At 46.5% G+C, this 121,896-nt stretch overlaps 4 protein-coding genes and 4 long non-coding RNA genes across 20 annotated transcripts; 4 read left to right on the forward strand and 4 right to left on the reverse strand.

The window, feature by feature from the left end:
* Positions 1-3,139: 3,139 nt before the first annotated feature.
* On the forward strand, positions 3,140-7,256 carry LOC147245813 (uncharacterized). Of its 3 annotated transcripts, XM_086185752.1 has the most exons (6): positions 3,487-3,694; positions 3,785-3,925; positions 4,036-4,116; positions 4,206-4,336; positions 4,424-4,673; positions 4,852-6,514. In XM_086185752.1, exons 1-6 carry the CDS (start codon positions 3,611-3,613, stop codon positions 5,881-5,883), a joined length of 1,719 nt encoding a protein of 572 aa, XP_086041878.1. In that variant the 5' UTR covers positions 3,487-3,610; the 3' UTR covers positions 5,884-6,514. The 3 variants fall into 3 exon arrangements, with proteins under 3 accessions (XP_086041876.1, XP_086041878.1, XP_086041877.1); XM_086185750.1 differs by having other exon boundaries at positions 3,140-3,694; positions 4,036-4,336; positions 4,852-7,256; XM_086185751.1 differs by having other exon boundaries at positions 3,487-3,925; positions 4,852-7,256.
* A 677-nt stretch (positions 7,257-7,933) lies between these two features.
* LOC147245814 (uncharacterized) lies at positions 7,934-9,026 on the forward strand. The gene is made up of 3 exons (XR_015110174.1): positions 7,934-7,967; positions 8,418-8,470; positions 8,980-9,026. It is a non-coding gene; the product is annotated as an uncharacterized LOC147245814 (long non-coding RNA).
* A 12,238-nt stretch (positions 9,027-21,264) lies between these two features.
* LOC147245815 (uncharacterized) lies at positions 21,265-30,597 on the reverse strand. 2 transcript variants are annotated; one of them, XR_015110229.1, is made up of 6 exons: positions 30,528-30,597; positions 29,920-30,081; positions 25,684-25,879; positions 24,139-24,260; positions 22,030-22,291; positions 21,265-21,786 (listed from the first exon to the last, which is right to left on the reverse strand). It is a non-coding gene; the product is annotated as an uncharacterized LOC147245815 (long non-coding RNA). The 2 variants fall into 2 exon arrangements; XR_015110230.1 differs by lacking the exon at positions 29,920-30,081 and having other exon boundaries at positions 30,528-30,571.
* A 294-nt stretch (positions 30,598-30,891) lies between these two features.
* Positions 30,892-35,452, reverse strand: LOC147245816 (uncharacterized). 3 transcript variants are annotated; one of them, XM_086186178.1, is made up of 6 exons: positions 34,828-35,035; positions 34,597-34,737; positions 34,406-34,486; positions 34,186-34,316; positions 33,849-34,098; positions 30,897-33,670 (listed from the first exon to the last, which is right to left on the reverse strand). In XM_086186178.1, exons 1-6 carry the CDS (start codon positions 34,909-34,911, stop codon positions 32,615-32,617), a joined length of 1,743 nt encoding a protein of 580 aa, XP_086042304.1. In that variant the 5' UTR covers positions 34,912-35,035; the 3' UTR covers positions 30,897-32,614. The 3 variants fall into 3 exon arrangements, with proteins under 3 accessions (XP_086042303.1, XP_086042302.1, XP_086042304.1); XM_086186177.1 differs by having other exon boundaries at positions 30,892-33,670; positions 34,597-35,035; XM_086186176.1 differs by having other exon boundaries at positions 30,894-33,670; positions 34,186-34,486; positions 34,828-35,452.
* Positions 35,453-36,732: 1,280 nt separating this feature from the next.
* LOC147245817 (uncharacterized) lies at positions 36,733-46,155 on the forward strand. Its single transcript, XR_015110234.1, has 3 exons — positions 36,733-37,355; positions 37,447-37,542; positions 46,124-46,155. It is a non-coding gene; the product is annotated as an uncharacterized LOC147245817 (long non-coding RNA).
* Positions 46,156-56,965: 10,810 nt separating this feature from the next.
* LOC147245818 (uncharacterized) lies at positions 56,966-60,543 on the reverse strand. The gene is made up of 5 exons (XM_086185297.1): positions 60,068-60,543; positions 59,810-59,885; positions 59,463-59,636; positions 57,463-57,636; positions 56,966-57,197 (listed from the first exon to the last, which is right to left on the reverse strand). Exons 1-5 carry the CDS (start codon positions 60,258-60,260, stop codon positions 56,966-56,968), a joined length of 849 nt encoding a protein of 282 aa, XP_086041423.1. The 5' UTR covers positions 60,261-60,543.
* Positions 60,544-65,661: 5,118 nt separating this feature from the next.
* On the reverse strand, positions 65,662-114,290 carry LOC147245819 (uncharacterized). 8 transcript variants are annotated; one of them, XR_015110224.1, is made up of 7 exons: positions 114,068-114,290; positions 113,456-113,617; positions 72,256-72,327; positions 70,185-70,380; positions 68,658-68,779; positions 66,551-66,812; positions 65,662-66,307 (listed from the first exon to the last, which is right to left on the reverse strand). XR_015110224.1 is itself a non-coding variant. In XM_086186185.1 (7 exons), exons 6-7 carry the CDS (start codon positions 108,430-108,432, stop codon positions 107,276-107,278), a joined length of 747 nt encoding a protein of 248 aa, XP_086042311.1. In that variant the 5' UTR covers positions 108,433-108,590; positions 108,715-109,165; positions 110,479-110,666; positions 112,934-113,055; positions 113,456-113,617; positions 114,068-114,267; the 3' UTR covers positions 106,910-107,275. The 8 variants fall into 8 exon arrangements, 6 of the variants coding, with proteins under 6 accessions (XP_086042311.1, XP_086042308.1, XP_086042309.1 ...); XM_086186185.1 differs by lacking the exons at positions 65,662-66,307; positions 66,551-66,812; positions 68,658-68,779; positions 70,185-70,380; positions 72,256-72,327 and adding exons at positions 106,910-107,773; positions 108,184-108,590; positions 108,715-109,165; positions 110,479-110,666; positions 112,934-113,055 and having other exon boundaries at positions 114,068-114,267; XM_086186182.1 differs by lacking the exons at positions 65,662-66,307; positions 66,551-66,812; positions 68,658-68,779; positions 70,185-70,380; positions 72,256-72,327 and adding exons at positions 106,910-107,773; positions 108,184-108,590; positions 108,715-110,318; positions 110,479-110,666; positions 112,934-113,055 and having other exon boundaries at positions 114,068-114,267.
* On the forward strand, positions 81,540-91,322 carry LOC147245820 (uncharacterized). The gene is made up of 3 exons (XR_015110235.1): positions 81,540-82,420; positions 82,512-82,607; positions 91,291-91,322. It is a non-coding gene; the product is annotated as an uncharacterized LOC147245820 (long non-coding RNA).
* Positions 114,291-121,896: the final 7,606 nt, after the last annotated feature.

Consider the following 121,896-nt stretch of genomic DNA (forward strand, 5'->3'; position numbering starts at 1 on the left):
TCTCTCCCCGTCCCCATTCCAGCCAAGCATCTGGTTTTAGCAACTGTATCAGATTCATGTTTTTACAGATTTTGTCTTGGTGATCCTCGCCCCTGCAGATTTGTTTCAGAATTTCTTCTTTTTGCATTTAAAGAGGTTTGGACATTGACTTTTGTTACACAAAATCTGACAATTACAATGTAATTTGTACAACTCAAGTGGAGTTAAACAAGTCCCTCGGGCCTCTTGGGCTCCTGGCCATTGAACCTTTTTCTAGCATTGAACCAAAGAGCCAAGCTCATTAGAGGAGAGCTGCCGTGGCAGTGACCCAGCTCAGTGGATGTCCTCATTCCCAGCTTAAAAAGATGTCAGAAGTGGGCAACTAGTTCCTAGACATACATCCTTGTTGGAGACAGAGGAGACCTGGGAGAGGACAGATTCCCAGAGCCAGAGAGGACATGGGAGAGGACAGATTCCCAGAGCCAGAGAGGACATGGGAGAGGACAGATCCGCAGAGAGAGGAGACAGACAAGGAAGAGAAACTCCTACAGCTTGAGAAGATGTGGGGACAAAGACCAAAAAGGAGGTCAGAGAGAGAAAAACCTGTGAGACAGAACAACGGGTCCAACTGTGGAGGAACTGAGCAGGTCAGAGTGAACGTCACACTGGTGCGTACTTCAACATGGCGGCACATATCTGAAGATTCTAAAACAAGCCAACTCCTTCACGCCAATTTACACAGTTTGATTCATCAAAAACTCAAACTGCGGTCAGAGATTTTCAACTCTCTCACCCACAAACAAGCCTCATCGATAAATCTGGAAGAAGAGACCCTGGAAAGTTTGCAGGGGTACGTCGACGAGTGCTCCCACCAAGTCGTCATGGGGAAGACCGACAACGCGGCGACTCCACTTCCTAAAAGAAGCCGACAGTCCAGCGCACCCTCATCACCCGATAAGGACTTCGGGGACATCCTGGAATCAATGGACAAGAAACTGACAAGTTTCGACGCAAGACTCTCTCTGGTGGAAATCCTCCACAGAGAGTTCCAGGCTCTCCGAGAGTCGCTGGAATTCAGCCAGCAACAGGTGGCTTCACTGGCCGCTGAAAATCAAGCCCTGAAAGCCTCCATGAAAACACTCACCGAGGGGCGACGGAGATGAGAACAAACGGATGAAAGAGGCCATCCTCGACATCCAAGCTAGGAGCATGCGGGACAGCCTGGTATTCTCCGGCATACCTGAGCAGACGGAGGAAGACCCCGAGCTGTCCCTCAAAGACTTCCTCCACAAACAACTGAAACTTCCGATGGAGACCGTGAAGAACATCACCTTCCACCGGGTGCATCGCCTTGGAGGGAAGAGGCCAGAGAACCGGCGGCCCAGACCCATCGTTGCGAAGTTGGAGCACTTCAAGCAGAAGGAGCTGGTGAAGAGCCGGGGCAGGGAGCTGAGAGGAACGGACTTCAGCGTGAACGATCACTTCCCTAAGGAGATGCTGGAGCGCCGCAAACGCCTGTTCCCTGTCAGGAAGACGTTCATCGACGGAGGATCCCGCGCTGTCATCGCGTGGACAAACTGTACGTTAACGGCCAGCTGTTCCGTGATCCGGAGATCACCCCTTGGCTCTGCTAAAGCGCGTCTCCTCTCTCCACCGGAACTCACCGGATTCAGCCGAGGATGGTGTGAGCATGGTGAAGGTCATGGATGAAGGTAACACCAGTTTCTCTCATTCGTAGTTTTTTCTTCTGTCTCTTTCAACACTGTGTTGAACCTAAAAACATAAAAACGCACGTGGTCGACTGCTACATGCCGAGTTCACTCTCGAGTGTGTATTTATGTGAGTGTTCATGTCCCCCCTTTGTCCTTCCTGTCGTTGTTCTGTGTTCCATGTCATTTTGAAATGTGATGTTTACATGGTTTGTAGTGCAGGGATATAATATTGTTACATTTGCCACACACATGCACTCTCATCCTCTCTGGCGCCACCACACACACGCACAAAGACACAGGTACAGGTTCTCTTGCTCACTCACCTACTGATTACAACTTACACTCAGTAGATCAGTTTAGACACTAACAAACTAGGGTTTGTCACTTGGAATGTACGTGGAATCGGCTCACGTGAAGAACGGCTAAAAATCTTAACACACCGACACAAGCAGACATTGTCCTGTTACAGGAAACCCATCTACCTAAAACAGGTAATCGTGTGTTCAGCTCCCAGTCCCGCACGCAGGAGGAATGGACGATATTCTGTGAGATAAATGACCAGCCTGATGTCTCAGCTTGGGTGCTGGGGCAGGCGGCAAAAGCAGTCATGTGAGGCAAAATAATATCTTCCTCTTCACATCAGAAAAAACAGGAGAAAGCTCTCGAAACAGAATTGGATGAAAAAATTCAAGCCTTGGAGACATCTTATGCTGCCTCCCAAGAGGAACACCTACTGAGAGAATTGAGGGAATTAAAACCAAACGATTTACTCGACATCAAAACACAATTTCAGCTGCAGAGACGACGCTTGGAGAACTTTGAACAGAACAATAAATCCAGCAGATTTTTAGCAAACCAACTAAAACAGAACAAAGAAAGAGCAACAATGTCCTCCATTAAGGACTCCAATGGGGAAACAACCTGTGACCCAGAAGAAATCAATGACATTTTTAGGGAATTGTATAAAAACTTTACTCACCTGAGATGAACCCCTCCAAATCTGGCATTGAAACCTTTCTGAGCACAAGTGACTTGCCAAAATTAAATCAAGACCAAATAACGGCTCTGGAGTCACCGATTTCAATGGAGGAACTTCAAGAAGCCCTGAAACATTTGCCGAACAAGAAAGCCCCAAGACTGCAGAAGATTACAAAGAGTTTACAGTGTACAAGTACAAAGATTTAGTTGTTCATTTCCAGAACATCAGAATCTAGGAATGGAATCAGGAGGGTAGAGTGGAGCCGACCCCCCTCTACCCTCCCCTTGTCTTTGTGGGAGGCCACAGCGTACCAGGTGATGATGATGATGACGAAGGCTGGTGGAGTGCATCATCATCATCACCATTGTCATCACCATCATCACCACCATCATCAGGTCGAACCCCCTCAGCTGCAGGAACTCCATGAGCCTTATAGGTCGCTTGTGTCCTGCAGTTATTGACTCATGAAATCAGAATCAGGGGAGTTCTCAGATCTGATCTCAGAGCCTCATTGGCTGTCAGGTTCCACTCCGCCCTCTCCTGTCTGTTCTACCCGTTCAAGGATTCATTCTTTTTTCCTCCACCTTTCACTTTTTTCAGCTCTTTGCAGCTTCACTGTCACCTTGCAGTTTCTGGAGGAAATGTTTCTGAGGGCCTGAACACGGAGGACTACATGTTCTCACACTCACTCCCTTCTCGATCCACGTGAAGGAGAACGTGGAGGGAGGGCGCACGCTGGCGTAGGGCCAGAGTTCTGATGTCAGTGGAGATGACAGACGCAGATCACAGCGTCCAGTCAAGATGACAACATCAGAGACACCATCGCTGACAGCAGCCAGTGATCCTAGGATGACAGATTCAAGGACACCGGAGTGTAAAGGAACACGTTTCCTACTCTCTGCAAACACAAACCAGTCTACCAGTCGACCAACAACTCAGAATGGTTCCCTATCAGGAACTGGTGAAGTTGGGACAGGGCGCATTCGGCCAAGTTTTCAGGGCCAAGGAAACGGAAACTGGCAGAGTGAGTAGCTTGAGCTGGGACGGGATTAGACGGACTGTTGTCATTGACTTAGTTTCCATGTGTCAGCATCTGCTCTCATGTGTCCCTCAGATCGTGGCTCTGAAGTTCATCGAAAAAGATGGTCGCTCATATCAGGAGATCCGACTCCTCAAGAGGGAAATGGCCGTTATGAGCAAAATCCGCCATCCCAACATTGTAGCGCTGCTGAGCAGCTTCCAAATGGAAAAATATGTAAGACAGCGATGAATCTTCCCTCTGAATGCCTCCTGCTCTCAGGTGGATCCTTGATCCGCTGCACCATCGTCTCATTGTGTGACCAAATCTCTCCACTGTGTCAACAGCTTGTTTTTGTGATGGAGTACGCTGGAGGCTCCAACCTGCTCCAGGCCCTTCACAATGGTGGGACCTTCCCAGAGCACCAGGTACTCCTTCATTACACACAGTCACGCCGGACATGACACTCACTGAGACTTCACCCCATCAACATTTGCACTTCTCTCCCTCTTCCAAGGTCCAGAATTTTGCCTGCCAGCTGCTCTCAGCATTCCACTACTTGCACTCACGTCACATTATTCATCGGGACGTGAAGACGGCCAACACTGTGCTGGGGGACGACGGCGTGGTCAAACTGTGCGACTTTGGGTAAGAAGATTTCGACGTTGAAGGAAAAGGTGGCTGTGAGCGTCATCATCTACAAGTGTGTTTATATTTGATGCCGTTCTGTCTCAGGTTTGCCAGGGCCTTGAGGAAGCCCACGTCCAAGCTGACGTACCAGATGGGAACCGTAGCCTTCATGTCCCCTGAGCGGATAAGGGGGGAGCCCTACAACCACACTGCTGATCTCTGGGCTCTGGGCTGCACCCTGTTTGAGCTCCACACTGGGGAGCTTCCCTTCTACTCAAAGTCCAGACGCCAAATGATGCAGCTCATCCTGGAAAGCTCGGTTGAGTGGCCCAACAACATGAGCCCCAGCTGCAAGGTACAACAGCTCCATCCTTATACTGCGTCCTCAGCTGCTAACTAGCTAGCTAGCCACTGTGTTAGCATGCTCAAACACAAGCTAACATTAACAGCCAAAAGATGCTTACTGCTGCTTATTAAGACAAAGAAAAGTGTAGCGTCCTGCTCACCGTGACCATGTGACGTCTCCTTTACAGAGTTTCCTGAGAGGTCTGTTGACCAGAGACCCTGAGGAGAGGCTGTCATGGCCTCTGATCCTGACTCATCCTTTTGTTGCTGGCGGTGTTCATCACTTGGATGAGGACGGTGACGAGGATGAAGATGAGGAGAGACCTGAGTCAGAGGACAGCAATGAGACGAGTGACAGTGATGAGACCAGTGACGAAGAAAGTGATGAAGATGATGATGAGATCAGTGAAGAAGACGAGGATGAGGACAGTGAAGAAGACGAGGATGAGGACAGTGAAGAAGACGAGGATGAGGACAGTGAGGACACCGAGGATGAGGACAGCGAGGACACCAGCGATGAGGAGAGTGATGAAGACTCTGAGCATCTACAGCTAGAGAACCTGGTTGGAGAGCACGATGAGGGAAACGGAGACAGGAGGATGAAGCTTAAGAACCTCCGATGGATCCGTAAAAAGCTGGGTCTGAGGTCCACCACGGACAGAACCAGGGAGGACAGGCTCCAGGCCCTCTCCTTGAAGACAGACATGCAAATCCTCCATCTCAAGATGAATAAAGAGATCGAGGCAATGCGAGAAGACGCAGCTCAGAGAGAGCGTTCTCTTCGGAGGGAGACGGAGAACCTGAAGGTGACACTCGAGGCCTGTGTGGGGAAACTGGCCGCTGACCTCCAGGCGGAGAGGCGGAAAAACGCTCTCCTGGAAAAGGAGCTGCAAGAGGTCCGCCTCCGTGAGGAGGTCAGGAAGAGAAGAGAGACTGCTCTTGAGGTGGCAGAGACCCACCAGGTGGAGCGTCACACAGAGGTGGGGCTTCAGCAAGATGAAGTCAGGGAGGAAAACCTGGACCTTGAGAGAATGCAGCAGTCGTTGGACCACGGGAGGACCTCCAGAGAGGGGGCAGAACCGGTTCCAACAGCCCCTGAACCTCTGGAGGACGCTGCTGTGCCAGAAGTGAAGAAAAGGTCCTTCTGGAAAACAGCTGGGATCTGTCTGGGGCTGACCCTGATCCCTGTGGCCGTAGCGGCCCTGATTGTCAGGCGCTGATGACCCAGCCGGGGTGGGGGCTGTACTGGTGGATCAAGAGTTCTGCTTCTCTGATGAGTCCTGTATTATAAAGCAGTGGTTCTGAGGGTCCAGGGTCTGAGGAGGCTCCCCAGCAAGGATGGCATAAATGATGAGGGCTCAATCACCGGCTGATCTTGAAATGTAAGGAATTCAGGGGTGTGTAAAAGTAGCTCGACTGCGCCCCCTAGATACTTTCAAATTGTTCCCACTAGCTGCTTGTTTATGAACATGAAATTCAGCAGACGTGTGGAACAAGCTGGTCAGGGGCTGATGCTGCTGGGGCCTGGCAGGGCGGGTCTACTACCTGGATCCAGATCCTTCTCTCCTGGCAGATCTTCAGAGGACTCACTGCTGACTCATCATTTCATGTTGTTTTCATGCTTGATTCATTAAATGTTCTTTTGCTCAAAGTTGTTCTGACACACAAGTTGAGTTCACTAAATAAACACTGAGTTGGTGAGTACATTTGTCAAGACCACGTTGGACTCTGTGGTGTCTCTGGACCCCTGCCCACTCCGACCAGCGACGACATGTTTAGCCGGACGTCATCGTTCAAGCGCAGGCCGTCGAGGTGGCGCCCAGCAAACCAAGGAGGCTTCCTCCTGATTTTCTCCTCAGTTTCCTTCATGAACAGAGATTCCAGCGTCTGCTGGTCCAGCCTCAGTTGCCCCTCTTGGTCGTGGCTCCATGTGAACGCTGCTACTCTGTCCCTGACAGCTGAACTGAAACCTGGAACTCTGGTTTCTTTTGCTTTTAGCTTTACTGTCTTTTAACTCTTAATAAAAACATGGAATTCTAGAACCCCACGTATTCAAACAGCTCAGGATTTGTTTGGAACCCACATAAAAGAAGCATTTCATACAAAGATACATCAAAAATATTGAATTTTATGTTTTGTATTTTGTACCCCACAAAAAAATGACTTGAGTGAGGGGTAAACTTATTTGCAGTCTTTTGCGCGTGTGCAGTTACCATTGTTTTCCAGCAGAGGGAGGTAGTGGTGCTTTTTACGGGAAAGGAAGCGCAGCGCAACGGCGTTTCCGGGTTCGGCGTCAAATTGACAAAGACAAAGGAACCATTTATTATCAACCTCATCGTTCTTTTGGCTCAGTTTCACAGTCACAAGTGTGAGTTCACCCATTAAAAAGACTTCCATCCAGGTGCTGATTCTCTGTGACTATCAGAATGGGTCCAGACCCTCCTGCCCCCAACCAACCCCCGCTGGTCCCTGAGTCTGAGGGAAGCTCTAAAAGCATGGTGGTGGTGCTGGAGAGGTGAAGGTGCGCGTGACCGAAGGAAGTGAGGAGCAACAGCTGATGTCTGAGAAGATGAAGCAGATTCTCTCATGGAGCTCCCCCAACCAGGAGAACTGAGCTGGCTCAATCACGCCTCAGGGTCCCTGTCCTCGACCTGGTCTCCGGTGTCCAGCAGCAGCACGTCGCCCCTGAAGACCCGGCCCTTCTTGACCGCCGCAGCTCTTCGGACCACACGCTCCCCTCGCCACATGTCCCCGAGTGCTTCCTAGTGTCGTCCTGGTGGAAGAGGACATGAAGCAAGAATTTAAAGGAAAATGGAACCTTCTGTCATTCATGAACAATTCTTTGCACCGATTGTCATTTATTTGACTCTTTTTGTTTTAGCATCAATGAGACTTGTTTATTCTACTTTTCATTATTTAGCCTCTAGTAATTTGGTATCGTGGAGAGTCCTCGTTTTCTAAGTTCTTGCGTGCTGCGGCTGGTGGGGCCTCCACCCGTGGTCCGAGTTCAGTCACCTTGGATGTGACTTTGATTTGTGGCTGCACATCCTTGTTATTGAGGTGTTTCATGTTGAACTGCGTCTTTTATGAGAATCAGGCTTTTTGCTCGCTGCGTTTTAACAAGTGATTGAAATTCAGATGACGGGGTACTTTGTTCCGGCTTTAGAGCAGTACTAAAGTCGGCCAGCAGAGGGCGCGCAGAGCTCGGAGGAGCTTCATGCCAAATTGAGGTGAAGTGGAGAAGAAATCCTCCAGCCGAGCTACGCCGACGCTAAACGCTGCCCCTCTTGATTTGTCAACCCAGGTGGGCTACAATTCCGATGAAATACATAAATACGTGTTCCCGATTAAGGGATGATAGTATTGCTAATAAGTTGTGACTATCTTTAATGTTTGAAGTTGAAGACTTTGTCGTAATCTTTTAAATAGAGAAGTTTGCTGCATGCTAAGCTAGCAGACCTGTTGCTAGGTAACACCAGAACACGGAAATGCTCTGAGGTGTTAATATTTGTTCTGTATCAAAGCCAAAAGACACAAAAGGTTCATGTAGTTGTGTGTGTGTGTAGATGTCATTTAGTTAAGAAATATAATTTAGAGCAACAAGGAAATTCTCTCCTTTTTCGGTGTGGGTTTGCTTGGTGTTCTCTAGTTGAATGTCTGTGTCCCCCTCCCTTATCTTATTATATTGTATTTTATTTCATATTGAGACTTCGATGGGCTTAAATTATTGTTTTGTGTTTCCTGCGTCAAAAAGCTGGAATCAATCCTCCAGTGCAGTCATGGAGAGAGCGGCTTGGAAGTGGGAAGGTGGGAGTCCCTTTCCTTCAGGATTCCTTCAAAATCCTTCTGCTGACTTATAAGGCTCTCAATGATAAAGCTCCATCCTATCTGAAAGAACTCATTAGTCCCTGCTGTCCACCAGAGCACTCCACTCCCAGAATGCAGGTCTTTTAGTGACTCCCAGTATCTCTAAAACAGACTGGGAGGTAGAGCCTTTAGTTACCGGGCTCCTCTACTGTGGAACCAGCATCTCTCCATGGGTCAGAGAGGCAGACACTTTAACTACGTTTAAGTCCAGGCTTAAGACCTTCCTCTATGACAGAGCCGTCAGTTAGGACTGGTTGAGGTAGCTCTGAACCATTGATAGCTATGCTGCTATAGGCTGAGACTGCTGGGGGACACATCAGGTTACATGGAGCCCTTCCCTCCTCTCCTCTCCTCTCCCCCTCTCTCCTCCTCTCCTCTCCTCATTACCATTACTTGTTGCACTTTGTAGTTTGTCCTTGGTGTCTCTCAGTCTCTCTGTGTTTCCACAGATCCACCAGAGCTCCAACCGCCGCCTGCATCGCCCCCCCCCCCCCCCCTTATTCCCCACTGTTACACCGGTGCGCTGCGCTCCCCTTCCAGGAACCAGTCTACCATCCAGTCCCCCATCAAGCTGGCTTGCTCTCCCTGCCTCCCCTCCCATGAACCAGTCTACCATCAAGCTGGCTTGCTCTCCCTGCCTCCCCTTCCATGAACCAGTCTACCATCCAGTCCCCCATCAAGCTGGCTTGCTCTCCCTGCCTCCCCTTCCATGAACCAGTCTACCATCCAGTCCCCCATCAAGCTGGCTTGCTCTCCCTGCGCTCCCCTCCCAGGAACCAGTCTACCATCCAGTCCCCCATCAAGCTGGCTTGCTCTCCCTGCCTCCCCTTCCAGAAGCTTCCTTCTTCAGCTGTTATTAACATTTCCATGTTTCCCACATTTTGTATTGTAAACTGTTTTCTTGTCTGTAACAACATCTACTGCACGTCTGTCCGTCCTGGTGAGGGATCCTCCTCTGTTGCTCACCCTGAGGTTTCTCTGATTTTTCCCTGTTCAAAGGGTTTTCTATGGAGTTTCTCCTCAGTCGATGTGAGGGTCTGAGGACAGAGGATGTTGTTATGATGCCATGAAGCCTGGAGACAAACTGGTGGTGAAAACGGCTCTACAAAGAAAATTACCTTGCCTTGCCTTCTCATATCTCGATCATGTAACATCACACACGTTAATAAGTCGCATGAGCAAAGACTCATTCCTAAAATACTGATTTTTAACCACATCAACCTCCCCTCTTACAGCTCCTACGTTCTTAATCTCTCACCCTCCCCACCGTCTCCCCCGACCTCCCATTCATGTAAAGCCAAGTCAATCAGCAAGACACCACAGGGAATCGAACCCCGTCCCAGTAAACCAGGAGTACCGTTACCAGTGTCTTTTACTTTTTGATGGAACATGAAAGGAAAAGCAAAACCTGCATTCCACCAGCATGTGAGTGCCAGGATCTCATCTTCTGGCATCATTATCCTACACTTGGGTCACCAAAGGTGACTGGAGCTCTCCTCACACAGGCCCAGTGGCAGCAGCAGACCTCATGTGCTTTACAAACGCCAGTGTTTATGGCGCATTAACAAGAAAACAACTCCAGTTGACCATCGCAACTGGTTTTCTATGAAAAATTAGAACAATGTTGTAAAAATTGAGAGTTCCTTTTATTTGTCCCAAAATAATTGCAAATAGCTTTCGTCAAAATCGTGCAGCCCCAGTTTAGGGACGTCGCTATTTTCCAGATCATACACGACCTCCACAATGATTCCCCAGAGTTAAGGTAATACCACAGGTATTACTGCAAATACCAGCAGTACTGCTGTTGACACTGCCAGTGGTGGTCCTGTGGAGTAGAGCTGGATTCTGCAAAAACTGCAGGTCTGATTATTGGAGCCAATTGATCTTCTACCTCTAAATGCTGTTGGAATGCAGGAAACGAAACCTCTTATAAACCCCCACCCTACTGTGTCCCCACCGTTCCTACTTCCTCCCTCACCCCCTACTGTCTTGTCCCCCATCCCTCTTACTGTCCCTCACCTAGAGCCTGACTGTCTCTCACCCCTCCCACCTCCTGTCTCACTCCTCCACCACTTCACTTACGTGGGAGGACAGTTTTAAAGCGTTTCACTCTAACTGCCTTATTTCTGTTGGAGGCTTGGGCGATGGACTGGAGGCGTTTGTCTTTACGAAACGCCCAATAAATAGTCAGCCTCCATTCCCTCTCCTCCCTTGCAGTGAAAGCCCTGTCTGTCACTTTCAGTCTCTTCTCCCTGCGACCCTCCCAGATATTTTTCTGCCTCCATTCCCTCTCCTCCCTCTGTCTCCTTCTCTCTTCTTCCTGCAGCCTCTCCTTCCTCTTTGTTTCCTCTTGGTTGAGGATCACCTGTCTCAGTCTTGCCTGTTTTATTAAGGCACTTTTCCCCATGTCACCCCTCTGTCTAACCGATTCCTCCCTCATCTTCCTCCCTTCGTCTACGTCTTGGTCTAACCTCTCCCTCTCTAACCAGGCATCCCTCCTTTTTCTGTACCTTTCCTTTTCTCCTAGCCTCTGGTCTTCCTCCTCTGCCTTGCTTACCTTTTCTTCTTGTTCCCTCTCCAGCCTCTCAGTCTCCAACAGCTTAGCTCTGTCCCTTCTGGATCTTTCCAGCTTCCTCTGCCTCTCCTCCTCCTCCTCCTCCTCCACTATTCTCCACCACTCCTTCCCCATCGTCTCTACTTACTATCCTGTCAAATTCAAACAACTTCACATGAATCAAAATACATGATGTGACTCCACCGACACATTCAAACAGACAAACAGCTAATGAATCCACAACCAGGAGTCAATATTAACTGTCACATCAGCAACAATGAATTCACAATCCCTAACAAGTCAGCTGAACTCTCTCCTGTCCGTCTCTCTTCTCTGACCTTACGTTTGCTGCCTCCTTCTGCTGCTCAGTCCTCCTCTACTTGTCAACTCTGGAAAGATGATAATAGAATCCAACATCAAATTGACTCAGCAGTTTATAGTTTTTACCATTGCATTTATATTGAAATTCTCCATTTTATGATCCCTGTCATTTGGAGAAAGCTCTACTCAAACATGTGGTGTGTAAAACTTGGTGTGAATATTAAATGAGGCTCAGTAGAAACTATGCTATTTTCTGGTTTTTGGTGAGTCCAAGAAGCTTAAATTCACACTGTACCATCATTTATCAGCTCTGATAATAGACGGAGCCTTTAATACAGTGCCAGACCCAGGAACAGATCCATTAGAGTGACAAATACCAACCTGGAGCTGCACCAGCCTGATAAAACAGTACATGGATGAACTTGACCTCATTCACAAGTGAAATGAGACCAGCAAGTCAGTCCTCTTAATGTTGGAAAAAGACATTTTGGACAAAATAATGCCTTTGTCTGCATCACCAAGCAAAAAAAGCCTTTTTCAAACTAAAGTCACAATACTTATGCTAAGCTAATTAGCTTAGCCTAATAATTTACACGGTTTACAGTGACGAACTGTAAAACTAACAGATTCCTGTAGATTTCTGTCAATTATCAATCTCACTTCATTGTGGACTGCAGTCCGGGGCAGGAAGGCGAACTGAGCCCAGCCTCGCACGGTGGACCATGAGTGGATAAGAAGCGGGTGAATCGGGTCTTACCGCGCTGAAGCTCCCCGAGGGTCGCTGAAGGCCGCCGAAACTCCAAAAAAGCTGGGAGAAGCTCGTTCAAAGATGTCCCTGCAAGTTTTAGTGGCTCCTCAGAAAGTACGAGACTCTCCGAGCAGCTGGAGGTGAAATAACCGTTGATGATCTGCTTCCGTCTCCATATATCAGCTATATCGTGATGGGCGGGGCTACGTGATGACGTCTGCTGAAGCGCCTGGTTGCTAGGTGTCACTGTTGTTTTTCAATTCTCATCCTCTCAGGACTGACTGCGCGCGCGCGCACATACAAGACATTCAAAAATAAATGTCAGCGTGTATCAATAAATTAATAAACAGTGTCTGATTAAAAAGGATAATTTTATCACTCTTATATAAGAAATATATTGAGTTAACATGCGCTGTTGCAATGAGTGTTTCTATGGATGGAAAATTGCGTGTGTGCGTCAGTGTGCGTGTGTGTGCGTCAGTGTGTGTGTGTGTGTGCGTCAGTGTGTGTGTGTGTGTGCGTCAGTGTGTGTGTGCGTGCATGCGCGATATGGCCTCTTAAATTATATCTCAGTATTTCAGGTACATTTTGATCACAATTGTCTTGACAAGATTTAAAAACAAATTGTCTTGGGGGCGGCACGGAGGTGCAGTGGTCAGCACTGTCCCCTCACAGAAAGAAGGTTTCAGGTTCCAGCCCCGGCTGCAGCTCGGGGTCTGTCTGAGTGAGTCTCCATGTTCTCCCTGCACCTGCGTGGGTTCTCTACGGTACTCCAGCTTCCTGCCACAGTCCAAAGATCTTCATCAAGAGGAGACGAGGTTCATCCAGACAAGAGGATTAGAAGTAGAAAATGGATGGATGGATGGATGGATGGATGTTAGATGGATAGATGGATGGATAGATAGATGGATGGATGATAGATAGATAGATGGATGGATGGATGGATGCATGGATCGATGCATGGATCGATGGATAGATGGATGATGGATGGATGCATGGGTGGTTGGATGGATGATGGATGGATGGATGCATGGATGGATGGAAGCATGGATGATGGATGGATGGATGGATGATGGATGCATGGATGATGGATGCATGGATGGATGCATGGATGATGGATGATGCATGGATAGATGGATGATGGATGGATGGATGGATGGATGATGGATGCATGGATGGATGCATGGATGGATGGATGGATGATGGATGGATGATAGATAGATAGATGGATGGATGCATGGATGGATGATGGATGGATGATAGATAGATAGATGGATGGATGCATGGATGGATGGATGCATGGATGATGGATGGATGCATGGATGATGGATGGATGCATGGGTGGATGGATGGATGGATAGATGGATGCATGGGTGGGTGGATGGATGGATGGATGCATGGATGGATGCATGGATGGATGGACTGTCTTGGTGGTGAGTGCAGGCAGCAGCATTTCTTCGTGCCAACAACATTCAGTAATTAACAGTTTCCATCCTCCTCTGACGAGCCGCTGCCATCCTGACAGCTGCCTGATTCATGTGCTTCTCCAGGACTGCAGGAGGCCATCAATTTGATGTCCATCAGTAGAATTTTACCATTGAATCCTTCCATGAAGTCCTTGCTGCTCAGGGAAACAGGAACACTGGGCTCAGCAGAGCTGCAGCTCTCTGTCAGTCTGGCCACTGTGCTGAAGAGGAACCTGGGCTTGTTCTGATTGTCCTCTCTTCATGCTGAGTCGTAGGCTGCTCCAGGTTTACGTGGGGCTTTCCTGTCATTTTTGAAGCTCTCTTGCCAGATCACGTCACTCTTCCAGTTTTGAGGCCAGCCATATCCTCTCCAGCTTTGTGTTGTTTGTTTCAGCTGTTGAATTGCAGAATTGTTCCATGGTGCTTGTTTCCATTGTTTTGTTCAGAAAACCTGGCAGGAGGAAGTTTAAATTTGAAAACGTAGCCAAAGGAACGAGTCAACTTTTTCAAACATGTCACCTTCACACACTTTAATCCTGGTGCCTCCACATCTGGGCCTAACACTCACCCTGAACTTCAGATTTGAACACTTAAACAGCACTCGGGTCTTTGTACGTTCTCTCATGAGCCTTTGCAAACTTAGCAGGTCCAGAACTTCTCTTCCAATTCATTGTGTTTCAAGAGACCCACAATTCCCCATGAGAGTAGAAAGGTGATTTTGCATGACTTTATGTCACATTGAAGTTGACCTTTGACCTGTCAGAAACAAAATGTCATCTCTTCATGCTATTAGACATTTATGTGAAAAAGACTTTGCCAGAGGAGTATAAATGTTTGAGTTGTGGGAAAAACCTCCCAAACAGATCTGTGCTGCCTCCTGGTGGACATTTCTGATAACTGCTAGTGCACGTGATTAACTTGAGGTTTCTGAATCCTTCTTCATTGATCACACCACATGAAGCTGAGCACACGTTGTCTAAAATCACGTTCTTTTATACGTGCTGGGAAAGTTGTAGGTGATACCTCATTTGCACATTCAAACATATTTGAGAACATTTTCAAGAACTTCAGTGAAACATTTCAACATTCATTTTGGTGAAGTGGAAGTCACCGTTGATCCCTCAAAGCCTTCCAGAGATACGATGTTGAGGAGAATGGGACGGACGGACGGGTGGAAGGAAGGCCTGAAAACACGTAACAACCATGACTGTCATCGGCGTGGGGGCGTGGTCAGATAAGAGCTGTATTCTGACCTGCGAGCTTCCAGGCGACAGTGTGGATCCTGCAGTCCAGCAGACAGCAGCTTCACCCCTGAATCCTGCATCTGGTTGTTACTGAGGTTCAGTTCTCCCAGACGAGAGGACTGAGAGCTGAAAACTGAAGACAGAACTGAACAGCTTCTCTCTGAGAGGTTGCACTTCACCAGCCTGAAGAAGAAATGGAAACATTTGAAAACACATCTGTCAGCGATGAAAAATGTTCTAATTTTAAGGTCAAGAATCACGGTGACATTATTTATATATGCCTCATTTTCTTAGTGCAGATCATTTAAGACTTTGACAGAACACTTCAATTGTCATTTTGATGAAATGGAAATCACCGTTGATCCCTCAAGGTGGTACTGAGATGGACTTGATGAATGGATAATGATGTCACATGGAAGTTGACCTTTGACCCTGGGCTATAAAATGTGATCATTTCATGCTATGAGACAATTGAGTGAATATTTGCGAACTGTGTGAATCATTGAGTCACACCAAAAACTGTGCTCTCACAGTGACCTTTGACCTCCACACACACACACACACACACACACACACACACACACACACACACACACTGTATCCTGAGATCTGAGCACTGAAACCGTACTCAGAGCTGGTCTGTCCACAAATGTGGGGAGAAAAAGGTGTCCTGGGTCACACTGAAGCCTCATCAGCTGATACTCTTTGTTTAAGTGGAAATACCCCCTGCTGAGAGAGAGAGAGGGGCAGCGTCTGATCAAAACATTCTCATGTGGAGGCTCATTGAGAGAGATTATTGTTACTGCAGCTGCAATCAACATCTTGGGGAATTTGATGAGTTAGGAACATGCTGAGAAACACAACTGGTCTGGATCATGATCATTTCTCCCTCTTCTGCTTTTTAATTTCTGAATGACAAACATGATAAAAGTCCACCAACTGCACCGCTGCCTCAGCACAGCCAGCCACTTGTGATGGAACACATCAGGGTGGATGATCAAACCAGGTGCACACAGGGCCTGAGATATGATGTTGAGGAGAACGGGACAGATGGACGAGAGGAAGGCTGCTTTGAAAACATTACACCTCCAACACGACTGTCACCGGCGTGAAGGTGTGACAAAGTGAGAGGTGTTGTCTGACCTGAGAGTTTCCAGGTGACAGTGTGGATCCTCCAGTCCAACAGACAGCAGCTTCACTCATGAATCCTGCAGCTGGTTGTTCCTCAGGTTCAGTTCTCCCAGACTAGAGGACAGACTACAACTCAGCTGGTTGTTCCTCAGGTTCAGTTCTCCCAGACTAGAGGACAGACTCCAACTCAGCTGGTTGTTCCTCAGGCTCAGTTCTCCCAGACTAGAGGACAGACTACAACTCAGCTGGTGTTCCTCAGGTTCAGTTCTCCCAGACTAGAGGACAGACTACAACTCAGCTGGTGTTCCTCAGGTTCAGTTCTCCCAGACTAGAGGACAGACTACAACTCAGCTGGTGTTCCTCAGGTTCAGTTCTCCCTGACTAGAGGACAGACTACAACTCAGCTGGTTGTTCCTCAGGTTCAGTTCTCCCTGACTAGAGGACAGACTACAACTCAGCTGGTTGTTCCTCAGGTTCAGTTCTCCCAGACTAGAGGACAGACTACAACTCAGCTGGTTGTTCCTCAGGTTCAGTTCTCCCAGACTAGAGGACAGACTACAACTCAGCTGGTTGTTCCTAGGGTTCAGTTCTCCCTGACTAGAGGACAGACTACAACTCAGCTGGTTGTTCCTCAGGTTCAGTTCTCCCAGACTAGAGGACAGACTACAACTCAGCTGGTTGTTCCTCAGGTTCAGTTCTCCCAGACTAGAGGACAGACTACAACTCAGCTGGTGTTCCTCGGCGGGCGATGAAGAGGTGTGGCCAGGATCCAACACCATAGGATGCACTGTCTGTTCCAGGTCTTCAGCATGACGGAGTCTGCCGCCAACACGAATGAGCTCCTCCTCCTTATCCACCTCAGGTGACAAGGTGAGCAATCTGCTGCTGGATGAGACAGGTTTGCCTGCTTTCAGGAGCCACAGTTCTTCTGGGAAGCTCTCGCTGGGATCACTTGAGGATGAGGGTCTCTGCATTGCGGTGACCTTCAGCAGTGCAGTCCCTGTTCTGATCTGCCCCCCCATGCAGCTCCTGCGCTGTAGCTTCTAGCAGCTCCCTCCAGGTGTCACACTGCTTCGTGTTCACATCTGACGCACTGACTGTGGTTGCAGTGACACCACAGGAGATAGACTTCCGTAGCTCAGAGGCGTCGCCCACATCTTCAACACCAGGTTTGACAGGCCACTCTTGGAGGCTGGAGGAGGAACGGAGGCCCTTGGCAGGGCGGCTGGAGCCTATCCCAGCTGCCTTTGGGAGAGTCGCCAGTCCATCGCAGGGCCGACACGTACAGATGGACAACCATTCCCTTCCACAGCCACACCTACGGTCAATTTCAACGTTTTGGGATGTGGGAGGAGGCCAGAGTGCCTGGAGAAACCCACCCAGGCTCAGGAGGAACATGCCAACTCCACACAGAGAGATCCCACGCTCGGCTCGAACCTGGAACCTTCTTGCTGTGAGGCCCACTGTGCTGCCCATCCCTCTCCCACTCTCAGCCAATCTTCACCCCAATCAGCCTCTACCACTCACACCTGTTCACCCCACAGGTTATGAAGCTTCCCCTGCCCTCCTCATTGTCAGATTGTTTCTCTGCTTTGTGAGAGTCTCCAGCACTTTTCTCCTGCTTGCTTTGCCTGTTGCCGACCCTGCCTGCTCCTGTTTCTGCCTCCTGTCTGCCCCTTTGGTAACATCCATGCTGACTTTTCCTTTGTTGTGTTTTGTAGAAGACCTTTTTTTTTTGGACCTTTTTCCTTTCTTGCTCTGATTTTTCTTTGCTGCCCCTTCCCCTCTCACCTGCTCCCGTTCCCTGGTGGACGTGCTTCTGCATCAGCCAAGCTTTCCCAAGTTGCTCAGAAAGCTCTTTTGCATTTTCCTTCACCAATGTCTCGTGTGTTGCATTTGGGTCCATTTTAGTCCTCGTTTCACATTAAGTGTCAATCAAAGGGGATTAGTGTCAGATTCACTCGTGCCTCAATGATGCAACAATGAGATTAATATCCACAATCAATCATCTGTTCATTAAAACCTGATTTTTCTTGTGTCAACACATTTCTTTTAAAATCAACAGGAGTTGTCATGGAATCTGGTTCTGTCTTTCAATGGTATGATAGCAGTTGACAGCGTAGGAGCTCGTAGCTTTGAGTTTGGTGCTCACATAACACAGCAGCTTCAAACAGAAGCTTTTCTTGTTTTGGTCAAGTGAAGGGTTTGTTGTCCCAGAAAAACATTCACTGTAGTTGGTGAAACTCAAATGTTTACCATTTGAGTAAAACTCTGTAATTGTACTGATCAGTACAAGGAGCAACCCAGTCTTTGTAGGGATTAGGGTTGGGATTCATTAGGATTTGAATGATTCCGAATCCTTACCGAATCCTTCAAAATGGTCCGAGTCCTTACCCAATCCTTCAAAATGGTCCGACTCCTTACCCAATCCTTCAAAATGGTCCGAGTCCTTACCGAATCCTTCAAAATGGTCCGAGTCCTTACCCAATCCTTCAAAATGGTCCGAGTCCTTACCCAATCCTCTGACTGAATCCTACATTGTATCCATGATACCTGCAACCAGACTATTAAATATCAGATCTCTGATGCTGAAAACTGAATTGGTTAATGAACTGATATCTGACAATTGTACTGACCTGCTCTGTCTCACTGAAACCTGGCTGCTTGTTGATGAGTATGTTAGTCTAAAAGAATCCACTCCTCCCAGTCACATTAATACTCATATTCCTCCAGGCTCTGGCCCAGGAGGTGGAGTTGCTGCCATTTTTGACAAAAGTTTAGTTATAAATCCCAAACCCAAAATAAGTTTCAATTCATTTGAAAGCCTGATTCTCAGTTTGTCTCATCCAGCCTGGAAAACTCTACAGCCACTCTTATCTACTATTGTGTACCGCCCTCCTGGTCCTGACTCTGAATTCTGATCTGAATTCTCAGAGTTTCTATCAGTTTAGTTCTCAAATCAGATCAAGTCATGATTGTAGGTGACTTCAATGTTCATGTGGATGTTGATAACCACAGTCTGGTGCTGCATTTCTCTCTCTTCTAGACTCACTTGGTTTCCATCAGTCTGTTCATGAACCCACTCACCATCACAACAACACCCTTGACCTCGTCCTAACATGTGGAACTGAAGCTGAACATCCAGTTGTATTTCCACAGAACGCTTTTATCAGACCATCAATTAATCGCTTTTGAATTTGCACTCATCAACGACACTCCACTCAGGAAAACGGTGGTTTCCAGATGTTTGTCTGATCAGGCCACACCTGGATTTAAGGAAGGGATTCCATTGGCGCTAAATTCAGTGTCTTGTCCCATTGTTACAGAGGACACTGTTGTCAACCTTAGTCCCTCCCAAACTGATCATTTTATCAAGAGTGCAACCGGCACCTTAAGAACAACTTTGGACTCAATTGCCCCATTTAAAAGAAATCTATAAATCCAAGGAAACAAGCACCTTGGTACAATTCAGAAACCAGACAGCTTAAACAAAAAACCCAGAAGTTAGAGAGAATATGGCGCTCCTCCAAACTGGAGGAGTCTCATACAATCCGGCAAGACAGCCTTAAAAGTTACAAGAAAGCCCTTCGTATAGCGAGAGCAGCCTACCACTCGGCACTCATCGAGGAGCAGAAGAACAACCCCAGGTTCCTCTTCAGTCCTGTAGCCAGACTGACAGAGAGCCACAGCTCTACTGAACCAAGCATTCCTGTTTCCCTGGGCAGCAAAGATTCTACGGACTTCTTTAATGACAAAATTGTCCTTAATAGAGAGAAAATTCACCTCCTCCTGCCATCAGCTGACAACATGGCACCTATAGCCTCAGAAGCCTTCGAGGCTGCTGGAGGACCAGACATGCACTTGACAGTTTTTCTACCGTTAGCCTTGATGAGCTCAGTTCAATCATTTCCTCCTCTAAACCATCCACCTGTCTTCTCGACCCCATCCCAACCAAGCTACTTAAGGACTATCTACCCCTCATTAGCCCCTCTCTCTCTTGGACATGATCAATGTGTTGCTGGTATCTGGTTACGTCCCACAGTCCTTTAAAGTAGCAGTAATTACACCCCTTCTCAAAAAAGCAACCCTGGATCCAGGAGTTTTGGCCAACTACAGACCAATATCAAATCTTCCATTTCTCTCCAAACTTCTGGAGAAAGCAGTTGCTCAACAGCTCTGTGACTTTCTCCATAGCAACAGCTCATGAGAGGATTTCCAGTCAGGGTTCAGGATTCATCCTAGCACAGAAACAGCACTTGTCAAAGTTACCAATGACCTCCTACTAGCATCAGATGAGGGACTGGTCTCTGTGCTGGTCTTATTAGATCTTAGTGGACCAATCCTCGTCACCCTTTATCCGCTTCCTCTCGGTCACATTATTAGGAAACACTCCATTAGTTTTCACTGCTAAGCAGACGACCCACAGCTGTACGTATCAATGCATCCTCATGAAATAAATCAGCTGACTAAACTGGAGGCCGTCTAAAGGAGATAAAAACTTGGTTGACCCATAATTTCCCTCTATTAAACTCAGATAAAACTGAAGTCATTGTCCTGGGCCCAAAACACCTTAGAGACACCCTATCTCATGAGACAGGTACCCTGGAAGGCATTACCTTGGCCCCCAGCACGACCGTAAGGAACCTAGGAGTTCTCTTTGATCAGGATCTGTCCTTTAATGCCCACATGAAGCAAATTTCTAGGACTGCTTTCTTTCATTGACAAAACATCGCTAAGATCAGACACATCCTGTCTCAAAAGGATGCAGAAACACTAGTCCATGCCTTTGTCACTTCCAGGCTGGATTACTGCACCTCCCTCCTATCAGGCTGCACCAATAAGTCCCTAAAGACTCTCCAGCTGGTCCAGAATGCTGCTGCCGCGTGCTGACAAGAACTAGTAGAAGAGACCATGTCTCTCCTGGACTGGCTTCTCTGCATGGCTCCCTGTCAAATTTAGAATAGAATTCAAAATTCTCCTTCTAACATACAAAGTCCTCAACAGTCAGGCACCTTCATCCCTGACAGAGCTCCTAGTCTCCTATTATCCAGCCAGAACCCTCCACTCCCAGGATGCAGGGTTACTGGTGGTTCAGAGAGTTTCTAAAAGTAGAACGGGAGCCAGAGCCTTCAGCTATCAGGCTCCCCTCCTGTGGAACCGTCTCCCAGTTTCGGTCCGGGATGCAGACACCCTCTCGACCTTTAAGAGCAGACTTAAGACCTTCCTTTTTGATCAGGCTTATAGTTGGACTACTTAGGCTGGCCCTTAGATATGCTGCTATAGGCTCAGACTGCCAGGGATCTCCCATGGAGCACTGGGCTTCTCTCTACTCATCTCTGTCCTCCTATATGTGTCATGCATAAATCATACTCATACATATCACTAACTCGTCTTCTTCTCCGAAGCCTTTGGGCTCCCCTCATCCCAGATCCCAGGTGCTGCTGGAGGAGGCTGCAGACCTGAAGAGGCTCAAGCTGCCACCCGTAGCTCCACCTGCTCACGTCCCCGTCTGTCCATCAGTCTCTTCCCTTTATCACTCTCTTTATCTCTGTCCCACTCTTTCCTTCTGCATATCTGTCTTCCTCCATTGTCTGTCTTTGTCTCTGCCCCGCTCTCCTGCTCTCTTTCCCCCCAACCGGTCAAAGCAGAAGGCTGTCCCCACTGATCCTGGGTCTGCTCGACGTTCCTGCCTGTTAAAAGGAAGGTTTTCGTCGCCGCTGTTCCAGGATGTGCTTGCTGATGGAGAACTGCTGGGTGGAGGTTCATTGAAGGAGTGAGGTACTGGACCTGCTCTACTTGGAAAGAGTCAGGACAGAACTTTTGTTGTGATTTGGTGCTAAATAAATACAATTGACTTGACTTGACTTCCGATACTTAAAAAAGTACTTAATTAACACAAATGCAATCATACCAATACAAAAACTTGATTCTAACTTGCACAGTACAATTAGAAGATTTGTGTAAAGAAATGGATCAGACATTTAGGTTGTTGGGAGCATGAATAAACTTAACAGTTCTTTTGCAACTTTACTTACCATATCTGCTTTTTCTGGACGAATCCTAGACTGTTCTTGGCTACTGAGAACACTCTGATGGTGTTGATGACAGAGGTAGGACATTCGGTTCCTTTAATGGATTCGAGTCCTTCTGGGTCACTCGCTTCACAGATCCGGGTTAACGGGTCTTTTGAGTCACTTGAGTCAGTATCACCAAGACCACAATCCTAGATGACACACAGCCCAAATGCCCGCTGACGTCATCTGCCCCGAGGAGCAAGGGGACTGGTTGACGAGAGCGCTGCAGGACAGAGACAAAAATTTAGGCAGAACCAAAAGGATTTACTTTGATGTTTTCTTTTTGCACTGAACCAAAGAAGAAGTCTGTCATGTTGAGAAACACGCTCACACACATCCGTTTTACAGGCGTGATCGTTTCATTTCATGACATTGCAAACTAACATGAACACACAGTTTTCTTGTGTTAATTTGGAGGTGAAAAAGCTGCTTAATTTGTAGCGATAGTCGGAATTCTAGAATGTCACACCAGGTCTTACCCACTCTCCCATTACCAACGAAACTGAGCGATGTTTTGTGCTACTGAAAGTTCCGGAGCTCAGTTGAATCTGCTGTTTCTTACAATTGAGGAAATTCCACTGATCCATTCAGGTTTGGGTATCTGAGTCTGCTATTTAGGAAGTTCCTCTAACACATTTGGGTTAGTGAGTCAGAGTCTGCCACCGCAGAAGTGCAACGGATCCACTCGTATCAGTGGGTCTGGGTCTATAGAGGAAGAAGCACTGACCCACTTGGGGTTGTTGGTCCAAGTCTGCTATTATGGAACTGCTACAGGCAGGATGAGTCTGGATCTGTGAGTGGACCCCACTGACCTTGGCAACTATCGACCAATCTCCAACCTCCCTTCCATCAGGAAGACACTCGAGAGAGCAGTTGCCACCAAGCTCCACCATCCATCCTCAACCATCCACTCCTGGATGACCACCAACCTGCTCCAACTCAACAGCCAGAAAACGGAAGTCATTGCCATCGCTCCTAACGCTCTGCTTAACAACGTTTTGGATCTTGTCCTCTCAGTGGATGGTGTCTCCACCTCTCTGTCCACGTAGGTCTGCAACCTTGGTGTCATCCAGGATTCAACCCTTTCATTTGACTCACACATTAAATCTGTCACCAAATCTGCCTTCTTCCACATCAGAAACGTCTCCAGACTCCGGCCATCACTCTGACTCTGTTGCTGAAACCCTCATACACGCCTTCATCACCTCAGGTCTGGACGATTGGAATGCCATCCTCCATGGGATCACCAATAAAACTATGGACAGGCTTCAACATGTGCAAAACTTGGCTGCCAGGGTTCTCACCCACAACAAACCCTGGCAGCACATCCCCCACCCCCACTGGCTCCCCACCAAATACCAGATGACCCTCAAAATCCTCATCCTCACCTACAAATCTCTGCATGCACTGGCCCCTCAGTATCTATCCCACCTCCTTCACGTTCACCATCCCTCATGGAACCTGCAGTCTGCCAACCTGGGTCTCCTGACCGTCCCCTGCACAAGCAGACGCACCTTTGGGAGCAGGGCCTTCAGTGTGGATGCTCCCACTCTGTGGAATTTGCTCCCAATACATCTGGGCGAGGCCCAAACCCTGGAATCCTTTAAATCTTTGTTGAAGAGGCACTTGTTCTCCCAGGCCTTCACCTGTTAAATTTGTCGTCTTGTTGTTTTCGGTGTTATTGTTAAGCGTCCTTGGGTGTCGTGAAAGGCGCTATATAAATCATAATTATTATTATTATGATCATGATTATTATTTCCCCTGGAGAGGAGCACCGGGCCCAGGTGCTCCCAGTCAGCGGTCATGCCAATAATAACGTGGGAGGAGAGGAAGACAGAGAGGCTTACCACACCAGACAATATGCCTCACATTGGCCGGGCTGTCACACAGCTGTGTTTCTGAACTTGCCAATACTGGCAGCTAGGCTACTTGCTAAAAGCTAGATAGATGGTAGATCTACTACACGAGAATATACAGGTTAAGAGGAAAGTTACTGACACAGTTTGTTCACGTAGCCTCGTGGCAGCAGGAAGTGCAGGGCCAAAGGGTGAACAGAGACAACAGACTCACCAATCCTGGGTTACTTAAAGGACCTGAGTGAAAGATCTGAGTTGGTCTGAGTTAACCCAATTCTAGTTGACGATGCTTGCCCTGGCTGCGGGCCTTCCTGGAGCAGCTTCATCCTGCACAGCCTGCGGGTGGGACAGTGAGGACAGTGGCGCTGGTTACGAAGGTTTTCTCAGGTAAAATTAGCTCCAAACTAAATCTGACATATTTTGATGACATCATGATGTCAATTGTTCATAAATATGCACTGACCTTGTCAAATAAAGATACAAACCAATGTTACATTCCTGAAGGGGTTTACTCAAAACTAAGTCAGACAATAAGACGGTAGATACATTATAAAAGTCCGAGTACTTTTATTGACATTACACTGCCAAAAGCAGTACAACTAAATTAAAAGTGCTGCTCTTTGTCCAGGTGCCACAGAAAACCCAGCCACACAGCACTACAGTCCCCATACCCATTCAATAATAAATAGCTAAACTCAATAGGAAATAGCAAAAAATCAATAAACGTAGTTAGAGGAAAAAAAACAAAAAAGAAAACGGACTCAATCAATGAATGTGTGTGTGTGTGTGTGTGTGTGTGTGTGTGTGTGTGTGTGTGTGTGTGTGTGTGTGTGTGTGTGTGTGTAATTTGAGCCCATTCAGTGTGTGTATGGTTGTCAGGAAAAGCTGAGACTGATTCTGGAAATCGGGGGTTTAATGGATGGTTATCGCCTCCCAGAGGCAGGAGGTGGAACAGATGGTGACCAGGATGAGCTTCGTCCTTGATGATGGCTGAGGCTCTGCTGAAGTAGCGAGTGTTGGCCATCTATTCCAGGAAGGAAGAGAAGAGCCCATGATTTTGTGGGCTGTTGTTTTTACCGTCTGCAGACGGTTGTTATTCCTCTTCAGCAGCCAAAGAAAGCATCTCTGAACCTTTTTCGCAGCATCCTTTGTGTTGGCAGACCAGGTGAGGTTGTCAGGGATACGAGTCCCTATAAATCTAAAGTTTTGGACTCTTCCCACACACTCACCCTCGATGAAAAGTGGTGGAGGATCAGTGCCTCCTTTTCTGAGGTGATGTGATATTCTTTCATGCTTTTTTTCTATTTTGTGTTCATCCTTGTATGCCACCTCATCCTCTCCAAATATGAACCCCACTACTTTTGTGTCATCTGCAGATTTTATGATGGACTTTTTTGGAAGGAGCTGCTATGCAGTCATAGATGTCTAATGAATGTAGGTTGGACCTCCACATCATCCAGCCTTGGGGTGTTGATTCTAATGGTGGAGGAGAGACGGGGTAGCTTTACAGTCTGCGTGTGGTTTGTTCAGAAGTCTTTCGTCTAGTTGCAGGTGTGGCAGACCGAGGTCAGACAGTTTGCTGATCCATACGTTGGGGTGATTTTATTGAATGCTCAGCTGTTATCAACAAATGGCCCTGATAGCCTGTGCTAATGAACATTGTGGGCACTTGTTTGGTAAAGGCTTGAATCTATGGAACGTTCATTCACATAAAACAATACAATGCACGAGAACTTGAACGCTGTTAAAATCATCTTACTGCTCTGCAGACAGTCAGCCAGCTTCTCCTGATTCATCCTCTTGAGGAAGCACAGTGTGATCTTCAGAAACGCCTCTCTGCTGCTCCTCTGCTCGTCCTCCTCACCAAACACCTCTTCTGGGTCATCAGGACTCAGAACCCTCCGAACCCTCTTCAGCTCTTTCTTCACAAAATGGACAATGTTCTCCTCAAGCAGCTGGAACAGGGTAAAATGTCAGTGCAGAGTGATCGAACCTTTAGGGTCCAATGTCATTGGACCCACCCACTTTTACCATAATTTGGGTACATTTTCTGGTCAAAATTCAAAACATCCATGTATGGACTAGATTGTTGAGATGCTTGATCTTTGAGAACCGATTATCGGCCTGTACCATTTATTCTGTAATATAATTTCATCTGGACAATCCCCCTCTCTCTCCTGAGAGAGACTGAGCAAGGTTTCGTTGCTGAAGGGCAGCAACAGTGTATCGCTGCAGTGGACCAGAGCAGAGACAGTCAGTGGACAGGTGTGCGAGCGCTGGAAAGCCAAAATATTTTCTATGCGCTCACCCCCCCCCCCCCCCCCACACCCATAAAGGTGACGTTAAGGACTGTACATACGCATCTTTTGAGCCCGAGTGACCCCAACCAGGGGGACAGAGTGAGGTGCTGCACTCCAGACGATCTTTGAACACGCTAGTAGGCTCCAATCCTGACATGTAGCATACCAACATGATGGAGAGAAACTCAGCTAAAAGCACATCCTAAGAACTGCCAACCAAAGGAAACACAGCTCACAACCCAAGCAAGTATGTGGGCATGGAACAAAAACACCAAAACGGCGTTTCTGCTTCTGCACATTTCACCACCTCATGCTACCAGATGCTAACCAAACACATGACATCATATGAAAGCATGATCCAACGACAGGGGGAGAATCAGGTGGAGACCAGAGAGATAGGAGAGAGAATGGGAAAGAGAAATGGAGAGAGGGAACGAGAGAGAGAGAGAAGGAGTTTGTCACCCAGCCTGCAGATACATTGATTTCTGAGAAATGTCAGTATTATGAGCAGTGAAGTCATTTTATATTTGTTCTAGTTTGATCCTCATCTATATTTGTAAATGTTGATTGAATATGTTTATTAAATTCATTTAAGGACCATAAGCAATTGAGTTGTCATGCCTTGTGTCCCATTCCCATTCGGAGGGGAAAATATCCGGAAAATACCTCAAGACTGACTAAGTTTAAAGTCCAAAGTCTGAGGTTTTTTTCTTTGTTCCATTTTGATTTGTGGGTGCCAAACGCAGGAAAAATATAGCCTTAGTGAAAGACAGCCATTGAAGGGGAAGAGAATCATGTCTGGGACATGTAGTAGTTTACCAAACCCACCATTTAACTTGATATTTGCTCTCTTGTCACAGCGATATTAAACCAGCTTTAAAATGCACTAGAATGCAGGAGGTTGCATCGTGGTCGTAGCAACTCTATACAGAAGAGTACAAGGACCTCCAACCCACTCAAAGACACACAACCACTTCTTTAAAGAAAATGTAGAGCAAAGTTATTCAGACGTCCTATTCTTTTTTAATTTCCTGTCCTGTTCAGCAGCTGGGGCGAGCAGCATCAATGTTCCTGGTGCCTTGTTGGACTGAAGCAGTTTTACTCTGCATACACAAAAACAACAACAATAGCAGAAAGAAAAACAAACTAACAAACAAAAACAGTAACAACAATAACAACAGAAGAAAAACAAGAAAAACATTGGTTGCAGAATTTCCAGTGCAAATTTACCATTTGGTTTAATATAATTTTAAAATAAATGTCTGAGTGTGTGATTATGGATCAGTGTGCTCCGCATGTGTGTGTGTGTGTGTGTGTGCTACAGTTTGTCTTGGCTGATGCAGGGAGCTGATTGTAGCTGATGTGGGGGACCAGAACAACACGCCCCCAGTCTAGGATAGCAGGCAGGTCAGGACCAGGCCACCAGGGCACCCAGAAACCCCCCGAACACAGGGAGCCACAAGGAGCCACAGGGAGCCAAAGGGAGACACAAGGAGCCAAAGGGAGCCAAAGGGAGACACAAGGAGCCACAGGGAGCCAAAGGGAGACACAAGGAGCCACAGGGAGCCAAAGGGAGACACAAGGAGCGGCAGGGAGCCAAAGGGAGACACAAGGAGCCACAGGGAGCCAAAGGGAGACACAAGGAGCCAAAGGGAGCCAAAGGGAGACACAAGGAGCCAAAGGGAGCCAAAGGGAGACACAAGGAGCCAAAGGGAGACACAAGGAGCCACAAGGAGCCACAGGGAGCCAAAGAGAGACACAAGGAGCCACAGGGCGAAAAAGGGAGACACAGGGAGCCACAAGGAGCCAAAGGGAGACACAAGGAGCCACAGGGAGCCAAAGGGAGTCAAAGGGAGCCAAAGGCCACAGCAGTGTTGTTTTTGGCAGGCATTTTAGATTTACTTTTAGTCTTTTGGACCAAATGCTTCTTAGTTTTAGTCACATTTTAGTCATTTCTATCCTTGATAGTTTTAGTCGACGAAAACTCAAAGGTTTTAGTCAAATATCAAAGATACCTATAAAGATATATGTGTATGTACTTCATAGGCCAATACAGGTGTTAGAATGAAGCACTGGAACTGATCCAACTTTCAAAGGTCAGTTTTTCCCCTCTTTTTCTTTCTCTACCTTTTACTTTTAGTGTTTTGTTGCAGAAGCAGACAACACACAGGCACACAATATGAGTATTGTATCACAATAAAACAGGATGAAACAAAAATAAAAGAACACTTGACTTCCGTTCGTCTTAGTCTCATTTTCCTCATGGAAAAAAGGGTCTGACGTCGTCGTTTTCATCCAGCGTGAAGAAAACAACACTGCAGAGGAAAAGGAGAAGAGGGAAAAAACAAACAAAAACCTAATAGGGCCTGAGCCTGAAGGTACTTAAAAAAAACTGATTAACATGGATTATGAGTTCACAACAAAAGACTCTTCTAATCAGTTGTTGTAGAAACACCCTGGACAGGTCACCAGTCCATGGCAGGACAACACATAGAGACAGACAACCATTGGCTCTCCCAGCCACACCTACGGTCAATTTAGAGTCTGGATTAACACACACACACACACACACACACACACACAGAGCGCTGCCCTTGGGAGCGAGCCTTCGTGCAGCAGCCCCTCACCTCCTGCCTCGCTCACACAAACACCGCTGGCTGTATTTTTTTGTAGTGTCGTCGCTCTACGTGTGGAAGCTGCCGTGAGATGGCGTCTGCAGGACCTTCACACCCAGTTTTAAGAAATAAACAAATCAGCAGAAGTGCTGTTCGGAGGTTCTTTGGATTTGAGTCGGACGAACAAGGAAAGGACAGCAGCAAGCCGACATGCAAGAGATGCAACAGAACTGAGTCGACAAAAGGAGGGAACACGACGAAGGTAGCAAAGCTCCTCCATGACAGACACCGGACCTGAGTAGATTTAGAGGTCCAGAGGCTGCTAACAGCAGAACTTGAAGTACGTGTTGCCTGGAGTTACCACATCTATCGGGCTTGACTTTGACGTGTTGTCTTGTTAGCGAGCGGTAGCTCAAGCTAATGCTCAGTAGGCTACATATATTAAAACTTGTTTGCGTACTGTTAATGTGTACAGAAAAACTTGCAAAACTTCTCGACCTCAAGAATAAAGTTCTTTATTTTTCTTTCAAAAAGAAACATTTTTGCACTCAATTCTGAGTGGCTGCTTGGCATCAAAAATCAAATCGAATGTCAACATTTTTCAAAATAAAGAATAAAAGTCTGAAATCCAGTGTGGTGACAACACTTCTTCTTGCTGGGGGCCACAGTGATGACCACTGCTCCACGGCACCACCCATTAATGATATTTACATCAATAAAAGTTTTTATTGTACACAAACTTCTAATGACATTATTCTTAAAAATTGTAATCACAAGTTACTTGAGAGCAAAACTGTCCCTTTTGGAATATTTTCCTTTAACTGCAAGTAAATCTATTTTTAGGATTTAAGTGGGTTTATTAATGCATTTAGTTTTGCAAATGAAAAGTTTTGTTTACAAAATAAAAACCTTTGCTTGCAGCTGAAGATTTTGTTTGAGAGTCAAAAAGACTTGCTGCCACATAAATCAGGGTTTTTGTGTGACTTTTTTATGCTATAAAACAAAACAGGTTTGGGAGCAAATCTTTCCACATTTAATTTTTTTTAAAATGCAATTCAAAAGAATTTGAGATCATCTCACAATTTTGTTTGCAGATCAAACAGCTTGGTTTCGGGGTCAAAAACCTTTTCTTTGTTCAGGCCAAGTTGAAGGGCGACCTGGATGCATCCTGAAGGAAAGGGACTCCCACCTTCCCACTTCCAGGCCGCTCTCTCCATGACTGCACTGGAGGATTGATTCCAGCTTTTTGACGCAGGAAACACAAAATAATTTAAGCCCATCGAAGTCTCAATATGAAATAAAATACAATATAATAAGATAAGGGAGGGGGACACAGACGTTCAACTAGAGAACACCAAGCAAACCCACACCGAAAAAGGAGAGAGTTTCCTTGTTGCTCTAAATTATATTTCTTAACTAAATGACATCTACACACACACACAACTACATGAACCTTTTGTGTCTTTTGGCTTTGATACAGAACAATATTAACACCTCAGACCATTTCCGTGTTCCGGTGTTACCTAGCAACAGGTTTGCTAGCTTAGCATGCAGCAAACTTCTCTATTTAAAAGATTACGACAAAGTCTTCAACTTCAAACATTAAAGATAGTATTGCGAATAAGTTGTGACTATCATCCCTTAATCGGGAACACGTATTTATGTATTTCATAGGAATTGTAGCCCACCTGGGTTGACAAATCAAGAGGGGCAGCGTTTAGCGTCGGCGTAGCTCGGCTGGAGGATTTCTTCTCCACTTCACCTCAATTTGGCATGAAGCTCCTCCGAGCTCTGCGCGCCCTCTGCTGGCCGACTTTAGTACTGCTCTAAAGCCGGAACAAAGTACCCCGTCATCTGAATTTCAATCACTTGTTAAAACGCAGCGAGCAAAAAGCCTGATTCTCATAAAAGACGCAGTTCAACATGAAACACCTCAATAACAAGGATGTGCAGCCACAAATCAAAGTCACATCCAAGGTGACTGAACTCGGACCACCGGACGGGTGGAGGCCCCACCAGCCGCAGCACGCAAGAACTTAGAAAACGAGGACTCTCCACGATACCAAATCACTAGAGGCTAAATAATGAAAAGTAGAATAAACAAGTCTCATTGATGCTAAAACAAAAAGAGTCAAATAAATGACAATCGGTGCAAAGAATTGTTCATGAATGACAGAAGGTTCCATTTTCCTTTAAATTCTTGCTTCATGTCCTCTTCCACCAGGAGGACACTAGGAAGCACTCGGGGACATGTGGCGAGGGGAGCGTGTGGTCCGAAGAGCCGCGGCGGTCAAGAAGGGCCGGGTCTTCAGGGGCGACGTGCTGCTGCTGGACACCGGAGACCAGGTCGAGGACAGGGACCCTGAGGCTGGATTGAGCCAGCTCAGTTCTCCTGGTTGGGGGAGCTCCATGAGAGAATCTGCTTCATCTTCTCAGACATCAGCTGTTGCTCCTCACTTCCTTCGGTCACGCGCACCTTCACCTCTCCAGCACCACCACCATGCTTTTAGAGCTTCCCTCAGACTCAGGGACCAGCGGGGGTTGGTTGGGGGCAGGAGGGTCTGGACCCATTCTGATAGTCACAGAGAATCAGCACCTGGATGGAAGTCTTTTTAATGGGTGAACTCACACTTGTGACTGTGAAACTGAGCCAAAAGAACGACGAGGTTGATAATAAATGGTTCCTTTGTATTTGTCAATTTGACGCCGAACCCGGAAACGCCGTTGCGCTGCGCTTCCTTTCCCGTAAAAAGCACCACTACCTCCCTCTGCTGGAAAACAATGGTAACTGCACACGCGCAAAAGACTGCAAATAAGTTTACCCCTCACTCAAGTCATTTTTTTGTGGGGTACAAAATACAAAACATAAAATTCAATATTTTTGATGTATCTTTGTATGAAATGCTTCTTTTATGTGGGTTCCAAACAAATCCTGAGCTGTTTGAATACGTGGGGTTCTAGAATTCCATGTTTTTATTAAGAGTTAAAAGACAGTAAAGCTAAAAGCAAAAGAAACCAGAGTTCCAGGTTTCAGTTCAGCTGTCAGGGACAGAGTAGCAGCGTTCACATGGAGCCACGACCAAGAGGGGCAACTGAGGCTGGACCAGCAGACGCTGGAATCTCTGTTCATGAAGGAAACTGAGGAGAAAATCAGGAGGAAGCCCCCTTGGTTTGCTGGGCGCCACCTCGACGGCCTGCGCTTGAACGATGACGTCCGGCTAAACATGTCGTCGCTGGTCGGAGTGGGCAGGGGTCCAGAGACACCACAGAGTCCAACATGGTCTTGACAAATGTACTCACCAACTCAGTGTTTATTTAGTGAACTCAACTTGTGTCAGAACAACTTTGAGCAAAAGAACATTTAATGAATCAAGCATGAAAACAGCATGAAATGATGAGTCAGCAGTGAGTCCTCTGAAGATCTGCCAGGAGAGAAGGATCTGGATCCAGGTAGTAGACCCGCCCTGCCAGGCCCCAGCAGCATCAGCCCCTGACCAGCTTGTTCCACACGTCTGCTGAATTTCATGTTCATAAACAAGCAGCTAGTGGGAACAATTTGAAAGTATCTAGGGGGCGCAGTCGAGCTACTTTTACACACCCCTGAATTCCTTACATTTCAAGATCAGCCGGTGATTGAGCCCTCATCATTTATGCCATCCTTGCTGGGGAGCCTCCTCAGACCCTGGACCCTCAGAACCACTGCTTTATAATACAGGACTCATCAGAGAACCAGAACTCTTGATCCACCAGTACAGCCCCCACCCCGGCTGGGTCATCAGCGCCTGACAATCAGGGCCGCTACGGCCACAGGGATCAGGGTCAGACCCAGACAGATCCCAGCTGTTTTCCAGAAGGACCTTTTCTTCACTTCTGGCACAGCAGCGTCCTCCAGAGGTTCAGGGGCTGTTGGAACCGGTTCTGCCCCCTCTCTGGAGGTCCTCCCGTGGTCCAACGACTGCTGCATTCTCTCAAGGTCCAGGTTTTCCTCCCTGACTTCATCTTGCTGAAGCCCCACCTCTGTGTGACGCTCCACCTGGTGGGTCTCTGCCACCTCAAGAGCAGTCTCTCCTCTCTTCCTGACCTCCTCACGGAGGCGGACCTCTTGCAGCTCCTTTTCCAGGAGAGCGTTTTTCCGCCTCTCCGCCTGGAGGTCAGCGGCCAGTTTCCCCACACAGGCCTCGAGTGTCACCTTCAGGTTCTCCCTCTCCCTCCGAAGAGAACGCTCTCTCTGAGCTGCGTCTTCTCGCATTGCCTCGATCTCTTTATTCATCTTGAGATGGAGGATTTGCATGTCTGTCTTCAAGGAGAGGGCCTGGAGCCTGTCCTCCCTGGTTCTGTCCGTGGTGGACCTCAGACCCAGCTTTTTACGGATCCATCGGAGGTTCTTAAGCTTCATCCTCCTGTCTCCGTTTCCCTCATCGTGCTCTCCAACCAGGTTCTCTAGCTGTAGATGCTCAGAGTCTTCATCACTCTCCTCATCGCTGGTGTCCTCGCTGTCTTCATCGCTGGTGTCCCCGCTGTCCTCATCCTCGGTGTCCTCACTGTCCTCATCCTCGTCTTCTTCACTGTCCTCATCCTCGTCTTCTTCACTGTCCTCATCCTCGTCTTCTTCACTGATCTCATCATCATCTTCATCACTTTCTTCGTCACTGGTCTCATCACTGTCACTCGTCTCATTGCTGTCCTCTGACTCAGGTCTCTCCTCATCTTCATCCTCGTCACCGTCCTCATCCAAGTGATGAACACCGCCAGCAACAAAAGGATGAGTCAGGATCAGAGGCCATGACAGCCTCTCCTCAGGGTCTCTGGTCAACAGACCTCTCAGGAAACTCTGTAAAGGAGACGTCACATGGTCACGGTGAGCAGGACGCTACACTTTTCTTTGTCTTAATAAGCAGCAGTAAGCATCTTTTGGCTGTTAATGTTAGCTTGTGTTTGAGCATGCTAACACAGTGGCTAGCTAGCTAGTTAGCAGCTGAGGACGCAGTATAAGGATGGAGCTGTTGTACCTTGCAGCTGGGGCTCATGTTGTTGGGCCACTCAACCGAGCTTTCCAGGATGAGCTGCATCATTTGGCGTCTGGACTTTGAGTAGAAGGGAAGCTCCCCAGTGTGGAGCTCAAACAGGGTGCAGCCCAGAGCCCAGAGATCAGCAGTGTGGTTGTAGGGCTCCCCCCTTATCCGCTCAGGGGACATGAAGGCTACGGTTCCCATCTGGTACGTCAGCTTGGACGTGGGCTTCCTCAAGGCCCTGGCAAACCTGAGACAGAACGGCATCAAATATAAACACACTCGTAGATGATGACGCTCACAGCCACCTTTTCCTTCAACGTCGAAATCTTCTTACCCAAAGTCGCACAGTTTGACCACGCCGTCGTCCCCCAGCACAGTGTTGGCCGTCTTCACGTCCCGATGAATAATGTGACGTGAGTGCAAGTAGTGGAATGCTGAGAGCAGCTGGCAGGCAAAATTCTGGACCTTGGAAGAGGGAGAGAAGTGCAAATGTTGATGGGGTGAAGTCTCAGTGAGTGTCATGTCCGGCGTGACTGTGTGTAATGAAGGAGTACCTGGTGCTCTGGGAAGGTCCCACCATTGTGAAGGGCCTGGAGCAGGTTGGAGCCTCCAGCGTACTCCATCACAAAAACAAGCTGTTGACACAGTGGAGAGATTTGGTCACACAATGAGACGATGGTGCAGCGGATCAAGGATCCACCTGAGAGCAGGAGGCATTCAGAGGGAAGATTCATCGCTGTCTTACATATTTTTCCATTTGGAAGCTGCTCAGCAGCGCTACAATGTTGGGATGGCGGATTTTGCTCATAACGGCCATTTCCCTCTTGAGGAGTCGGATCTCCTGATATGAGCGACCATCTTTTTCGATGAACTTCAGAGCCACGATCTGAGGGACACATGAGAGCAGATGCTGACACATGGAAACTAAGTCAATGACAACAGTCCGTCTAATCCCGTCCCAGCTCAAGCTACTCACTCTGCCAGTTTCCGTTTCCTTGGCCCTGAAAACTTGGCCGAATGCGCCCTGTCCCAACTTCACCAGTTCCTGATAGGGAACCATTCTGAGTTGTTGGTCGACTGGTAGACTGGTTTGTGTTTGCAGAGAGTAGGAAACGTGTTCCTTTACACTCCGGTGTCCTTGAATCTGTCATCCTAGGATCACTGGCTGCTGTCAGCGATGGTGTCTCTGATGTTGTCATCTTGACTGGACGCTGTGATCTGCGTCTGTCATCTCCACTGACATCAGAACTCTGGCCCTACGCCAGCGTGCGCCCTCCCTCCACGTTCTCCTTCACGTGGATCGAGAAGGGAGTGAGTGTGAGAACATGTAGTCCTCCGTGTTCAGGCCCTCAGAAACATTTCCTCCAGAAACTGCAAGGTGACAGTGAAGCTGCAAAGAGCTGAAAAAAGTGAAAGGTGGAGGAAAAAAGAATGAATCCTTGAACGGGTAGAACAGACAGGAGAGGGCGGAGTGGAACCTGACAGCCAATGAGGCTCTGAGATCAGATCTGAGAACTCCCCTGATTCTGATTTCATGAGTCAATAACAGCAGGACACAAGCGACCTATAAGGCTCATGGAGTTCCTGCAGCTGAGGGGGTTCGACCTGATGATGGTGGTGATGGTGATGATGGTGATGACAATGGTGATGATGGTGATGATGGTGATGACAATGGTGATGATGACGATGCACTCCACCAGCCTTCGTCATCGTCATCATCACCTGGTACGCTGTGGCCTCCCACAAAGACAAGGGGAGGGTAGAGGGGGGTCGGCTCCACTCTACCCTCCTGATTCCATTCCTAGATTCTGATGTTCTGGAAATGAACAACTAAATCTTTGTACTTGTACACTGTAAACTCTTTGTAATCTTCTGCAGTCTTGGGGCTTTCTTGTTCGGCGAATGTTTAAGGGCTTCTTGAAGTTCCTCCATTGAAATCGGTGACTCCAGAGCCGTTATTTGGTCTTGATTTAATTTTGGCAAGTCACTTGTGCTCAGAAAGGTTTCAATGCCAGATTTGGAGGGGTTCATCTCAGGTGAGTAAAGTTTTTATACAATTCCCTAAAAATGTCATTGATTTCTTCTGGGTCACAGGTTGTTTCCCCATTGGAGTCCTTAATGGAGGACATTGTTGCTCTTTCTTTGTTCTGTTTTAGTTGGTTTGCTAAAAATCTGCTGGATTTATTGTTCTGTTCAAAGTTCTCCAAGCGTCGTCTCTGCAGCTGAAATTGTGTTTTGATGTCGAGTAAATCGTTTGGTTTTAATTCCCTCAATTCTCTCAGTAGGTGTTCCTCTTGGGAGGCAGCATAAGATGTCTCCAAGGCTTGAATTTTTTCATCCAATTCTGTTTCAAGAGCTTTCTCCTGTTTTTCCTGATGTGAAGAGGAAGATATTATTTTGCCTCACATGACTGCTTTTGCCGCCTGCCCCAGCACCCAAGCTGAGACATCAGGCTGGTCATTTATCTCACAGAATATCGTCCATTCCTCCTGCGTGCGGGACTGGGAGCTGAACACACGATTACCTGTTTTAGGTAGATGGGTTTCCTGTAACAGGACAATGTCTGCTTGTGTCGGTGTGTTAAGATTTTTAGCCGTTCTTCACGTGAGCCGATTCCACGTACATTCCAAGTGACAAACCCTAGTTTGAGGGTCTAAGGGCAGAGGATGTTGTTATGATGCCATGTGAAGCCCTTTGAGACTGTTTGTGAAAACGGGCTATACAAATAAAATTGCCTTGCCTTGCCTTGCCTAGTTTGTTAGTGTCTAAACTGATCTACTGAGTGTAAGTTGTAATCAGTCGGTGAGTGAGCAAGAGAACCTGTACCTGTGTCTTTGTGCGTGTGTGGTGGCGCCAGAGAGGATGAGAGTGCATGTGTGTGGCAAATGTAACAATATTATATCCCTGCACTACAAACCATGTAAACATCACATTTCAAAATGACATGGAACACAGAACAACGACAGGAAGGACAAAGGGGGGACATGAACACTCACATAAATACACACTCGAGAGTGAACTCGGCATGTAGCAGTCGACCACGTGCGTTTTTATGTTTTTAGGTTCAACACAGTGTTGAAAGAGACAGAAGAGAAAACTACGAATGAGAGAAACTGGTGTTACCTTCATCCATGACCTTCACCATGCTCACACCATCCTCGGCTGAATCCGGTGAGTTCCGGTGGAGAGAGGAGACGCGCTTTAGCAGAGCCAAGGGGTGATCTCCGGATCACGGAACAGCTGGCCGTTAACGTACAGTTTGTCCACGCGATGACAGCGCGGGATCCTCCGTCGATGAACGTCTTCCTGACAGGGAACAGGCGTTTGCGGCGCTCCAGCATCTCCTTAGGGAAGTGATCGTTCACGCTGAAGTCCGTTCCTCTCAGCTCCCTGCCCCGGCTCTTCACCAGCTCCTTCTGCTTGAAGTGCTCCAACTTCGCAACGATGGGTCTGGGCCGCCGGTTCTCTGGCCTCTTCCCTCCAAGGCGATGCACCCGGTGGAAGGTGATGTTCTTCACGGTCTCCATCGGAAGTTTCAGTTGTTTGTGGAGGAAGTCTTTGAGGGACAGCTCGGGGTCTTCCTCCGTCTGCTCAGGTATGCCGGAGAATACCAGGCTGTCCCGCATGCTCCTAGCTTGGATGTCGAGGATGGCCTCTTTCATCCGTTTGTTCTCATCTCCGTCGCCCCTCGGTGAGTGTTTTCATGGAGGCTTTAAGGGCTTGATTTTCAGCGGCCAGTGAAGCCACCTGTTGCTGGCTGAATTCCAGCGACTCTCGGAGAGCCTGGAACTCTCGGTGGAGGATTTCCACCAGAGAGAGTCTTGCGTCGAAACTTGTCAGTTTCTTGTCCATTGATTCCAGGATGTCCCCGAAGTCCTTATCGGGTGATGAGGGTGCGCTGGACTGTCGGCTTCTTTTAGGAAGTGGAGTCGCCGCGTTGTCGGTCTTCCCCATGACGACTTGGTGGGAGCACTCGTCGACGTACCCCTGCAAACTTTCCAGGGTCTCTTCTTCCAGATTTATCGATGAGGCTTGTTTGTGGGTGAGAGAGTTGAAAATCTCTGACCGCAGTTTGAGTTTTTGATGAATCAAACTGTGTAAATTGGCGTGAAGGAGTTGGCTTGTTTTAGAATCTTCAGATATGTGCCGCCATGTTGAAGTACGCACCAGTGTGACGTTCACTCTGACCTGCTCAGTTCCTCCACAGTTGGACCCGTTGTTCTGTCTCACAGGTTTTTCTCTCTCTGACCTCCTTTTTGGTCTTTGTCCCCACATCTTCTCAAGCTGTAGGAGTTTCTCTTCCTTGTCTGTCTCCTCTCTCTGTGGATCTGTCCTCTCCCATGTCCTCTCTGGCTCTGGGAATCTGTCCTCTCCCATGTCCTCTCTGGCTCTGGGAATCTGTCCTCTCCCAGGTCTCCTCTGTCTCCAACAAGGATGTATGTCTAGGAACTAGTTGCCCACTTCTGACGTCTTTTTAAGCTGGGAATGAGGACATCCACTGAGCTGGGTCACTGCCACGGCAGCTCTCCTCTAAATGAGCTTGGCTCTTTGGTTCAATGCTAGAAAAAGGTTCAATGGCCAGGAGCCCAAGAGGCCCGAGGGACTTGTTTAACTCCACTTGAGTTGTACAAATTACATTGTAATTGTCAGATTTTGTGTAACAAAAGTCAATGTCCAAACCTCTTTAAATGCAAAAAGAAGAAATTCTGAAACAAATCTGCAGGGGCGAGGATCACCAAGACAAAATCTGTAAAAACATGAATCTGATACAGTTGCTAAAACCAGATGCTTGGCTGGAATGGGGACGGGGAGAGAGAGAAACACTGCTAAACTCGTGGGAGCCCTCCTGTGCAGCGTGGTGGAAGAAACTGACATGAATATAAGACAGGGTTCCTATACAGGCCATAATTGGTGATGATAAATAGAGAAAACCCTTCAGGAGCAGGTTCATCCAGAGCTGGGCGTATCTTTCAAGATCTGGTTCACAACAGTCACAAAGTAGAACTTGGTAGCACAGAGGAGATTCCTAAAACGGATGTGTAGGACACAGAGATCAAGCCAAATAGAACATACAGAGATAAAGAAGTTGGAAGTTGGACCGAAGATGCATTGAAGGAGGAATGAAGAACTCAAAAGCTCCCAAAAAATAAAGGATCAAGAAAGTTAAACTGACAAAGATTTGTACAGATATTTGCAGTTGAAGCATCACGTGAGGGCCTGACCGATAAGGATATGTTTGGGGCCGATTTCTATATCAGAGAATAAAACATTCCAATAACCAATACATTATAACCAATATATTGACCGATTATTTGTTTATTTTTTTACATGTTTCATATAAAAAGGACAAAATACCTGCTTTTGTTGTCTTAAATATCATTCCAAACACTTGTTACCAAGTTTCACCTTGAAGGGCAACCCACTATCATCTCAGTAAACATTTACAAGTCTCTCTGACAGTGTCAACATTTACAAAGTAACAGATTTATTGAAGCAGAACTCATGGCAGGGCTGTTATTGCTGTGCATTACATTGCTCAGTGTCTAATTTAGATGTCGGTCAGTGTGTCTCTGTAGGTGAGAGGCAGGCGGATGAACAGCGTCGTATGGATTCGCATGCCCTCTCAACGGTGTTCATTTTCTTTCCTCCATGAAGTTCTAACTTCGGTCAGTGTAGGAGACACACAGGCTAAGAAGGAGGGGCGTGGTGTGCTTGAGTGTGTGTGTGTTGCATAGGGGTTGGTTCACGGGGGAGTAGGCGTGTGTGCGTGCAGAGGTGCATGTGCGTAAAGGTGGGCACTCGCCGGGAACACAGAGGAGAGAGAGTCAGGGTCGGGTAGTAGCCGTAGTTTTTGTTGATCGCGACCCACTCATTCATTCATCACCCTTTTCCTGATTAATCACTGGTTTCATTTTTTCATGAATCCATCCTTGATGCGCTGTGATAGCTCTGGGCTGGTTGTTTTATAATAAATGCACCAAAACGCCTTTGGATCTCAGCGTTTCTGTCAGCTTGGCCTCTGGGAGCGCGTCATGAATCCACTAAGATGAGGACCCAACCTCCCATTCTCAGCGGCTAAAAGGATCGTGCAGGAAGCCGCAATAGTCAGAAACGCTTTTTCCTCCTCAGAAGTTAAAAACACACAGTCCGCGCTGCTGAAAATAAAAGCAGCCACAACCTTTGTTTTTGTGTTTTGTTTTTTTGATGAAGCGTCATGCTAATTTGCTCTGGTCTTATCTCGTCTGGTAGCATGCAGCTGCCTGAGTGAGCGGAATATTACTTTGAAGTACTGGAACGTTACTGTTACATCCTTCATGACGCCGTGACTCACTCGCTGAAATAGTTTAGCAAGGTAGCTAACATTTAAGCTAGGTTATCCTAACTTTCTTTAGCTTGCTAACATATCATGTCACGCTGGACTGATAATCTCAGTGAAACGTGACAGACGCAACAAGGGACGTCATTGGAAACTTTTTAGTATTCCACAAACTAATTATTATAAACTCACCACTGAGGCAAGCTGCTTGATTTCAGTCTGGTATGCGATGCTGTCTTTCCAGCACCGTTCACTCCTTCACGCTCACACTGTGGGGTTGCTGTGGAGCGTGACATGTCAGAGTCGGAGCGCCCTCTACTGGATACACAAGGACATCATTTCTAGACCTGACATTAGAAGCTAACGAGCAACTGAGAGCCAACCTGGCTGGCTAGCTAAATAGCCGTCAGAAAAATGAGCGCTGCACTTTGCTATTTTCATATTGTCAAACAAAAAAATGAAGGTCCATTTCGAAACATTACCTCATCACTACAACAATGTCACAAATGAACTGAAAGACGATGCTTTCTCAAGGCACAAATGTAGAAATGAGCAATAAACATAGGAGCTGGGCAACACATGAACTCTGTGAGAAATGTTAGCTGTTCCCATGACTACCAGGTCGCTCGTGACAATGAAAGCAGTGCTAAACCAAACTCAGCCACTAGAGGGCGAAAATAGCATCAAAATAAAGTGCTTCCTCTGCCTCTTTTAGTGTTAATGGTACGTGTAATAAGTGTAGTTTGTTTGTAGTCCTGGAGGCGAGGCTTAGTAAGTTAGAGACTCGGCTCCGCACCATGGAAGCTAGCGTCCTAGTCCTTTACCTCCAGGAGCTTCTCAGTCCACCTTAGCGGGTGCGGAGCCACCTAGCCTAGCCACCGCTAGCAGCCGGGAACTCGCCAGTCCCGCTGGGTGACATCACGAGGGAAACCTAGACGCAGTAAGCCCGTGTTTGCCCACCAACCCCTTCATGTTTCCAACCGCTTTTCCCCGCTCAGCGACACACCCGCTGCGAGTAAAACTCTACATGCCGGCTCGGTAGCTCGCAGCCCCGCTGTGAAGCCGACATCAGTCATTGGCAGTTCTGTTCTCCGCAACGTGAAGGTGGAGACTCCAGCGAGCATAAAGTGCATCCCAGGGGCCAGAGCGGGCGACGTTGAGGCAAATCTAAAGCTGCTGGCAAAACGTAAGGTTAAATACAGTAAGATTGTAATACATGTCGGTGCTAATGACACCCGGCTTCGCCAGTCGGAATTAACTAAAGTTAACATGGCTTCGGTGTGCAGCTACGCAAAAACAATGTCGAACTCCGTCGTTTTCTCTGGCCCGCTGCCCAATTTAGCGAGCGACGACATGTTTAGCCGCATGCGTTCATTCCATCGCTGGATGTCCAGGTGGTGCTTAGATAACAACGTGGCTTACATAGACAGTTGGAGCTCCTTCTGGGGAAAGCCTGGTCTGATTCGGAGAGATGGCGTCCATCCTACTTTGGATGGTGCATCTCTCTTATCTAGGAACAGAGGCCAATTTATTAGCCATACTAATCCCTGACAAGCACCCAGAGTTCAGACCAGCAGGCAGAGCTGCAGTTTAAACGCCCCTCTGCTGGTTCCTTGGTGTTGTCACCCACCCAGCCTATAGAAACTGTGTCTGCCCCGAGGCTGTATAAGCCTGCACCCAAATCTGGAGGAGTAACTTATAGCAACTTAGTTCAAATTAAAACCACTGCTCCAGCAAATCAACACAATGCAACTATTAAATGTGGTTTGCTTAATATTCGATCTCTCCCATCCAAGTCTCTCCTAGTGAACGATTTAATTACTAATTATCAGATTGGTGTATTAGCACTCACTGAAACCTGGGTGCAGCAAGATGAGTATGTTAGTTTAAATGAATCTTCCCCTCCTGGCTACATTAACTACCATGTACCTCGCACCACTGGCAGAGGAGGAGGAGCTGCAATCTGTCAGTCAAATTTGGTGCTTAACCCTCGACCTAACAGTTCATTCACTCATTTGAGAGCCTGACTGTCAGCTTTTCCCACCCAGACTGGAAAGCAGAGAAACCACTCTTACTTGCTGTGGTGTACCGTCCTCCTGCACCTTATTCTGAGTTCTCAGAAGAACTCCCTGACTTTCTGTCTGACTTGGCATTGAACTCAGACAAAGTCATTCTAGTGGGTGACTTTAACATCCATGTGGACATCAATGATGATCGTCTGACCACTGCGTTTAAGTCACTTCTTGATTCTGTTGGCTTCTGTCAGAGGGTAAACAAACCCACTCACACTTTTAATCACATCCTTGATTTAGTACTCACTGATGGAATAGAAGCTGACCTCATTACAGTTCTTCCTCAGAACCCCGTCTTGTCTGATCACTCCTTAATTACATTTGAATTTACTTAAACAAATTATATCCTACCTGGGAAAAAGTCCCGCTTCAGTAGATGTCTATCTGACACTGCTGTTTCTAGATTTAAGGAGCTTATTCCAGCAGAACTTGCTGCCACATCTTGTAGTAATATAATGGGCAGTTATGCTGATTTCACCCCCTCGCAGGGAGACTATCTTGTGGACAGCACTGCAGCAGCACTCCTTGGGACACTTGATGCCGTAGCTCCCCTGAAGAAGAAGGTTATCAACCAGAAAAGAATAGTCCCCTGGTACAGCCCAGAGCTGCGTGCCTTAAAACAGAAGACCAGACAACTGGAAAGGAAGACACATTCCAGCCAGCACGAGGAAGTCCGCCAAGCCTGGAAGGAGAGTTTATTAATATATAAAAAAGAACTCCGTAATGCTAGAAGCGCTTACTACTCGTCCCTGATAGAAAAGAATAAGAACAACGCCAGGTTCCTCTTCAGCACCGTGGGCAGGCTCACCAAGAACCATAGTGCTGTTGAGCCATGCATCCCCCAACTCTCAGCAGTAACGACTTCCTGTCTTTCTTTACTGAAAAGATTGTGAATATTAGAACAAAGATTGCCAGTAATGGAGGACAGACTACAGTCCCCATAGAAGCACCTCCCAGACTTGGTGCTCACTTGGACAGCTTCTCCCCCATCGACCTGTCAGAATTAACTTCTGCAGTCGGTTCCTCCAAGTCAGCCACTTGTCTGCTGGATCCCATCCCAACAAGCCTCCTTAAGGACGCCTTCCCTCTAGTCAACACTTCTATATTAAATCAAATTAATCTTTCCTTAGTCACAGGTTATGTGCCACAGGCCTTTAAGGTGGCTGTCATCAACCCTTCACTTCAAAAACCTTCTCTTGACCCAGATGTGTTAGCCAACTATCCAACCTCCCCTGCATCTCCAAGATCTTTGAGAAGGTTGTCCTTGAGCAGCTACATGGACATCTGCACAGCAACGAGCTCTTTTAAGCCTTCCAGTCTGGATTCAGGGAACACCATAGCACTGAAACAGCACTGGTCAGAGTCTCTAATGATCTTCTTATAGCTTCAGACACAGGTCTTGTCTCTGTGCTTGTCCTTTTGGACCTCAGTGCTGCATTTGACACCATCGACCACAGCATCCTGCTACAAAGACTAGACCATGAAACTGGGATTAAAGGAACTGCCCTAAAATGGTTCAAGTCCTACTTATCAGACAGGTTTCAGTTTGTTAATGTTAATAATGACTATTCAGAGGACAGCAGAGTCACATATGGTGGACCACAGGGTTCAGTTTTAGGACCGATGCTCTTCACTCTTTACATGCTCCCATTAGGTGACATAATACAGAAGCACTCGATCAACTTCCACTGTTATGAGGACGACACACAACTCTACTGGTCGATGGAGCCAGACGACACAAGCCAGTTTACTAATCTGCAAGACTGCCTGAAAGACATTAAATCCTGGATGTCTTCTAACTTCTTACTGCTAAATTCAGATCAAACTGAGGTCATCGTGTTTGGACGTAAACACGTCAGGGACACCTCTCTAATCAGATCTCTACTCTAGATGGCATCACCTTGACCCCGAGTACAACTGCAAGGAACCTTGGAGTCTTTTTTTTTTTGGAACAATTTATTTATTCAAATTTCAGACAGAATACAATACAGTATTTGAGAGTGAACATAGGGTATTAATAACACCCCCCCCCCAACCTCCCCCATGGACAAGAGTGGACAAAAAAAAAAAAAGAGAATAAATAAACAAATAAGTCAATAAAATAACAGCAGGAGTCACATACAGTTATACATACATACGTGAATTCCAGAATGGAGCCCTATTTCAAATCCGAGCCTGGACGTCACCTAAAGGAGCAGCTCCATTGTGTAAAAAGGTTACAAATCCGCCCCAACATTTATCAAAGACTAATGGCTTTTTCTTAAGATTAAACATGATCTTTTCTGAAGGTCGGTATGACGAGAGCTCTTTAAGCCATAGAGAAACACTGGGGGAGTCCTCGCTTTTCCACTTAATGGCTATACATTTGTTAGCTGCAATTAGGGCTCGTCTGATGAAGCGAGTGTTGACTCTCATATTGATTGGCAAGACCGACAAGTCCCCTAATAGTGTCAGCCGTGGGTTGGCTGGGATTTCCACCCCCACAATTCCTCTAACAATTTCCAGGATAGGTCCAAAACATGTGGAGAAGGGATCCTATTTCAGTCTTACACCTAGGACAGCATTCAGGATGGTTGCTACTTATCTTATGGAGACGGTGTGGAGTCATGTAAACCCTATGTATAAGATTAAACTGTAAAAGTTTGTGTCGGCTGTTATATGAGAACGATTGAGAGCTACTACATATTTCCTTCCATTGGAAGTCCTCAAAGGTAGAATTAGTGTCTGTTTCCCACTTAAGTTTTGCTTTAGAAGCTTCATTTTCTGCCAGGCTCCTTAGTCTGTTGTAAGCATAGGATAAAAAGCCTTTAGAGTTATGCTTGTCTCGCATCATACTATCTATCACAGAGTCCTCCAAGGGGCTAAGTTTCCCACCTTGCTGTACCCTGATAAAATCTCTGACTTGTAGATATTTTAAAAAGTGTGCAGAGGGGAGCCCGAAAGAAAGTCTCAGTTGCTCAAAGGATCTCAGATTATTGTGCTCATATAAATGGTGCTCATGCCTCTGCTGTGCCAGTCTCTTGTAATGCTGTCTCTCAATGCCCCAGGTAAAGTCGGATTAAAATGAAATGGAGTGGAAGCGTATAGTGTGCGGACATAATGGAGCTTTGATCTGGTTTCATCCCAGATTTTGGATGTAAGTTTTACCATCGGGGTCACATTTCTTTGCTTGTGATAAGAGTGAATAAATGGGATGCTTGCCAAGACTTCCGTTGTATGAGATTGTTCCATCTGTTTCCAAGATGGCGGGTGTTCTAGATCTTTGATCCAAGTCCAGACGGCTCTGGACTGAGCAGCCAAATAATATGACTGAAAATCTGGGAAGTTCAAACCACCCTGATCAGTGGGCCGACAAAGGCTTTTGAGCTTAACTCTGGGGATTTTACCGTTCCACAGAAATCAAGATATCAGCCTATCCAGGTTTTTAAAGAAAGTCTTCGGAATTGGTGTTGGCAGTGCTTGAAACAAGTAAAGAAATTTCGGTAAAATATTCATTTTAATACAATTTATTCTTCCAATTAGGGATATGGGAAGAGACTTCCATCTGTCTAGATCGGCTTCAACTTTTTTAAACAAAGGATCATAGTTAAGAGAGTAAATCTGATGTAACTGGTTAGGTATTTGCATACCAAGATAACCAACCTTATCGGGGTCCCAATGAAAGGGAATGTTTCCCCTTGCTATTCCTTGAGCAGCTGAGTTAATAGGTATCATCACACTTTTCTGTTTATTTATTTTGTATCCGGAAATGCAGTTATATTCTTCTAACAGGGTGCAGATGGCGGGGAGCGATATCTCTATATTAGTCAGATACAGCATATTGTCGTCAGCATAAAGCGAAATAACATGCTTCACATCTTCGACCATAATGCCCTCTATTACAGGATGTGCTCTAATAGCAGGTGCGAGGGGCTCTACCACCAGTGAGAAGAGGAGCGGAGACAAGGGACAGCCCTGGCGAGTGCCACGCGACAGGGAGAAGAGACATGAGATGTCAGAGTTTGTTGGAATCATTGCTGATGGATTAAGATGGAGTATCTTTATCATCTGTATCAAATTTGGGCCGAAATTCATTTTTCTAAAAACTGCAAAAAGATAGGGCCGTTCTAAACGATCGAATGCCTTTTCAGCATCTAATGAAAGGCCAACAACCGGTACATTAACATTTTGGGCGCAGCAAATTACATTCAGGAACCTGCCAATGTTATCCGAGGAAAAGCGGTTCTGAATGAAGCCAGTTTGATCTTTATGTATGAGGTCAGGCATCACTTTCTCTAGTCTGGTGGCTATGACTTTGGTAAAAATCTTATATTCTGATGAGAGAAGGCTATGGGCCTGTAAGAGCCACAGAGTTTTGGGTCCTTGCCTGGTTTTAGCAAGACAGTGATCAGAGCCTGTTCCTAAGTTTTAGGAAGTTTGTGTGTTTCAAGTGAGTGTTTGAACATGTCCATTAGCGGTGTTATTAAAATAGACGCAAATGCTTTATAAAAGTCCATAGAAAATCCATCCGGCCCCGGTGACTTTCCTGATGAAAGCTTACCAATTGCATTTAAAACCTCCTGTTTACTAATATTTGCCTCTAAGCCATCCCGTGTCTCCACCGCCACCCCCGGAAAGACAAGCCCCTCCAAAAAGTCGGCCATTTTATGAGTGTCGACGCCCTGAGAGGAATACAAGTCTGCATAAAAATCTTTAAAAATGTCATTGATACGTTTGGGATCATGGACTATTGAGGCATTATCTCTGGTCTTCATTGAGGGGATGCATCTTGAGTTTTCCTCTTTTCGAATCTGCCAGGCTAATAATTTACCACTCTTATCCCCATGTTCATAGTATTGCTGTTTCGTTCTAGCCATGGCATTCTCAATCGCCCTAGTGGTTAGCAGATTGTATTCCGTCCTTTTAATGTTTAGAAGATGAAAAGTCGCTTCATGATGAGTTTGGGAGTGTTCTTTTTCAAGATTCCTAATCTCTGATTCAAGTGTTTTGGTTTTCAACGTGTATTGCTTGTTTTTCCATGACGTGTAGCTTATAGTCTCACCTCTTACATATGCTTTTAAGGATTCCCACACAGCCGTTGGTGAGGCAGTCCCTCTATTAATGCTAATAAAACTTTCAACTTTGTTACTAATTAGTGTAACATAGTTTTTGTCGTTAAGTAGATATGTGGGGAAACGCCAAAGTCTGTAACTATTAGTAATGTTCCTTTGAGCCATCTGGAGCATGAGAGGGGCATGATCCGAGTGAGTCATAGCTAAATATTCGCATGAGGATATAAGGTGGAACCTGTCAGGATGAGTAAGAAAATATCAATTCTGGAGTAGCTTTTATGAGCATGTGAGGAAAAGGAATACTCACGAACTAACTTGTGTTTTTCTCTCCAGACATCTACAAGTTTGAAATGTGCTGTTTCTTTTTTGAGAGTCTTCGCTGCTTGGGATAGAGTTTTGGGATTAGAGGATGATCGATCTTTGGACGGGTCCAGAACTAGATTCATATCACCACCTATGAGAAGTTCACCAGCATGACAAATTAGTGTGAAAAACAAGCTTTGGAAAAATTGAGGACAGTCATAGTTTGGGCCGTAAATATTAACTAGTGTGATAGGTTCACCTACCAGGGAACCCTTAAGTATTAAGTATCTGCCCTGTTTGTCTTTCTCAACCTTATCCACTTGTAGGGGGACCCTTGGGGTCATTTTTGACCAGGACCTTTCCTTCAGCTCCCACATAAATCATGTGACTAGGACCGCCTTCTTCCATCTGCAGTATCGCTAAGATTAGGAATATCCTTTCCCAGAGTGATGCTGACAAACTGGTGCATGCATTTATCACTTCTAGGCTGGACCACTGCAACTCTCTCCTGTCAGGATGTCCTAAATTCTCTCTAAAGAGTCTCCAGCTGGTCCAGAACGCTGCAGCCAGGGTTTTGACGGGAGTTAAGAAGAGAGAACACATCTCTCCACTTTAGCTTCTCTCCTTCCTGTAGGATCTAGAATCCACTTCAAAATCCTTCTGCTGACTTATAAGGCTCTCAATGATAAAGCCCCATCCTATCTGAAAGAACTCATTAGTCCCTGCTGTCCACCAGAGCACTCCACTCCCAGAATGCAGGTCTTTTAGTGACTCCCAGTATCTCTAAAACAGACTGGGAGGTAGAGCCTTTAGTTACTGGGTTCCTCTACTGTGGAACCAGCATCTCTCCATGGGTCAGAGAGGCAGACACTTTAACTACGTTTAAGTCCAGGCTTAAGACCTTCCTCTATGACAGAGCCGTCAGTTAGGACTGGTTCAGGTAGCTCTGAACCATTGATAGCTATGCTGCTACAGGCTTAGACTGCTGGGGGACACATCAGGTTACATGGAGCCCTTCCCTCCTCTCCTCTCTTCTCCCCCCCCCCTCTCCTCCTCTCCTCCCTGCACATTTTTGGAACTGTCACTACCACTACTTGTTGCACTTTGTAGTTTGTCCTTGGTGTCTCTCAGTCTCTCTGTGTTTCCACAGATCCACCAGGGCTCCAACCGCCGCCTGCATCGCCCCCCCCCCCTTATTCCCCACTGTTACACCGGCCTGCGCTCCCCTTCCATGAACCAGTCTACCATCCAGTCCCCCATCAAGCTGGCTTGCTCTCCCTGCCTCCCCTTCCATGAACCAGTCTGCCATCCAGTCCCCCATCAAGCTGGCTTGCTCTCCCTGCCTCCCCTTCCATGAACCAGTCTGCCATCCAGTCCCCCATCAAGCTGGCTTGCTCTCCCTGCCTCCCCTCCCATGAACCAGTCTGCCATCCAGTCCCCCATCAAGCTGGCTTGCTCTCCCTGCCTCCCCTTCCATGAACCAGTCTACCATCCAGTCCCCCATCAAGCTGGCTTGCTCTCCCTGCCTCCCCTTCCAGAAGCTTCCTTCTTCAACTGTTATTAACATTTCCATGTTTCCTCCATTCTGCATTGTAAACTGTTTTCTTGTCTGTAACAACATCGACTGCACGTCTGTCCCTCCTGGTGAGGGATCCTCCTCTGTTGCTCACCCTGAGGTTTCTCAGATTTTTCCCTGTTACAGGTTTTCTATGGAGTTTCTCCTCAGTCAATGTGAGGGTCTAAGGGCAGAGGATGTTGTTATGATGCCATGAAGCCTGGAGACAAACTGGTGGTGAAAACGGCTCTACAAAGAAAATTACCTTGCCTTGCCTTCTCATATCTCGATCATGTAACATCACACACGTTAATAAGTCGCATGAGCAAAGACTCATTCCTAAAATACAGATTTTTAACCACATCAACCTCCCCTCTTGCAGCTCCTACGTTCTTAATCTCTCACCCTCCCCACCGTCTCCCCCGACCTCCCATTCATGTAAAGCCAAGTCAATCAGCAAGACACCACAGGGAATCGAACCCCGTCCCAGTAAACCAGGAGTACCGTTACCAGTGTCTTTTACTTTTTGATGGAACATGAAAGGAAAAGCAAAACCTGCATTCCACCAGCATGTGAGTGCCAGGATCTCATCTTCTGGCATCATTATCCTACACTTGGGTCACCAAAGGTGACTGGAGCTCTCCTCACACAGGCCCAGTGGCAGCAGCAGACCTCATGTGCTTTACAAACGCCAGTGTTTATGGCGCATTAACAAGAAAACAACTCCAGTTGACCATCGCAACTGGTTTTCTATGAAAAATTAGAACAATGTTGTAAAAATTGAGAGTTCCTTTTATTTGTCCCAAAATAATTGCAAATAGCTTTCATCAAAATCGTGCAGCCCCAGTTTAGGGACGTCGCTATTTTCCAGATCATACACGACCTCCACAATGATTCCCCAGAGTTAAGGTAATACCACAGGTATTACTGCAAATACCAGCAGTACTGCTGTTGACACTGCCAGTGGTGGTCCTGTGGAGTAGAGCTGGATTCTGCAAAAACTGCAGGTCTGATTATTGGAGCCAATTGATCTTCTACCTCTAAATGCTGTTGGAATGCAGGAAACGAAACCTCTTATAAACCCCCACCCTACTGTGTCCCCACCGTTCCTACTTCCTCCCTCACCCCCTACTGTCTTGTCCCCCATCCCTCTTACTGTCCCTCACCTAGAGCCTGACTGTCTCTCACCCCTCCCACCTCCTGTCTCACTCCTCCACCACTTCACTTACGTGGGAGGACAGTTTTAAAGCGTTTCACTCTAACTGCCTTATTTCTGTTGGAGGCTTGGGCGATGGACTGGAGGCGTTTGTCTTTACGAAACGCCCAATAAATAGTCAGCCTCCATTCCCTCTCCTCCCTTGCAGTGAAAGCCCTGTCTGTCACTTTCAGTCTCTTCTCCCTGCGACCCTCCCAGATATTTTTCTGCCTCCATTCCCTCTCCTCCCTCTGTCTCCTTCTCTCTTCTTCCTGCAGCCTCTCCTTCCTCTTTGTTTCCTCTTGGTTGAGGATCACCTGTCTCAGTCTTGCCTGTTTTATTAAGGCACTTTTCCCCATGTCACCCCTCTGTCTAACCGATTCCTCCCTCATCTTCCTCCCTTTGTCTACGTCTTGGTCTAACCTCTCCCTCTCTAACCAGGCATCCCTCCTTTTTCTGTACCTTTCCTTTTCTCCTAGCCTCTGGTCTTCCTCCTCTGCCTTTCTTACCTTTTCTTCTTGTTCCCTCTCCAGCCTCTCAGTCTCCAACAGCTTAGCTCTGTCCCTTCTGGATCTTTCCAGCTTCCTCTGCCTCTCCTCCTCCTCCTCCTCCTCCACTATTCTCCACCACTCCTTCCCCATCGTCTCTACTTACTATCCTGTCAAATTCAAACAACTTCACATGAATCAAAATACATGATGTGACTCCACCGACACATTCAAACAGACAAACAGCTAATGAATCCACAACCAGGAGTCAATATTAACTGTCACATCAGCAACAATGAATTCACAATCCCTAACAAGTCAGCTGAACTCTCTCCTGTCCGTCTCTCTTCTCTGACCTTACGTTTGCTGCCTCCTTCTGCTGCTCAGTCCTCCTCTACTTGTCAACTCTGGAAAGATGATAATAGAATCCAACATCAAACTGACTCAGCAGTTTATAGTTTTTACCATTGCATTTATATTGAAATTCTCCATTTTATGATCCCTGTCATTTAGAGAAAGCTCTACTCAAACATGTGGTGTGTAAAACTTGGTGTGAATATTAAATGAGGCTCAGTAGAAACTTCTAGAAACTTTCTGGTTTTTGGTGAGTCCAAGAAGCTTAAATTCACACTGTACCATCATTTATCAGCTCTGATAATAGACGGAGCCTTTAATACAGTGCCAGACCCAGGAACAGATCCATTAGAGTGACAAATACCAACCTGGAGCTGCACCAGCCTGATAAAACAGTACATGGATGAACTTGACCTCATTCACAAGTGAAATGAGACCAGCAAGTCAGTCCTCTTAATGTTGGAAAAAGACATTTTGGACAAAATAATGCCTTTGTCTGCATCACCAAGCAAAAAAAGCCTTTTTCAAACTAAAGTCACAATACTTATGCTAAGCTAATTAGCTTAGCCTAATAATTTACACGGTTTACAGTGACGAACTGTAAAACTAACAGATTCCTGTAGATTTCTGTCAATTATCAATCTCACGTCATTGTGGACTGCAGTCCGGGGCAGGAAGGCGAACTGAGCCCAGCCTCGCACGGTGGACCATGAGTGGATAAGAAGCGGGTGAATCGGGTCTTACCGCGCTGAAGCTCCCCGAGGGTCGCTGAAGGCCGCCGAAACTCCAAAAAAGCTGGGAGAAGCTCGTTCAAAGATGTCCCTGCAAGTTTTAGTGGCTCCTCAGAAAGTACGAGACTCTCCGAGCAGCTGGAGGTGAAATAACCGTTGATGATCTGCTTCCGTCTCCATATATCAGCTATATCGTGATGGGCGGGGCTACGTGATGACGTCTGCTGAAGCGCCTGGTTGCTAGGTGTCACTGTTGTTTTTCAATTCTCATCCTCTCAGGACTGACTGCGCGCGCGCGCACATACAAGACATTCAAAAATAAATGTCAGCGTGTATCAATAAATTAATAAACAGTGTCTGATTAAAAAGGATAATTTTATCACTCTTATATAAGAAATATATTGAGTTAGCATGCGCTGTTGCAATGAGTGTTTCTATGGATGGAAAATTGCGTGTGTGCGTCAGTGTGCGTGTGTGTGCGTCAGTGTGTGTGTGTGTGCGTCAGTGTGTGTGTGCGTGCATGCGCGATATGGCCTCTTAAATTATATCTCAGTATTTCAGGTACATTTTGATCACAATTGTCTTGACAAGATTTAAAAACAAATTGTCTTGGGGGCGGCACGGAGGTGCAGTGGTCAGCACTGTCCCCTCACAGAAAGAAGGTTTCAGGTTCCAGCCCCGGCTGCAGCTCGGGGTCTGTCTGAGTGAGTCTCCATGTTCTCCCTGCACCTGCGTGGGTTCTCTACGGTACTCCAGCTTCCTGCCACAGTCCAAAGATCTTCATCAAGAGGAGACGAGGTTCATCCAGACAAGAGGATTAGAAGTAGAAAATGGATGGATGGATGGATAGATGGATGGATGGATAGATGGATGGATGGATGGTTGGATAGATGGATGGATGAATGGATGGTGCTGGTGGATGGAAGCTTTCCCTCTTTGATTAATAACCACCCCAAAACTCATCAGTGCCCTTGTCCAGCTCTTTTCCCAAGTTGGCATTCCGGAGGAAATCCTGACTGATCAAGGAACCAACTTTACTTCCCACCTGATGACACAGCTACATAAGGAGTTGGACATAACTCCTATCAGAACCTCTCCTTACCATCCAAAGACAGATGGCCTCGTGGAGAGGAAACCCAGAAGCAGTGGTATGACCAGGAAGCACGTCAACGTGAGTTCAAACCAGGTCAAAAGGTCTTGCTGCTTCTGCCCTCATCAACCAGTAAGCTACTGGCGAAGTGGCAGGGACCTTTTGTGGTTACGAGGAAAATGGGGCCTACAACATATGAGATTCTTCATCCAGAGAAGGGGAAACAGAAGCAAACGTACCATGTGAACCTCTTGAAAGCCTGGGAGGAGAGAGGTAGCCCTCCTTCCATCACTTCACTGCTGTTCCGTCAGGTGGTTGGGGAGGATGACTCTGAAGGTGTAGTGGAAGCCTGGAAGCAGTCTGCCAAGGTGGATCTCTCTCACCTGGATGGTAAGAAGCCAGTTGAACTGCAAGCCATATTTGACACTTATCCCCAGTTGTTTACCCAGAAACCAGGCCATACAGATGTGTTGCAGCATGGCATCCGACTCAAACCGGGGCAGGTTCCAGTACGACAGGCGTGCTACAGAGTACCTGAACGGTTGGTGGAGGCGTTGAAGGAAGAGATTCGTTTAATGTTGGAGCTGGGGGTCATTGAGCCATCTGGAAGTGAGTGGAGTAGCCCTATTGTCATTGTGCCGAAGAAGGATGGGTCCCTTCGCATTTGCATTGACTTTAGAAAATTGAATGCCATCTCATTCTTCGATGCCTACCCGATGCCCCGGATAGAGGACCTGCTGGAGAGGATCGGGCGAGCAAACTACATCACCACTTTGGACCTCTGCAAGGGGTATTGGCAGGTCCCCCTTGAGAGCCAGTCCCGGCCCCTCACTGCATTCAGGACCCCTTCGGCCTCTTTCAGTTCACGGTAATGCCCTTTGGCCTACATGGGGCTCCAGCCCCCTTCCAGAGGCTTCTGGACCGAGGACTGCAGTGCCACCTATCTGAATGATGTGGTGGTTTTCAGCCTGACCTGGGAGGAACGTCTGGAGCACCTCCGCCGAGTCCTGGGTGCCATCAATGCGGCAGGCCTGACACTCAATCTGCAGAAATGTGAGTGGGCCAAACAGGAAACGCGTTACCTGGGGTATCAGTTGGGAAGAGCTGGAGTCCGGCCGCAGGTGGACAAAGTTGAGGCGATTCTGAACAGCCCCAGGCCCCGTACCAAGTCTCAGGTGCGGTCATTCCTTGGCCTAGTTGGTTGGTACCGACGATTCATCCCTCACTTCTCCACCCTGGCAGCCCCATTGACCAATCTCACCTGCAAGTCAGCCCGTAACCCTGTGGAATGGAGTGGGGAGTGTGAAAGTGCTTTCCAGGGCCTGAAGGGGAGATTGTGCTCTTCCCCGGTGCTGCAGAGCCCTGACTTCACGAGCCGCTTCCTGGTGCAGGTGGATGCCTCCAGCTTGGGATTAGGTGCGGTGCTGGCACAGGGTGAGCCAGGTGAAGAACACCCAGTGCTGTACCTCAGCAGGAAACTTCTGCCCCGTGAAACCCGATACTCCACAATCGAGAAGGAGTGTCTAGTGATTAAGTGGGCGTTGGACAGCCTCAGATACTACCTTCTCGGGAGGGAGTTTGACCTCCAGACAGACCACAGAGCTCTGACTTGGATCCAGTCAATGAAAGACCGGAATGCCAGGGTGACAAGGTGGTACCTGGAGCTTCAACCCTTCAAGTTCTGTGTGCGACATGAAGCAGGTAAGGAGAATGTGACAGCAGACTTCCTATCAAGATTGCCAAACGTCGCCGCTGCAGGAGAGGAGGGTGGTAATGTGACGACTGCCATGTGCTGCTGTCTCCTCAGTGACGGGCCCTCAGTTACAAACCAGGTCACTTTCCATATTCCCCTCTGCCATTGTGGTGAGTGCACGCACCACAATACAATCACAATCGACCATTTCCACCTTCCCTTACAGTCATAGAGTCAAGAAAACACACCACTACTGTTGAGGCAAAGTCAGGTTATTTATTCACTCACAATCCCTTAATTGTTTGCTGAGATTAACTGCTGTCTCTCTCCTCCACAGTCACTGGGTCTGAACCAGAGCTGCTCAAAGGGGCGGGGTTATATAGGCAACAGGAAGTAGCCATCTGCACTTCCTCTGCACAGGTGTGCAAATGGTGGGGCATACCATGTGAGAAGCCAAGTAATTAGGCAATTAGTTGTTTTTTGTTATGATTTTGGAGTTTATTTCTTTTGTGCGACGGGTAGTGTTTTGTATGAGTTTGTTCTTGTTCATAAGGTCTTTTGTAGATGGCCTTTTATGTGTCGTTCCCCCTTTATTATGTACTTTTGTTATCTGCCAGGTCATTATGGTTTGGTCCAGAGGGAGGGACTTGGCGCTTAAAAGCCACTGGCCACAAAGGCTCAGGTAGTCAGTCTGGGGTAGCTGCAGGCCCGAGAAGGCATATGCCCAGCTATATTTCTTATATCTAGTTTTTTCCCCCTGCTTCTTTATTTTTGGCTATCCTATTTTTTTTACACACTTTTTGGTGAAATAAAACACCTCAATCTTCTTTAGTGACTCCAGCCATTTTTTTTCTGCATTGAAGAACCCACAATTCTTGTAACGGATGGATGGATGGATGGATAGATGGATGGATGATGGCTGGATGCATGGATGGATGGATGGATGGATGCATGGATGATGGATGGATGGATGGATGGATGCATGGATGGATGCATGGATGGATGGACTGTCTTGGTGGTGAGTGCAGGCAGCAGCATTTCTTCGTGCCAACAACATTCAGTAATTAACAGTTTCCATCCTCCTCTGACGAGCCGCTGCCATCCTGACAGCTGCCTGATTCATGTGCTTCTCCAGGACTGCAGGAGGCCATCAATTTGATGTCCATCAGTAGAATTTTACCATTGAATCCTTCCATGAAGTCCTTGCTGCTCAGGGAAACAGGAACACTGGGCTCAGCAGAGCTGCAGCTCTCTGTCAGTCTGGCCACTGTGCTGAAGAGGAACCTGGGCTTGTTCTGATTGTCCTCTCTTCATGCTGAGTCGTAGGCTGCTCCAGGTTTACGTGGGGCTTTCCTGTCATTTTTGAAGCTCTCTTGCCAGATCACGTCACTCTTCCAGTTTTGAGGCCAGCCATATCCTCTCCAGCTTTGTGTTGTTTGTTTCAGCTGTTGAATTGCAGAATTGTTCCATGGTGCTTGTTTCCATTGTTTTGTTCAGAAAACCTGGCAGGAGGAAGTTTAAATTTGAAAACGTAGCCAAAGGAACGAGTCAACTTTTTCAAACATGTCACCTTCACACACTTTAATTCTGGTGCCTCCACATCTGGGCCGAACACTCACCCTGAACTTCAGATTTGAACACTTAAACAGCACTCGGGTCTTTGTACGTACACAAGAGTGACTAAGCTAACAAAGAGGTCTTTTACTGGCCACTTGAACTCGTCCTACCTGATACAGACCAAGGCTGAGAACAGTGGAGGGCAGTTTTCACTGTCACTCATCCATTTACAGCTCAGACTGACACTCAACACAGAGAAGAAGTTTATAGTTCTACGTTCCAATGTTCCATTGTTATTCAAAGGGCACCAAACTTCTGCTCCGAAAGGTTTTGTTTTTGTCCTTGATCTTGATCCTGACTTGCTTTCTTTCAATAGTTTTGCTCAATTTGGAAAAGATGTCTCTGTTGTTGGTCAGGCAGGAGAGCAGCTGCCCCGACCAGCAGCAGCTCACCCTCCTACCTACAGAGATCTCTGATAGTCGTTCACAACCGTGCAGACCAATTCCAGCTCTTGAGATCTCATCAAGCTTTGATACGGTGAGGCAAAAGCCAAGAAGGACTTTGAGATCAACTGACTGTTTCTCAGCTGCATGTGAGATCCTGTTTGTGACGCCAGTTTGGAGAGGAAGTTTCCTGGGTGTGAGCTTGTGAAAGGAGAGCTAAAGAGACAGCAGGTGTGTGATGCAGAAGAGTTTATTTCATATTCAATCTACATACAAGCGTCTGAACCAGCTGATAAAACCTGAAGCTTGGAGCTGCCTGGGGAACTGAGCCTCGGTGAATCAACCTCCACCTGAACAGGCTCTGAAGCTTCCCGGTGCACCTCAACACTCCTTTTCTGGGTTAGAGTCCAGCAAGGACCCACTCCAGTATGTCGTCTTTCAACTGATGACCTCGACCCCCTAAGCCACGTTCCAGCATCTCCTGGTGACGGCTGAACTCTGGAGGGAAGAATTCACAAAGATGTCACTGACATTCATGCTGGCCTGTTGAATTTATATGTTCTTGAAATTAAACTTAAAAAAAGAAGAAAAATAATCAGTATTTGGTGATGTCATCAATATGGCTGTTATTGCTTTTGGGCCATATCACCCCGTGAAGTGTGATCAACTTTGAGAGAGAGAAGGAAATATGACTGAAACAGTTCTGAGCACGTTCTCTCATAACCTGCAGTGCTGTGCTGAAGCTCAGGTTCTATGTTCCTACCTGAGAGTCTTCAGTCTCCAGCCAGGATCCTTCAGTCCAGCAGACAGCAGCTTCACTCCTGGGCCTCCTGGATGATTGAAGCTCAGCTCCAGCTCTCTCAGGGGGGAGGGGCTGAACCTCAGAGCTGAGGCCAAAGAAGTAAAGCCTTCCTCTCTGACCTGAGATCCTTCCAGACTGCAGTTAAGAAAACATAGTTCCCTTTACAAAATCATATCAAAAGAATCACACAGACACCGACAGTCTTCACTAAGATGAAGTGGGATGTTCATTGTTGATGTAAGAGTCTGAAGCTAAAGGGGTGTCGTACAGCTGGGCTGTCCTACTGGCAGTTTCCTCAGTCACAAAGCTGACAGGCCAGAGTAATCGATCACAAGCAGGTATGCTAGGTTGATTACTCCTGTCTGTGCTGCTGACCAAGGTTCTGGCAGGAGGTCTGGGGTTGGTCCCTGAGCACTTCATGCTGCCCCTCACTGCTCCACAGAGGACGGTTTAAATTCAGAGGCAACATTTCACCGTCCAATGTCCATGGAACAATGAAGGACTTCTTCTTCTTCTCCTTCTTCTGATGTTCAAGATGAACTGTTGGACAAACAACTGTATTCTGTCCATCTGGTCTCACTCCCTCAGACACACCAGCAGCTGATTTGTCAAGTTCATACTGTCGAACAGCAACAATGGAGCCTCCCACCCGGCCTCTGTTTAGACTTTCCTCTTGTAAACTGATTTGCTCAGTCAGATTCCTGTCATTTCATTGTCACGTCCGTGTGCAGGCTGGTCTTGCTGAGTCATGCCAGACACAACAGGAGAGCAACTTCTCACGTGCCTCTGATCAAACGCTTCCATCCATCCGTCCATTTTCTACACCGCTTATAAGGGCTGTTCCTTAAGGGTCGGGGGGGGGGGGGGCTGAAGCCTGGATCAAACACTTCTTATTCTCTGTTATTCTTGAATCTGCCAGACATTCATACTTGAGGATGAACCAATACAACAGGAAAAAGCCTCTCCTCCACTGCGTGGGTTACCAAGGTGACAGGTCCCCACCCACATCAGAGAGAGGCGGTGATGACACCAGCACCAGAGATATTCAAGTAGAAGTGCTTAGAGCCGCTGCACTAAACAGGAGGACAACTCTGAAGAAGAGGATGGCTACACTGCAGCATTTTTAATGGAGGCGGCAGCAAACGCCTGCTCCTCACTGGAAAAAGAAGCTCGCTCAGAAAAAACCAACTCAGTGGACTCAGGCACTCCTGGAAAAGTTGTCTGTCACTCCTGGCGTTAAACTCATGCTGGTACGTGGTGACCACTGAGGGAGATCTGGTCATCAAGTCCACTTTACTGATGAAGCACACAATCACAACAACAGTTCTCTCATGAGCCTTTGCAAACTTAGCAGGTCCAGAACTTCTCTTCCAATTCATTGTGTTTCAAGAGACCCACAATTCCCCATGAGAGTAGAAAGGTGATTTTGCATGACTTTATGTCACATTGAAGTTGACCTTTGACCTGTCAGAAACAAAATGTCATCTCTTCATGCTATTAGACATTTATGTGAAAAAGACTTTGCCAGAGGAGTATAAATGTTTGAGTTGTGGGAAAAACCTCCCAAACAGATCTGTGCTGCCTCCTGGTGGACATTTCTGATAACTGCTAGTGCACGTGATTAACTTGAGGTTTCTGAATCCTTCTTCATTGATCACACCACATGAAGCTGAGCACACGTTGTCTAAAATCACGTTCTTTTATACGTGCTGGGAAAGTTGTAGGTGATACCTCATTTGCACATTCAAACATATTTGAGAACATTTTCAAGAACTTCAGTGAAACATTTCAACATTCATTTTGGTGAAGTGGAAGTCACCGTTGATCCCTCAAAGCCTTCCAGAGATACGATGTTGAGGAGAATGGGACGGACGGACGGGTGGAAGGAAGGCCTGAAAACACATAACAACCATGACTGTCATCGGCGTGGGGGCGTGGTCAGATAAGAGCTGTATTCTGACCTGAGAGCTTCCAGGCGACAGTGTGGATCCTGCAGTCCAGCAGACAGCAGCTTCACCCCTGAATCCTGCATCTGGTTGTTACTGAGGTTCAGTTCTCCCAGACGAGAGGACTGAGAGCTGAAAACTGAAGACAGAACTGAACAGCTTCTCTCTGAGAGGTTGCACTTCACCAGCCTGAAGAAGAAATGGAAACATTTGAAAACACATCTGTCAGCGATGAAAAATGTTCTAATTTTAAGGTCAAGAATCACGGAGACATTATTTATATATGCCTCATTTTCTTAGTGCAGATCATTTAAGACTTTGACAGAACACTTCAATTGTCATTTTGATGAAATGGAAATCACCGTTGATCCCTCAAGGTGGTACTGAGATGGACTTGATGAATGGATAATGATGTCACATGGAAGTTGACCTTTGACCCTGGGATATAAAATGTGATCATTTCATGCTATGAGACATTTGAGTGAATATTTGCCACCAGTGTGAATCATTGAGTCACACCAAAAACTGTGCTCTCACAGTGACCTTTGACCTCCACACACACACACACACACACACACACACACACACTGTATCCTGAGATCTGAGCACTGAAACCGTACTCAGAGCTGGTCTGTCCACAAATGTGGGGAGAAAAAGGTGTCCTGGGTCACACTGAAGCCTCATCAGCTGATACTCTTTGTTTAAGTGGAAATACCCCCTGCTGAGAGAGAGAGAGGGGCAGCGTCTGATCAAAACATTCTCATGTGGAAGCTCATTGAGAGAGATTATTGTTACTGCAGCTGCAATCAACATCTTGGGGAATTTGATGAGTTAGGAGCATGCTGAGAAACACAACTGGTCTGGATCATGATCATTTCTCCCTCTTCTGCTTTTCAATTTCTGAATGACAAACATGATAAAAGTCCACCAACGGCACCGCTGCCTCAGCACAGCCAGCCACTTGTGATGGAACACATCAGGGTGGATGATCAAACCAGGTGCACACAGGGCCTGAGATATGATGTTGAGGAGAACGGGACAGATGGACGAGAGGAAGGCTGCTTTGGAAACATTACACCTCCAACGACGACTGTCACCGGCGTGAAGGTGTGACAAAGTGAGAGGTGTTGTCTGACCTGAGAGTTTCCAGGTGACAGTGTGGATCCTCCAGTCCAACAGACAGCAGCTTCACTCATGAATCCTGCAGCTGGTTGTTCCTCAGGTTCAGTTCTCCCAGACTAGAGGACAGACTACAACTCAGCTGGTTGTTCCTCAGGTTCAGTTCTCCCAGACTAGAGGACAGACTACAACTCAGCTGGTTGTTCCTCAGGTTCAGTTCTCCCAGACTAGAGGACAGACTACAACTCAGCTGGTGTTCCTCAGGTTCAGTTCTCCCAGACTAGAGGACAGACTACAACTCAGCTGGTTGTTCCTCAGGTTCAGTTCTCCCAGACTAGAGGACAGACTACAACTCAGCTGGTTGTTCCTCAGGTTCAGTTCTCCCAAACTAGAGGACAGACTACAACTCAGCTGGTGTTCCTCAGGTTCAGTTCTCCCAGACTAGAGGACAGACTACAACTCAGCTGGTTGTTCCTCAGGTTCAGTTCTCCCAGACTAGAGGACAGACTACAACTCAGCTGGTTGTTCCTCAGGTTCAGTTCTCCCAGACTAGAGGACAGACTACAACTCAGCTGGTTGTTCCTCAGGTTCAGTTCTCCCAGACTAGAGGACAGACTACAACTCAGCTGGTTGTTCCTCAGGTTCAGTTCTCCCAGACTAGAGGACAGACTACAACTCAGCTGGTGTTCCTCGGCGGGTGATGAAGAGGTGTGGCCAGGATCCAACACCATAGGATGCACTGTCTGTTCCAGGTCTTCAGCATGACGGAGTCTGCCGCCAACACGAATGAGCTCCTCCTCCTTATCCACCTCAGGTGACAAGGTGAGCAATCTGCTGCTGGATGAGACAGGTTTGCCTGCTTTCAGGAGCCACAGTTCTTCTGGGAAGCTCTCGCTGGGATCACTTGAGGATGAGGGTCTCTGCATTGCGGTGACCTTCAGCAGTGCAGTCCCTGTTCTGATCTGCCCCCCCATGCAGCTCCTGTGCTGTAGCTTCTAGCAGCTCCCTCCAGGTGTCACACTGCTTCGTGTTCACATCTGACGCACTGACTGTGGTTGCAGTGACACCACAGGAGATAGACTTCTGTAGCTCAGAGGCGTCGCCCACATCTTCAACACCAGGTTTGACAGGCCACTCTTGGAGGCTGGAGGAGGAACGGAGGCCCTTGGCAGGGGGGCTGGAGCCTATCCCAGCTGCCTTTGGGCGAGTCGCCAGTCCATCGCAGGGCCGACACATACAGATGGACAACCATTCCCTTCCACAGCCACACCTACGGTCAATTTCAACGTTTTTGGATGTGGGAGGAGGCCAGAGTGCCTGGAGAAACCCACCCAAGCACAGGAGGAACATGCCAACTCCACACAGAGAGATCCCACGCTCAGCTCGAACCTGGAACCTTCTTGCTGTGAGGCCCACTGTGCTGCCCATCCCTCTCCCACTCTCAGCCAATCTTCACCCCAATCAGCCTCTACCACTCACACCTGTTCACCCCACAGGTTATGAAGCTTCCCCTGCCCTCCTCATTGTCAGATTGTTTCTCTGCTTTGTGAGAGTCTCCAGCACTTTTCTCCTGCTTGCTTTGCCTGTTGCCGACCCTGCCTGCTCCTGTTTCTGCCTCCTGTCTGCCCCTTTGGTAACATCCATGCTGACTTTTCCTTTGTTGTGTTTTGTAGAAGACCTTTTTTTTTTGGACCTTTTTCCTTTCTTGCTCTGATTTTTGTTTGCTGCCCCTTCCCCTCTCACCCGCTCCCGTTCCCTGGTGGACGTGCTTCTGCATCAGCCAAGCTTTCCCAAGTTGCTCAGAAAGTTCTTTTGCATTTTCCTTCACCAATGTCTCGTGTGTTGCATTTGGGTCCATTTTAGTCCTCGTTTCACATTAAGTGTCAATCAAAGGGGATTAGTGTCAGATTCACTCGTGCCTCAATGATGCAACAATGAGATTAATATCCACAATCAATCATCTGTTCATTAAAACCTGATTTTTCTTGTGTCAACACATTTCTTTTAAAATCAACAGGAGTTGTCATGGAATCTGGTTCTGTCTTTCAATGGTATGATAGCAGTTGACAGCGTAGGAGCTCGTAGCTTTGAGTTTGGTGCTCACATAACACAGCAGCTTCAAACAGAAGCTTTTCTTGTTTTGGTCAAGTGAAGGGTTTGTTGTCCCAGAAAAACATTCACTGTAGTTGGTGAAACTCAAACGTTTACCATTTGAGTAAAACTCTGTAATTGTACTGATCAGTACAAGGAGCAACCCAGTCTTTGTAGGGATTAGGGTTGGGATTCATTAGGATTTGAATGATTCCGAATCCTTACCGAATCCTTCAAAATGGTCCGAATCCTTACCGAATCCTTCAAAATGGTCCGACTCCTTACCGAATCCTTCAAAATGGTCCGAGTCCTTACCGAATCCTTCAAAATGGTCCGAGTCCTTACCGAGTCCTTCAAAATGGTCCGAGTCCTTACCGAATCCTCTGACTGAATCCTACATTGTATCCATGATACCTGCTACCAGACTATTAAATATCAGATCTCTGATGCTGAAAACTGAAATGGTTAATGAACTGATATCTGACAATTGTACTGACCTGCTCTGTCTCACTGAAACCTGGCTGCTTGTTGATGAGTATGTTAGTCTAAAAGAATCCACTCCTCCCAGTCACATTAATACTCATATTCCTCCAGGCTCTGGCCCAGGAGGTGGAGTTGCTGCCATTTTTGACAAAAGTTTAGTTATAAATCCCAAACCCAAAATAAGTTTCAATTCATTTGAAAGCCTGATTCTCAGTTTGTCTCATCCAGCCTGGAAAACTCTACAGCCACTCTTATCTACTATTGTGTACCGCCCTCCTGGTCCTGACTCTGAATTCTGATCTGAATTCTCAGAGTTTCTATCAGTTTAGTTCTCAAATCAGATCAAGTCATGATTGTAGGTGACTTCAATGTTCATGTGGATGTTGATAACCACAGTCTGGTGCTGCATTTCTCTCTCTTCTTGACTCACTTGGTTTCCATCAGTCTGTTCATGAACCGACTCACCATCACAACAACACCCTCGACCTCGTCCTAACATGTGGAATTGAAGCTGAACATCCAGTTGTATTTCCACAGAACGCTTTTATCAGACCATCAATTAATCGCTTTTGAATTTGCACTCATCAACGACACTCCACTCAGGAAAACGGTGTTTCCAGATGTTTGTCTGATCAGGCCACAGCTGGATTTAAGGAAGGGATTCCATTGGCGCTAAATTCAGTGTCTTGTCCCACTGTTACAGAGGACACTGTTGTCAACCTTAGTCCCTCCCAAACTGATCATTTTATCAAGAGTGCAACAGGCACCTTAAGAACAACTTTGGACTCAATTGCCCCATTAAAAAGAAATCTATAAATCCAAGGAAACAAGCACCTTGGTACAATTCAGAAACCAGACAGCTTAAACAAAAAACCCAGAAGTTAGAGAGAATATGGCGCTCCTCCAAACTGGGGGAGTCTCATACAATCCGGCAAGACAGCCTTAAAAGTTACAAGAAAGCCCTTCGTATAGCGAGAGCAGCCTACCACTCGGCACTCATCGAGGAGCAGAAGAACAACCCCAGGTTCCTCTTCAGTCCTGTAGCCAGACTGACAGAGAGCCACAGCTCTACTGAACCAAGCATTCCTGTTTCCCTGGGCAGAAAAGATTCTACGGACTTCTTTAATGACAAAATTGTCCTTAATAGAGAGAAAATTCACCTCCTCCTGCCATCAGCTGACAACATGGCACCTATAGCCTCAGAAGCCTTCGAGGCTGCTGGAGGACCAGACATGCACTTGACAGTTTTTCTACCGTTAGCCTTGATGAGCTCAGTTCAATCATTTCCTCCTCTAAACCATCCACCTGTCTTCTCGACCCCATCCCAACCAAGCTACTTAAGGACTCTCTACCCCTCGTTAGCACCTCTCTCTTGGACATGATCAATGTGTTGCTGGTATCTGGTTACGTCCCACAGTCCTTTAAAGTAGCAGTAATTACACCCCTTCTCAAAAAAGCAACCCTGGATCCAGGAGTTTTGGCCAACTACAGACCAATATCAAGTCTTCCATTTCTCTCCAAACTTCTGGAGAAAGCAGTTGCTCAACAACTCTGTGACTTTCTCCATAGCAACAGCTCATGAGAGGATTTCCAGTCAGGGTTCAGGATTCATCCTAGCACAGAAACAGCACTTGTCAAAGTTACCAATGACCTCCTACTAGCATCAGATGAGGGACTGGTCTCTGTGCTGGTCTTATTAGATCTTAGTGGACCAATCCTCGTCACCCTTTATCTGCTTCCTCTCGGTCACATTATTAGGAAACACTCCATTAGTTTTCACTGCTAAGCAGACGACACACAGCTGTACGTATCAGTGCATCCTCATGAAATAAATCAGCTGACTAAACTGGAGGCCGTCTAAAGGAGATAAAAACTTGGTTGACCCATAATTTCCCTCTATTAAACTCAGATAAAACTGAAGTCATTGTCCTGGGCCCAAAACACCTTAGAGACACCCTATCTCATGAGACAGGTACCCTGGAAGGCATTACCTTGGCCCCCAGCACGACCGTAAGGAACCTAGGAGTTCTCTTTGATCAGGATCTGTCCTTTAATGCCCACATGAAGCAAATTTCTAAGACTGCTTTCTTTCATTGACAAAACATCGCTAAGATCAGACACATCCTGTCTCAAAAGGATGCAGAAACACTAGTCCATGCCTTTGTCACTTCCAGGCTGGATTACTGCAATTCCCTCCTATCAGGCTGGACTAATAAGTCCCTAAAGACTCTCCAGCTGGTCCAGAATGCTGCTGCCGCGTGCTGACAAGAACTAGTAGAAGAGACCATGTCTCTCCTGGACTGGCTTCTCTGCATGGCTCCCTGTCAAATTTAGAATAGAATTCAAAATTCTCCTTCTAACATACAAAGTCCTCAACAGTCAGGCTCCTTCATCCCTGACAGAGCTCCTAGTCCCCTATTATCCAGCCAGAACCCTCCACTCCCAGGATGCAGGGTTACTTATGGTTCCGAGAGTTTCTAAAAGTAGAACGGGAGCCAGAGCCTTCAGCTATCAGGCTCCCCTCCTGTGGAACTGTCTCCCAGTTTCGGTCCGGGATGCAGACACCCTCTTGACCTTTAAGAGCAGACTTAAGACCTTCCTTTTTGATCAGGCTTATAGTTGGACTACTTAGGCTGGCCCTTAGATCTGCTGCTATAGGCTCAGACTGCCGGGGATCTCCCATGGAGCACTGGGCTTCTCTCTACTCATCTCTGTCCTCCTATATGTGTCATGCATAAATCATACTCATACATATCACTAACTCGTCTTCTTCTCCGAAGCCTTCGGGCTCCCCTCATCCCAGATCCCAGGTGCTGCTGGAGGAGGCTGCAGACCTGAAGAGGCTCAAGCTGCCACCCGTAGCTCCACCTGCTCACGTCCCCGTCTGTCCATCAGTCTCTTCCCTTTATCACTCTCTTTATCTCTGTCCCACTCTTTCCTTCTGCATATCTGTCTTCCTCCATTCTCTGTCTTTGTCTCTGCCCCGCTCTCCTGCTCTCTTTCCCCCCAACCGGTCAAAGCAGAAGGCTGTCCCCACTGATCCTGGGTCTGCTCGACGTTCCTGCCTGTTAAAAGGAAGGTTTTCGTCGCCGCTGTTCCAGGATGTGCTTGCTGATGGAGAACTGTTGGGTGGAGGTTCATTGAAGGAGTGAGGTGCTGGACCTGCTCTACTTGGAAAGAGTCAGGAGAGAACTTTTGTTGTGATTTGGTGCTAAATAAATACAATTGACTTGACTTGACTTGACATACTTAAAAAAGTACATAATTAACACAAATGCAATCATACCAATACAAAAACTTGATTCTAACTTGCACAGTACAATTAGAAGATTTGTGTAAAGAAATGGATCAGACATTTAGGTTGTTGGGAGCATGAATAAACTTAACAGTTCTTTTGCAACTTTACTTACCATATCTGCTTTTTCTGGACGAATCCTAGACTGTTCTTGGCTACTGAGAGCACTCTGATGGTGTTGATGAAAGAGGTAGGACATTCGGTTCCTTTAATGGATTCGAGTCCTTCTGGGTCACTCGCTTAACAGATCCGGGTTAACGGGTCTTTTGAGTCACTTGAGTCAGTATCACCAAGACCACAATCCTAGATGACACACAGCCCAAATGCCCGCTGACGTCATCTGCCCCGAGGAGCAAGGGGACTGGTTGACGAGAGCGCTGCAGGACAGAGACAAAAATTTAGGCAGAACCAAAAGGATTTACTTTGATGTTTTCTTTTTGCACTGAACCAAAGAAGAAGTCGGTCATGTTGAGAAACACGCTCACACATCCGTTTTACAGGCGTGATCATTTCATTTCATGACATTGCAAACTAACATGAACACACAGTTTTCTTGTGTTAATTTGGAGGTGAAAAAGCTGCTTAATTTGTAGCGATAGTCGGAATTCTAGAATGTCACACCAGGTCTTACCCACTCTCCCATTACCAACGAAACTGAGCGATGTTTTGTGCTACTGAAAGTTCCGGAGCTCAGTTGAATCTGCTGTTTCTTACAATTGAGGAAATTCCACTGATCCATTCAGGTTTGGGTATCTGAGTCTGCTATTTAGGAAGTTCCTCTAACACATTTGGGTTAGTGAGTCAGAGTCTGCCACCGCAGAAGTGCAACGGATCCACTCGGATCAGTGGGTCTGGGTCTATAGAGGAAGAAGCACTGACCCACTTGGGGTTGTTGGTCCAAGTCTGCTATTATGGAACTGCTACAGGCAGGATGAGTCTGGATCTGTGAGTGGACCCCACTGACCTTGGCAACTATCGACCAATCTCCAACCTCCCTTCCATCAGGAAGACACTCGAGAGAGCAGTTGCCACCAAGCTCCACCATCCATCCTCAACCATCCACTCCTGGATGACCACCAACCTGCTCCAACTCAACAGCCAGAAAACGGAAGTCATTGCCATCGCTCCTAACGCTCTGCTTAAAAACGTTTTGGATCTTGTCCTCTCAGTGGATGGTGTCTCCACCTCTCTGTCCACGTAGGTCTGCAACCTTGGTGTCATCCAGGATTCAACCCTTTCATTTGACTCACACATTAAATCTGTCACCAAATCTGCCTTCTTCCACCTCAGAAACATCTCCAGACTCCGGCCATCACTCTGACTCTGTTGCTGAAACCCTCATACACGCCTTCATCACCTCACGTCTGGACGATTGGAATGCCATCCTCCATGGGATCACCAATAAAACTATGGACAGGCTTCAACATGTGCAAAACTTGGCTGCCAGGGTTCTCACCCACAACAAACCCTGGCAGCACATCCCCCACCCCCACTGGCTCCCCACCAAATACCGGATGACCCTCAAACTCCTCATCCTCACCTACAAATCTCTGCATGCACTGGCCCCTCAGTCTCTATCCCACCTCCTTCACGTTCACCATCCCTCATGGAACCTGCAGTCTGCCAACCTGGGTCTCCTGACCGTCCCCTGCACAAGCAGACGCACCTTTGGGAGCAGGGCCTTCAGTGTGGATGCTCCCACTCTGTGGAATTTGCTCCCAATACATCTGGGCGAGGCCCAAACCCTGGAATCCTTTAAATCTTTGTTGAAGAGGCACTTGTTCTCCCAGGCCTTCACCTGTTAAATTTGTCGTCTTGTTGTTTTCGGTGTTATTGTTAAGCGTCCTTGGGTGTCGTGAAAGGCGCTATATAAATCATAATTATTATTATTATTATCATGATTATTATTTCCCCTGGAGAGGAGCACCGGGCCCAGGTGCTCCCAGTCAGCGGTCATGCCAATAATAACGTGGGAGGAGAGGAAGACAGAGAGGCTTACCACACCAGACAATATGCCTCACATTGGCCGGGCTGTCACACAGCTGTGTTTCTGAACTTGCCAATACTGGCAGCTAGGCTACTTGCTAAAAGCTAGATAGATGGTAGATCTACTACACGAGAATATACAGGTTAAGAGGAAAGTTACTGACACAGTTTGTTCACGTAGCCTCGTGGCAGCAGGAAGTGCAGGACCAAAGGGTGAACAGAGACAACAGACTCACCAATCCTGGGTTACTTAAAGGATCTGAGTGAAAGATCTGAGTTGGTCTGAGTTAACCCAATTCTAGTTGACGATGCTTGCCCTGGCTGCGGGCCTTCCTGGAGCAGCTTCATCCTGCACAGCCTGCGGGTGGGACAGTGAGGACAGTGGCGCTGGTTACGAAGGTTTTCTCAGGTAAAATTAGCTCCAAACTAAATCTGACATATTTTGATGACATCATGATGTCAATTGTTCATAAATATGCACTGACCTTGTCAAATAAAGATACAAACCAATGTTACATTCCTGAAGGGGTTTACTCAAAACTAAGTCAGACAATAAGACGGTAGATACATTATAAAAGTCCAAGTACTTTTATTGACATTACACTGCCAAAAGCAGTACAACTAAATTAAAAGTGCTGCTCTTTGTCCAGGTGCCACAGAAAACCCAGCCACACAGCACTACAGTCCCCATACCCATTCAATAATAAATAGCTAAACTCAATCGGAAATAGAAAAAAATCAATAAATGTAGTTCGAGGAAAAAAAACAAAAAAGAAAACGGACTCAATCAATGAATGTGTGTGTGTGTGTGTGTGTGTGTGTGTGTGTGTGTGTGTGTGTGTGTGTGTGATTTGAGCCCATTCAGTGTGTGTATGGTTGTCAGGAAAAGCTGAGACTGATTCTGGAAATCGGGGGTTTAATGGATGGTTATCGCCTCCCAGAGGCAGGAGGTGGAACAGATGGTGACCAGGATGAGCTTCGTCCTTGATGATGGCTGAGGCTCTGCTTAAGTAGCGAGTGTTGGCCATCTATTCCAGGAAGGAAGAGAAGAGCCCATGATTTTGCGGGCTGTTGTTTTTACCGTCTGCAGACGGTTGTTATTCCTCTTCAGCAGCCAAAGAAAGCATCTCTGAACCTTTTTCGCAGCATCCTTTGTGTTGGCAGACCAGGTGAGGTTGTCAGGGATACGAGTCCCTATAAATCTAAAGTTTTGGACTCTTCCCACACACTCACCCTCGATGAAAAGTGGTGGAGGATCAGTGCCTCCTTTTCTGAGGTGATGTGATATTCTTTCATGCTTTTTTTCTATTTTGTGTTCATCCTTGTATGCCACCTCATCCTCTCCAAATATGAACCCCACTACTTTTGTGTCATCTGCAGATTTTATGATGGACTTTTTTGGAAGGAGCTGCTATGCAGTCATAGATGTCTAATGAATGTAGGTTGGACCTCCACATCATCCAGCCTTGGGGTGTTGATTCTAATGGTGGAGGAGAGACGGGGTAGCTTTACAGTCTGCGTGTGGTTTGTTCAGAAGTCTTTCGTCTAGTTGCAGGTGTGGCAGACCGAGGTCAGACAGTTTGCTGATCCATATGTTGGGGTGATTTTATTGAATGCTCAGCTGTTATCAACAAATGGCCCTGATAGCCTGTGCTAATGAACATTGTGGGCACTTGTTTGGTAAAGGCTTGAATCTATGGAACGTTCATTCACATAAAACAATACAATGCACGAGAACTTGAACGCTGTTAAAATCATCTTACTGCTCTGCAGACAGTCAGCCAGCTTCTCCTGATTCATCCTCTTGAGGAAGCACAGTGTGATCTTCAGAAACGCCTCTCTGCTGCTCCTCTGCTCGTCCTCCTCACCAAACACCTCTTCTGGGTCATCAGGACTCAGAACCCTCCGAACCCTCTTCAGCTCTTTCTTCACAAAATGGACAATGTTCTCCTCAAGCAGCTGGAACAGGGTAAAATGTCAGTGCAGAGTGATCGAAAGCGACAACAGAACACGTGTGACTGAAAACCTGCTGGCCTACAGCGTGTGAAGGTACACTTGGATACCATCAATATGGAGTCCAGGTGTGCTGGATGTTGCTGGTTGGACTCGCTACTGATATCACCAGAGTTCTGCTGATCAACTCTGTCAAAATGAATTCAAAGAATTCATGGTAAAGTAACGCAGAAGTTATTCATGATCCCGGAAACCTGGACCCAGGACATCTTGAGATGAGATGTCCGTTCATTTCACTCTCTCAACAGAGAAGAAGGTGCAGCAATGTTACGATGTTAGTTTTCAAAATAAAACCTTGTTTACTTATGACTCAATGAGTTAGAAGTTAACAAGGTTTTGATTTTGAAAACTAACATCGTAACATTGCTGTACCACGTTGGCGTCACCACCATTATGAGTAGGTGGGTCCAGACCCACCCACTTTGAGGGTCCGATGACATTGGACCCACCCACTTTTAGGGTCCGATGACATTGGACCCACCCACTTTTAGGGTCCAATGTCATTGGACCCACCCACTTTTACCATAATTTGGGTACATTTTCTGGTCAGAATTCAAAACATCCATGTATGGACTAGATTGTTGAGATGCTTGATCTTTGAGAACCGATTATCGGCCTGTACCATTTATTCTGTAATATAATTTCATCTGGACAATCCCCCTCTCTCTCCTGAGAGAGACTGAGCAAGGTTTCGTTGCTGAAGGGCAGCAACAGTGTATCGCTGCAGTGGACCAGAGCAGAGACAGTCAGTGGACAGGTGTGCGAGCGCTGGAAAGCCAAAATATTTTCTATGCGCTCACCCCCCCCCCCCACCCCACCCATAAAGGTGATGTTAAGGACTGTCCATACGCATCTTTTGAGCCCGAGTGACCCCAACCAGGGGGACAGAGTGAGGTGCTGCACTCCAGACGATCTTTGAACACGCTAGTAGGCTCCAATCCTGACATGTAGCATACCAACATGATGGAGAGAAACTCAGCTAAAAGCACATCCTAAGAACTGCCAACCAAAGGAAACACAGCTCACAACCCAAGCAAGTATGTGGGCATGGAACAAAAACACCAAAACGGCGTTTCTGCTTCTGCACATTTCACCACCTCATGCTACCAGATGCTAACCAAACACATGACATCATATGAAAGCATGATCCAACTACAGGGGGAGAATCAGGTGGAGACCAGAGAGATAGGAGAGAGAATGGGAAAGAGAAATGGAGAGAGGGAACGAGAGGGAGAGAGAAGGAGTTTGTCACCCAGCCTGGAGATACATTGATTTCTGAGAAATGTCAGTATTATGAGCAGTGAAGTCATTTTATATTTGTTCTAGTTTGATCCTCATCTATATTTGTAAATGTTGATTGAATATGTTTATTAAATTCATTTAAGGACCGTAAGCAATTGAGTTGTCATGCCTTGTGTCCCATTCCCATTCGGAGGGGAAAATATCCGGAAAATACCTCAAGACTGACTAAGTTTAAAGTCCAAAGTCTGAGGTTTTTTTCTTTGTTCCATTTTGATTTGTGGGTGCCAAACGCAGGAAAAATATTGCCTTAGTGAAAGACAGCCATTGAAGGGGAAGAGAATCATGTCTGGGACATGTAGTAGTTTACCAAACCCACCATTTAACTTGATATTTGCTCTCTTGTCACAGCGATATTAAACCAGCTTTAAAATGCACTAGAATGCAGGAGGTTGCATCGTGGTCGTAGCAACTCTATACAGAAGAGTACAAGGACCTCCAACCCACTCAAAGACACACAACCACTTCTTTAAAGAAAATGTAGAGCAAAGTTATTCAGACGTCCTATTCTTTTTTAATTACCTGTCCTGTTCAGCAGCTGGGGCGAGCAGCATCAATGTTCCTGGTGCCTTGTTGGACTGAAGCAGTTTTACTCTGCATACACAAAAACAACAACAATAGCAGAAAGAAAAACAAACTAACAAACAAAAACAGTAACAACAATAACAACAGAAGAAAAACAAGAAAAACATTGGTTGCAGAATTTCCAGTGCAAATTTACCATTTGGTTTAATATAATTTTAAAATAAATGTCTGAGTGTGTGATTATGGATCAGTGTGCTCCGCATGTGTGTATGTGTGTGTGTGTGTGTGTGTGTGTGTGTGTGTGTGTGTGTGTGTGTGTGTATGCTACGGTTTGTCTTGGCTGATGCAGGGAGCTGATTGTAGCTGATGTGGGGGACCAGAACAACACGCCCCCAGTCCAGGATAGCAGGCAGGTCAAGACCAGGCCACCAGGGCACCCAGAAACCCCTCGAACACAGGGAGCCACAAGGAGCCACAGGGAGCCAAAGGGAGACACAAGGAGCCAAAGGGAAACACAGGGAGCCACAGGGAGCCAAAGGGAGACACAAGGAGCCACAAGGAGCCACAGGGAGACACAGGGAGCAAAAGGGAGACACAAGGAGCCACAAGGAGCCACAGGGAGACACAGGGAGCAAAAGGGAAACACAGGGAGCCAAAGGGAGCCACAGGGAGCAAAAGGGAAACACAAGGAGCCAAAGGGAGCCACAGGGAGCAAAAGGGAAACACAAGGAGCCAAAGGGAGCCACAGGGAGAAAAAGGGAAACACAAGGAGCAAAAGGGAAACACAAGGAGCCACAGGGAGCCAAAGGGAGTCAAAGGGAGCCAAAGGCCACAGCAGTGTTGTTTTTGGCAGGCATTTTAGATTTAGTTTTAGTCTTTTGGACCAAATGCTTCTTAGTTTTAGTCACATTTTAGTCATTTCTATCCTTGATAGTTTTAGTCGACGAAAACTCAAAGGTTTTAGTCAAATATCAAAGATACCTATAAAGATATATGTGTATGTACTTCATAGGCCAATACAGGTGTTAGAATGAAGCACTGGAACTGATCCAACTTTCAAAGGTCAGTTTTTCCCCTCTTTTTCTTTCTCTACCTTTTACTTTTAGTGTTTTGTTGCAGAAGCAGACAACACACAGGCACACAATATGAGTATTGTATCACAATAAAACAGGATGAAACAAAAATAAAGGAACACTTGACTTCCGTTCGTCTTAGTCTCATTTTCCTCATGGAAAAAAGGGTCTGACGTCGTCGTTTTCATCCAGCGTGAAGAAAACAACACTGCAGAGGAAAAGGAGAAGAGGGAAAAAACAAACAAAAACCTAATAGGGCCTGAGCCTGAAGGTACTTAAAAAAACAGATTAACATGGATTATGAGTTCACAACAAAAGACTCTTCTAATCAGTTGTTGTAGAAACACCCTGGACAGGTCACCAGTCCATGGCAGGACAACACATAGAGACAGACAACCATTGGCTCTCCCAGCCACGCCTACGGTCAATTTAGAGTCTGGATTAACACACACACACACACACACACACACACACAAACACACACACACACAGAGCGCTGCCCTTGGGAGCGAGCCTTCGTGCAGCAGCCCTTCACCTCCTGCCTCGCTCACACAAACACCGCTGGCTGTATTTTTTTGTCGTGTCGTCGTTCTACGTGTGGAAGCTGCCGTGAGATGGCGTCTGCAGGACCTTCACAACCAGTTTTAAGAAATAAACAAATCAGTAGAAGTGCTGTTCGGAGGTTCTTTGGATTTGAGTCGGATGAACACGGAAAGGACAGCAGCAAACCGACATGCAAGAGATGCAACAGAACTGAGTCGACAAAAGGAGGGAACACGACGAAGGTAGCAAAGCTCCTCCATGACAGACACCGGACCTGAGTAGATTTAGAGGTCCAGAGGCTGCTAACAGCAGAACTTGAAGTACGTGTTGCCTGGAGTTACCACATCTATCGGGCTTGACTTTGACGTGTTGTCTTGTTAGCGAGCGGTAGCTCAAGCTAATGCTCAGTAGGCTACATATATTAAAACTTGTTTGCGTACTGTTAATGTGTACAGAAAAACTTGCAAAACTTCTCGACCTCAAGAATAAAGTTCTTTATTTTTCTTTCAATAAGAAACATTTTTGCACTCAATTCTGAGTGGCTGCTTGGCATCAAAAATCAAATCGAATGTCAACATTTTTCAAAATATCGAATCAAAGTCTGAAATCCAGTGTGGTGACAACACTTCTTCTTGCTGGGGTCCACAGTGATGACCACTGCTCCACGGCGCCACCCATTAATGATATTTACATCAATCAAAGTTTTTATTGTACACAAACTTCTAATGACATTATTCTTCAAAATTGTAATCACAAGATACTTGAGAGCAAAACTGTCCCTTTTGGAATATTTTCCTTTAACTGCAAGTAAATCTATTTTTAGGATTTAAGTGGGTTTATTAATGCATTTAGTTTTGCAAATGAAAAGTTTTGTTTACAAAATAAAAACCTTTGCTTGCAGCTGAAGATTTTGTTTGAGAGTCAAAAAGATTTGCTGCCACATAAATCAGGGTTTTTGTGTGACTTTATGCTATAAAACAAAACAGGTTTGGGAGCAAATCTTTCCACATTTAATTTTTTTTTAAATGCAATTTGAGATCATCTCACAATTTTGTTTGCAGATCAAACAGCTTGGTTTCGGGGTCAAAAACCTTTCTTTGTTCAGGCCAAATTGAAGGGCGACCTGGATGCATCCTGAAGGAAAGGGACTCCCACCTTCCCACTTCCAGGCCGCTCTCTCCATGACTGCACTGGAGGATTGATTCCAGCTTTTTGACGCAGGAAACACAAAACAATAATTTAAGCCCATCGAAGTCTCAATATGAAATAAAATACAATATAATAAGATAAGGGAGGGGGACACAGACGTTCAACTAGAGAACACCAAGCAAACCCACACCGAAAAAGGAGAGAATTTCCTTGTTGCTCTAAATTATATTTCTTAACTAAATGACATCTACGCACACACACACAACTACATGAACCTTTTGTGTCTTTTGGCTTTGATACAGAACAAATATTAACACCTCAGAGCATTTCCGTGTTCCGGTGTTACCTAGCAACAGGTCTGCTAGCTTAGCATGTAGCAAACTTCTCTATTTAAAAGATTACGACAAAGTCTTCAACTTCAAACATTAAAGATAGTCACAACTTATTCGCAATACTATCATCCCTTAATCGGGAACACGTATTTATGTATTTCATAGGAATTGTAGCCCACCTGGGTTGACAAATCAAGAGGGGCAGCGTTTAGCGTCGGCGTAGCTCGGCTGGAGGATTTCTTCTCCACTTCACCTCAATTTGGCATGAAGCTCCTCCGAGCTCTGCGCGCCCTCTGCTGGCCGACTTTAGTACTGCTCCAAAGCGGGAACAAAGTACCCCGACATCTGAATTTCAATCACTTGTTAAAACGCAGCGAGCAAAAAGCCTGATTCTCATAAAAGACGCAGTTCAACATGAAACACCTCAATAACAAGGATGTGCAGCCACAAATCAAAGTCACATCCAAGGTGACTGAACTCGGACCACCGGACGGGTGGAGGCCCCACCAGCCGCAGCACGCAAGAACTTAGAAAACGAGGACTCTCCACGATACCAAATCACTAGAGGCTAAATAATGAAAAGTAGAATAAACAAGTCTCACTGATGCTAAAACAAAAAGAGTCAAATAAATGACAATCGGTGCAAAGAATTGTTCATGAATGACAGAAGGTTCCATTTTTCCTTTAAATTCTTGCTTCATGTCCTCTTCCACCAGGAGGACACTAGGAAGCACTCGGGGACATGTGGCGAGGGGAGCGTGTGGTCCGAAGAGCCGCGGCGGTCAAGAAGGGCCGGGTCTTCAGGGGCGACGAGCTGCTGCTGGACACCGGAGACCAGGTCGAGGACAGGGACCCTGAGGCTGGATTGAGCCAGCTCAGTTCTCCTGGTTGGGGGAGCTCCATGAGAGAATCTGCTTCATCTTCTCAGACATCAGCTGTTGCTCCTCACTTCCTTCGGTCACGCGCACCTTCACCTCTCCAGCACCACCACCATGCTTTTAGAGCTTCCCTCAGACTCAGGGACCAGCGGGGGTTGGTTGGGGGCAGGAGGGTCTGGACCCATTCTGATAGTCACAGAGAATCAGCACCTGGATGGAAGTCTTTTTAATGGGTGAACTCACACTTGTGACTGTGAAACTGAGCCAAAAGAACGACGAGGTTGATAATAAATGGTTCCTTTGTCTTTGTCAATTTGACGCCGAACCCGTAAACGCCGTTGCGCTGCGCTTCCTTTCCCGTAAACAGCACCACTACCTCCCTCTGCTGGAAAACAATGGTAACTGCACACGCAAAAGACTGCAAATAAGTTTACCCTTCACTCAAGTCATTTTTTTGTGGGGTACAAAATACAAAACATAAAATTCAATATTTTTGATGTATCTTTGTATGAAATGCTTCTTTTATGTGGGTTCCAAACAAATCCTGAGCTGTTTGAATACGTGGGGTTCTAGAATTCCATGTTTTTATTAAGAGTTAAGACAGTAAAGCTAAAAGCAAAAGAAACCAGAGTTCCAGGTTTCAGTTCAGCTGTCAGGGACAGAGTAGCAGCGTTCACATGGAGCCACGACCAAGAGGGGCAACTGAGGCTGGACCAGCAGACGCTGGAATCTCTGTTCCTGAAGGAAACTGAGGAGAAAATCAGGAGGAAGCCCCCTCGGTTTGCTGGGCGCCACCTCGACGGCCTGCGCTTGAACGATGACGTCCGGCTAAACATGTCGTCGCTGGTCGGAGTGGGCAGGGGTCCAGAGACACCACAGAGTCCAACATGGTCTTGACAAATGTACTCACCAACTCAGTGTTTATTTAGTGAACTCAACTTGTGTGTCAGAACAACTTTGAGCAAAAGAACATTTAATGAATCAAGCATGAAAACAACATGAAATGATGAGTCAGCTGTGAGTCCTCTGAAGGTCTGCCAGGAGAGGAGGATCTGGATCCAGGTAGTAGACCCGCCCTGCCAGGCCCCAGCAGCATCAGCCCCTGACCAGCTTGTTCCACACGTCTGCTGAATTTCATGTTCATAAACAAGCAGCTAGTGGGAACAATTTGAAAGTATCTAGGGGGCGCAGTCGAGCTTCTTTTACACACCCCTGAATTCCTTACATTTCAAGATCAGCCGGTGATTGAGCCCTCATCATTTATGCCATCCTTGCTGGGGAGCCTCCTCAGACCCTGGACCCTCAGAACCACTGCTTTATAATACAGGACTCATCAGAGAACCAGAACTCTTGATCCACCAGTACAGCCCCCACCCCGGCTGGGTCATCAGCGCCTGACAATCAGGGCCGCTACGGCCACAGGGATCAGGGTCAGACCCAGACAGATCCCAGCTGTTTTCCAGAAGGACCTTTTCTTCACTTCTGGCACAGCAGCGTCCTCCAGAGGTTCAGGGGCTGTTGGAACCGGTTCTGCCCCCTCTCTGGAGGTCCTCCCGTGGTTCAGGGGCTGTTGCATTCTCTCAAGGTCCAGGTTTTCCTCCCTGACTTCATCTTGCTGAAGCCCCACCTCTGTGTGACGCTCCACCTGGTGGGTCTCTGCCACCTCAAGAGCAGTCTCTCCTCTCTTCCTGACCTCCTCACGGAGGCGGACCTCTTGCAGCTCCTTTTCCAGGAGAGCGTTTTTCCGCCTCTCCGCCTGGAGGTCAGCGGCCAGTTTCCCCACACAGGCCTCGAGTGTCACCTTCAGGTTCTCCCTCTCCCTCCGAAGAGAACGCTCTCTCTGAGCTGCGTCTTCTCGCATTGCCTCGATCTCTTTATTCATCTTGAGATGGAGGATTTGCATGTCTGTCTTCAAGGAGAGGGCCTGGAGCCTGTACTCCCTGGTTCTGTCCGTGGTGGACCTCAGACCCAGCTTTTTACGGATCCATCGGAGGTTCTTAAGCTTCATCCTCCTGTCTCCGTTTCCCTCATCGTGCTCTCCAACCAGGTTCTCTAGCTGTAGATGCTCAGAGTCTTCATCACTCTCCTCATCGCTGGTGTCCTCGCTGTCTTCATCGCTGGTGTCCCCGCTGTCCTCATCCTCGGTGTCCTCACTGTCCTCATCCTCGTCTTCTTCACTGTCCTCATCCTCGTCTTCTTCACTGTCCTCATCCTCGTCTTCTTCACTGTCCTCATCCTCGTCTTCTTCACTGATCTCATCATCATCTTCATCACTTTCTTCGTCACTGGTCTCATCACTGTCACTCGTCTCATTGCTGTCCTCTGACTCAGGTCTCTCCTCATCTTCATCCTCGTCACCGTCCTCATCCAAGTGATGAACACCGCCAGCAACAAAAGGATGAGTCAGGATCAGAGGCCATGACAGCCTCTCCTCAGGGTCTCTGGTCAACAGACCTCTCAGGAAACTCTGTAAAGGAGACGTCACATGGTCACGGTGAGCAGGACGCTACACTTTTCTTTGTCTTAATAAGCAGCAGTAAGCATCTTTTGGCTGTTAACGTTAGCTTGTGTTTGAGCATGCTAACACAGTGGCTAGCTAGCTAGTTAGCAGCTGAGGACGCAGTATAAGGATGGAGCTGTTGTACCTTGCAGCTGGGGCTCATGTTGTTGGGCCACTCAACCGAGCTTTCCAGGATGAGCTGCATCATTTGGCGTCTGGACTTTGAGTAGAAGGGAAGCTCCCCAGTGTGGAGCTCAAACAGGGTGCAGCCCAGAGCCCAGAGATCAGCAGTGTGGTTGTAGGGCTCCCCCCTTATCCGCTCAGGGGACATGAAGGCTACGGTTCCCATCTGGTACGTCAGCTTGGACGTGGGCTTCCTCAAGGCCCTGGCAAACCTGAGACAGAACGGCATCAAATATAAACACACCTGTAGATGATGACGCTCACAGCCACCTTTTCCTTCAATGTCTAAATCTTCTTACCCAAAGTCGCACAGTTTGACCACGCCGTCGTCCCCCAGCACAGTGTTGGCCGTCTTCACGTCCCGATGAATAATGTGACGTGAGTGCAAGTAGTGGAATGCTGAGAGCAGCTGGCAGGCAAAATTCTGGACCTTGGAAGAGGGAGAGAAGTGCAAATGTTGATGGGGTGAAGTCTCAGTGAGTGTCATGTCCGGCGTGACTGTGTGTAATGAAGGAGTACCTGGTGCTCTGGGAAGGTCCCACCATTGTGAAGGGCCTGGAGCAGGTTGGAGCCTCCAGCGTACTCCATCACAAAAACAAGCTGTTGACACAGTGGAGAGATTTGGTCACACAATGAGACGATGGTGCAGCGGATCAAGGATCCACCTGAGAGCAGGAGGCATTCAGAGGGAAGATTCATCGCTGTCTTACATATTTTTCCATTTGGAAGCTGCTCAGCAGCGCTACAATGTTGGGATGGCGGATTTTGCTCATAACGGCCATTTCCCTCTTGAGGAGTCGGATCTCCTGATATGAGCGACCATCTTTTTCGATGAACTTCAGAGCCACGATCTGAGGGACACATGAGAGCAGATGCTGACACATGGAAACTAAGTCAATGACAACAGTCCGTCTAATCCCGTCCCAGCTCAAGCTACTCACTCTGCCAGTTTCCGTTTCCTTGGCCCTGAAAACTTGGCCGAATGCGCCCTGTCCCAACTTCACCAGTTCCTGATAGGGAACCATTCTGAGTTGTTGGTCGACTGGTAGACTGGTTTGTGTTTGCAGAGAGTAGGAAACGTGTTCCTTTACACTCCGGTGTCCTTGAATCTGTCATCCTAGGATCACTGGCTGCTGTCAGCGATGGTGTCTCTGATGTTGTCATCTTGACTGGACGCTGTGATCTGCGTCTGTCATCTCCACTGACATCAGAACTCTGGCCCTACGCCAGCGTGCGCCCTCCCTCCACGTTCTCCTTCACGTGGATCGAGAAGGGAGTGAGTGTGAGAACATGTAGTCCTCCGTGTTCAGGCCCTCAGAAACATTTCCTCCAGAAACTGCAAGGTGACAGTGAAGCTGCAAAGAGCTGAAAAAAGTGAAAGGTGGAGGAAAAAAGAATGAATCCTTGAACGGGTAGAACAGACAGGAGAGGGCGGAGTGGAACCTGACAGCCAATGAGGCTCTGAGATCAGATCTGAGAACTCCCCTGATTCTGATTTCATGAGTCAATAACAGCAGGACACAAGCGACCTATAAGGCTCATGGAGTTCCTGCAGCTGAGGGGGTTCGACCTGATGATGGTGGTGATGGTGATGATGGTGATGACAATGGTGATGATGGTGATGATGGTGATGACAATGGTGATGATGACGATGCACTCCACCAGCCTTCGTCATCGTCATCATCACCTGGTACGCTGTGGCCTCCCACAAAGACAAGGGGAGGGTAGAGGGGGGTCGGCTCCACTCTACCCTCCTGATTCCATTCCTAGATTCTGATGTTCTGGAAATGAACAACTAAATCTTTGTACTTGTACACTGTAAACTCTTTGTAATCTTCTGCAGTCTTGGGGCTTTCTTGTTCGGCGAATGTTTAAGGGCTTCTTGAAGTTCCTCCATTGAAATCGGTGACTCCAGAGCCGTTATTTGGTCTTGATTTAATTTTGGCAAATTTGGAATTTTTTCATCCAATTCTGTTTCGAGAGCTTTCTCCTGTTTTTCCTGATGTGAAGAGGAAGATATTATTTTGCCTCACATGACTGCTTTTGCCGCCTGCCCCAGCACCCAAGCTGAGACATCAGGCTGGTCATTTATCTCACAGAATATCGTCCATTCCTCCTTGAAGAATTTAATAAAATTGGGGTCCTTGAGCAATGATGTATTAAATCTCCATTGTTTAGAAAGCGGCGTTCTAATTTTTTTTGAGAGTGTCAGAGTGACTGGTGCGTGGTCGCTAATGGCAATAGGGTGAATCTTGGTGTCAAAGACGTCCTTCACAATTGAGTTACTAATTAAAAAGTGGTCCAAACGAGAGGAGGAGTGGTGCACTGGCGAGTAGTAGGTGTCTTCCTTAAGCGTGGGGTGGTGTGAGCGCCAAGCATCGCAAAGACCGAAATCACTCATGGACTGCTTTAATATGTCGGATGATTGGCAGTTGCGCTGACGAGCTGCTCTACTGATTCTGTCCACTTGTGGGTTGAATACCAGGTTGAAGTCCCCTCCCACTATGAGTGCTGTGTCTGAGTGGGCTGAGTGAACCTGACGTTTTAGTGAATCAGAATGGCTACGCCTCTTTGCTTGGTGTTAGAACTCTCTGTGAAAGTGTGCGGGACTGGGAGCTGAACACACGATTACCTGTTTTAGGTAGATGGGTTTCCTGTAACAGGACAATGTCTGCTTGTGTCGGTGTGTTAAGATTTTTAGCCGTTCTTCACGTGAGCCGATTCCACGTACATTCCAAGTGACAAACCCTAGTTTGTTAGTGTCTAAACTGATCTACTGAGTGTAAGTTGTAATCAGTCGGTGAGTGAGCAAGAGAACCTGTACCTGTGTCTTTGTGCGCGTGTGTGGTGGCGCCAGAGAGGATGAGAGTGCATGTGTGTGGCAAATGTAACAATATTATATCCCTGCACTACAAACCATGTAAACATCACATTTCAAAATGACATGGAACACAGAACAACGACAGGAAGGACAAAGGGGGGACATGAACACTCACATAAATACACACTCGAGAGTGAACTCGGCATGTAGCAGTCGACCACGTGCGTTTTTATGTTTTTAGGTTCAACACAGTGTTGAAAGAGACAGAAGAAAAAACTACGAATGAGAGAAACTGGTGTTACCTTCATCCATGACCTTCACCATGCTCACACCATCCTCGGCTGAATCCGGTGAGTTCCGGTGGAGAGAGGAGACGCGCTTTAGCAGAGCCAAGGGGTGATCTCCGGATCACGGAACAGCTGGCCGTTAACGTACAGTTTGTCCACGCGATGACAGCGCGGGATCCTCCGTCGATGAACGTCTTCCTGACAGGGAACAGGCGTTTGCGGCGCTCCAGCATCTCCTTAGGGAAGTGATCGTTCACGCTGAAGTCCGTTCCTCTCAGCTCCCTGCCCCGGCTCTTCACCAGCTCCTTCTGCTTGAAGTGCTCCAACTTCGCAACGATGGGTCTGGGCCGCCGGTTCTCTGGCCTCTTCCCTCCAAGGCGATGCACCCGGTGGAAGGTGATGTTCTTCACGGTCTCCATCGGAAGTTTCAGTTGTTTGTGGAGGAAGTCTTTGAGGGACAGCTCGGGGTCTTCCTCCGTCTGCTCAGGTATGCCGGAGAATACCAGGCTGTCCCGCATGCTCCTAGCTTGGATGTCGAGGATGGCCTCTTTCATCCGTTTGTTCTCATCTCCGTCGCCCCTCGGTGAGTGTTTTCATGGAGGCTTTCAGGGCTTGATTTTCAGCGGCCAGTGAAGCCACCTGTTGCTGGCTGAATTCCAGCGACTCTCGGAGAGCCTGGAACTCTCGGTGGAGGATTTCCACCAGAGAGAGTCTTGCGTCGAAACTTGTCAGTTTCTTGTCCATTGATTCCAGGATGTCCCCGAAGTCCTTATCGGATGATGAGGGTGCGCTGGACTGTCGGCTTCTTTTAGGAAGTGGAGTCGCCGCGTTGTCGGTCTTCCCCATGACGACTTGGTGGGAGCACTCGTCGACGTACCCCTGCAAACTTTCCAGGGTCTCTTCTTCCAGATTTATCGATGAGGCTTGTTTGTGGGTGAGAGAGTTGAAAATCTCTGACCGCAGTTTGAGTTTTTGATGAATCAAACTGTGTAAATTGGCGTGAAGGAGTTGGCTTGTTTTAGAATCTTCAGATATGTGCCGCCATGTTGAAGTACGCACCAGTGTGACGTTCACTCTGACCTGCTCAGTTCCTCCACAGTTGGACCCGTTGTTCTGTCTCACAGGTTTTTCTCTCTCTGACCTCCTTTTTGGTCTTTGTCCCCACATCTTCTCAAGCTGTAGGAGTTTCTCCTCCTTGTCTGTCTCCTCTCTCTGCGGATCTGTCCTCTCCCATGTCCTCTCTGGCTCTGGGAATCTGTCCTCTCCCATGTCCTCTCTGGCTCTGGGAATCTGTCCTCTCCCATGTCCTCTCTGGCTCTGGGAATCTGTCCTCTCCCAGGTCTCCTCTGTCTCCAACAAGGATGTATGTCTAGGAACTAGTTGCCCACTTCTGACGTCTTTTTAAGCTGGGAATGAGGACATCCACTGAGCTGGGTCACTGCCACGGCAGCTCTCCTCTAAATGAGCTTGGCTCTTTGGTTCAATGCTAGAAAAAGGTTCAATGGCCAGGAGCCCAAGAGGCCCGAGGGACTTGTTTAACTCCACTTGAGTTGTACAAATTACATTGTAATTGTCAGATTTTGTGTAACAAAAGTCAATGTCCAAACCTCTTTAAATGCAAAAAGAAGAAATTCTGAAACAAATCTGCAGGGGCGAGGATCACCAAGACAAAATCTGTAAAAACATGAATCTGATACAGTTGCTAAAACCAGATGCTTGGCTGGAATGGGGACGGGGAGAGAGAGAAACACTGCTAAACTCGTGGGAGCCCTCCTGTGCAGCGTGGTGGAAGAAACTGACATGAATATAAGACAGGGTTCCTATACAGGCCATAATTGGTGATGATAAATAGAGAAAACCCTTCAGGAGCAGGTTCATCCAGAGCTGGGCGTATCTTTCAAGATCTGGTTCACAACAGTCACAAAGTAGAACTTGGTAGCACAGAGGAGATTCCTAAAACGGATGTGTAGGACACAGAGATCAAACCAAATAGAACATACAGAGATAAAGAAGTTGGAAGTTGGACCGAAGATGCATTGAAGGAGGAATGAAGAACTCAAAAGCTCCCAAAAAATAAAGGATCAAGAAAGTTAAACTGACAAAGATTTGTACAGATATTTGCAGTTGAAGCATCACGTGAGGGCCTGACCGATAAGGATATGTTTGGGGCCGATTTCTATATCAGAGAATAAAACATTCCAATAACCAATACATTATAACCAATATATTGACCGATTATTTGTTTATTTTTTTACATGTTTCATATAAAAAGGACAAAATACCTGCTTTTGTTGTCTTAAATATCATTCCAAACACTTGTTACCAAGTTTCACCTTGAAGGGCAACCCACTATCATCTCAGTAAACATTTACAAGTCTCTCTGACAGTGTCAACATTTACAAAGTAACAGATTTATTGAAGCAGAACTCATGGCAGGGCTGTTATTGCTGTGCATTACATTGCTCAGTGTCTAATTAAGATGTCGGTCAGTGTGTCTCTGTAGGTGAGAGGCAGGCGGATGAACAGCGTCGTATGGATTCGCATGCCCTCTCAACGGTGTTCATTTTCTTTCCTCCATGAAGTTCTAACTTCGGTCTGTGTAGGAGACACACAGGCTAAGAAGGAGGGGCGTGGTGTGCTTGAGTGTGTGTGTGTTGCATAGGGGTTGGTTCACGGGGGAGTAGGCGTGTGTGCGTGCAGAGGTGCATGTGCGTAAAGGTGGGCACTCGCCGGGAACACAGAGGAGAGAGAGTCAGGGTCGGGTAGTCGCCGTAGTTTTTGTTGATCGCGACCCACTCATTCATTCATCACCCTTTTCCTGATTAATCACTGGTTTCATTTTTTCATGAATCCATCCTTGATGCGCTGTGATAGCTCTGGGCTGGTTGTTTTATAATAAATGCACCAAAACGCCTTTGGATCTCAGCGTTTCTGTCAGCTTGGCCTCTGGGAGCGCGTCATGAATCCACTAAGATGAGGACCCAACCTCCCATTCTCAGCGGCTAAAAGGATCGTGCAGGAAGCCGCAATAGTCAGAAACGCTTTTTCCTCCTCAGAAGTTAAAAACACGCAGTCCGCGCGCTGCTGAAAATAAAAGCAGCCACAACCTTTGTTTTTTGTTTTGTTTTTTTGATGAAGCGTCATGCTAATTTGCTCTGGTCTTATCTCGTCTGGTAGCATGCAGCTGCCTGAGTGAGCGGAATATTACCTTGAAGTACTGGAACGTTACTGTTACATCCTTCAGGACGCCGTGACTCACTCGCTGAAATAGTTTAGCAAGGTAGCTAACATTTAAGCTAGGTTATCCTGACTTTCTTTAGCTTGCTAACATATCACGTCACGCTGGACTGATAATCTCAGTGAAACGTGACAGACGCAACAAGGGACGTCATTGGAAACTTTTTTGTATTCCACAAACTAATTATTATAAACTCACCACTGAGGCAAGCTGCTTGATTTCAGTCTGGTATGCGATGCTGTCTTTCCAGCACCGTACACTCCTTCACGCTCACACTGTGGGGTTGCTGTGGAGCGTGACATGTCAGAGTCGGAGCGCCCTCTACTGGATACACGAGGACATCATTTCTAGACCTGACATTAGAAGCTAACGAGCAACTGAGAGCCAACCTGGCTGGCTAGCTAAATAGCCGTCAGAAAAATGAGCGCTGCACTTTGCTATTTTCATATTGTCAAACAAAAAAATGAAGTTCCAGTTCGAAACATTACCTCATCACTACAACAATGTCACAAATGAACTGAAAGACGATGCTTTCTCAAGGCACAAATGTAGAAATGAGCAATAAACATAGGAGTTGGGCAACACATGAACTCTGTGAGAAATGTTAGCTGTTCCCATGACTACCAGGTCGCTCGTGACAATGAAAGCAGTGCTAAACCAAACTCAGCCACTAGAGGGCGAAAATAGCATCAAAATAAAGTGCTTCCTCTGCCTCTTTTAGTGTTAATGGTACGTGTAATAAGTGTAGTTTGTTTGTAGTCCTGGAGGCGAGGCTTAGTAAGTTAGAGACTCGGCTCCGCACCATGGAAGCTAGCGTCCTAGTCCTTTACCTTCAGGAGCTTCTCACTCCACCTTAGCGGGTGCGGAGCCACCTAGCCTAGCCACCGCTAGCAGCCGGGTGTCCCGCTGGGTGACATCACGAGGGAAACCTAGACGCAGTAAGCCCGTGTTTGCCCACCAACCCCTTCATGTTTCCAACCGCTTTTCCCCGCTCAGCGACACACCCGCTGCGAGTAAAACTCTGCATGTCGGCTCTATTGCTCGCAGCCCCGCTGTGAAGCCGACATCAGTCATTGGCAGTTCTGTTCTCCGCAACGTGAAGGTGGAGACTCCAGCGAGCATAAAGTGCATCCCAGGGGCCAGAGCAGGCGACGTTGAGGCAAATCTAAAGCTGCTGGAAAATCGTAAGGTTAAATACAGTAAGATTGTAATACATGTCGGCGCTAATGACACCCGGCTTCGCCAGTCGGAATTAACTAAAGTTAACATGGCTTCGGTGTGCAGCTACGCAAAAACAATGTCGAACTCCGTAGTTTTCTCTGGCCCGCTGCACAATTTAGCGAGTGACGACATGTTTAGCCGCATGCGTTCATTCCATCGCTGGATGTCCAGGTGGTGCTTAGATAACAACGTGGCTTACATAGACAATTGGAGCTCCTTCTGGGGAAAGCCTGGTCTGATTCGGAGAGATGGCGTCCATCCTACTTTGGATGGTGCATCTCTCTTATCTAGGAACAGAGGCCAATTTATTAGCCATACTAATCCCTGACAAGCACCCAGAGTTCAGACCAGCAGGCAGAGCTGCAGTTTAACACGCCCCTCTGCTGGTTCCTTGGTGTTGTCACCCACCCAGCCTATAGAAACTGTGTCTGCCCCGAGGCTGTATAAGCCTGCACCCAAATCTGGAGGAGTAACTTATAGCAACTTAGTTCAAATTAAAACCACTGCTCCAGCAAATCAACACAATGCAAGTATTAAATGTGGTTTGCTAAATATTCGATCTCTCCCATCCAAGTCTCTCCTAGTGAACGATTTAATTACTAATTATCAGATTGGTGTATTAGCACTCACTGAAACCTGGGTGCAGCAAGATGAGTTTGTTAGTTTAAATGAATCTTCCCCTCCTGGTTACATTAACTACCATGTACCTCGCACCACTGGCAGAGGAGGAGGAGCTGCAATCTATCAGTCAAATTTGGTGCTGAACCCTCGACCTAACAGTTCATTAACTCATTTGAGAGCCTGACTGTCAGCTTTTCCCACCCAGACTGGAAAGCAGAGAAACCACTCTTACTTGCTGTGGTGTACCGTCCTCCTGCACCTTATTCTGAGTTCTCAGAAGAACTCCCTGACTTTCTGTCTAACTTGGCATTGAACTCAGACAAAGTCATTCTAGTGGGTGACTTTAACATCCATGTGGACATCAATGATGATCGTCTGACCACTGCGTTTAAGTCACTTCTTGATTCTGTTGGCTTCTGTCAGAGGGTAAACAAACCCACTCACACTTTTAATCACATCCTTGATTTAGTACTCACTGATGGAATAGAAGCTGACCTCATTACAGTTCTTCCTCAGAACCCCGTCTTGTCTGATCACTCCTTAATTACATTTGAATTTACTTTAACAAATTATATCCTACCTGGGAAAAAGTCCCGCTTCAGTAGAAGTCTATCTGACACTGCTGTTTCTAGATTTAGGAGCTTATTCCAGCAGAGCTTGCTGCCACATCTTGTAGTGATATAATGGGCAGCAAGCTCTGCTGGAATAAGCTCCTAAATCCAGCAGAGCTTGCTGCCACATCTTGTAGTGATATAATGGGCAGTTATGCTGATTCCACCCCCTCGCAGGTGGACTATCTTGTGGACAGCACTGCAGCAGCACTCCTTGGGACACTTGATGCCGTAGCTCCCCTGAAGAAGAAGGTTATCAACCAGAAAAGAATAGTTCCCTGGTACAGCCCAGAGCTGCGTGCCTTAAAACAGAAGACCAGACAACTGGAAAGGAAGACACATTCCAGCCAGCACGAGGAAGTCCGCCAAGCCTGGAAGGAGAGTTTATTAATATATAAAAAAGAACTCCGTAATGCTAGAAGCGCTTACTACTCGTCCCTGATAGAAAAGAATAAGAACAACCCCAGGTTCCTCTTCAGCACCGTGGGCAGGCTCACCAAGAACCATAGTGCTGTTGAGCCATGCATCCCCCCAACTCTCAGCAGTAACAACTTCCTTTCTTTCTTTACTGAAAAGATTGTGAATATTAGAACGAAGATTGCCAGTAATGGAGGACAGACTACAGTCCCCATAGAAGCACCTCCCAGACTTGGTGCATACTTGGACAGCTTCTCCCCCATCGACCTGTCAGAATTAACTTCTGCAGTCGGTTCCTCCAAGTCAGCCACTTGTCTGCTGGATCCCATCCCAACAAGCCTCCTTAAGGACGCCTTCCCTCTAGTCAACACTTCCATATTAAATCAAATTAATCTTTCCTTAGTCACAGGTTATGTGCCACAGGCCTTTAAGGTGGCTGTCATCAACCCTTCACTTCAAAAACCTTCTCTTGACCCAGATGTGTTAGCCAACTATCCAACCTCCCCTGCATCTCCAAGATCCTTGAGAAGGTTGTCCTTGAGCAGCTACATGAACATCTGCACAGCAACGAGCTCTTTGAAGCCTTCCAGTCTGGATTCAGTGAACACCATAGCACTGAAACAGCACTGGTCAGAGTCTCTAATGATCTTCTCATAGCTTCAGACAGAGGTCTTGTCTCTATGCTTGTCCTTTTGGACCTCAGTGCTGCATTTGACACCATCGACCACAGCATCCTGCTACAAAGACTAGACCATGAAACTGGGATTAAAGGAACTGCCCTAAAATGGTTCAAGTCCTACTTATCAGATAGGTTTCAGTTTGTTCATGTTAATAATGACTATTCAGAGGACAGCAGAGTTACATATGGTGGACCACAGGGTTCAGTTTTAGGACCGATGCCCTTCACTCTTTACATGCTCCCATTTGGTGACATAATACGGAAACACTCGATCAACTTCCACTGTTATGAGGACGACACACAACTCTACTGGTCGATGGAGCCAGACGACACAAGCCAGTTTACTAATCTGCAAGACTGCCTGAAAGACATTAAATCCTGGATGTCTTCTAACTTCTTACTGCTAAATTCAGATCAAACTGAGGTCATCGTGTTTGGACGTAAACACCTCAGGGACACCTCTCTAATCAGATCTCTACTCTAGATGGCATCACCTTGACCCCGAGTACAACTGCAAGGAACCTTGGAGTCTTTTTTTTTTTTTGGAACAATTTATTTATTCAAATTTCAGACAGAATACAATACAGTATTTGAGAGTGAACATAGGGTATTAATAACACCCCCCCCCCCCAACCTCCCCCATGGACAAGAATGGACAAAAAAAAAGGAGAATAAATAAACAAATAAGTCAATAAAATAACAGCAGGAGTCACATACAGTTATACATACATACGTGAATTCCAGAATGGAGCCCTATTTCAAATCCGAGCCTGGACGTCACCTAAAGGAGCAGCTCTATTGTGTAAAAAGGTTACAAATCCGCCCCAACATTTATCAAAGACTAATGGCTTTTTCTTAAGATTAAACATGATCTTTTCTGAAGGTCGGTATGACGAGAGCTCTTTAAGCCATAGAGAAACACTGGGGGAGTCCTCGCTTTTCCACTTAATGGCTATACATTTGTTAGCTGCAATTAGGGCTCGTCTGATGAAGCGAGTGTTGACTCTCATATTGATTGGCAAGACCGACAAGTCCCCTAATAGTGTCAGCCGTGGGTTGGCTGGGATTTCCACCCCCACAATTCCTCTAACAATTTCCAGGATAGGTCCAAAACATGTGGAGAAGGGATCCTATTTCAGTCTTACACCTAGGACAGCATTCAGGATGGTTGCTACTTATCTTATGGAGACGGTGTGGAGTCATGTAAACCCTATGTATAAGATTAAACTGTAAAAGTTTGTGTCGGCTGTTATATGAGAACGATTGAGAGCTACTACATATTTCCTTCCATTGGAAGTCCTCAAAGGTAGAATTAGTGTCTGTTTCCCACTTAAGTTTTGCTTTAGAAGCTTCATTTTCTGCCAGGCTCCTTAGTCTGTTGTAAGCATAGGATAAAAAGCCTTTAGAGTTATGCTTGTCTCGCATCATACTATCTATCACAGAGTCCTCCAAGGGGCTAAGTTTCCCACCTTGCTGTACCCTGATAAAATCTCTGACTTGTAGATATTTAAAAAAGTGTGCAGAGGGGAGCCCGAAAGAAAGTCTCAGTTGCTCAAAGGATCTCAGATTATTGTGCTCATATAAATGGTGCTCATGCCTCTGCTGTGCCAGTCTCTTGTAATGCTGTCTCTCAATGCCCCAGGTAAAGTCGGATTAAAATGAAATGGAGTGGAAGCGTATAGTGTGCGGACATAATGGAACTTTGATCTGGTTTCATCCCAGATTTTGGATGTAAGTTTTACCATCGGGGTCACATTTCTTTGCTTGTGATAAGAGTGAATAAATGGGATGCTTGCCAAGACTTCCGTTGCATGAGATTGTTCCATCTGTTTCCAAGATGGCGGGTGTTCTAGATCTTTGATCCAAGTCCAGACGGCTCTGGACTGAGCAGCCAAATAATATGACTGAAAATCTGGGAAGTTCAAACCACCCTGATCAGTGGGCCGACAAAGGCTTTTGAGCTTAACTCTGGGGATTTTACCGTTCCACAGAAATCTAGATATCAGCCTATCCAGGTTTCTAAAGAAAGTCTTCGGAATTGGTGTTGGCAGTGCTTGAAACAAGTAAAGAAATTTCGGTAAAATATTCATTTTAATACAATTTATTCTTCCAATTAGGGATATGGGAAGAGACTTCCATCTGTCTAGATCGGCTTCAACTTTTTTAAACAAAGGATCATAGTTAAGAGAGTAAATCTGATGTAACTGGTTAGGTATTTGCATACCAAGATAACCAACCTTATCAGGGTCCCAATGAAAGGGAATGTTTCCCCTTGCTATTCCTTGAGCAGCTGAGTTAATAGGTATCATCACACTTTTCTGTTTATTTATTTTGTATCCGGAAATGCAGTTATATTCTTCTAACAGGGTGCAGATGGCGGGGAGCGATATCTCTATATTAGTCAGATACAGCATAATGTCGTCAGCATAAAGCGAAATAACATGCTTCACATCTTCGACCATAATGCCCTCTATTACAGGATGTGCTCTAATAGCAGGTGCGAGGGGCTCTACCACCAGTGAGAAGAGGAGCGGAGACAAGGGACAGCCCTGGCGAGTGCCACGCGACAGGGAGAAGAGACATGAGATGTCAGAGTTTGTTGGAATCATTGCTGATGGATTAAGATGGAGTATCTTTATCATCTGTATCAAATTTGGGCCGAAATTCATTTTTCTAAAAACTGCAAAAAGATAGGGCCGTTCTAAACGATCGAATGCCTTTTCAGCATCTAATGAAAGGCCAACAACCGGTACATTAACATTTTGGGCGCAGCAAATTACATTCAGGAACCTGCCAATGTTATCCGAGGAAAAGCGGTTCTGAATGAAGCCAGTTTGATCTTTATGTATGAGGTCAGGTATCACTTTCTCTAGTCTGGTGGCTATGACTTTGGTAAAAATCTTATATTCTGATGAGAGAAGGCTATGGGCCTGTAAGAGCCACAGAGTTTTGGGTCCTTGCCTGGTTTTAGCAAGACAGTGATCAGAGCCTGTTCCTAAGTTTTAGGAAGTTTGTGTATTTCAAGTGAGTGTTTGAACATGTCCATTAGCGGTGTTATTAAAATAGACGCAAATGCTTTATAAAAGTCCATAGAAAATCCATCCGGCCCCGGTGACTTTCCTGATGAAAGCTTACCAATTGCATTTAAAACCTCCTGTTTACTAATATTTGCCTCTAAGCCATCCCGTGTCTCCACCGCCACCCCCGGAAAGACAAGCCCCTCCAAAAAGTCGGCCATTTTATGAGTGTCGACGCCCTGAGAGGAATACAAGTCTGCATAAAAATCGTTTAAAATGTCATTGATACGTTTGGGATCATGGACTATTGAGGCATTATCTCTGGTCTTCATTGAGGGGATGCATCTTGAGTTTTCCTCTTTTCGAATCTGCCAGGCTAATAATTTACCACTCTTATCCCCATGTTCATAGTATTGCTGTTTCGTTCTAGCCATGGCATTCTCAATCGCCCTAGTGGTTAGCAGATTGTATTCCGTCCTTTTAATGTTTAGAAGATGAAAAGTCGCTTCATGATGAGTTTGGGAGTGTTCTTTTTCAAGATTCCTAATCTCTGATTCAAGTGTTTTGGTTTTCAACGTGTATTGCTTTTTTTTCCATGACGTGTAGCTTATAGTGTCACCTCTTACATATGCTTTTAAGGATTCCCACACAGCCGTTGGTGAGGCAGTCCCTCTATTAATGCTAATAAAACTTTCAACTTTGTTACTAATTAGTGTAACATAGTTTTCGTCGTTAAGTAGATATGTGGGGAAACGCCAAAGTCTGTAACTATTAGTAATGTTCCTTTGAGCCATCTGGAGCATGAGAGGGGCATGATCCGAGTGAGTCATAGCTAAATATTCGCATGAGGATATAAGGTGGAACCTGTCAGGACGAGTAAGAAAATATCAATTCTGGAGTAGCTTTTATGAGCATGTGAGGAAAAGGAATACTCACGAACTAACTTGTGTTTTTCTCTCCAGACATCTACAAGTTTGAAATGTGCTGTTTCTTTTTTGAGAGTCTTAGCTGCTTGGGATAGAGTTTTGGGATTAGAGGATGATCGATCTTTGGACGGGTCCAGAACTAGATTCATATCACCACCTATGAGAAGTTCACCAGCATGACAAATTAGTGTGAAAAACAAGCTTTGGAAAAATTGAGGACAGTCATAGTTTGGGCCGTAAATATTAACTAGTGTGATAGGTTCACCTACCAGGGAACCCTTAAGTATTAAGTATCTGCCCTGTTTGTCTTTCTCAACCTTATCCACTTGTAGGGGGACCCTTGGGGTCATTTTTGAACAGGACCTTTCCTTCAGCTCCCACATAAATCATGTGACTAGGACCGCCTTCTTCCATCTGCAGTATCACTAAGATCAGGAAGATCCTTTCCCAGAGTGATGCTGACAAACTGGTGCATGCATTTATCACTTCTAGGCTGGACCACTGCAACTCTCTCCTGTCAGGATGTCCTAAATTCTCTCTAAAGAGTCTCCAGCTGGTCCAGAACGCTGCAGCCAGGGTTTTGACGGGAGTTAAGAAGAGAGAACACATCTCTCCACTTTAGCTTCTCTCCTTCCTGTAGGATCTAGAATCCACTTCAAAGTCCTTCTGCTGACTTATAAGGCTCTCAATGATAAAGCCCCATCCTATCTGAAAGAACTCATTAGTCCCTGCTGTCCACCAGAGCACTCCACTCCCAGAATGCAGGTCTTTTAGTGACTCCCAGTATCTCTAAAACAGACTGGGAGGTAGAGCCTTTAGTTGCTGGGTTCCTCTACTGTGGAACCAGCATCTCTCCATGGGTCAGAGAGGCAGACACTTTAACTACGTTTAAGTCCAGGCTTAAGACCTTCCTCTATGACAGAGCCGTCAGTTAGGACTGGTTCAGGTAGCTCTGAACCATTGATAGCTATGCTGCTACAGGCTGAGACTGCTGGGGGACACATCAGGTTACATGGAGCCCTTCCCTCCTCTCCTCTCTTCTCTCCCCCTCTCTCCTCCTCTCCTCCCTGCACATTTTTGGAACTGTCACTACCACTACTTGTTGCACTTTGTAGTTTGGCCTTGGTGTCTCTCAGTCTCTGTGTTTCCACAGATCCACCAGAGCTCCAACCGCCGCCTGCATCACCCCCCCCCCCCCCTTATTCCCCACTGTTACACCGGCCTGCGCTCCCCTCCCATGAACCAGTCTACCATCCAGTCCCCCATCAAGCTGGCTTGCTCTCCCTGCCTCCCCTTCCATGAACCAGTCTACCATCCAGTCCCCCATCAAGCTGGCTTGCTCTCCCTGCCTCCCCTTCCAGGAACCAGTCTACCATCCAGTCCCCCATCAAGCTGGCTTGCTCTCCCTGCCTCCCCTCCCATGAACCAGTCTGCCATCCAGTCCCCCATCAAGCTGGCTTGCTCTCCCTGCCTCCCCTCCCATGAACCAGTCTACCATCCAGTCCCCCATCAAGCTGGCTTGCTCTCCCTGCCTCCCCTCCCATGAACCAGTCTACCATCCAGTCCCCCATCAAGCTGGCTTGCTCTCCCTGCCTCCCCTTCCATGAACCAGTCTACCATCCAGTCCCCCATCAAGCTGGCTTGCTCTCCCTGCCTCCCCTTCCAGAAGCTTCCTTCTTCAACTGTTATTAACATTTCCATGTTTCCCACATTCTGCATTGAAACTGTTTTCTTGTCTGTAACAACATCGACTGCACGTCTGTCCCTCCTGGTGAGGGATCCTCCTCTGTTGCTCACCCTGAGGTTTCTCAGATTTTTCCCTGTTAAAGGTTTTCTATGGAGTTTTTCCTCAGTCGATGTGAGGGTCTGAGGACAGAGGATGTTGTTATGATGCCATGAAGCCTGGAGACAAACTGGTGGTGAAAACGGCTCTACAAAGAAAATTACCTTGCCTTGCCTTCTCATATCTCGATCATGTAACATCACACACGTTAATAAGTCGCATGAGCAAAGACTCATTCCTAAAATACTGATTTTTAACCACATCAACCTCCCCTCTTACAGCTCCTACGTTCTTAATCTCTCACCCTCCCCACCGTCTCCCCCGACCTCCCATTCATGTAAAGCCAAGTCAATCAGCAAGACACCACAGGGAATCGAACCCCGTCCCAGTAAACCAGGAGTACCGTTACCAGTGTCTTTTACTTTTTGATGGAACATGAAAGGAAAAGCAAAACCTGCATTCCACCAGCATGTGAGTGCCAGGATCTCATCTTCTGGCATCATTATCCTACACTTGGGTCACCAAAGGTGACTGGAGCTCTCCTCACACAGGCCCAGTGGCAGCAGCAGACCTCATGTGCTTTACAAACGCCAGTGTTTATGGCGCATTAACAAGAAAACAACTCCAGTTGACCATCGCAACTGGTTTTCTATGAAAAATTAGAACAATGTTGTAAAAATTGAGAGTTCCTTTTATTTGTCCCCAAATAATTGCAAATAGCTTTCGTCAAAATCGTGCAGCCCCAGTTTAGGGACGTCGCTATTTTCCAGATCATACACGACCTCCACAATGATTCCCCAGAGTTAAGGTAATACCACAGGTATTACTGCAAATACCAGCAGTACTGCTGTTGACACTGCCAGTGGTGGTCCTGTGGAGTAGAGCTGGATTCTGCAAAAACTGCAGGTCTGATTATTGGAGCCAATTGATCTTCTACCTCTAAATGCTGTTGGAATGCAGGAAACGAAACCTCTTATAAACCCCCACCCTACTGTGTCCCCACCGTTCCTACTTCCTCCCTCACCCCCTACTGTCTTGTCCCCCATCCCTCTTACTGTCCCTCACCTAGAGCCTGACTGTCTCTCACCCCTCCCACCTCCTGTCTCACTCCTCCACCACTTCACTTACGTGGGAGGACAGTTTTAAAGCGTTTCACTCTAACTGCCTTATTTCTGTTGGAGGCTTGGGCGATGGACTGGAGGCGTTTGTCTTTACGAAACGCCCAATAAATAGTCAGCCTCCATTCCCTCTCCTCCCTTGCAGTGAAAGCCCTGTCTGTCACTTTCAGTCTCTTCTCCCTGCGACCCTCCCAGATATTTTTCTGCCTCCATTCCCTCTCCTCCCTCTGTCTCCTTCTCTCTTCTTCCTGCAGCCTCTCCTTCCTCTTTGTTTCCTCTTGGTTGAGGATCACCTGTCTCAGTCTTGCCTGTTTTATCAAGGCACTTTTCCCCATGTCACCCCTCTGTCTAACCGATTCCTCCCTCATCTTCCTCCCTTTGTCTACGTCTTGGTCTAACCTCTCCCTCTCTAACCAGGCATCCCTCCTTTTTCTGTACCTTTCCTTGTCTCCTAGCCTCTGGTCTTCCTCCTCTGCCTTTCTTACCTTTTCTTCTTGTTCCCTCTCCAGCCTCTCAGTCTCCAACAGCTTAGCTCTGTCCCTTCTGGATCTTTCCAGCTTCCTCTGCCTCTCCTCCTCCTCCACTATTCTCCACCACTCCTTCCCCATCGTCTCTACTTACTATCCTGTCAAATTCAAACAACTTCACATGAATCAAAATACATGATGTGACTCAACCGACACATTCAAACAGACAAACAGCTAATGAATCCACAACCAGGAGTCAATATTAACTGTCACATCAGCAACAATGAATTCACAATCCCTAACAAGTCAGCTGAACTCTCTCCTGTCCGTCTCTCTTCTCTGACCTTACGTTTGCTGCCTCCTTCTGCTGCTCAGTCCTCCTCTACTTGTCAACTCTGGAAAGATGATAATAGAATCCAACATCAAATTGACTCAGCAGTTTATAGTTTTTACCATTGCATTTATATTGAAATTCTCCATTTTATGATCCCTGTCATTTAGAGAAAGCTCTACTCAAACATGTGGTGTGTAAAACTTGGTGTGAATATTAAATGAGGCTCAGTAGAAACTATGCTATTTTCTGGTTTTTGGTGAGTCCAAGAAGCTTAAATTCACACTGTACCATCATTTATCAGCTCTGATAATAGACGGAGCCTTTAATACAGTGCCAGACCCAGGAACAGATCCATTAGAATGACAAATACCAACCTGGAGCTGCACCAGCCTGATAAAACAGTACATGGATGAACTTGACCTCATTCACAAGTGAAATGAGACCAGCAAGTCAGTCCTCTTAATGTTGGAAAAAGACATTTTGGACAAAATAATGCCTTTGTCTGCATCACCAAGCAAAAAAAGCCTTTTTCAAATTAAAGTCACAATACTTATGCTAAGCTAATTAGCTTAGCCTAATAATTTACACGGTTTACAGTGACGAACTGTAAAACTAACAGATTCCTGTACATTTCTGTCAATTATCAATCTCACTTCATTGTGGACTGCAGTCCGGGGCAGGAAGGCGAACTGAGCCCAGCCTCGCACGGTGGACCATGAGTGGATAAGAAGCGGGTGAATCGGGTCTTACCGCGCTGAAGCTCCCCGAGGGTCGCTGAAGGCCGCCGAAACTCCAAAAAAGCTGGGAGAAGCTCGTTCAAAGATGTCCCTGCAAGTTTTAGTGGCTCCTCAGAAAGTACGAGACTCTCCGAGCAGCTGGAGGTGAAATAACCGTTGATGATCTGCTTCCGTCTCCATATATCAGCTATATCGTGATGGGCGGGGCTACGTGATGACGTCTGCTGAAGCGCCTGGTTGCTAGGTGTCACTTTTTTAATTCTCCTCATCCTCTCAGGACTGACTGCGCGCGCGCACACATACAAGACATTCAAAAATAAATGTCAGCGTGTATCAATAAATTAATAAACAGTGTCTGATTAAAAAGGATAATTTTATCACTCTTATATAAGAAATATATTGAGTTAACATGCGCTGTTGCAATGAGTGTTTCTATGGATGGAAAATTGCGTGTGTGCGTCAGCGTGTGTGTGCGTCAGTGTGTGTGTGTGTGTGTGCGTCAGTGTGTGTGTGTGTGCGTCAGTGTGTGTGCGTGCATGCGCGATATGGCCTCTTAAATTATATCTCAGTATTTCAGGTACATTTTGATCACGATTGTCTTGACAAGATTTAAAAACAAATTGTCTTGGGGGCGGCACGGAGGTGCAGTGGTCAGCACTGTCCCCTCACAGAAAGAAGGTTTCAGGTTCCAGCCCCGGCTGCAGCTCGGGGTCTGTCTGAGTGAGTCTCCATGTTCTCCCTGCACCTGCGTGGGTTCTCTACGGTACTCCAGCTTCCTGCCACAGTCCAAAGATCTTCATCAAGAGGAGACGAGGTTCATCCAGACAAGAGGATTAGAAGTAGAAAATGGATGGATGAATGGATGGATGGATGGATGGATAGATAGATGGATGGATGGATGGATGGATAGATGGATGGATGGATAGATGGATGGATGGATAGATAGATGGATGGATGGATGGACGGATAGATGGATGGATGGATAGATGGATGGATGGATAGATGGATGAATGGATAGATGGATGGATGAATGGATGGATAGATGGATGGATGGATAGATAGATGGATGGATGGATAGATGGATGGATGGATGGATAGATAGATGGATGGTTGGATAGATGGATAGATGGATGGATAGATGGATGGATGGATAGATGGATGGATGGATAGATAGATGGATGGATGGATGATAGATAGATGGATGGATGGATGGATAGATGGATGGATGATAGATAGATGGATGGATAGATAGATGGATGGATGGATGATAGATAGATGGATGGATAGATAGATAGATGGATGGATGGATGATAGATAGATGGATGGATAGATAGATGGATGGATGGATGATAGATAGATGGATAGATAGATGGGTGGGTGGATGGATGGATAGATAGATGGATGCATGGATCGATGGATAGATGGATGATGGATGGATGCATGGGTGGGTGGATGGATGGATGATGGATGGATGCATGGATGATGGATGGATGGCTGGATGCATGGATGGTTGGATGGATGGATTGCTTGATGCATGGCTGGATGGATGCATGGGTGGGTGGATGGATGGATGCATGGATGGATGGACTGTCTTGGTGGTGAGTGCAGGCAGCAGCATTTCTTCGTGCCAACAACATTCAGTAATTAACAGTTTCCATCCTCCTCTGACGAGCCGCTGCCATCCTGACAGCTGCCTGATTCATGTGCTTCTCCAGGACTGCAGGAGGCCATCAATTTGATGTCCATCAGTAGAATTTTACCATTGAATCCTTCCATGAAGTCCTTGCTGCTCAGGGAAACAGGAACACTGGGCTCAGCAGAGCTGCAGCTCTCTGTCAGTCTGGCCACTGTGCTGAAGAGGAACCTGGGCTTGTTCTGATTGTCCTCTCTTCATGCTGAGTCGTAGGCTGCTCCAGGTTTACGTGGGGCTTTCCTGTCATTTTTGAAGCTCTCTTGCCAGATCACGTCACTCTTCCAGTTTTGAGGCCAGCCATATCCTCTCCAGCTTTGTGTTGTTTGTTTCAGCTGTTGAATTGCAGAATTGTTCCATGGTGCTTGTTTCCATTGCTTTGTTCAGAAAACCTGGCAGGAGGAAGTTTAAATTTGAAAACGTAGCCAAAGGAACGAGTCAACTTTTTCAAACATGTCACCTTCACACACTCTCATTCTGGTGCCTCCACATCTGGGCCTAACACTCGCCCTGAACTTCAGATTTGAACACTTAAACAGCACTCGGGTCTTTGTACGTTCTCTCATGAGCCTTTGCAAACTTAGCAGGTCCAGAACTTCTCTTCCAATTCATTGTGTTTCAAGAGACCCACAATTCCCCATGAGAGTAGAAAGGTGATTTTGCATGACTTTATGTCACATTGAAGTTGACCTTTGACCTGTCAGAAACAAAATGTCATCTCTTCATGCTATTAGACATTTATGTGAAAAAGACTTTGCCAGAGGAGTATAAATGTTTGAGTTGTGGGAAAAACCTCCCAAACAGATCTGTGCTGCCTCCTGGTGGACATTTCTGATAACTGCTAGTGCACGTGATTAACTTGAGGTTTCTGAATCCTTCTTCATTGATCACACCACATGAAGCTGAGCACACGTTGTCTAAAATCACGTTCTTTTATACGTGCTGGGAAAGTTGTAGGTGATACCTCATTTGCACATTCAAACATATTTGAGAACATTTTCAAGAACTTCAGTGAAACATTTCAACATTCATTTTGGTGAAGTGGAAGTCACCGTTGATCCCTCAAAGCCTTCCAGAGATACGATGTTGAGGAGAATGGGACGGACGGACGGGTGGAAGGAAGGCCTGAAAACACATAACAACCATGACTGTCATCGGCGTGGGGGCGTGGTCAGATAAGAGCTGTATTCTGACCTGAGAGCTTCCAGGCGACAGTGTGGATCCTGCAGTCCAGCAGACAGCAGCTTCAGCCCTGAATCCTGCATCTGGTTGTTACTGAGGTTCAGTTCTCCCAGACGAGAGGACTGAGAGCTGAAAACTGAAGACAGAACTGAACAGCTTCTCTCTGAGAGGTTGCACTTCACCAGCCTGAAGAAGAAATGGAAACATTTGAAAACACATCTGTCAGCGATGAAAAATGTTCTAATTTTAAGGTCAAGAATCATGGTGACATTATTTATATATGCCTCATTTTCTTAGTGCAGATCATTTAAGACTTTGACAGAACACTTCAATTGTCATTTTGATGAAATGGAAAACACCGTTGATCCCTCAAGGTGGTACTGAGATGGACTTGATGAATGGATAATGATGTCACATGGAAGTTGACCTTTGACCCTGGGATATAAAATGTGATCATTTCATGCTATGAGACAATTGAGTGAATATTTGCCACAAGTGTGAATCATTGAGTCACACCAAAAACTGTGCTCTCACAGTGACCTTTGACCTCCACACACACACACACACACACACACACACACACACACACACACACACACACACACACACACACACACACACACACACACTATATCCTGAGATCTGAGCACTGAAACCGTACTCAGAGCTGGTCTGTCCACAAATGTGGGGAGAAAAAGGTGTCCTGGGTCACACTGAAGCCTCATCAGCTGATACTCTTTGTTTAAGTGGAAATACCCCCTGCTGAGAGAGAGAGAGGGGCAGCGTCTGATCAAAACATTCTCATGTGGAAGCTCATTGAGAGAGATTATTGTTACTGCAGCTGCAATCAACATCTTGGGGAATTTGATGAGTTAGGAACATGCTGAGAAACACAACTGGTCTGGATCATGATCATTTCTCCCTCTTCTGCTTTTTAATTTCTGAATGACAAACATGATAAAAGTCCACCAACGGCACCGCTGCCTCAGCACAGCCAGCCACTTGTGATGGAACACATCAGGGTGGATGATCAAACCAGGTGCACACAGGGCCTGAGATATGATGTTGAGGAGAACGGGACAGATGGACGAGAGGAAGGCTGCTTTGAAAACATTACACCTCCAACGACGACTGTCACCGGCGTGAAGGTGTGACAAAGTGAGAGGTGTTGTCTGACCTGAGAGTTTCCAGGTGACAGTGTGGATCCTCCAGTCCAACAGACAGCAGCTTCACTCATGAATCCTGCAGCTGGTTGTTCCTCAGGTTCAGTTCTCCCAGACTAGAGGACAGACTACAACTCAGCTGGTTGTTCCTCAGGTTCAGTTCTCCCAGACTAGAGGACAGACTACAACTCAGCTGGTTGTTCCTCAGGTTCAGTTCTCCCAGACTAGAGGACAGACTACAACTCAGCTGGTTGTTCCTCAGGTTCAGTTCTCCCAGACGAGAGGACAGACTACAACTCAGCTGGTTGTTCCTCAGGTTCAGTTCTCCCAGACGAGAGGACAGACTACAACTCAGCTGGTTGTTCCTCAGGTTCAGTTCTCCCAGACTAGAGGACAGACTACAACTCAGCTGGTTGTTCCTCAGGTTCAGTTCTCCCAGACTAGAGGACAGACTACAACTCAGCTGGTGTTCCTCGGCGGGTGATGAAGAGGTGTGGCCAGGATCCAACACCATAGGATGCACTGTCTGTTCCAGGTCTTCAGCATGACGGAGTCTGCCGCCAACACGAATGAGCTCCTCCTCCTTATCCACCTCAGGTGACAAGGTGAGCAATCTGCTGCTGGATGAGACAGGTTTGCCTGCTTTCAGGAGCCACAGTTCTTCTGGGAAGCTCTCGCTGGGATCACTTGAGGATGAGGGTCTCTGCATTGCGGTGACCTTCAGCAGTGCAGTCCCTGTTCTGATCTGCCCCCCCATGCAGCTCCTGCGCTGTAGCTTCTAGCAGCTCCCTCCAGGTGTCACACTGCTTCGTGTTCACATCTGACGCACTGACTGTGGTTGCAGTGACACCACAGGAGATAGACTTCCGTAGCTCAGAGGCGTCGCCCACATCTTCAACACCAGGTTTGACAGGCCACTCTTGGGCTGGAGGAGGAACGGAGGCCCTTGGCAGGGGGGCTGGAGCCTATCCCAGCTGCCTTTGGGCGAGTCGCCAGTCCATCGCAGGGCCGATGCATACAGTTGGACAACCATTCCCTTCCACAGCCACACCTACGGTCAATTTCAACGTTTTTGGATGTGGGAGGAGGCCAGAGTGCCTGGAGAAACCCACCCAGGCTCAGGAGGAACATGCCAACTCCACACAGAGAGATCCCACGCTCAGCTCGAACCTGGAACCTTCTTGCTGTGAGGCCCACTGTGCTGCCCATCCCTCTCCCACTCTCAGCCAATCTTCACCCCAATCAGCCTCTACCACTCACACCTGTTCACCCCACAGGTTATGAAGCTTCCCCTGCCCTCCTCATTGTCAGATTGTTTCTCTGCTTTGTGAGAGTCTCCAGCACTTTTCTCCTGCTTGCTTTGCCTGTTGCCGACCCTGCCTGCTCCTGTTTCTGCCTCCTGTCTGCCCCTTTGGTAACATCCATGCTGACTTTTCCTTTGTTGTGTTTTGTAGAAGACCTTTTTTTTTTGGACCTTTTTCCTTTCTTGCTCTGATTTTTGTTTGCTGCCCCTTCCCCTCTCACCTGCTCCCGTTCCCTGGTGGACGTGCTTCTGCATCAGCCAAGCTTTCCCAAGTTGCTCAGAAAGTTCTTTTGCATTTTCCTTCACCAATGTCTCGTGTGTTGCATTTGGGTCCATTTTAGTCCTCGTTTCACATTAAGTGTAAATCAAAGGGGATTAGTGTCAGATTCACTCGTGCCTCAATGATGCAACAATGAGATTAATATCCACAATCAATCATCTGTTCATTAAAACCTGATTTTTCTTGTGTCAACACATTTCTTTTAAAATCAACAGGAGTTGTCATGGAATCTGGTTCTGTCTTTCAATGGTATGATAGCAGTTGACAGCGTAGGAGCTCGTAGCTTTGAGTTTGGTGCTCACATAACACAGCAGCTTCAAACAGAAGCTTTTCTTGTTTTGGTCAAGTGAAGGGTTTGTTGTCCCAGAAAAACATTCACTGTAGTTGGTGAAACTCAAATGTTTACCATTTGAGTAAAACTCTGTAATTGTACTGATCAGTACAAGGAGCAACCCAGTCTTTGTAGGGATTAGGGTTGGGATTCATTAGGATTTTAATGATTCCGAATCCTTACCGAATCCTTCAAAATGGTCCGAGTCCTTACCGAATCCTTCAAAATGGTCCGAGTCCTTACCGAATCCTTCAAAATGGTCCGAGTCCTTACCGAATCCTTCAAAATGGTCCGAGTCCTTACCCAATCCTTCAAAATGGTCCGAGTCCTTACCGAATCCTTCAAAATGGTCCGACTCCTTACCGAATCCTTCAAAATGGTCCGAGTCCTTACCGAATCCTTCAAAATAGTCCGAGTCCTTACCCAATCCTTCAAAATGGTCCGAGTCCTTACCCAATCCTTCAAAATGGTCCGAGTCCTTACCCAATCCTTCAAAATGGTCCGAGTCCTTACCCAATCCTCTGACTGAATCCTACATTGTATCCATGATACCTGCTACCAGACTATTAAATATCAGATCTCTGATGCTGAAAACTGAAATGGTTAATGAACTGATATCTGACAATTGTACTGACCTGCTCTGTCTCACTGAAACCTGGCTGCTTGTTGATGAGTATGTTAGTCTAAAAGAATCCACTCCTCCCAGTCACATTAATACTCATATTCCTCCAGGCTCTGGCCCAGGAGGTGGGGTGGCAGCCATTTTTGACAAAAGTTTAGTTATAAATCCCAAACCCAAAATAAGTTTCAATTCATTTGAAAGCCTGATTCTCAGTTTGTCTCATCCAGCCTGGAAAACTCTACAGCCACTCTTATCTACTATTGTGTACCGCCCTCCTGGTCCTGACTCTGAATTCTGATCTGAATTCTCAGAGTTTCTATCAGTTTAGTTCTCAAATCAGATCAAGTCATGATTGTAGGTGACCTCAATGTTCATGTGGATGTTGATAACCACAGTCTGGTGCTGCATTTCTCTCTCTTCTAGACTCACTTGGTTTCCATCAGTCTGTTCATGAACCGACTCACCATCACAACAACACCCTTGACCTCGTCCTAACATGTGGAATTGAAGCTGAACATCCAGTTGTATTTCCACAGAACGCTTTTATCAGACCATCAATTAATCGCTTTTGAATTTGCACTAATCAACGACACTCCACTCAGGAAAACGGTGGTTTCCAGATGTTTGTCTGATCAGGCCACAGCTGGATTTAAGGAAGGGATTCCATTGGCGCTAAATTCAGTGTCTTGTCCCATTGTTACAGAGGACACTGTTGTCAACCTTAGTCCCTCCCAAACTGATCATTTTATCAAGAGTGCAACAGGCACCTTAAGAACAACTTTGGACTCAATTGCCCCATTAAAAAGAAATCTATAAATCCAAGGAAACAAGCACCTTGGTACAATTCAGAAACCAGACAGCTTAAACAAAAAATCCAGAAGTTAGAGAGAATATGGCGCTCCTCCAAACTGGAGGAGTCTGATACAATCCGGCAAGACAGCCTTAAAAGTTACAAGAAAGCCCTTCGTATAGCGAGAGCAGCCTACCACTCGGCACTCATCGAGGAGCAGAAGAACAACCCCAGGTTCCTCTTCAGTCCTGTAGCCAGACTGACAGAGAGCCACAGCTCTACTGAACCAAGCATTCCTGTTTCCCTGGGCAGAAAAGATTCTACGGACTTCTTTAATGACAAAATTGTCCTTATTAGAGAGAAAATTCACCTCCTCCTGCCATCAGCTGACAGCATGGCACCTATAGCCTCAGAAGCCTTCGAGGCTGCTGGAGGACCAGACATGCACTTGACAGTTTTTCTACCGTTAGCCTTGATGAGCTCAGTTCAATCATTTCCTCCTCTAAACCATCCACCTGTCTTCTCGACCCCATCCCAACCAAGCTACTTAAGGACTCTCTACCCCTCATTAGCCTCTCTCTCTTGGACATGATCAATGTGTTGCTGGTATCTGGTTACGTCCCACAGTCCTTTAAAGTGGCAGTAATTACACCCCTTCTCAAAAACGCAACCCTGGATCCAGGAGTTTTGGCCAACTACAGACCAATATCAAGTCTTCCATTTCTCTCCAAACTTCTGGAGAAAGCAGTTGCTCAACAGGTCTGCGACTTTCTCCACAGCAACAGCTCATGAGAGGATTTCCAGTCAGGGTTAAGCATTCATCCTAGCACAGAAACAGCACTAGTCAAAGGAACTGCACTAAACTGGTTTAGGTCATATTTACTAGGTCGAGCTCAGTTTGTACTAACTAATGATAAACCCTCGGAAACCACTGCAGTCACTTGTGGTGTTCCACAAGGATCTGTGCTTGGACCAATCCTCGTCACCCTTTATCCGCTTCCTCTCGGTCACATTATTAGGAAACACTCCATTAGTTTTCACTGCTAAGCAGACGACCCACAGCTGTACGTATCAATGCATCCTCATGAAATAAATCAGCTGACTAAACTGGAGGCCGTCTAAAGGAGATAAAAACTTGGATGACCCATAATTTCCCTCTATTAAACTCAGATAAAACTGAAGTCATTGTCCTGGGCCCAAAACACCTTAGAGACACCCTATCTCATGAGACAGGTACCCTGGAAGGCATTACCTTGGCCCCCAGCACGACCGTAAGGAACCTAGGAGTTCTCTTTGATCAGGATCTGTCCTTTAATGCCCACATGAAGCAAATTTCTAGGACTGCTTTCTTTCATTGACAAAACATCGCTAAGATCAGACACATCCTGTCTCAAAGGGATGCAGAAACACTAGTCCATGCCTTTGTCACTTCCAGGCTGGATTACTGCAATTCCCTCCTATCAGGCTGCACCAATAAGTCCCTAAAGACTCTCCAGCTGGTCCAGAATGCTGCTGCCAGCGTGTTGACAAGAACTAGTAGAAGAGACCATGTCTCTCCTGGACTGGCTTCTCTGCATGGCTCCCTGTCAAATTTAGAATAGAATTCAAAATTCTCCTTCTAACATACAAAGTCCTCAACAGTCAGTCTGCTTCATCCCTGACAGAGCTTTTAGTCCCCTATTATCTAGCCAGAACCCTTCGCTCCCAGGATGCAGGGTTCCTGCTGGTTCCTAGAGTTCTAACAGTAGAATGGGAGCCAGAGCCTTCAGCTATCAGGCTCCCCTCCTGTGGAACCGTCTCCCAGTTTCGGTCCAGGACACAGACACCCTCTCGACCTTTAAGAGCAGACTTAAGACCTTCCTTTGCTTCTTAGGCTGGCCCTTAGATCTGCTGCTATAAGCTTAGGCTGCTGGGGGATCTCCCATGGTGCACTGGGCTTCTCTCTCCTCCTCTCTTCCCTCTCTACCCTCCTATATGCAGTGTTGGGGTAGTTACTCAAAAAAAATAATCCATTACACATTACGAGTTACTTTTAAAAAAGTAATCCCTTACTTTACTTAGTTATTCGCTGCTGAAAGTAACTAGTTACATTACTAGTTACACTACTTTTGGATTACTCCGCAATATCACCTGAGCTGCACCTAACTTGATTGCCAATGAACAACATATAGTTAGAACTTTATTACTGCAGTGCCCAGATCAGCACAAATGTGTATTCTAATGAGGAGGACATACACAAGATCTCTCTTTGATGCACTTTAATGCAACAAAGCTGTAAAATCACTTTACAGAAACATTTGCCAAAAAAGGCTACAAGACTTGCTGTATGCAAAATGTCTCACAATAAAATTGGGATTAAAGCTTTCACTCTAATCTTAATTCACTCAGTAAATGTCTGATTCTGTTTCCATGAGGTGAGCATCAGCAAACTGAATTTCTTTACAACAATATAACATTCACTTATTAAATGTCTGTTTGTTTCCATGAGGTGAGCATCAGCAAACTGAATTTCTTTACAACATAACTTAAAAGAAGTTGTCCTTCCAACCACCCAGTGCAAACAAAGTTTGTTTAAATTATATCATTAAATAAAATAAGACAATGGCTCTCATCACAATATCAGACAATGAATGAGGCTTCAATGGAAAATAACTTAACACTACATATTAAGTGTAATTTGTAATTATGTGAACTATAGCTTTACAGTAATTTTTTTTCATCCTACTCGACATTCTCATCAAAGAAATGGTTATACCTCAGCAGGAGGAGTCTCTCAAACCGTTTGTCGGACAACCTGCTCCTCCTGGGAGTCAGTACCAGGCTGCCAAGGCTAAAGAGCCTCTCAACCGGTGCACTAGAGGGTGTGGCTGTGTTGTACTTCAGTGATTCAGTCTTTATTGTGGGGAAACGGTGCAGGATCTCCATCTCTGACCCCGACTGCAAATAGTCAATGACTTCAGTTTCATGGTTGTAGGGGGCTGGATCCTCCTCATCAAAGTCAAAAAGGTCATCCTTACTTGTGCTGGAGGCGGGTGTCTGAGGTGCACGTACAACCTGCTTGTCGTGGGGGTAAGCACGGCATTCAGTGATCAGCAATGTCTTGAAGGCATCTCTCCTCTCTTCTTCTTTCAGCCACCGCATTTGAAACCTTGGTAGTGTGACAGCAGCAAGGAGAGCATCTTTGCTGTCCAGCAGCAGCTCAAATCCTTTCTTGATGGCCTGCAAATACGATGTGGAAAGATTTGATGAGCTTGGCCGTGTACAGTATAATTTGCAATAGTATAAGATTCATCTACTCAGCTGTAGTTGCCATGTGAGTAAATGAGGGATTGTGACATATCTGTGGATTCACTTCAAAAAGTTTAAAAATAATTATGAATTGACATTTTATGGTGCTTCATGTAGTGTACATTCACTTAGTAGATTTTGTATATGTATGTGATGTCCACATGAATGGACTTTTTATTTATTCTATTATCTTAATAATTAGCTGTTAGTTAACTCTGATGCAATTACTTTAAATTTGTGCTGTCCCTGTAAAAAAAAAAAACACTAAAATAAATTCATACATCTAATTCATAAAAGAATGCTTTTGACTTTCCAATTCAAGATTATTAAAACATACATACCTGTACTATGGCATTAGGCAGGCCTGCTGTCATCTGGGAGAGCCCATCTTGCAGTGCCAGTGTCCTTGACATCAGAATCTCCAGTGTTGGCAGGAGACTGCCATAATCGCAGTTATCTTCGCCTTGTAATATGTCCAAAGCCACTGTGAGTGGTTTCATGACTGTGCAGGATTCCTGAAGGAACTGATATTCCCGTTCAGTGAAGGCTTTCATTTCTAGTCGACTGCAGAGAGTGTTCAACTCTGACATGGGAATGTCAATGATGCGGGACAGGGCATCATGGAGGGAGTTCCATCTCGTTGTTGTAGGTACTATGAGTGTTCTTTTGCACACTCTCAACAAGTTCAGATGCCACAGTAGAACGGCTGGTTTTATTCCAGAGGGCAGAACACTTCCCAGTTGCACTTCTGTAAACAGATTTGGACTCGGAGTTTGCTGTGAGCCACTTGTCAGCATCATTACTCGAAATCAAATTCAGTTATTTAGATAGCGATAGACAGATAGACAGATATTCAGTAGCGGCCTCCTCACCTGTCTTCTGCTTAGGATGTTACGGAAACTCGGCGATTCCACAGTCGAAATAGGCAGCATTTCCTCCACGATGTATGCTGCTACAAGCCTCTGTATCTCAACTTTTGTCGATACATGTTGTTGAAAATCAAGCCTCGTCTGCTTCGATGGTGTCGGCATGTTTTCCTCAGCGTCACTCGGGGTCCGTCCATTAGCCACTAGCTTGGTGTTAGCATGTTGCCGATGTCGGTGCTTGGACAGATTTGAGGTGATGTTTGAGGCAGTGGATAGTTGCTTCTGGCCAGGGCATAATGTACATTTTACAGTCACATTCTTCGCCTGTAGCGCAACAAATTCGAAGTAGTGCGCGTATCTCCACCCGTCAAAAGACGTCCTGAGCGGCTCTGCCATCATTTCTTCTCCACCTTCATGAAATCGCGCTCCGGTCACGAGGTCACGTAAAATCACGTTCCTGAGGTCAGACAAGTGTTGCGGAGCCGTGAACATGCATGAAAGGGATGTTGGATTTTTTTTTCTGTCCTCGCGCTCTGCATGTAGCTGAACAGCTTAAAGTAACTAAAGTAACGTAATTTTTTTTGTCTAAGAGTAACTGTAATGTGATTACACAAATTACAACTGTAACGCGGTACATTACTGCGTTACTGGCGAATGTAATCCCGTTACAGTAACGCGTTACTTTGTACCGCGTTACACCCAACACTGCCTATATGTGTCATATATAAATCATACTCAAACGTATCACTAACTCCTCTTCTTCTCCCCTCATCCCAGATCCTGGGTGCTGCTGGAGGAGGCTGCAGACCTGAAGAGGCTCAAGCTGCCACCCGTAGCTCCACCTGCTCACGTCCCCGTCTGTCCATCAGTCTCTTCCCTTTATAACTCTCTTTATCTCTGTCCCTCTCTTTCCTTCTGCATATCTGTCTTCCTCCATTGTCTGTCTTTGTCTCTGCCCCGCTCTCCTGCTCTCTTTCCCCTAAGCGGTCAAAGTAGAAGGCCGTCCCCACTGAGCCTGGATCTGCTCGACGTTCCTGCTTGTTAAAGGAAGGTTTTCATCGCCACTGTTCCAGGATGTGCTTGCTGATGGAGAATTGTTGGTGTAAATTCAGTGAAGGAGTGAGGTACTGGACCTGCTCTACTTGGAAAGAGTCAGGAGAGAACTTTTGTTGGGATTTGGCGCTAAATAAATACAATTGACTTGACTTGACTTGACATACTTAAAAAAGTATATCGTCCATCATCGTCTTCCGTTTATTCCTTACTCAGAAGGGTTGCGGGGGGCTGGAGCCTATCCCAGCATCGACGGGTGAGAGGCGGGGTTCACCCTGGACAGGTCGCCAGTCCATCGCAGGGCCAACATACAGAGAGGAACAACCATTCACACTCACATTCATACCTACGGTCAATTTAGAGAATCCAATCAGCCTCGTCCCAAAATTGATGTCTTTGGATGGTGGGAGGAGGCCGGAGTACCCGGGGAGAACCCAAGCAGGCACGGGGAGAACATGGAGACTCACACAGAAAGATCCCGCGCCCGAGCCGGGACTCGAACCCGGAACCTTCTTGCTGTGAGGCAACAGTGCTGACCACTGCACCACCGCGCAGCCCTAAAAAAGTACATAATTAACACAAATGCAATCATACCAATACAAAAACTTGATTCTAACTTGCACAGTACAATTAGAAGATTTGTGTAAAGAAATGGATCAGACATTTAGGTTGTTGGGAGCATGAATAAACTTAACAGTTCTTTTGCAAGGGACTTACCATATCTGCTTTTTCTGGACGAATCCTAGACTGTTCTTGGCTACTGAGAGCACTCTGATGGTGTTGATGACAGAGGTAGGACATTCGGTTCCTTTAATGGATTCGAGTCCTTCTGGGTCACTCGCTTAACAGATCCGGGTTAACGGGTCTTTTGAGTCACTTGAGTCAGTATCATCAAGACCACAATCCTAGATGACACACAGCCTGTGAGTGACAGCTGTCATAACCCAGCTCTTAGGCCATGACAAAACTGGGAACAGACAAGCGGCGGACGGCCATAAAGTAAATATTTATTTAAACAAGGTAATCGACTGAAGTTAAACAATACAAAAATGGAGTGTGGAAGTCAGTCAGTTCAGCAGTGTAAGTGTGGATGTGTGGAAAATGAAGTGCAGGGTGTTGTGGGTGAAACCAAACAAAAGACAAACCCAAATCACAGCTGCCCGCTGAGATGCGACCAGGTAGAAGAGAGAACCAGAACTGCTGCAAGTTGGCCCGTTTCTATTTCTATTACTCAGATAAGTCAGTTGGTCACCAAGGCCAAGGCCTCCACTTGCTCCCTTGACCCCATGCCCACAGCTCTGGTCAAGGGCTGCCTCCCGTCTCTCAACTCTCACATTATGGGCATTGTCAATGCATCACTCTTGTCTGGTTCGGTGCCCATCAGCTTGAAAAACGCCTCTGTCACTCCCATCCTGACAAAGGTCGGCTTGGACCTCACTGACCTTGGACACTATCGACCAATCTCCAACCTCCCTTTCATCAGTAAGACACTCAAGAGAGCAGTTGCCACCCAGCTCCACCATCACGTCCACCAATGAACTGCATGAACCATTTCAATCTGCCTACAAGACCCACCACAGCACTGAGACAGCCCTCATAAGGATCACAAATGACTTCCTGAGGGCTGCGGATTCTGGCATGCTGGTCCTGTTGGACCTTACTGCTGCCTTCGACACAGTCTCCCACTCCATTCTTCTGACCCGCCTTTCCACCCATGTTGGACTCACTGGTACTGCTTTGTCCTGGTTCCACTCCTACTTGTCTGACAGAAAACAGTTCATCACTATTAATGGATCCAGCTCTCACCCTGCCCCCGTCGACTACGGTGTGCCACAAGGTTCTGTCCTTGGCCCCCTCCTCTTCATCATCTACAAGCTCCCACTTGATCAGATCATCCGCCATCATGGTTTAAATTCCCACTGCCATGCTGATGATTCCCAACTGTATCTCAGCACATCACCATCTGCCCTGCTCCCCCTACAATTTCTTATAGACTGCCTGCATGAAATTAAATCCAGGATGACCACCGACCTGCTCCAACTCAACAGCCAGAAAACGGAAGTCATTGCCATCGCTCCTAACGCTCTGCTTAACAACGTTTTGGATCTTGTCCTCTCAGTGGATGGTGTCTCAGCCTCTCTGTCCACGTAGGTCTGCAACCTTGGTGTCATCCAGGATTCAACCCTTTCATTTGACTCACACATTAAATCTGTCACCAAATCTGCCTTCTTCCACCTCAGAAACATCTCCAGACTCCGGCCATCACTCTGACTCTGTTGCTGAAACCCTCATACACGCCTTCATCACCTCACGTCTGGACGATTGGAATGCCATCCTCCATGGGATCACCAATAAAACTATGGACTGGCTTCAACATGTGCAAAACTTGGCTGCCAGGGTTCTCACCCACAACAAACCCTGGCAGCACATCCCCCACCCCCACTGGCTCCCCACCAAATACCAGATGACCCTCAAACTCTTCATCCTCACCTACAAATCTCTGCATGCACTGGCCCCTCAGTATCTATCCCACCTCCTTCACGTTCACCATCCCTCATGGAACCTGCAGTCTGCCAACCTGGGTCTCCTGACCGTCCCCTGCACAAGCAGACGCACCTTTGGGAGCAGGGCCTTCAGTGTGGATGCTCCCACTCTGTGGAATTTGCTCCCAATACATCTGGGCGAGGCCCAAACCCTGGAATCCTTTAAATCTTTGTTGAAGAGGCACTTGTTCTCCCAGGCCTTCACCTGTTAAATTTGTCGTCTTGTTGTTTTCGGTGTTATTGTTAAGCGTCCTTGGGTGTCGTGAAAGGCGCTATATAAATCATAATTATTATTATTATTATCATGATTATTATTTCCCCTGGAGAGGAGCACCGGGCCCAGGTGCTCCCAGTCAGCGGTCATGCCAATAATAACGTGGGAGGAGAGGAAGACAGAGAGGCTTACCACACCAGACAATATGCCTCACATTGGCCGGGCTGTCACACAGCTGTGTTTCTGAACTTGCCAATACTGGCAGCTAGGCTACTTGCTAAAAGCTAGATAGATGGTAGATCTACTACACGAGAATATACAGGTTAAGAGGAAAGTTACTGACACAGTTTGTTCACGTAGCCTCGTGGCAGCAGGAAGTGCAGGACCAAAGGGTGAACAGAGACAACAGACTCACCAATCCTGGGTTACTTAAAGGACCTGAGTGAAAGATCTGAGTTGGTCTGAGTTAACCCAATTCTAGTTGACGATGCTTGCCCTGGCTGCGGGCCTTCCTGGAGCAGCTTCATCCTGCACAGCCTGCGGGTGGGACAGTGAGGACAGTGGCGCTGGTTACGAAGGTTTTCTCAGGTAAAATTAGCTCCAAACTAAATCTGACATATTTTGATGACATCATGATGTCAATTGTTCATAAATATGCACTGACCTTGTCAAATAAAGATAGAAAGAAAGTAAATCTATTTTTAGGATTTAAGTGGGTTTATTAATGCATTTAGTTTTGCAAATGAAAAGTTTTGTTTACAAAATAAAAACCTTTGCTTGCAGCTGAAGATTTTGTTTGAGAGTCAAAAAGATTTGCTGCCACATAAATCAGGGTTTTTGTGTCTTTTTTATGCTATAAAACAAAACAGGTTTGGGAGCAAATCTTTCCACATTTAATTTTTTTTTAAATGCAATTCAAAAGAATTTGAGATCTCACAATTTTGTTTGCAGATCAAACAGCTTGGTTTCGGGGTCAAAAACCTTTTCTTTGTTCAGGCCAAGTTGAAGGGCGACCTGGATGCATCCTGAAGGAAAGGGACTCCCACCTTCCCACTTCCAGGCCGCTCTCTCCATGACTGCACTGGAGGATTGATTCCAGCTTTTTGACGCAGGAAACACAAAACAATAATTTAAGCCCATCGAAGTCTCAATATGAAATAAAATACAATATAATAAGATAAGGGAGGGGGACACAGACGTTCAACTAGAGAACACCAAGCAAACCCACACCGAAAAAGGAGAGAATTTCCTTGTTGCTCTAAATTATATTTCTTAACTAAATGACATCTACACACACACACAACTACATGAACCTTTTGTGTCTTTTGGCTTTGATACAGAACAAATATTAACACCTCAGAGCATTTCCGTGTTCCGGTGTTATCTAGCAACAGGTCTGCTAGCTTAGCATGCAGCAAACTTCTCTATTTAAAAGATTACGACAAAGTCTTCAACTTCAAACGTTAAAGATAGTCACAACTTATTCGCAATACTATCATCCCTTAATCGGGAACACGTATTTATGTATTTCATAGGAATTGTAGCCCACCTGGGTTGACAAATCAAGAGGGGCAGCGTTTAGCGTCGGCGTAGCTCGGCTGGAGGATTTCTTCTCCACTTCACCTCAATTTGGCATGAAGCTCCTCCCGAGCTCTGCGCGCCCTCTGCTGGCCGACTTTAGTACTGCTCTAAAGCCGGAACAAAGTACCCCGTCATCTGAATTTCAATCACTTGTTAAAACGCAGCGAGCAAAAAGCCTGATTCTCATAAAAGACGCAGTTCAACATGAAACACCTCAATCACAAGGATGTGCAGCAACAAATCAAAGTCACATCCAAGGTGACTGAACTCTGACCAGTCTACCATCCAGTCCCCCATCAAGCTGGCTTGCTCTCCCTGCCTCCCCTTCCAGAAGCTTCCTTCTTCAACTGTTATTAACATTTCCATGTTTCCCACATTCTTCATTGAAACTGTTTTCTTGTCTGTAACAACATCGACTGCACGTCTGTCCCTCCTGGTGAGGGATCCTCCTCTGTTGCTCACCCTGAGGTTTCTCAGATTTTTCCCTGTTCAAAGGGTTTTCTATGGAGTTTCTCCTCAGTCGATGTGAGGGTCTGAGGACAGAGGATGTTGTTATGATGCCATGAAGCCTGGAGACAAACTGGTGGTGAAAACGGCTCTACAAAGAAAATTACCTTGCCTTGCCTGAAATACTGAGATATAATTTAAGAGGCCATATCGCGCATGCACGCACACAAACACTGACGCACTCACACTGACGCACACACACACACACACACACAGACACTCACTGACGCACACACGCAATTTTCCATCCATAGAAACACTCATTGCAACAGCGCATGTTAACTCAATATATTTCTTTTATAAGAGTGATAAAATTATCCTTTTTAATCAGACACTGTTTATTAATTTATTGATACACGCTGACATTTATTTTTGAATGTCTTGTATGTGTGCGCGCGCGCGCAGTCAGTCCTGAGAGGATGAGGAGAATTAAAAAACAACAGTGACACCTAGCAACCAGGCGCTTCAGCAGACGTCATCACGTAGCCCCGCCCATCACGATATAGCTGATATGTGGAGACGGAAGCAGATCATCAACGGTTATTTCACCTCCAGCTGCTCGGAGAGTCTCGTACTTTCTGAGGAGCCACTAAAACTTGCAGGGACATCTTTGAACGAGCTTCTCCCAGCTTTTTTGGAGTTTCGGCGGCCTTCAGCGACCCTCGGGGAGCTTCAGCGCGGTAAGACCCGATTCACCCGCTTCTTATCCACTCATGGTCCACCGTGCGAGGCTGGGCTCAGTTCGCCTTCCTGCCCCGGACTGCAGTCCACAATGAAGTGAGATTGATAATTGATAATTGACAGAAATGTACAGGAATCTGTTAGTTTTACAGTTCGTCACTGTAAACCGTGTAAATTATTAGGCTAAGCTAATTAGCTTAGCATAAGTATTGTGACTTTAGTTTGAAAAAGGCTTTTTTTGCTTGGTGATGCAGACAAAGGCATTATTTTGTCCAAAATGTCTTTTTCCAACATTAAGAGGACTGACTTGCTGGTCTCATTTCACTTGTGAATGAGGTCAAGTTCATCCATGTACTGTTTTATCAGGCTGGTGCAGCTCCAGGTTGGTATTTGTCACTCTAATGGATCTGTTCCTGGGTCTGGCACTGTATTAAAGGCTCCGTCTATTATCAGAGCTGATAAATGATGGTACAGTGTGAATTTAAGCTTCTTGGACTCACCAAAAACCAGAAAATAGCATAGTTTCTACTGAGCCTCATTTAATATTCACACCAAGTTTTACACACCACATGTTTGAGTAGAGCTTTCTCCAAATGACAGGGATCATAAAATGGAGAATTTCAATATAAATGCAATGGTAAAAACTATAAACTGCTGAGTCAATTTGATGTTGGATTCTATTATCATCTTTCCAGAGTTGACAAGTAGAGGAGGACTGAGCAGCAGAAGGAGGCAGCAAACGTAAGGTCAGAGAAGAGAGACGGACAGGAGAGAGTTCAGCTGACTTGTTAGGGATTGTGAATTCATTGTTGCTGATGTGACAGTTAATATTGACTCCTGGTTGTGGATTCATTAGCTGTTTGTCTGTTTGAATGTGTCGGTTGAGTCACATCATGTATTTTGATTCATGTGAAGTTGTTTGAATTTGACAGGATAGTAAGTAGAGACGATGGGGAAGGAGTGGTGGAGAATAGTGGAGGAGGAGGAGAGGCAGAGGAAGCTGGAAAGATCCAGAAGGGACAGAGCTAAGCTGTTGGAGACTGAGAGGCTGGAGAGGGAACAAGAAGAAAAGGTAAGCAAGGCAGAGGAGGAAGACCAGAGGCTAGGAGAAAAGGAAAGGTACAGAAAAAGGAGGGATGCCTGGTTAGAGAGGGAGAGGTTAGACCAAGACGTAGACGAAGGGAGGAAGATGAGGGAGGAATCGGTTAGACAGAGGGGTGACATGGGGAAAAGTGCCTCAATAAAACAGGCAAGACTGAGACAGGTGATCCTCAACCAAGAGGAAACAAAGAGGAAGGAGAGGCTGCAGGAAGAAGAGAGAAGGAGACAGAGGGAGGAGAGGGAATGGAGGCAGAAAAATATCTGGGAGGGTCGCAGGGAGAAGAGACTGAAAGTGACAGACAGGGCTTTCACTGCAAGGGAGGAGAGGGAATGGAGGCTGACTATTTATTGGGCGTTTCGTAAAGACAAACGCCTCCAGTCCATCGCCCAAGCCTCCAACAGAAATAAGGCAGTTAGAGTGAAACGCTTTAAAATGTCCTCCCACGTAAGTGAAGTGGTGGAGGAGTGAGACAGGAGGTGGGAGGGGTGAGAGACAGTCAGGCTCTAGGTGAGGGACAGTAAGAGGGATGGGGGACAAGACAGTAGGGGGTGAGGGAGGAAGTAGGAACGGTGGGGACACAGTAGGGTGGGGGTTTATAAGAGGTTTCGTTTCCTGCATTCCAACAGCATTTAGAGGTAGAAGATCAATTGGCTCCAATAATCAGACCTGCAGTTTTTGCAGAATCCAGCTCTACTCCACAGGACCACCACTGGCAGTGTCAACAGCAGTACTGCTGGTATTTGCAGTAATACCTGTGGTATTACCTTAACTCTGGGGAATCATTGTGGAGGTCGTGTATGATCTGGAAAATAGTGACGTCCCTAAACTGGGGCTGCACGATTTTGACGAAAGCTATTTGCAATTATTTTGGGACAAATAAAAGGAACTCTCAATTTTTACAACATTGTTCTAATTTTTCATAGAAAACCAGTTGCGATGGTCAACTGGAGTTGTTTTCTTGTTAATGCGCCATAAACACTGGCGTTTGTAAAGCACATGAGGTCTGCTGCTGCCACTGGGCCTGTGTGAGGAGAGCTCCAGTCACCTTTGGTGACCCAAGTGTAGGATAATGATGCCAGAAGATGAGATCCTGGCACTCACATGCTGGTGGAATGCAGGTTTTGCTTTTCCTTTCATGTTCCATCAAAAAGTACAAGACACTGGTAACGGTACTCCTGGTTTACTGGGACGGGGTTCGATTCCCTGTGGTGTCTTGCTGATTGACTTGGCTTTACATGAATGGGAGGTCGGGGGAGACGGTGGGGAGGGTGAGAGATTAAGAACGTAGGAGCTGTAAGAGGGGAGGTTGATGTGGTTAAAAATCAGTATTTTAGGAATGAGTCTTTGCTCATGCGACTTATTAACGTGTGTGATGTTACATGATCGAGATATGAGAAGGCAAGGCAAGGTAATTTTCTTTGTAGAGCCGTTTTCACCACCAGTTTGTCTCCAGGCTTCATGGCATCATAACAACATCCTCTGTCCTCAGACCCTCACATTGACTGAGGAGAAACTCCATAGAAAACCTGTAACAGGGAAAAATCTGAGAAACCTCAGGGTGAGCAACAGAGGAGGATCCCTCACCAGGAGGGAAAGACGTGCAGTCGATGTTGTTACAGACAAGAAAACAGTTTACAATGCAGAATGGAGGAAACATGGAAATGTTAATAACAGTTGAAGAAGGAAGCTTCTGGAAGGGGAGGCAGGGAGAGCAAGCCAGCTTGATGGGGGACTGGATGGTAGACTGGTTCATGGAAGGGGAGGCAGGGAGAGCAAGCCAGCTTGATGGGGGACTGGATGGTAGACTGGTTCATGGAAGGGGAGGCAGGGAGAGCAAGCCAGCTTGATGGGGGACTGGATGGTAGACTGGTTCATGGGAGGGGAGCGCAGGCCGGTGTAACAGTGGGGAATAAGGGGGGGGGGGGCGATGCAGGCGGCGGTTGGAGCTCTGGTGGATCTGTGGAAACACAGAGAGACTGAGAGACACCAAGGCCAAACTACAAAGTGCAACAAGTAATGGTAGTGACAGTTCCAAAAATGTGCAGGGAGGAGAGGAGGAGAGAGGGGGAGAGAAGAGGAGAGGAGAGGAGGGAAGGGCTCCATGTAACCTGATGTGTCCCCCAGCAGTCTCAGCCTGTAGCAGCATAGCTATCAATGGTTCAGAGCTACCTGAACCAGTCCTAACTGACGGCTCTGTCATAGAGGAAGGTCTTAAGCCTGGACTTAAACGTAGTTAAAGTGTCTGCCTCTCTGACCCATGGAGAGATGCTGGTTCCACAGTAGAGGAACCCAGTAACTAAAGGCTCTACCTCCCAGTCTGTTTTAGAGATACTGGGAGTCACTAAAAGACCTGCATTCTGGGAGTGGAGTGCTCTGGTGGGACAGCAGGGACTAATGAGTTCTTTCAGATAGGATGGGGCTTTATCATTGAGAGCCTTATAAGTCAGCAGAAGGACTTTGAAGTGGATTCTAGATCCTACAGGAAGGAGAGAAGCTAAAGTGGAGAGATGTGTTCTCTCTTCTTAACTCCCGTCAAAACCCTGGCTGCAGCGTTCTGGACCAGCTGGAGACTCTTTAGAGAGAATTTAGGACATCCTGACAGGAGAGAGTTGCAGTGGTCCAGCCTAGAAGTGATAAATGCATGCACCAGTTTGTCAGCATCACTCTGGGAAAGGATCTTCCTGATCTTAGTGATACTGCAGATGGAAGAAGGCGGTCCTAGTCACATGATTTATGTGGGAGCTGAAGGAAAGGTCCTGTTCAAAAATGACCCCAAGGGTCCCCCTACAAGTGGATAAGGTTGAGAAAGACAAACAGGGCAGATACTTAATACTTAAGGGTTCCCTGGTAGGTGAACCTATCACACTAGTTAATATTTACGGCCCAAACTATGACTGTCCTCAATTTTTCCAAAGCTTGTTTTTCACACTAATTTGTCATGCTGGTGAACTTCTCATAGGTGGTGATATGAATCTAGTTCTGGACCCGTCCAAAGATCGATCATCCTCTAATCCCAAAACTCTATCCCAAGCAGCTAAGACTCTCAAAAAAGAAACAGCACATTTCAAACTTGTAGATGTCTGGAGAGAAAAACACAAGTTAGTTCGTGAGTATTCCTTTTCCTCACATGCTCATAAAAGCTACTCCAGAATTGATATTTTCTTACTCATCCTGACAGGTTCCACCTTATATCCTCATGCGAATATTTAGCTATGACTCACTCGGATCATGCCCCTCTCATGCTCCAGATGGCTCAAAGGAACATTACTAATAGTTACAGACTTTGGCGTTTCCCCACATATCTACTTAACGACGAAAACTATGTTACACTAATTGTAACAAAGTTGAAAGTTTTATTAGCATTAATAGAGGGACTGCCTCACCAACGGCTGTGTGGGAATCCTTAAAAGCATATGTAAGAGGTGAGACTATAAGCTACACGTCATGGAAAAAAAAGCAATACACGTTGAAAACCAAAACACTTGAATCAGAGATTAGGAATCTTGAAAAAGAACACTCCCAAACTCATCATGAAGCGACTTTTCATCTTCTAAACATTAAAAGGACGGAATACAATCTGCTAACCACTAGGGCGATTGAGAATGCCATGGCTAGAACGAAACAGCAATACTATGAACATGGGGATAAGAGTGGTAAATTATTAGCCTGGCAGATTCGAAAAGAGGAAAACTCAAGATGCATCCCCTCAATGAAGACCAGAGATAATGCCTCAATAGTCCATGATCCCAAACGTATCAATGACATTTTTAAACGATTTTTATGCAGACTTGTATTCCTCTCAGGGCGTCGACACTCATAAAATGGCCGACTTTTTGGAGGGGCTTGTCTTTCCGGGGGTGGCGGTGGAGACACGGGATGGCTTAGAGGCAAATATTAGTAAACAGGAGGTTTTAAATGCAATTGGTAAGCTTTCATCAGGAAAGTCACCGGGGCCGGATGGATTTTCTATGGACTTTTATAAAGCATTTGCGTCTATTTTAATAACACCGCTAATGGACATGTTCAAACACTCACTTGAAACACACAAACTTCCTAAAACTTAGGAACAGGCTCTGATCACTGTCTTGCTAAAACCAGGCAAGGACCCAAAACTCTGTGGCTCTTACAGGCCCATAGCCTTCTCTCATCAGAATATAAGATTTTTACCAAAGTCATAGCCACCAGACTAGAGAAAGTGATGCCTGACCTCATACATAAAGATCAAACTGGCTTCATTCAGAACCGCTTTTCCTCGGATAACATTGGCAGGTTCCTGAATGTAATTTGCTGCGCCCAAAATGTTAATGTACCGGTTGTTGGCCTTTCATTAGATGCTGAAAAGGCATTCGATCGTTTAGAACGGCCCTATCTTTTTGCAGTTTTTAGAAAAATGAATTTCGGCCCAAATTTGATACAGATGATAAAGATACTCCATCTTAATCCATCAGCAATGATTCCAACAAACTCTGACATCTCATGTCTCTTCTCCCTGTCGCGTGGCACTCGCCAGGGCTGTCCCTTGTCTCCGCTCCTCTTCTCACTGGTGGTAGAGCCCCTCGCACCTGCTATTAGAGCACATCCTGTAATAGAGGGCATTATGGTCGAAGATGTGAAGCATGTTATTTCGCTTTATGCTGACGACATTATGCTGTATCTGACTAATATAGAGATATCGCTCCCCGCCATCTGCACCCTGTTAGAAGAATATAACTGCATTTCCGGATACAAAATGAATAAACAGAAAAGTGTGATGATACCTATTAACTCAGCTGCTCAAGGAATAGCAAGGGGAAACATTCCCTTTCATTGGGACCCCGATAAGGTTGGTTATCTTGGTATGCAAATACCTAACCAGTTACATCAGATTTACTCTCTTAACTATGATCCTTTGTTTAAAAAAGTTGAAGCCGATCTAGACAGATGGAAGTCTCTTCCCATATCCCTAATTGGAAGAATAAATTGTATTAAAATGAATATTTTACCGAAATTTCTTTACTTGTTTCAAGCACTGCCAACACCAATTCCGAAGACTTTCTTTAAAAACCTGGATAGGCTGATATCTAGATTTCTGTGGAACGGTAAAATCCCCAGAGTTAAGCTCAAAAGCCTTTGTCGGCCCACTGATCAGGGTGGTTTGAACTTCCCAGATTTTCAGTCATATTATTTGGCTGCTCAGTCCAGAGCCGTCTGGACTTGGATCAAAGATCTAGAACACCCGCCATCTTGGAAACAGATGGAACAATCTCATACAACGGAAGTCTTGGCAAGCATCCCATTTATTTCTGTGTAGGTTCTCATTCATCCAGGTCATCGTAGATCGAAGCGAAGTAAAATCTGGTCAACTGGACGTAAGTTTATCATATGATAAACTTACGTCCAGTTGACGTCCAGTGGACGTAAGTTTATCATATGATAAACTTACGTCCAGTTGACCAGATTTTACTTCGCTTCGATCCCATTTATTCACTCTTATCACAAGCAAAGAAATGTGACCCCGATGGTAAAAC

This window comes from Aulostomus chinensis, chromosome 18 (genome assembly GCF_037954235.1).
Source record: "Aulostomus chinensis isolate RoL2024-O1b breed Wild chromosome 18, RoL_Achi_v1.0, whole genome shotgun sequence".
Taxonomy (NCBI): domain Eukaryota; kingdom Metazoa; phylum Chordata; class Actinopteri; order Syngnathiformes; family Aulostomidae; genus Aulostomus; species Aulostomus chinensis.

Coding starts and splice junctions, on each gene's coding strand:
- LOC147245813 (XM_086185750.1), top strand. CDS start 3,472: ATGACAACATCAGAGACACCATCGCTGACAGCAGCCAGTGATCCTAGG. Junction 3,926..4,035: donor GCTTCCAAATGGAAAAATAT/GTAAGACAGCGA, acceptor CTGTGTCAACAG/CTTGTTTTTGTGATGGAGTA. Junction 4,674..4,851: donor ACATGAGCCCCAGCTGCAAG/GTACAACAGCTC, acceptor TCTCCTTTACAG/AGTTTCCTGAGAGGTCTGTT.
- LOC147245816 (XM_086186176.1), bottom strand. CDS start 35,050: ATGACAACATCAGAGACACCATCGCTGACAGCAGCCAGTGATCCTAGG. Junction 34,738..34,827: donor AGGAAACGGAAACTGGCAGA/GTGAGTAGCTTG, acceptor TGTGTCCCTCAG/ATCGTGGCTCTGAAGTTCAT. Junction 34,487..34,596: donor GCTTCCAAATGGAAAAATAT/GTAAGACAGCGA, acceptor CTGTGTCAACAG/CTTGTTTTTGTGATGGAGTA.
- LOC147245819 (XM_086186181.1), bottom strand. CDS start 108,642: ATGATGCTGACAAGTGGCTCACAGCAAACTCCGAGTCCAAATCTGTTT. Junction 107,774..108,183: donor TGCCTAATGCCATAGTACAG/GTATGTATGTTT, acceptor TCGTATTTGCAG/GCCATCAAGAAAGGATTTGA.
- LOC147245818 (XM_086185297.1), bottom strand. CDS start 60,260: ATGTTGATTGCAGCTGCAGTAACAATAATCTCTCTCAATGAGCTTCCA. Junction 59,637..59,809: donor ACCACCTTGAGGGATCAACG/GTGATTTCCATT, acceptor TTTCTTCTTCAG/GCTGGTGAAGTGCAACCTCT. Junction 57,637..59,462: donor TGTCGCCTGGAAGCTCTCAG/GTCAGAATACAG, acceptor TCTTAACTGCAG/TCTGGAAGGATCTCAGGTCA.